The sequence below is a fragment of the Ranitomeya imitator genome, chromosome 2 (genome assembly GCF_032444005.1).
Source record: "Ranitomeya imitator isolate aRanImi1 chromosome 2, aRanImi1.pri, whole genome shotgun sequence".
In the NCBI taxonomy this organism is placed as follows: Eukaryota; Metazoa; Chordata; class Amphibia; order Anura; family Dendrobatidae; genus Ranitomeya; species Ranitomeya imitator.
Window position 1 is genome coordinate 472475014 of NC_091283.1, and position 144179 is coordinate 472619192.

General features: G+C 45.4%; 1 protein-coding gene across 1 annotated transcript; it reads right to left on the bottom strand.

Annotated features, from left to right (window-relative positions):
* Positions 1–25025: 25025 nt before the first annotated feature.
* SLC13A3 (solute carrier family 13 member 3) lies at positions 25026–87985 on the bottom strand. The gene is made up of 13 exons (XM_069755674.1): positions 87836–87985; positions 74997–75262; positions 73037–73200; positions 70818–70884; positions 49579–49764; positions 48463–48588; positions 47967–48062; positions 31877–31981; positions 27953–28050; positions 26794–26906; positions 26368–26529; positions 25449–25586; positions 25026–25318 (listed from the first exon to the last, which is right to left on the bottom strand). Exons 1-13 carry the CDS (start codon positions 87944–87946, stop codon positions 25145–25147), a joined length of 1806 nt encoding a protein of 601 aa, XP_069611775.1. The 5' UTR covers positions 87947–87985; the 3' UTR covers positions 25026–25144.
* Between the last annotated feature and the right edge of the window lie 56194 nt (positions 87986–144179).

Sequence of the window (144179 nt, forward strand, 5' to 3'; positions counted from 1 at the left end):
GGAAGTGTGAAAGAGGCCTTAGTCTGTTAGAGAGTGGCCTCATTTAACAAGTTGAAGACCCTTTAACCCCATTCCTTACATGAGGCTTAAAATCTTAACATTTTTTTCTCGTTTGAATGTTCAAGTAGTTATTTAGTCTTTTAATGATACATGGGGCTTCATTTTCATTTTACTGTCATAGTCTCTCTCTTTTTTTATGATATTCGGCGATGTCGGTGGGAAAATAAAGGAAATAAGTGTCTATTTTCCCTTTATTTTTATGACCACACAGGACCATTAAAACACGTTTAAAATAGGTTCACCATTCTATAATAAATATTTATATATATCGGACACTATTTTTTCATGAGGGTAGGGTAGTAACAGCAATTTGGATTGCCAGTTGTATTGATTTTTAGGTTTATTAATTTTTTTACCTGCACTTTTTTCTTTGTAATTTTTTTACTGTGCCACCCATTACGTTACAAAAGATCTTTGGGGGGGCATATAAATATAATATTGAAATATTTTTATTTTTATCTTATTTCCATTGTAACAGGGACTGCTTTTTTAGCACCAGTTGCAAACGAAATGGAGCCTCCTGGCTGCATAACAGGACTCTAGGGGGCTCCTATGACCCAGCAGCTCCTGCTCACTCACTGTACAGAAGGATCACATGACCGAAGTGTATGTAAGAGGGAGCGCCATTAGTACTTCCTGTTACTATACATACAGAACTTGTTTAGCGCTGTATATACAGTAATGGAGAAGGTACAGAAAGACCCCCACTTCTGCGGCCACTCAATCGTATGTAGCTGCTCTCTTAGGTGCTCCTATTTTAAACGTCACTTTAGAATAGAAGCTGGATCAACCAGATGTTAGGTAATGTGAGGTCCGGAAGTATTTAATAAGGTCACTGCTAACAAATGTCACAAAGGGTTGGAATGAAACAATAAGGCATTATAATAGCTGATATGCAGCCTATAAAACAGGTTTACAAACTAGCCCGCATAGTCAACGCATGTAGGGAACAGCAAAGCAATAGGAGACACTCATAACCATGATCAGGTTCCCATTTGTGTGTAAAATGGAGGAGAGTATCATTGATCCCTGACTGATGTATAGCTAATGGGGACAAATGGGATTACATTGATAGACATGTGACTGTTAAAATATTTCCCAAAGTCTTGGGATTTTGGTATCGTAACCAAAGAAATAATCAAACATCAGGTTATGTAGAAAAATCAACTGTCTGCACCCCGCAAGGAGACTACTGGGAATACCTAATCTGACACTGTCCCGTCTGAAAGAGATTGCATTGAACTGTCTGATCTACAGACCTTGGGTAGTGAAAACAAAAAGTCAGTTATCATTAACTTTTTCAAAACCTGCCAATTTTTTGCTTTTGCTACTTCATCTTTTCTTCCCCTTCTTTCAGGAGCCATAACTTTTTTCCCATACACGTAGCCATATAACGGCTTGACTTATGCAAGTCAAGCTGTAGCTTTGAAAGACACGATTCATTTTACCATATACAGTACTGAAAAACAGGAAAATTATTTCAAGTCGGGTAAAATGGTGACGCTATTGGAGCGCCCGCCAGGGCCATGGGGAACTTGGGCCGGGTCTGACAGTTCTTCAGGGATTGTCACGGTCTGTGGCCTTGGGCATCCAATAAAAGTGATTGGAAGGGGAAGGGAATAAAGTTTATAGGGTATTAGTTCGTGACGCCACCCGTGGTGTTCGGCAATAAGGAAAATGGCTGATGCTGCGGTTCAGGTTCACTGGGGCAGTTGGTGATGCAGCAGAGGTGTTACAGCTCTCCATGGGTAGAGCTAGGCCCCAGGGCAGATAAAGTGTTAAAGTCAATGATGAACTGTTGTATTGCAGGGCAGGTGACGCAGTGATAATTCTGAGGACACAGCAGGGTGCAGTTTTCACTCTTTACTCACAGTTGTTAGTTTACAGTCACCAGCTGGGTGCTGTGTCCTCCGGGTCGGTGGTCCCGCCAGCTGTCAGGTAATTTGGGTGCACTTTTCTGAGACTCCCTTTCTTGTGTACCTTCACAGGGCATCTCTCTGCACTGGCTTCGCCCTCTTGCCCTGCACCTCACAAACAGTGTCCCAAGCCAGCAGCCTTGGATCCTGTTGGACGATGTTCTCCTGCTCCCCTTGATCCCTATATGGTTGCCTTTTCAGCGAATATGTGTGGATTTGGCTGTAGCACATGCAGATACTACAGCCTCCGGTTTGCTAGCTGAGACTTGCAGTTCCTCCACTAGTCTGGGGGCTGGTCCCTCACTGCGACCTGGTCCTTGCACCCAACTACGGCCGGCGTGGATTCGGGAGCCATGGGTGGATTCCTCACTTCTCTGGCCCCTAGGACACCTTCTCTCAGGAGCTCCTTCCTTCATGTCTCCTCTCATCCAATCTTCCTCACAAACTCCCAACTGACTAGCTCCTCCCTCTTGTTTCCATGACAACTCTTCACAACTGTCTCTCTCTCCTCCCACACCCTCTAACTAGTTCCCTCTCCAGCCTGAGATGAGGCCCTCCCTCAATAGGGTCCACCCAGATCCCCTGGCCTGGAGTGGTGTGGTGTTGGATGCTAGTGTGGGTCTCAGGTTGTGCCCCTTCCTTACCCGAGAGTCGAGTACCACACCTCTGGCTGAGGTGCAGTACCTCTGTGGGGACTGGACCGTCGAGGACGACACACTATTCCACCATTGCTTTTTTTGTGTTTTGATTTTACAGCAATCATTGGTAAAAATTACCGAACAATGGTCCGAACAACAAAAGCAATTGTTACCATCCACCTCTCCTGTCTCCCTTTTTTCCTATAGATTATAAGCTTGCGAGCAGGGCCCTCACTCCTCTTGGTATGTTTTGAACTGTGATTTTTGTTATGCTGTAATGCCAATTGTCTGTACAAATCCCCTCTATAATTTGTAAAGCGCTGCGGAATATGTTGGCGCTATATAAATAAAATTATTATTATTATTATTATTATTATTATTAAAATCATCTGGCAATAGGGTTTGCAAGGTCATTATGATTGTGTTGATATCTAACTTAGGCTACTTTCCAACAATGAGCTTTTGGTGAATTTTTTAATGGTGCAGAATTTCTGCATCATTTCTGCACCTATAATATAAAATATATATTACTTGCGTTTTTTCAGTGCATTTTCAGTGTTTACATGTGTTTTTATCACAAGTCTATGGAGAAAATCTGCATAGAAAATTCAGAGTCGGTTTAGGCTACGTTCACCTTTGCGTTGCGTCGGGCGCAGGTTCGGCCACGCATGCATCATGCGCCCCTATATTTAACATGGGGGCGCATGGACATGCGTTGTCTTGCGTTTTGTGACGCATGTGTCATTTTTGGCGCAAGCGTCAGGGCGCAGAGGACGCTGCATGTTGCATTTTTTTTGCGGCCAAAATCAAGCCAAAAATGGACGCATGCGTCACAAAACAATGCGTTTTTGCATGCGTTTTGCATGCGTTGTGCGTTGCGTCACCGACGCAACGCCCGACAACGCAAATGTGAACGTAGCCTTACACTGGGTAAAAAAAAGCACAGTGGGCATGAGATTTCTATAAATCCCATCCACCTGAAAATATGCAGCGTCAAAAACTCATTGTGGGCACTCAGCCTTAGGACTCTTTCACACGTCAGTGTGTCCCGTACCTGTGGCAACAGTTCTCACACGTACAAGAGACACACACGAGGACCCATTCGCATGTCAATGTGTTCCATGGACTGTGTGTCCGAGGGCAAAACACGCTGACATATCCGTATTTTTAGCAGCAACGCAATCCGCAAAACGTCCCACACACGTACCACTGAGGACACACGGATGACATCCGTGTGACACGTACCGACGCCTGGGAATCAGCGGGACTGTTTCCTAGCTCTGGGTACTGAAGCTGCTCACATCAGTGTCCCCTGCCATGCCGGCAATCAGCGCTAGCATTGCACAATGTTAAGAGTTGTATTCAGCTGATAACAGGGAGTGCAGGCGGCGGCTGAAGGGAGTATTCATCAGCCGCTGCCAGCACTATAAATAAATTAATTAATAAAAAATGACTTAGGATTCCCCTGTATTTTTGATAACAGCCAGACAAACCTGACAGCTGCAGGCTGCAACCCTGAGCTGTCAGCTTTAGCAAGGCTGGATATCAAAATTACAGGGATTCCCACGCTGTATTTAACTATTTAAATAAATAATTTAAAAAATGACAACCAGGCATGCTAAAGCAGACAGCTGGGAGCTGTTATTCTCAGGCTGGCAAGGAGTCATGGATATTGGCCCTTCCAGTCTAAAGGTACCTTCACACTCAGCGACGCTGCAGCGATACCGACAACGATGTCGATCGCTGCAGCGTCGCTGTTTGGTCGCTGGAGAGCTGTCACACAGACAGCTCTCCAGCGACCAACGATCCCGAGGTCCCCGGTAACCAGGGTAAACATCGGGTTACTAAGCGCAGGGCCGCGTTTAGTAACCCGATGTTTACCCTGGTTACCAGCGTAAACGTTAAAAAAACAAACACTTCATACTTACCTTCAGCTGTCTGTCCCCGCTGTGCTTTCCTCTGCACTGTCAGCGCCGGTCAGCCGGAAAGCAGAGCGGTGACGTCACCGCTGTGCTTTCCGGCTGGCCGGCGCTGACACAGGATGCAGGATGCAGGAGTCTTTACAAGACTTTACAAGACTTTACAAGACTGATCCCAACTAACTACCATATTTTTCGGATTATCAGACACTCCGGATTATAAGTCGCACCCCAAATTTTGAGGAGAAAAAATGGGAAAAAAACTTTAATATAATGGTGGTGCTTAGTTAGCAAGGCCTAAAAAAAGACATTTGTCCATCCAGTTCAGCCTATATTCCGTCAGAATAAATCCCCAGATCTACGTCCTTCTAAAGAACCTAAATAGTAACACAGTTAGCAAGGCCGAAAAATAGACATTTGTCCATCCAGTCCAGAAATTTTCAAGACCTCGCAATACTGGCAGCAGTATATCTTGATGCCGAGATCTCCATCTGCGCATGCGCCGCCCCCGGCAGCCATTTTCCCGGATTCCACCGCATAGGAAACCATGGAACTGCGGGGCTCTGGCGTTTCACAAAATGTCAACAGAACAAAGCAAGAATCCAACAAATTGACTCCAGCCCCACTATCCCCAAGAACCGGTATAGTCTCCATTTTCCCATCAACCACCACCTCAGCTGGAATGGTACACTGAGACAAATAAAATAGAGGAAATGTACACACCCTGTTCGTCTCCCTCTATACAACCAGGGGAATGCGGCTTTTGAGATGGTGTAGATACTTTGCAGGGGCGGACACTGACTGCTTGGGGCCCCTATGCAATAAATGTGTCTGGGCCCCCTTCCTTTTATGGCGACAAAGCTACACTTATATATAAATATATATATATATATATATATATATATATATATATATATATATATATATATATATATACTAGATGGTGGCCCGATTCTAATGCATCGGGTATTCTAGAATATGCATGTCCACGTAGTATATTGCACAGCCCACGTAGTATATTGCCCAGCCACACAGTATATTGCCCAGCTACGTACTATATTGCCCAGCTACGTAGTATATTGCGCAGTGACGTAGTATATTTCCCAGTCACGTAGTATATTGCGCAGTGACGTAGTATATTTCCCAGTCACGTAGTATATTTCCCAGTCACATAGTATATTGCCCAGCCACGTAGTATATTGCACAGCCACGTAGTATATTGCCCAGACACGTAGTATATTGCCCAGCCACATAGTATATTGCCCAGCCACGTAGTATATTGCCCAGTCACGTAGTATATTGCCCAGTCACTTAGTATATTGCCCAGCCACGTAGTATATTGCCCAGCCACGTAGTATATTGCCCAGTCACCTAGTATATTGCCCAGCCACCTAGTATATTGCCCAGCCACGTAATATACTGCACAGCGACGTAGTATACAACACAGAGCCACGTAGTATACAGCACAGACACGTAGTATATTGCCCAGCCACGTAGTATATTGCCCAGCCATGTATGTAACAGGTTAAAAAAGACTTAAAATAAAAAATAAACATATACTCACCTTCCGAGAGCCCCTTGTGGTCCAGGCGCTTGTGTGCGGTGCACACTGCAGCTTCCGGTCCCAGGATTAGTATGAGCGCAGGACCTGTGATGACATCGCGGTCACATGACCATGACGTCATGGAAGGTCCTTCTCGCATAGCATCCTTGCCACCGGAACCTGCCAATTGCATTGCCGAGGAGAGGGCGTGACGTCGGAGATGTGAGAATAAAGGTTTTTTTTATTATTATTTGTAACATTAGATATTTTTACTATTGATGCTGCATACGCAGCATCAATAGTAAAAAAGTTGGTCACACAGGGTTAATAGCTGCGTTAATGGAGTGTGTTACACCGCAGCATAACGTGGTCCATTTACGCTGCCATTAACCCTGTGTGAGGGCTGACTGGAGGGGAGTATGGAGCGGGAACTGACTGCGGGGAAGAAGGAGCAGCCATTTTGCCGCCGGACTGTGCCTGTCGCTGTTTGGTCGTGGCAATTGTCGTGGGCGTTTTGCCACGACCAATCAGCGACTTGGATTTCCATGACAGACAGAGGCCGCGACCAATGAATATCCGTGACAGAAATACAGACAGACAGAAGGACAGACGGAAGTGACCCTTAGACAATTATATAGTAGATAGCCACACACATACATGTATATATATTACACTTTATTATGTATACTGCCATCCCTTCTTATACTGTACAGTGCCCTCTCTTGTTATGTATAGCACCGTCCCTTACATATTGGATTATATAAAGCCCTGTTTTTTATAACATACCGTCCTGCCTTGTTAGCTTTATAGTGCAATTATGGCTGATGGAGCATGGGAAAGTTTCTTTTCTAATGGAGGAGGTGATGAACTGGTAGTCTGGTCACTGGCTCCTCCATCAGCAGTCATTTTATATCTAACAAGAGAGGAGACAATGTAATAAAAGAGGGCGCTGTGAATACCACTTCAGACCACTAGGGACCCCATTGTCATCATTATGTCTTTCCAATTTTGATGCTGGATTTTTAAATTTGTTATCAATAAAACATTGCACTTTTTACTGAAATGGGGTTTCACGCTGGAGATTTATTTTCCTATGTAATAATAGAGGGCACTGTGAATAACAAAAATAACAAGAATACACTATGTAAAAGACAGCACTGTATATAACAGCAGAAGAAGCTATATAATAAGAGACGGCATCATATATAACTAGAGAGGATGGTAATAAAGGACAGTGTTATACATAATAAAACAGGAAACTATGTAACTAAGGATGGTGTTATACATAATAAGTGAGTACACTATATACTAAAGGACTGTGTTATACATAATTAGTACACTATATTCTACGGGACTGTGTTAGACATAATAAGTGAGTACAATATATACTAAGGGACTGTGCTATGTATAAGTGAGTACACTATATACTAAGGGACTGTGTTAGACATAATTAGCGATAATAACGTCTTCCTCCACCTCCCCCTGTTCCTAAATCCATTATAAATCACCCTTCCTCCCATCCCAATCCCCCACACCCCTCTTTGTCCTCCTCCCCCCGCATCCCATTATTGTCCTCTCTCCCACTCCCATCACTGCCTTCTTCACCACCTCCATCATTGCCCTCTCCACCACCTCCATCATTGACTTTTCCCTACCACCCTCATCATTGCCCTTTCCACCACCTCTATCATTGCTTTATCCTCCACCACCCCATCGTTTCCCATTCCACCACCTCCATCATTTCCTCCTCCCCCCACAACCCCATCATTGTTTTCTCCCCCACATCCCATCATTGTCCTTTCCACCACATCCACCATGGCTTACTCCCCCACCACCACATCATTGCCCATTCCACCCCCTCCATCATTTCCTCCTCCCCCACCACCCCCATCATTGCCCTTTCCACCACCTCTATCATTGCTTTCTTCCCCACCACCCCCAACATTGTACTTTCCACCACCTCCATCATTGCTTTCTCCCCCAAGACCCCCATTATTGCCCTCTCCATCACCCCCATCATTGTTTTCTCCCTCACCACCTCCATTATTGCCTCCTTTCCCACCACCCCATCATTGATCTTTCCACTGCCACAATCATTGCCTTCTCCCCCACCACCCCATCATTGCCCATTCCACCACATCCATCATTTCCTCCTCCCCCACATCCCCATCATTGTCCTTTCCACCACCACTGTCCTTTCCACCACCACCATCATCGCCATTTCCCCAACACCCCTTCATTGCCCATTCCACCACCTTCACAATTTCCTCCTCCCCACCACCCCATTATTGTCCTTTCCACCACCAACATCATTGTCCTTTCCACCACCTCCATCATTACCTTCTCCCACAACACCATCATCATTGCCCATTCCACCACCTCCAAGATTGCCTCCTACCCCACCACCCCATTATTGCCCTTTCTACCACCCCATCATTATCCCTTCTATCACCTCCATCATTGCTTTCTCCCCCACTACCCCATCATTGCCCTCTCCGTCACCCCTGTTATGGCTGGCAATCAGGCAACACAGCGTGCAGTAATCAGCGCACATACAGAGATCTGGCAATAACCCAAAACAATAGGACGAGCTCTGAGACGTGGAATCTCTGTAGACTGCAGTACCTGATCTATCCTCACACAACTGGAAGCAGCAGTGGATTGCGCCTATCCAATACCTATGCAACTCGACACCGCCTGAGGAGCTGACTAGCCTGAAGATAGAAATACAAGCCTGACTTACCTCAGAGAAATACCCCAAAGGAATAGGCAGCCCCCACATATAATGACTGTTAGCAAGATGAAAAGACAAACGTAGGAATGAAATAGATTCAGCAAAGTGAGGCCCGATATTCTAGACAGAGCGAGGATAGCAAAGAGAACTATGCAGTCTACAAAAAACCCTAAAACGAAAACCACGCAAAGGGGCAAAAAGACCCACCGTGCCGAACTAACAGCACGGCGGTGCACCCCTTTGCTTCTCAGAGCTTCCAGCAAAAGATAATAACAAGCTGGACAGAAAAAACAGAAAACAAACTAGAAGCACTTATCTAGCAGAGCAGCAGGCCCAAGGAAAGATGCAGTAGCTCAGATCCAACACTGGAACATTGACAAGGAGCAAGGAAGACAGACTCAGGTGGAGCTAAATAGCAAGGCAGCCAACGAGCTCACCAAAACACCTGAGGGAGGAAGCCCAGAGACTGCAATACCACTTGTGACCACAGAAGTGAACTCAGCCACAGAATTCACAACAGTACCCCCCCCTTGAGGAGGGGTCACCGAACCCTCACCAGAACCCCCAGGCCGACCAGGATGAGCCACATGAAAGGCACGAACAAGATCTGGGGCATGGACATCAGAGGCAAAAACCCAGGAATTATCTTCCTGAGCATAACCCTTCCATTTGACCAGATACTGGAGTTTCCGTCTAGAGACACGAGAATCCAAAATCTTCTCCACAATATACTCCAATTCCCCCTCCACCAAAACAGGGGCAGGAGGCTCCACAGATGGAACCATAGGTGCCACGTATCTCCTCAACAACGACCTATGGAATACATTATGTATGGAAAAGGAGTCTGGGAGGGTCAGACGAAAAGACACCGGATTGAGAATCTCAGAAATCCTATACGGACCAATAAAACGAGGTTTAAATTTAGGAGAGGAAACCTTCATAGGTATATGACGAGAAGATAACCAAACCAGATCCCCAACACGAAGTCGGGGTCCCACACGGCGTCTGCGATTAGCGAAAAGCTGAGCCTTCTCCTGGGACAAGGTCAAATTGTCCACTACCTGAGTCCAGATCTGCTGCAACCTGTCCACCACATTATCCACACCAGGACAGTCCGAAGACTCAACCTGTCCTGAAGAGAAACGAGGATGGAACCCAGAATTGCAGAAAAATGGAGAGACCAAGGTAGCCGAGCTGGCCCGATTATTAAGGGCGAACTCAGCCAACGGCAAAAATGACACCCAATCATCCTGGTCAGCGGAAACAAAACATCTCAGATATGTTTCCAAGGTCTGATTGGTTCGTTCGGTCTGGCCATTAGTCTGAGGATGGAAGGCCGAGGAAAAAGATAGGTCAATGCCCATCCTACCACAAAAGGCTCGCCAGAACCTCGAGACAAACTGGGAACCTCTGTCAGAAACAATATTCTCAGGAATGCCATGTAAACGAACCACATGCTGGAAGAACAAAGGCACCAAATCAGAGGAGGAAGGCAATTTAACCAAGGGCACCAGATGGACCATTTTAGAAAAGCGATCACAGACCACCCAAATGACAGACATCTTTTGAGAAACGGGAAGGTCAGAAATGAAATCCATCGAAATATGTGTCCAAGGCCTCTTCGGGACCGGCAAGGGCAAAAGCAACCCACTGGCACGTGAACAGCAGGGCTTAGCCCTAGCACAAATTCCACAGGACTGCACAAAAGCACGCACATCCCGTGACAGAGATGGCCACCAGAAGGATCTAGCAACCAACTCCCTGGTACCAAAGATTCCTGGATGACCGGCCAGCACCGAACAATGAAGTTCAGAGATAACTTTACTAGTCCACCTATCAGGGACGAACAGTTTCTCGGCCGGACAACGATCAGGTTTATTAGCCTGAAATTTCTGCAACACTCTCCGCAAATCAGGGGAGATGGCAGACACAATGACTCCTTCCTTGAGGATACTCGCCGGCTCAGATAACCCCGGAGAGTCGGGCACAAAACTCCTAGACAGAGCATCCGCCTTCACATTTTTAGAGCCCGGAAGGTATGAAATCACAAAATCAAAACGAGCAAAAAACAACGACCAACGGGCCTGTCTAGGATTCAAGCGCTTGGCAGACTCAAGATAAGTAAGGTTCTTATGATCAGTCAAAACCACCACGCGATGCTTAGCACCCTCAAGCCAATGACGCCACTCCTCGAATGCCCACTTCATGGCCAGCAACTCTCGGTTGCCCACATCATAATTACGCTCAGCAGCAGAAAATTTCCTGGAAAAGAAAGCACATGGTTTGAACACTGAGCAACCAGAACCTCTCTGTGACAAAACCGCCCCTGCACCAATCTCAGAAGCATCAACCTCGACCTGGAACGGAAGAGAAACATCAGGTTGACACAACACAGGGGCACAGCAAAAACGACGCTTCAACTCCTGAAAAGCTTCCACGGCAGCAGAAGACCAATCAACCAAATCAGCACCCTTCTTGGTCAAATCGGTCAATGGTCTGGCAATGCTAGAAAAATTACAGATGAAGCGACGATAAAAATTAGCAAAGCCCAGGAATTTCTGCAAACTTTTTAGAGATGTCGGCTGAGTCCAATCCTGGATGGCCTGAACCTTAACCGGATCCATCTCGATAGTAGAAGGGGAAAAGATGAACCCCAAAAATGAAACTTTCTGCACACCGAAGAGACACTTTGATCCCTTCACGAACAAGGAATTAGCACGCAGTACCTGGAAAACCATTCTGACTTGCTTCACATGAGACTCCCAATCATCTGAGAAGATCAAAATGTCATCCAAGTAAACAATCAAGAATTTATCCAGATACTCACGGAAAATGTCATGCATAAAAGACTGAAAAACAGATGGAGCATTGGCAAGTCCGAACGGCATCACCAGATACTCAAAATGACCCTCGGGCGTATTAAATGCCGTTTTCCATTCATCTCCCTGCCTGATTCTCACCAGATTATACGCACCACGAAGATCAATCTTAGTAAACCAACTAGCCCCCTTAATCCGAGCAAACAAGTCAGAAATCAATGGCAAGGGATACTGAAACTTAACAGTGATCTTATTAAGAAGGCGGTAATCAATACACGGTCTTAGCGAACCATCCTTCTTGGCTACAAAAAAGAACCCTGCTCCCAATGGTGACGACGATGAGCGAATATGTCCCTTCTCCAGGGACTCCTTCACATAACTGCGCATAGCGGTGTGTTCAGGTACGGACAAATTAAATAAACGACCCTTAGGGAATTTACTACCAGGAATCAAATCGATAGCACAATCACAATTCCTATGCGGAGGAAGGGCATCAGACTTGGACTCTTCAAATACATCCTGAAAGTCCGACAAGAACTCTGGGATGTCAGAAGGAATGGATGACGAAATAGACAAAAATGGAACATCACCATGTACTCCCTGACAACCCCAGCTGGTTACCGACATAGAGTTCCAATCCAATACTGGATTATGGGTTTGTAGCCATGGCAACCCCAACACGACCACATCATGCAAATTATGCAGTACCAAAAAGCGAATAACTTCCTGATGTGCAGGAGCCATGCACATGGTCAGCTGGGCCCAGTACTGAGGCTTATTCTTGGCCAGAGGTGTAGCATCAATTCCTCTCAACGGAATAGGACACCGCAAAGGCTCCAAGAAAAATCCACAACGTTTAGCATAATCCAAATCCATCAGATTCAGGGCAGCGCCTGAATCCACAAACGCCATGACAGAATATGATGACAAAGAGCACATTAAGGTAATGGACAAAAGGAATTTGGACTGTACAGTACCAATAACGGCAGAGCTATCGAACCGCCTAGTGCGTTTAGGACAATTAGAAATAGCATGAGTAGAATCACCACAATAGAAACACAGTCTGTTCAGACGTCTGTGTTCGTGCCGTTCTACTTTAGTCATAGTCCTGTCGCACTGCATAGGCTCAGGTTTACTCTCAGACAATACCGCCAGATGGTGCACAGATTTACGCTCGCGCAAGCGACGACCGATCTGAATGGCCAAGGACATAGACTCATTCAAACCAGCAGGCATAGGAAATCCCACCATTACATCCTTAAGAGCTTCAGAGAGACCCTTTCTGAACAAAGCCGCTAGTGCAGATTCATTCCACAGAGTGAGTACTGACCATTTTCTAAATTTCTGACAATATACTTCTACATCATCCTGACCCTGGCATAAAGCCAGCAGATTTTTCTCAGCTTGATCCACTGAATTAGGCTCATCGTAAAGCAATCCCAGCGCCTGGAAAAATGCATCAACATTACTCAATGCAGAATCTCCTGGTGCAAGAGAAAACGCCCAGTCCTGTGGGTCGCCGCGCAAAAAAGAAATAATAATCAAAACCTGTTGAATAGGATTACCAGAAGAATGAGGTTTCAAGGCCAAAAATAGCTTACAATTATTTCTGAAGCTCAGGAACTTAGTTCTGTCACCAAAAAACAAATCAGGAATCGGAATTCTTGGTTCTAGCATCGATTTCTGATCAATAGTATCTTGAATCTTTTGTACATTTACAACGAGATTATCCATTGAGGAGCACAGAGCCTGAATATCCATGTCCACAGCTGTGTCCTGAAGCACTCTAATGTCTAGGGGAAAAAAAAGACTGAAGACAGAGCTAAGAAAAAAAAATGATGTCAGGATTTCTTTTTTCCCTCTATTGGAAATCATTGAATGGCTCCTTGTACTGTTATGGCTGGCAATCAGGCAACACAGCGTGCAGTAATCAGCGCACATACAGAGATCTGGCAATAACCCAAAACAATAGGACGAGCTCTGAGACGTGGAATCTCTGTAGACTGCAGTACCTGATCTATCCTCACACAACTGGAAGCAGCAGTGGATTGCGCCTATCCACTACCTATGCAACTCGACACCGCCTGAGGAGCTGACTAGCCTGAAGATAGAAATACAAGCCTGACTTACCTCAGAGAAATACCCCAAAGGAATAGGCAGCCCCCACATATAATGACTGTTAGCAAGATGAAAAGACAAACGTAGGAATGAAATAGATTCAGCAAAGTGAGGCCCGATATTCTAGACAGAGCGAGGATAGCAAAGAGAACTATGCAGTCTACAAAAAACCCTAAAACGAAAACCACGCAAAGGGGCAAAAAGACCCACCGTGCCGAACTAACAGCACGGCGGTGCACCCCTTTGCTTCTCAGAGCTTCCAGCAAAAGATAATAACAAGCTGGACAGAAAAAACAGAAAACAAACTAGAAGCACTTATCTAGCAGAGCAGCAGGCCCAAGGAAAGATGCAGTAGCTCAGATCCAACACTGGAACATTGACAAGGAGCAAGGAAGACAGACTCAGGTGGAGCTAAATAGCAAGGCAGCCAACGAGCTCACCAAAACACCTGAGGGAGGAAGCCCAGAGACTGCAATACCACTTGTGACCACAGAAGTGAACTCAGCCACAGAATTCACAACACACCCCATCATTGCGCTCTCCGTCACCTCATCATTGCCTTCTCCCCATAACCCCATCATTGCTCTCTCCTCCGCTTACACACACACACAGAAACACACACAGCACCATTCACCTCTCTGCACGTTCCCCCGCAGCACTATGCATCCACACACACACCACCACCACTCATCTCTACACACAAGTACACACACACAGCACCTATCCACATGCTCTCCTGCAGCATCACCATCGCTGGCAGCTTCCTCTCTCTGGCACAGCCGCACACTGAATGATGATGTCATCCCGCTGCACTGCTGACTACTGTGTGAGACAGGAAGCATGGGCTGGAAGCAGGACGGATTGCTGCAGCTCCATTCCGCTGCCAGTTTCTGTTGTAAGCAGAAGAGCTGCAGTTATCTCTCCCTGCCCACTGCACATAATGGCAATCTGGCCAGGGTCCCCCCGAAGCCTCAGGGCCTTATTAACAGGCCAGATTGCCCTCATTATTAGCCGCCCTGCATGGGCCTCCCTCCACCTGCACATGTGGTATGACCGCACTTGATACTTTGGCATGAGTTGGGCAGAAATTGATGTAATGATCAGTCAGACCACAGAAAAACTTGATCCCGTCCCACAGCGAACCGCAGGCAACCTAGTTTGAGAAGAGACTCCTCGCACCTGCATAGGTTCATCCATCTGCACCAGTGTGTCCTCCTCCCTAGAAAGATCAGGAGGTAGATTTGGTGTATGTCTCTTTCTGTGGCAACTATCCACCCGAATAGCAAGGGCCATGGCGGACTTCAATGACCCAGGAGCAGCATACTGCACCAGAGTATCCTGAAGCCTAGCTGACAGACCCTGACAGAAATGGCTCCTAAGAGCAGGGTCATTCCACTGCGTGTCAGTGGCCCATCTCCAAAACCCTGAGCAGTACTTCTCAGCCGGCCCCCCTGCTTGATTTTACGGAGTCTAGACTCAGCCAGGGAGATGCCATCAGGATCCCCATACACCAGCGCCAAAGCCGCGAAAAACTCATCCACTGACTGCAAAGATGGTGAATCAGTCGGCAGGGAGAAGGCCCATGATTAGGGCTCACCATTGAGAAAGGAGACTATAATCCCCACATGCTGTTCCTCACTCCCTGAAGAACGAGAGTGAAGCCTGAAATATAGCTTACAAGCTTCTTTGAATTCAATAAACTTATCTCTCCCTCCAGAGAACCGTTCAGGGAGAGACACTTTGGGTTCTGGTTGGGCCTAGACATGAGCAGAGACCAAGAACCCCTGAACCTGCTGAAGCAGCTGAACCACCTGACACCGCAACTCCTTAACCTCTTCCGCGAGGGTCTGGGTCAGGTGAGCCAAAGCCTGCACTTGAGCCATAGGTTCACCGGAAAAAAGTACTGGTTGGTGATAATGTCACAAACCTACTCAGTTAAGTCCAACGGCTGACACAACGAACACCAACAACAGGGATGGAAAAAGGGGGAGGAAGGCCCTCACAATAGGGAACGAGGGATGGGGCACCTCCTAACTCAGCCTGTGCCTATCCCTAAACTCCCCTAATGCCCTATGTGGGTACTTCCCCCAGCTTCTCGAACCTTGTCCCTAGCTGTCACTTCATTATACCCTGGCTAGTGCACTGGCCGGCAAGGACGCTAGCCTCACCACTGCAGATGGTGAAAACACAGGGGGTAATGACAAGCACGAGACAGGCAAAGACAGGGAATAAGGAAACGTAGCTTCCAAGCTGCTGCTGCAATCTCCACTCAGCAGAGGATATGGAACCAGGACCTCTAACAGCTGATACACGCTGAGACCAGAGAGCTCCACACTCATCAGCTGGTCTCCAGAGAAACTCTATCACCAACAGTCAGCTGATGCATCAGGTGACTATTTAAAGGATGGATGGAGTGGTCACCACTCACATCAGCTGACCAGCAGCACCATAGCTGCCAGCAAGGAAAACTGACATTAACCCTTACTGATCTGAAAGGGAAAAAACTACATTTAAATTATAGCGGAACCAGAGATGCCACAAATCCAAAAATTAATCATGACGCAGAGTAAGTTTTTCCCAGCAACCACTAATTTTTAAGGTGGCCCATCCCTGTCCTGCATAAACATGACAAAATCAGGTGTGCACTGTGAAACTCCATTAGTGTAAAGGTCCCTACACAGATACATGAACCAATAAGCATGGGCAGGGATGTTACATCTCTCTGACCACTGGCTAAATGTTGTGGCAGCTGAGCCTGAGGCGAGAAGCATTTTGATGCGTGTCCTACCAACACAGAGGATTGCTGTTTGTTTTTTGGAGGTTTCTCTGTCCATGTTGGCTTCTCCTCCTAGTCTGTTTCCTCCAACGCCTCCTCTTCCAGTCATCGTAACACCTACACCACCAGTTTCAGCACAGCCAGGAGTAAACAACAATATGCTGCTCTGAAACTTATCTGTTTGTGGGAAAATCCCACATTGCACAGGAGCTGTGGATAGGAATCACACAACAGACAGATGTGTGGTTGTTGCCGATAAACCTCAAACTCGGAATGGTGGTGTGCGATAACAGACGAAATCTCGTAGCAGCTCATACCTTGCCTGGCGCATGTACTGAATTTGGTGGTGCAGAGCTTTCTTAATTACACAGAAATGTCAGAGCTGTTGCTGAAAGTGCAGGCCATCTGTGCGTGCTTTCCGCGTTCTCACCCTGCTGCTGCTCGTCTGTTTGCGCTGTAGGTTCACTTCTGCCTTCCCGCTCACCACCTCATATGCGACGGACCAACAAGGTGGAACTGCATCTTGAACATGCTGGAGAGACTGTGCGAGAAACAGTAGGCGATACTAGAGTTTGATCTGCAGCACGGAAGGGATGAGTTGCTGTACGGAACAACACCATTTCACTACCAATGAGTGGGCTTCAATGGCGAACGTGTGTCCCATGTTGCTCTATTTTGAGTATTCCATGAACATGGCCAGCACTGCTGAATCAACGTTACTATCCCACTTCTATGCCTTCTAGAAAAAAAAAGCTTGAGGTAATGATGGATGAGGTGGGAAAAAAAGCCTCAGGTGAAGATGGATGAGGTGGTTGCACAGGAGGAAGAGTAGGAAGACCAGGGAACATTCACACCATTATCAGACCAGGCATCCACACATGTCTTGGAGGATGGGTCCTTGTACCAACAGTGGCCAGATACACAAATGTCCAGCCAGGATACAGTTTTGAAGTTTGAGGAGGAGAGGTAGGGGGAGGAGGAACAACCATGTTTACAGTAGGGTGGCACTCAAAGCAGCTCACAGGCATCACTGGAGTATGGCCGGAGGGATACAGAGGATATAGATGACACAGAGGACCCAGATGATACACTTCCCATGGAGGACAGCTTGTCGTTGCCTCTGGGCAGCCTGGCACACATGAGACTTTAAATGCTGCTGAACCTGCACAATGACCACCAAGTTGCCCAGATTGTTACAAGTCCTGATTACTGTGTGGCCACCCTGCTGGATCTCCACTACAGGCAAAACGTGTCATCCTTACTTCCATCACTAAAGCGAGATTGAAAAATCCAGGAATACAAGTGCAGGCAGGTAGATACGTTACTTATGGCGTCCTCACCTGACAGCGGGGACTCAGTGGAAGCACTAAGCAGAGGAGGAAGCCAGAATGCAGCTGGGGCACTGGCACCACCTTAGATGGGATAGTTAGAAAACCTTACTTAGCACATCGCAAAATCCAGCCCCACCATCTGATACTGTCCCTATTAGCAGGAGGCAGCATTTAGGTTATGCCTGTGTAGCAACTTACTCATAAAGAATAGGATAGACACTAAAAGAGGTATAGGGGGACAATTGAAAACACCTGTGTTAAGCTAGACAGACTGCAACCACAAAAGAGAACCCAAACACTCAGAGAAATGGTGTGTCTCCTGTTGCTTGGCAGAAAGAGAAGCCGACCACAAAACACAAGCTCACACACACACACACACACACACACACACACACACACACACACACACACTACACATAGAGGCCTTTTGGCACTGTACTCCAAGAGGCTGTTTGGCACAGTACACAGAGAGGCAGGGTTGCAGAGTACTTGCAGAGGTTTTCTGGCACAGTATACACAGAGGCTTTTTAGCACAGTACTCCAAGAAGCTTTTTGGTACAGTACAAACAGGCTTTTTGGCAGATTACTCCCAGAAGCTTTATGGCACTTTATACACAGAGGCTTTTTGGCTGACAAATGGGAAAGAAAAGGCTACATACTACAATTCTTTTTTAGACACTCACAAAAAGATGGCTGCAGAGTAGAACATTTTTTTAGATACACTAATATATAGACAAAGAGGTAGAATAAAAAAATTTTTTTTCAGCCCACAAAATGGGAAAGATGGGTGCATAGTAGAATATGTTTTTAGAAACAGTACTAAACAAAGAGGTAGAATGAAATATTTTTTGGGACCATAAATGGGAGAGAGACAGCTGCATAGTAGAAAAACTTTTTAGAAATGCTACTCGTATACACACAGATGTAGAGTAAAATCATTTTTTTCGGCCCACAAATCGGAAAGAGATGGCTGGATACTACAATTTTTTTTTAGACACACTACTCACAAAAAGAAGACTGCAGAGTAAAAAAAATTGTTTTGGCACACTAGTAGGCCAGACACGGCAGCAGAGTATGTAAACCACAAAGAAAACAACCCTAAAAAATATCTTTAATCTAGTACAAAAAAGTTAAAAATCCTCAAAATTAAACAAATTATACTACCAACACCAAAAAAGGCTAAAAATTGGAGCTAGGTAGTGCTATAAATAGGTGCAGGTCTTGACTAGGTCAGGAATCTTGAATGGTGACAGTCCTACTATGACCCTAATCGGTTCCTATTGGTCTGTACCTTCCTGGCAGTGGAGGTTGGCACCCTAATTTGGGCTTGGCGCCCCTATTCCGCATCGACTGTCCCTCCTGACCCTGAAGACCCTATGCACTACCCACGCCCAAACTCAACACCATACACACAAACACAAATGCTTGATCTATCTGACTAGTATGTCCAAAAAATTGGCCTTCCAGGAGATAGAAGTGATATTACACTTCAGCCACAAAAATAGACTACAATAGAACTGAGCTTCCTTGTCTCCTTACTGTCAAAGGCTGCTCTTGGCTTCCCCTTCAGGAAAATTTAGGATATATATAAAGCCTGCATAGCTCTCAAATGTATAGAAGAGGGGCAAAAATAAATCCCCCCAAAAAAAAACGGATTGACAAATAAGTAAAGTGCTCCTGTGCTTAGAAGCTATACAAGCTCTAAAGTCTCAAGTGGCCACATAGTCAATAATCAATTATCAAGCTACAAATGCATAGCATGCTAAAGAGAAATATAGTATTCAATCAATACTCTCATGACCACAACACAGCAAATTGTTGTGGTAAAAATATCATAATAAGAATTACCATTGATATGAATAATAGCATGCTGAAAGAACCATAATAGGTTACTTATCTGAATAGCATAAAGATGATTTGTCCCAGTGAACCTACGCGTTTCGCCCCCTCCTAGTATAGGGGCTCATCAGGGGACCATATAAAGGAGCAGGCCATCATGGCATCATAGTGGATGTGGATAAATGGAGACGTACCACATTCTATTCTATTTAAAGACTCAGTTACCGTAATCCGTCAAATTAACTCTCATTCGAGATTGCTTGGTTTAAGATACTACCTTATTCTCATTGCAGGTAGTTGTGCGCATACTTACTTGGATATGGTCTGCTCACCTGCTACATCAGGTGAAGCGCACACCGATTTGTATTCCAAGCCTCCTTCTGCGTCTCGGATATAAACTTCCACTCTGGTGCCCAGCACTTCCTGGCTGTGGACCGCAAATGTGTCTCACAGCCATGGACATGTGCACTAGTGTCACATTATCCAGCTTCTGCCAGAAAAAAAAAGAGAATGTACTATGCATATTTTCAGCCGACACAAAGCGGAACTCCAGCAATGTTGCCCGGCTCCTCAGTATAAGTTCATTTTTTCTCTCTGATTATTGGATGAATTGAACGGCTGCAGAATACATAGAGGCTTTTTGGAACAGTACTCCTGCAGGTGGTGCAGCAGCGTACACAGAGGCTTAAAGGCACAGTACTCCCACAGGCCGGGGTGCAGAGTACCCACAGAGGCTTAATAGCAAAATACTCCCACAGGCGGGGGTTGCAGAGTACACATAGAGGCTTAAAGGTACAGTACTCCCACAGGCAGGGTTGCAGAGTGCACACACAGGCTTAAAGGCATAGTACTCACACAGGCAGGGGATGAGGAGTACATACAGAGGCGTAAAGGCAAAGTACTCCCATAGATATGGGTGCAGCGTACACACAGCAGCTTTTTGGCAGAGTGCACAGTCTAATTCTGTCCCTCATTCCAGTTGTGTCCTGTCCATAGCTGTGATGGCTCCAGAAGTGCCCGCCCATCTCCTAGAGTCAGCAAGCGTTGATGATGGCAGAGTCACCACATAAGAGACCTATGTTGACCGTCAATTCTCCATAGAAACCTTGCAAGACTCTATGTGCAATGGCAGATTGCAAGGAATTCGGAAATATGAGATTCTAGATTATAGGATTTTTCATCAAAATCAGTAACACACAGTCAATACATGTAACAATAATTTAATTTATTTCTCCATTTAATGTTCACATTTAAGGGTTTGTATGAAAAACAGCGCCACTCTTGTCCATGAGCTGTGTTGTGTGATACAACTCAGCCTCGGTCAGTTGAACCCCTATTAAAGTAAATCTGTCAGTCCCCAAACACATTTCAAACTAACTACATAGCCATATAGGAGCTTTATTACCTACTAAAGTCATACTATTAGTTTAATAAATGTTCCTTATATTATGTAGAAAAAGTTATTTATTCAGTGTGCAAATTAGGGTGGTCAGTGCCAGGTGAGCCCTGATTTTGCTTGCCTCACTGCCGCCTCCTATGTTGGTTGCCAACGCTGGCTTGCTCAGAGCAAGCGTTGCGTGAAATGAAAACTTTTTGCATGCACTAAAGGTATCTTCACACATAATGATTTCGTTAACGATATCGTTGCTTTTTGTGACGTAGCAACGATATCGTTAACGAAATCGTTATGCGTGACAGCAACCAACGATCAGGCCCCTGCTGGGAGATCGTTGGTCGCTGGGAATGATCAGGACCTTTTTTTTGGTCGCTGATCACCCGCTGTCATCTCTGGATCGGCGTGTGTGACGCCGATCCAGCGATGTGTTCACTGGTAACCAGGGTAAATATCGGGTTACTAAGCGCAGGGCCGAGCTTAGTAACCCGATGTTTACCCTGGTCACCATTGTAAAAGTTAAAAAAAACAAACAGTACATACTCACATTCCGGTGTCTGTCACATCCCCCAGCGTCAGCTTCCCGCACTGACTGTCAGCACCGGCCGGCCGTAAAGCAAAGCACAGCGGTGACGTCACCGCTGTGCTCTGCTTTACGGCCGGCCGGCGCTGACACAGTGCAGGGAAGCTGACGCCGGGGGACGTGACAGAGACCGGAATGTAAGTATGTACTGTTTGTTTTTTTTAACTTTTACAATGGTAACCAGGGTAAACATCGGGTTACTAAGTGCAGCCCTGCGCTAAGTAACCCGATGTTTACCCTGGTTACCCGGGGACTTCGGCATCGTTGGTCGCTGGAGAGCTGTCTGTGTGAAAGCTCTCCTGCGACCACACAACAACCTAAACAGCGATGCTGCAGCGATCGGCATCGTTGTCTATATCGCTGCAGCGTCGCTAAATGTGACGGTACCTTTACTGTTTCGTTGGCGGAGTGCTCACGCACACAACATTCTCTTATCTTTGCTACAGCCGCTCGCTACACAGAATAGCAGCTGCAGCAGAGACAAGAGAGGGCTTACAAACGGGGGTATATCAACTCACCACCACAATGGGAAATGAAAAAAATATCTCTGAAAACGATGATCGTAAATCTACAAGCTGGTGTCCTCAAGTAGGAAGTATTGTAGAAGAAAAAAGTTGCAATTTAGCACTGTAAGAAAAATTCATATAAAAACTATGCCTTTATGAAATAACCATCCTACATAAATTGTTGATAAAAATCATACAAGGAGAAAGACTGTACATGACTGGCTTACGCGTTTTGGTCCCCTAGGAGTTCTTAGTCATAGAGAGCTGTGTGAGCGTGTCTGTATTAGTGCTGGAGCGGAGCGCACGCAAACATCTCTCTCACTGTGTAGCAAGCAGTGTAAAGCAGTGTAAATAAGAGAGTGGTGCATGAGAGCGTGCTCTACTGCTCAAATAGTGAGCGCATGCATGAAATTTTCTTTTCAAACAGTTCTCGTCCTGGGAAAGTGATCAATGACAATCAACATGAGAGTGAAAGGCAGATAGGCATGCTAAATCAGAGTATGGAACAGTGCACTGAACTGCTCAGCCATGCCAAGCGCGCACCGTGCACATGAATTTGCATATTGGATTAAGAGCTTTTTCTCCACAATGGGCGAAAATATTAGTAAACTAAAAATATCCATCATTTATAATATTTAATAGGGTAAGTTCCCCACGTGCCAATGTAGTTAGTTTGAAATGTGTTTAGGGGCTGACTGACTCCTTTCAAGGTTTTCTCCCCCACTAAACAGAAAGAACAAGGTAAATACAAATATAAACACCATAAGTATCTATAGCAGAATATAGTCACCAAATACTGTACATAGAATGTCCACAATAGCAGCCGTCAAGATTGAAACCAACAAAAAAGCCCCACTGATATATCGTAAGGCGCATACATTACATACACAAGGGAAATAAACTTAATCTAACGCCCCTCATACACATTAGATGAATGTCAGATGAAACTGCCGATAACGATTGGTTTGGCCGACAGACTAATGTGTGTGGCGGGCCCTTGATACCTGATTATCAGGGAGTTAAAAATCCGGCATGTCCGATTTCAGATTGCTCATCATTTTTTCCTCTCTGAGATACTCTCTCATAGAGATCACTGGAACGCTCAGCCAAACAAAAACTCCTGTGCATGAGAGACACAGTAAAGATAGCTGCCGGCAAAATAATCGGCCAAAACATCATTCCGCCGACAGCCATCACATGTGTATGGCCGGCTATAGTTCAGGTCCCAGTCTTGCCCTAAAATATGGCTGCAGTTAAATTGAATGAGGCTTACGCATCGCAGTAATTTATGAAATACATTGGATACAACTTGCCACAATCAATATATTAAACACAAAAAAAGTTTCAATCAATTATTGCAACATAGTAAAATCTCAAAAATAAGCTATGAAAAATAATCCAATCATCCAATATAATACATCATATAATACAACAAAATATATTGTACAAATCTACACCTTTTAATTACATCATTTAGGCAAGTATCACATGTTTCAAACCCAATGCACGAAAATGATTGACTGTTAAAGTCTGTGTGGTAAGGTGCCCTTTAGCTGCATAACCACATGACAATTAACAATGAAATTGTTTTTAGCTTATATCTATGTCAGCATAGTTTTGTCCACATCGCAGGCACACATTCAATGTGGAGCGTTTGCAATGTGCGAAGGCAGCCGTAGGACACACAAATACTCTGTTTTCTATTTAGCGACACCATTACATGTGGACACATAGGTGTGAACTTAGCAGATGACAGGACTATGGTGATGAAGAAAAACAGTTCTTTCTGGCCCAATCAGACCCAATGTGTAAAGACTACAGTGGGCTACCTTCTCACAGGGGAATAGGAAAGATCCTGAGGGTCATTCCTCCCTTATCTTCCACCATGAAAGGTGAAGAAGCCCATGGGCCTTTCTTTTCTGATGGAACCAGAATAACGAAAGATGTCATTCTTAGTAATAATCCAAAGAACTTTCTTTTCTTTGTAAATTCCTAACTGGTCCATTCAGTGGACTTTCAGAGGCCTGAGCTACTAAGGCTACGTTCACATTGGCGTTCCGCCAATGTGCGTCGCTGTTGCGCCGGCGACGCAGCGGCGACGCGCCCCTATGTTTAACATAGGGGACGCGTGCGTTTTTTGGGTGGCGTTTTTCGACACTTGCGTCGTTTTCGAAGTTGCATTTTCTGTGCGTCCGATTTTGGTCAAAAAACGACGCACGCGTCGCAAAACGCGCACGTTTTTGCGTGCGTTTGCGCGCATTTTTGCGTGCGTCGCGCGTTGCGTCGCCGACGCAGGGCGGCGCAACGCTAGTGTGAACGTAGCCTAAGGTATTTTTCACCAAATCAAGATGTAATATTTGTGGTAAAAACACCGACCACAAAGGCCCATTAGAAACGATAACATATTTCCTTGATGGTGATATCTATGACTTCTTGGAGACCACATCTTTTAAAGACACATTTAAAGCGATATCTACTGTTGGACTTACAAGGACCTTTCATTGACCAAGATTAGTCCTTCACCAGTTTGATTCCCAACACATCCTTAAAGACCGGTGTTCTTGATGCTACCTAAAAAGTTAATCTACTACTCAAGATGGACTTGGTCCCTTATAATGCTCTAAGGTATTTTTATTTCATCCTATCCATGGTATCCTATCCAATGAGAAAGAGTTCACATTGAATGAACAGTGGACCTGAGGTATATGATACTTCAGAAACATGTAGCCTTATTTCAGTATGCGACTACTGTCTTATTGCAATTTTGTACCATATACACAATTGTGTAACAATTAGAGAGACATTCAAATACTAAATATACTGTAGTCTTTGAAAGTGACCCAGTGGAGGTTACAGAGCAGCCATTTTGTTTTTGAAGTTGCAGGCAAACTTATTTCAACATTTGTGTCAATGATGTCAGTCTATCAGTCTTTGTCATCATTGTCGATGGAGGTGTGAGGTTCTCATTTTTAACCCCCAGTGGTCATGTTATACGTAGTAGCAGCTAAGGTAGTAATGTTATCTGAATGTATGTTAACCCAGTCAGGGAATGTGCCCAGCTCGAATAAACTAGAGGCCCAAGTGTTCATGGCTAAACTAAGAAGCAGGACGCCCATCACGTTCATCAATAGTCCAGTTCTAGCCTATAAAAATAAAAAATATAAAAACAAAATTAAAATAATAACAATGGCACAACCTTAACAGTTACTTCATTAAGTTTTATTTGATGATGTAATAGACGCATTTAGGTTAGCTGCATCGGCATGTACTTACCATGTCTTTTACCAACAAATGTCCAGTGGAAAATGCTATAGAGTTTGGAGGTGTAGACACAGGTAGCATGAATGCATATGAACAGCCGACAGTACCAGGAATCATTAGGTACAAAGGATTTACTTTCAAACGTATGGCCTGAAAAAGCAAAGAAATACTCAATTCAAGATTCTGTGTATATCTTTTTGGTAAGGAGAACCTCTTTGATCAGTGGGTAGGTCGCCTTGACGAAGATTCCTTTGTTGGGTGGGTACATTTCTTTAACGAGTAAGAGAAAAACTTTGATTTGTGAATGGATATCTTTGATAGATGGTAGATGGTTGAACAAAAAGATTTGCACATTCAGTCCTTTCCTCCATGGCAGCAGGACCACGGCAGTCTTCAATTCATCCATGGGCTAACATCTGGAGTTCCTTTTGCATTTACTAGACCACCTGATGTCACATGAGGCATAGTCAGTAGCCCTCACTGATGCCAGGTCTTAATATCATGTGAAACATAGTGAAGGAGAACTGGACTGGTGACCGGACCAAGGTAGCTTGAATCTTTTTGATCAACTGTAGTGAAAGGCCTTTATTTACAGGTGGTGTTGACTTTTATGGGTGAGTAAAGGAAGATCAATTTCTTGCTTTGATGGATGGATTTATTTCATGGGTGGAACAATAGATTACTTTCATATGTGGGTGCTTCCCCATTTATAGGTGGGTATGTGAATCTATGTGGTATGTTAGTTGTTTTTTTTATGAGAGGGTAGAACACTTCTGTGGTTCAAAAGATATTAAGGATTTCCATGCAATGCAAATAAAATCTCAAAAACCTCTTATGACAAGCCTTCATTAATTCGGTCATATGTGGTCTAGGAAACAATAGCCCTATAACATGCCTCCCACCAGCCACCATTCGGAATTCACCCACTCACCAGCTCAGACAGGACAGGGAGGAAAACAATGATGGTGGCTGTGTTGCTGGCAAATTCTGTGAATGAGGCAATCAGTATGGTAATGAGAAGGACAGCCAGTGCTGGCGGAAGGCCTTCAAGAGGCTGCAAGCGGCTTCCAATCCATGTGGATAAACCAGATGTCTATAAGAGAGTGGCAAAACCCGACATGTATGTTACTACTGGTATAAGACGTATCATAGGAAAAACAAATAGACAAAAGTTTACACATCCAAATGAAGGTGAATTTGGATACGCCAGATGTCTAAAAGAAGGGTGGTAAGTGGTAACACCCAACATGCACATTACTATTGGTATAATATGTATCATAAGACAACCAAATAGATAAATAATCATATGAGTGAAAGAGGGTAAATGCTTTATATGGTTGGACAAATCACCACTCACCTCACATCCCTTTGCCATGGCAAATCCACCTCCCAGCAGTAAGATGATGTTCCAAGGGACAGTCTCCTGAGCTTTTTTCCATGACAGCAAGGGCTTATATTCTGTATTGGGGGCTATGGAGAGTAATATTCCATTTATCAATGATTATTTCATAGGATTACACTTTTCCTAATGGACATTACTATGGATATTATTCTTGCATCGTGGCATTACTGTGTGCATTATTCTTCTACTTCTTGTCATTTCTTTCCGTTGAATACTACTCTACAGAGACATTATCATATGTATTATGCCAGCACGCTATCTTTGTAGTGTGACAATACTTTTTGCATTACACCTGTAAGATAACATCATGGACTACATTATCCTTGTACTGTGACATCCCAGTTTAATTATTAATGAGTGATATTTTGTGCAGACTATGACATCACTGTTTCTTTCCGATCATTGAGTAGATTATTCATATATTGTGACGTGATTACGCGCATGATCTTTGGACTGTGAGTTTATGTTGTGCATTATCCCATTACTGTGACATCGCTATGATTTCATTTTATTACTTATCCCTTTACTATGACAATAATATGTACAGTCTAATGTCTAAATCCTTCACAAAATACTATGTGTATTCTCTCTTGGAATGTGATATCACTGTGTGCATTATCCCTTTACTGTGATATGGCCGAGTTCGCATCTCGTCTGCAGGAAAATGGCCGCCGCGATCGCCATCTGCGCACGCGCGGCATCCCGCGGCCATTTTCCTGAAGCCCCGGGAAGCCGAGAAGAACCATCTGCGCATGCGCGGCCTCACAAAGATGGCCGCGCCCACCGATAAACGGCTGAATAGCGCAGATCGCGCTATTTTCCTTCAAGCTGCGCAGTGGATTCGCCAGTTGGACATGCGCACACCACTAAGCCACCAACGGAGATCTGGGGGAGAAACAGCGCTGTCACCACGCCCATATGACCTGACCAGCGTGAGTGACAGCCCAAAACGGCGACTTTACAAAGGTATTTCAGCAGCATAGGTGGGGAATAAAGGCTCACAAAATACACTAATGTAAAGCACAGCTCTGCCCCTATTTAACGGTATTTTTAGCTCATCTTGAAAAAACGGGGTGACAGGTTCCCTTTAAGAAAATAAAAATCACTCCATTACCTTTAAGATCGAACCACCATGACAATGAAGGCTTTTCAGACGGGAAGAAAAATAAAATAATTGAGATAGTAATTCCAGTGACCGCGTCGGAGGTGAACCTGCCAGTCAGAATTCATTAAATTAGGGCATTACTTAGATCTAAGCAAAGCAGATTAACATTTTTAACAACACCCGTGGTCCCCTGCTGCGGTTGGCCTGCCCAATGCAATTTATAAATTTATAACCAAGTGTTAATGACCCCCTCATCAGGCCCATGGGCACTCAAGGGCATGTAACGCATTGCCAGCATGAGGTCATGTAAGGTAAGATTAGATAATACTGTCAGGAGAGAATAGAAACATGAGACTGAATGTATGCTACATACAGTATGGGGCTACTTTATTGGAGCTGTACAGTACTAGAAGCCATGACCTTCAAGGGACACTCCATGGAAAAAATGATATTCTGCAGAATTTTCAGTACAATGTCTGAGGGGTGGATCATAGCGCTGGGATTTTTTATTTGGCGCCTTTCAAAGGACCTGTCACCTACAAAAATACTATTTACCTGAAAATATGGTGGTAATCAGCAAGTAAATAGTGATTTGAGCCATTGATTCTATAACCAGTTCTCATTTTTATGTTTACCTTTTTCCTTATCAGAGCAATGTAAGGGTTTGGTGGGGGGTTTTTCTCGAAAATAGTTGTAGTTACGTCATATTACCATATTTTTAACTGAAAAATTGAAAAATAGTTTTAATTGGGATGAAATTGTAAAAAAAATAAAAATAAAAAATGCAATTCCACCATTGCTTTCTGAGGATCTTTTTTTGCGGTAAAAATTACCAGGAAACATGATTTTCCAGGTTAGAATGATTGTGTAATGATAACAATCTTGCATAGATTATTTTTTGTTGAAGTGTTAAAGAAAAAAATCACAAGTTTGTAAAAAAAAAGGGGGGGGGGGGGGGGATGTACCGCTATTTTCCGATACCTGTAACATTTACGGTATATTTTTTCGTTAAAATAGTTTTTAAAAAAATCTAAATTGGAATCACTATTTTCAACATTTCAAAAAAATGTTTATCTTTAAATGTTTTACCCTATTTTTAAGTCCCCTTATGGGAATTGAATCTGCAATCATCTGATCACATATACTGTACTATACATACTATATTTTGCAATAACAGTATGAAGTACAAATCGTGTCTCAAATCACGGTCTCCTATGAAGTTATGGCTATGGTTTAGCGTCACTGAAGTACCAAAATGGCAGCAACCAGGTTGGCATGGGCACTAGCAGTCACTCCATTTAAATGCCAGTGTCAGAATTTGAGTAGTCTACGGAGGTCAGCCTAGCTCGCTGCTGTTAGTTGCATTAATGTGTTAGCCATGTTTGGCAGTATTTGGCCGTATAACTGGAAAAGCGGCTACAGGGTGAAAAATGAGTTATACTCTCCCTCTAGCTGTTCCCTTTAGCCATAGGCAGGTACGGACTGGGGCTGAAATTCAGCCCTGGCATTTGAAATCACACAGGTCTATGCTGTCCCCATCCCCAAGCACCAGATGGAATATATTACGAATATTTTCCTGGATGGTGGAAAGTAAGATTTACTACAAGACCAATGTACTAATGATACCCGTGACCTGCTGGGGTAAGTGATGGAGTCAGCGACTTTGTGCTCCTTCACAATTCTTAACAGTATGGGTGTCTTGAGAACACTGATTCTGTTAACAATGTAGCAGACAAGGCAGCCCACAACCAGACAGGCCCTTCTGGCATTTGCCATAATTGCCAAATGGCCAGTCTGGCCCTGGCCATAGGGGTGATACAGGGAGCGGTTATAGATATCACTCATTACACAGTGTGAGCACTTTAATAATCCTCTCTGCACCCTGACTGACAGCATGCTCTACATACACATACGATCAAGCGGTCAATCAAAGTGCAGGGGCATGATTAAAGCAAGCTCAGTGTGTGGAGAGCGGTGACTGTTACAGCCCCATGCACCGCCCCAATGACTGGAAGCGAGCGACTGCAGGTAGAATATAACTCCATTCAACTCATCCTTGCCACAGTTGTGTGCGGAAAGCAGAGAACCATGGACGAACAGGGAAACATACAGTGGGGCAAAAAAGTATTTAGTCAGTCAGCAATAGTGCAAGTTCCACCACTTAAAAAGATGAGAGGCGTCTGTAATTTACATCATAGGTAGACCTCAACTATGGGAGAAAAACTGAGAAAAAAAAATCCAGAAAATCACATTGTCTGTTTTTTTATCATTTTATTTGCATATTATGGTGGAAAATAAGTATTTGGTCAGAAACAAAATTTCATCTCAATACTTTGTAATATATCCTTTGTTGGCAATGACAGAGGTCAAACGTTTTCTGTAAGTCTTCACAAGGTTGCCACACACTGTTGTTGGTATGTTGGCCCATTCCTCCATGCAGATCTCCTCTAGAGCAGTGATGTTTTTGGCTTTTCGCTTGGCAACACGGACTTTCAACTCCCTCCAAAGGTTTTCTATAGGGTTGAGATCTGGAGACTGGCTAGGCCACTCCAGGACCTTAAAATGCTTCTTACGAAGCCACTCCTTCGTTGCCCTGGTGGTGTGCTTTGGATCATTGTCATGTTGAAAGACCCAGCCACGTTTCATCTTCAATGCCCTTGCTGATGGAAGGAGGTTTGCACTCAAAATCTCACAATACATGGCCCCATTCATTCTTTCATGTACCCGGATCAGTCGTCCTGGCCCCTTTGCAGAGAAACAGCCCCAAAGCATGATGTTTCCACCACCATGCTTTACAGTAGGTATGGTGTTTGATGGATGCAACTCAGTATTCTTTTTCCTCCAAACACGACAAGTTGTGTTTCTACCAAACAGTTGCAGTTTGGTTTCATCAGACCATAGGACATTCTCCCAAAACTCCTCTGGATCATCCAAATGCTCTCTAGCAAACTTCAGACGGGCCCGGACATGTACTGGCTTAAGCAGTGGGACACATCTGGCACTGCAGGATCTGAGTCCATGGTGGCGTAGTGTGTTACTTATGGTAGGCCTTGTTACATTGGTCTCAGCTCTCTGCAGTTCATTCACTAGGTCCCCCCGCGTGGTTCTGGGATTTTTGCTCACCGTTCTTGTGATCATTCTGACCCCACGGGGTGGGATTTTGCGTGGAGCCCCAGATCGAGGGAGATTATCAGTGGTCTTGTATGTCTTCCATTTTCTAATTATTGCTCCCACTGTTGATTTCTTCACTCCAAGCTGGTTGGCTATTGCAGATCAGTGTTCCCAGCCTGGTGCAGGGCTACAATTTTGTTTCTGGTGTCCTTTGACAGCTCTTTGGTCTTCACCATAGTGTAGTTTGGAGTCAGACTGTTTGAGGGTGTGCACAGGTGTCTTTTTATACTGATAACAAGTTTAAACAGGTGCAATTACTACAGGTAATGAGTGGAGGAAAGAGGAGACTCTTAAAGAAGAGGTTACAGGTCTGTGAGAGCCAGAAATCTTGATTGTTTGTTTCTGACCAAATACTTAATTTCCACCATAATATGCAAATAAAATGTTAAAAAAACAGACAATGTGATTTTCTGGATATTTTTTTCTCAGTTTGTCTCCCATAGTTGAGGTCTACCTATGATGCAAATTACAGACGCCTCTCATCTTTTTAAGTGGTGGAACTTGCACTATTGCTGACTGACTAAATACTTTTTTGCCCCACTGTATGTCTATGTCCCCCCCTTCTGTCAATCAGTCAGGGTCCCAACTATGATCCCCGGGCCGATCTAAAATGATCACCTATCCAGTGGATGAGAGGTAAAAAATTTTGGACACTGAAATACCCCTTTAAGCTTTACCAATCAAAAATTTGCTCCCTGCTGACTTTACAATTCCGATCTACAAAGACCTGAGATTTATCTAGCCTACCCATTCCTGTCTTACCCGGGTCTGAAGGCCGATGCCCATCCGGGAATAAACTTTGGATCTCTTGTGAACAAGAGGATGGCAAAAAGGCAAAAGAAGACGAAGACTGCCTTCTCTGCAAAGCTGAAAAGTAAAGAACCACATTAGTCATAGGGCTAAATATAAAGTATTTATGGAATCTATCAATGACATTACTCAGCTTGGTTACTTTATAGGCTATGCATTGTTTTGGGGCAATTAGTTCAATATTTTTTGGGGGTACCATACTTTACTAACTATACGGGCATTACAGGTATTTTTTGGGCAATATGCATGAAAATGGCACTATTTATGAATGCAATACATGAGAGTATATGTGACTGCCACTATAAATAAATTATTCTCACTAATAGACGCTTTCATGGCTGGCACAATTACTAGGCATTAATATTACTAAAACTATTGAATAAAAGCACATACAGTGGGGAAAATAAGTTTTTGATACACTGCAGATTTTGCAGCTTTTCCCACCTACAAATAATGAAGAGGTCTGTTATGATCTGGTGGTTTAGGAACAACATGAGACAAGCTCTGAAGGAGGTGGTATCTGTACTGACCGCAAACCCTGAACCTAGCAGCGCAACTAAAAATAGCCATGGGGGGTACCTGACGCTCCCTAGACCCCTCAGCACAGCCTAAGATCTAACTTCCCCTAAAGATGGAAACAGGAAACCTATCTTGCCTCAGAGAAAATCCCCAAAGGAAAGATAGCCCCCCACAAATATTGACGGTGAGAGGAGGGGAAAATAACATACGCAGAAATGAAATCAGATTTTAGCATAGGAGGCTAGTCTAGCTTGATAGATAGGACAGGAAAGGATACTGTGCGGTCAGTATAAAAACTACAAAACAATCCACACAGAGTTTACAAAATCTCCACACCTGACTAAAGGTGTGGAGGGTAAATCTGCTTCCCTGAGCTTCCAGCTAACAGAAAAAATCCATACTGACAAGCTGGACAAATATAGAATACACAGAACAATAAGTCCACAGCATGTGGACTGAAATGAGCAAAGCCAGAACTTATCTTTGCAGAACTGGTCAGGAAACCAGGAGAATCCAAGCAGAGATGTGAATCCAGCCAGGAACATTGACAAGTGGCGCAGGCTGAAGAAAGAGCCAGACTTAAATAGCGGACAATAAGTGGAGGCAGCTGATGACAGCTAACTCCAAGGAGCAGCCATACCACTAGAAACCACAAGAGGGAGCCCAAGAGCAGAACTCACAAAAGTGCCACTTACAACCACCGGAGGGAGCCTAAGAGCGGAATTCACAACAGTACCCCCCCCTTGAGGAGGGGTCACCGAACCCTCACCAGAGCCCCCAGGCCGATCAGGACGAGCCAAGTGAAAAGCACGAACCAAATCGGTAGCATGGACATCGGAGGCAACAACCCAAGAATTATCCTCCTGGCCATAACCCTTCCACTTGACAAGATACTGAAGCCTCCGCCTTGAAAAACGAGAATCCAAAATCTTCTCAACCTCATATTCCAACTCTCCCTCAACCAACACCGGGGCAGGAGGGTCAACCGAGGGAACAACGGGCACCACATATCTCCGAAATAAAGATATATGGAAAACATCATGAATGGCAAAAGAGGCAGAAAGAGCCAAACGAAAAGACACCGGATTAATAATTTCAGAAATTTTATAAGGACCAATAAACCGAGGATTAAACTTAGGAGAAGAAACCTTCATAGGAACATGACGAGAAGACAACCAAACCAAATCCCCCACACGAAGCCGGGGACCAACACGCCGACGGCGGTTAGCAAAACGTTGAGCCCTTTCCTGAGACAACGTCAAATTGTCCACCACATGAGTCCAAATCTGCTGCAGCCTGTCCACCACAGAATTAACACCAGGACAATCAGAAGGCTCAACCTGCCCAGAAGAAAAACGAGGATGAAAACCAAAATTAGAAAAGAAAGGTGAAACCAAAGTAGCCGAACTAGCCCGATTATTAAGGGCAAACTCGGCCAACGGCAAGAAAGCCACCCAATCATCCTGAGCAGCAGACACAAAGCATCTCAAATAGGTCTCCAAGGTCTGATTAGTTCGCTCAGTTTGGCCATTAGTCTGAGGATGAAACACCGAAGAAAAAGACAAATCAATGCCCATCCTAGCACAAAAGGCCCGCCAAAACCTAGAGACAAACTGAGAACCTCTGTCAGACACAATATTCTCCGGAATGCCATGCAAACGAACCACATGCTGAAAAAAACAATGGAACCAGATCTGAGGAGGAAGGCAACTTAGGCAAAGGTACCAGATGGACCATTTTAGAGAACCGGTCACAAACAACCCAGATAACAGACATCTTCTGGGAAACAGGAAGATCCGAAATAAAATCCATGGAAATATGCGTCCAGGGCCTCTCAGGGACCAGCAAAGGCAAAAGCAACCCACTAGCGCGGGAACAGCAAGGCTTGGCCCGGGCGCAAGTCCCACAGGACTGCACAAAAGCACGCACATCGCAAAACAAGGAAGGCCACCAAAAGGACCTAGCAACCAAATCTCTGGTACCAAAAATCCCAGGATGACCAGCCAACACTGAACAATGAACCTCAGAAATTACCTTACTTGTCCATCTATCAGGAACAAACAGCTTCCCCACTGGACAGCGGTCAGGCCTATCAGCCTGAAATTCCTGAAGCACCCGCCGCAAATCAGGGGAGATAGCAGAAAGAATCACCCCCTCCTTAAGAATGCCAACCGGCTCCAGGACTCCAGGAGAATCAGGCGAAAAACTCCTAGAGAGGGCATCAGCCTTAACATTCTTAGATCCCGGAAGATACGAGACCACAAAATCAAAACGGGAGAAAAACAGGGACCATCGAGCCTGTCTAGGATTCAGCCGCTTGGCCGACTCGAGGTAAATCAGATTCTTATGATCGGTCAGGACCACAACGCGGTGTTTAGCTCCCTCAAGCCAATGTCGCCACTCCTCAAACGCCCACTTCATAGCCAACAACTCCCAATTGCCGACATCATAATTGCGTTCCGCAGACGAAAACTTTCTGGAAAAAAAAGCACACGGTTTCATCAAAGAACCATCAGACTCCCTCTGAGACAAAACGGCCCCTGCCCCAATCTCAGAAGCGTCGACCTCAATCTGAAAAGGAAGAGAAACATCCGGTTGACGCAATACAGCGGCAGAAGTAAATCGGCGTTTAAGCTCCTGAAAGGCCTCAACAGCCTCAGAGGACCAATTAGTCACATCAGCGCCTTTCTTCGTCAAATCAGTAAGGGGCTTAACCACACTGGAAAAGTTGGCAATGAAACGGCGATAGAAATTAGCAAAGCCCAAAAATTTTTGAAGTCCCTTCACAGATGTGGGTTGGATCCAGTCATGAATAGCTTGGACCTTAACAGGATCCATTTCTATAGACGAGGGAGAAAAAATAAAACCCAAAAAAGAGACCTTCTGAACTCCGAATAGGCACTTAGACTCCTTCACAAATAAAGCATTATCACGAAGGATCTGGAACACCATCCTGACCTGCTTCACATGAGACTCCCAATCATTGGAAAAAATCTAAATATCATCCAAATATACGACCATTAATTTATCAAGATAATTGCGAAAAATATCATGCATGAAAGACTGGAACACAGATGGAGCATTAGAGAGCCCAAATGGCATCACAAGGTATTCAAAATGGCCTTCGGGCGTATTAAATGCAGTTTTCCATTCGTCACCCTGTTTAATACGAACAAGATTATATGCCCCTCGGAGGTCAATCTTAGTAAACCAACTAGCCCCCTTAATCTGAGCAAACAAATCAGTAAGCAGAGGCAAGGGGTATTGGAATTTAACCGGGATCTTATTAAGAAGACGATAATCAATACAGGGTCTCAAGTGTTATGGCTGGCAATCAGGCAACACAGCGTGCAGTAATCAGCGCACATACAGAGATCTGGCAATAACCAAAAAACAATAGGACGAGCTCTGAGACGTGGAATCTCTGTAGACTGCAGTACCTAATCTATCCTCACACAACTATAAGCAGCAGTGGATTGCGCCTAACAACTACCTATGCAACTCGGCACTGCCTGAGGAGCTGACTAGCCTGAAGATAGAAATACAAGCCTGACTTACCTCAGAGAAATACCCCAAAGGAATAGGCAGCCCCCCACATATAATGACTGTTAGCAAGATGAAAAGACAAACGTAGGAATGAAATAGATTCAGCAAAGTGAGGCCCGATATTCTAGACAGAGCGAGGATAGCAAAGAGAACTATGCAGTCTACAAAAAACCCTAAAACGAAAACCACGCAAAGGGGCAAAAAGACCCACCGTGCCGAACTAACAGCACGGCGGTGCACCCCTTTGCTTCTCAGAGCTTCCAGCAAAAGTTAATAGCAAGCTGGACAGAAAAAACAGAAAACAAACTAGAAGCACTTATCTAGCAGAACAGCAGGCCCAAGGAAAGATGCAGTAGCTCAGATCCAACACTGGAACATTGACAAGGAGCAAGGAAGACAGACTCAGGTGGAGCTAAATAGCAAGGCAGCCAACGAGCTCACCAAAACACCTGAGGGAGGAAGCCCAGAGACTGCAATACCACTTGTGACCACAGAAGTGAACTCAGCCACAGAATTCACAACAGTACCCCCCCCTTGAGGAGGGGTCACCGAACCCTCACCAGAACCCCCAGGCCGACCAGGATGAGCCACATGAAAGGCACGAACAAGATCTGGGGCATGGACATCAGAGGCAAAAACCCAGGAATTATCTTCCTGAGCATAACCCTTCCATTTGACCAGATACTGGAGTTTCCGTCTAGAGACACGAGAATCCAAAATCTTCTCCACAATATACTCCAATTCCCCCTCCACCAAAACAGGGGCAGGAGGCTCCACAGATGGAACCATAGGTGCCACGTATCTCCTCAACAACGACCTATGGAATACATTATGTATGGAAAAGGAGTCTGGGAGGGTCAGACGAAAAGACACCGGATTGAGAATCTCAGAAATCCTATACGGACCAATAAAACGAGGTTTAAATTTAGGAGAGGAAACCTTCATAGGAATATGACGAGAAGATAACCAAACCAAATCCCCAACACGAAGTCGGGGTCCCACACGGCGTCTGCGATTAGCGAAAAGCTGAGCCTTCTCCTGGGACAAGGTCAAATTGTCCACTACCTGAGTCCAGATCTGCTGCAACCTGTCCACCACAGAATCCACACCAGGACAGTCCGAAGACTCAACCTGTCCTGAAGAGAAACGAGGATGGAACCCAGAATTGCAGAAAAATGGAGAGACCAAGGTAGCCGAGCTGGCCCGATTATTAAGGGCGAACTCAGCCAACGGCAAAAATGACACCCAATCATCCTGGTCAGCGGAAACAAAACATCTCAGATATGTTTCCAAGGTCTGATTGGTTCGTTCGGTCTGGCCATTAGTCTGAGGATGGAAGGCCGAGGAGAAAGATAGGTCAATGCCCATCCTACCACAAAAGGCTCGCCAGAACCTCGAGACAAACTGGGAACCTCTGTCAGAAACAATATTCTCAGGAATGCCATGTAAACGAACCACATGCTGGAAGAACAAAGGCACCAAATCAGAGGAGGAAGGCAATTTAACCAAGGGCACCAGATGGACCATTTTAGAAAAGCGATCACAGACCACCCAAATGACCGACATTTTTTGAGAAACGGGAAGGTCAGAAATGAAATCCATCGAAATATGTGTCCAAGGCCTCTTCGGGACCGGCAAGGGCAAAAGCAACCCACTGGCACGTGAACAGCAGGGCTTAGCCCTAGCACAAATTCCACAGGACTGCACAAAAGCACGCACATCCCGTGACAGAGATGGCCACCAGAAGGATCTAGCAACCAACTCCCTGGTACCAAAGATTCCTGGATGACCGGCCAGCACCGAACAATGAAGTTCAGAGATAACTTTACTAGTCCACCTATCAGGGACGAACAGTTTCTCGGCCGGACAACGATCAGGTTTATTAGCCTGAAATTTCTGCAACACTCTCCGCAAATCAGGGGAGATGGCAGACACAATGACTCCTTCCTTGAGGATACTCGCCGGCTCAGATAACCCCGGAGAGTCGGGCACAAAACTCCTAGACAGAGCATCCGCCTTCACATTTTTAGAGCCCGGAAGGTATGAAATCACAAAATCAAAACGAGCAAAAAATAACGACCAACGGGCCTGTCTAGGATTCAAGCGCTTGGCAGACTCGAGATAAGTCAAGTTCTTATGATCAGTCAATACCACCACGCGATGCTTAGCACCCTCAAGCCAATGACGCCACTCCTCGAATGCCCACTTCATGGCCAGCAACTCTCGGTTGCCCACATCATAATTACGCTCAGCAGCAGAAAATTTCCTGGAAAAGAAAGCACATGGTTTGAACACTGAGCAACCAGAACCTCTCTGTGACAAAACCGCCCCTGCACCAATCTCAGAAGCATCAACCTCGACCTGGAACGGAAGAGAAACATCAGGTTGACACAACACAGGGGCACAGCAAAAACGACGCTTCAACTCCTGAAAAGCTTCCACGGCAGCAGAAGACCAATTAACCAAATCAGCACCCTTCTTGGTCAAATCGGTCAATGGTCTGGCAATGCTAGAAAAATTACAGATGAAGCGACGATAAAAATTAGCAAAGCCCAGGAATTTCTGCAGACTTTTTAGAGATGTCGGCTGAGTCCAATCCTGGATGGCCTGAACCTTAACCGGATCCATCTCGATAGTAGAAGGGGAAAAGATGAACCCCAAAAATGAAACTTTCTGCACACCGAAGAGACACTTTGATCCCTTCACGAACAAGGAATTAGCACGCAGTACCTGGAAAACCATTCTGACTTGCTTCACATGAGACTCCCAATCATCTGAGAAGATCAAAATGTCATCCAAGTAAACAATCAAGAATTTATCCAGATACTCACGGAAAATGTCATGCATAAAAGACTGAAAAACAGATGGAGCATTGGCAAGTCCGAACGGCATCACCAGATACTCAAAATGACCCTCGGGCGTATTAAATGCCGTTTTCCATTCATCTCCCTGCCTGATTCTCACCAGATTATACGCACCACGAAGATCAATCTTAGTAAACCAACTAGCCCCCTTAATCCGAGCAAACAAGTCAGAAATCAATGGCAAGGGATACTGAAATTTAACAGTGATCTTATTAAGAAGGCGGTAATCAATACACGGTCTTAGCGAACCATCCTTCTTGGCTACAAAAAAGAACCCTGCTCCCAATGGTGACGACGATGGGCGAATATGTCCCTTCTCCAGGGACTCCTTCACATAACTGCGCATAGCGGTGTGTTCAGGTACGGACAAATTAAATAAACGACCCTTAGGGAATTTACTACCAGGAATCAAATCGATAGCACAATCACAATTCCTATGCGGAGGTAGGGCATCAGACTTGGACTCTTCAAATACATCCTGAAAGTCCGACAAGAACTCTGGGATGTCAGAAGGAATGGATGATGAAATAGACAAAAATGGAACATCACCATGTACTCCCTGACAACCCCAGCTGGTTACCGACATAGAGTTCCAATCCAATACTGGATTATGGGTTTGTAGCCATGGCAACCCCAACACGACCACATCATGCAAATTATGCAGTACCAGAAAGCGAATAACTTCCTGATGTGCAGGAGCCATGCACATGGTCAGCTGGGCCCAGTACTGAGGCTTATTCTTGGCCAAAGGTGTAGCATCAATTCCTCTCAACGGAATAGGACACCGCAAAGGCTCCAAGAAAAATCCACAACGTTTAGCATAATCCAAATCCATCAGATTCAGGGCAGCGCCTGAATCCACAAACGCCATGACAGAATACGATGACAAAGAGCACATTAAGGTAATGGACAAAAGGAATTTGGACTGTACAGTACCAATAACGGCAGAGCTATCGAACCGCCTAGTGCGTTTAGGACAATTAGAAATAGCATGAGTAGAATCACCACAATAGAAACACAGTCTGTTCAGACGTCTGTGTTCTTGCCGTTCTACTTTAGTCATAGTCCTGTCGCACTGCATAGGCTCAGGTTTACTCTCAGGCAGTACCGCCAGATGGTGCACAGATTTACGCTCGCGCAAGCGACGACCGATCTGAATGGCCAAGGACATAGACTCATTCAAACCAGCAGGCATAGGAAATCCCACCATTACATCCTTAAGAGCTTCAGAGAGACCCTTTCTGAACAAAGCCGCTAGTGCAGATTCATTCCACAGAGTGAGTACTGACCATTTCCTAAATTTCTGACAATATACTTCTACATCATCCTGACCCTGGCATAAAGCCAGCAGATTTTTCTCAGCCTGATCCACTGAATTAGGCTCATCGTAAAGCAATCCCAGCGCCTGGAAAAATGCATCAACATTACTCAATGCAGAATCTCCTGGTGCAAGAGAAAACGCCCAGTCCTGTGGGTCGCCGCGCAAAAAAGAAATAATAATCAAAACCTGTTGAATAGGATTACCAGAAGAATGAGGTTTCAAGGCCAAAAATAGCTTACAATTATTTCTGAAGCTCAGGAACTTAGTTCTGTCACCAAAAAACAAATCAGGAATCGGAATTCTTGGTTCTAGCATCGATTTCTGATCAATAGTATCTTGAATCTTTTGTACATTTACAACGAGATTATCCATTGAGGAGCACAGAGCCTGAATATCCATGTCCACAGCTGTGTCCTGAAGCACTCTAATGTCTAGGGGAAAAAAAAGACTGAAGACAGAGCTAAGAAAAAAAAATGATGTCAGGATTTCTTTTTTCCCTCTATTGGGAATCATTGGTGTGGCTCCTTGTACTGTTATGGCTGGCAATCAGGCAACACAGCGTGCAGTAATCAGCGCACATACAGAGATCTGGCAATAACCAAAAAACAATAGGACGAGCTCTGAGACGTGGAATCTCTGTAGACTGCAGTACCTGATCTATCCTCACACAACTATAAGCAGCAGTGGATTGCGCCTAACAACTACCTATGCAACTCGGCACTGCCTGAGGAGCTGACTAGCCTGAAGATAGAAATACAAGCCTGACTTACCTCAGAGAAATACCCCAAAGGAATAGGCAGCCCCCCACATATAATGACTGTTAGCAAGATGAAAAGACAAACGTAGGAATGAAATAGATTCAGCAAAGTGAGGCCCGATATTCTAGACAGAGCGAGGATAGCAAAGAGAACTATGCAGTCTACAAAAAACCCTAAAACGAAAACCACGCAAAGGGGCAAAAAGACCCACCGTGCCGAACTAACAGCACGGCGGTGCACCCCTTTGCTTCTCAGAGCTTCCAGCAAAAGTTAATAGCAAGCTGGACAGAAAAAACAGAAAACAAACTAGAAGCACTTATCTAGCAGAACAGCAGGCCCAAGGAAAGATGCAGTAGCTCAGATCCAACACTGGAACATTGACAAGGAGCAAGGAAGACAGACTCAGGTGGAGCTAAATAGCAAGGCAGCCAACGAGCTCACCAAAACACCTGAGGGAGGAAGCCCAGAGACTGCAATACCACTTGTGACCACAGAAGTGAACTCAGCCACAGAATTCACAACACTCAAGGAGCCATCCTTCTTAGCAACAAAAAAGAAACCCGCTCCCAATGATGACGAAGAGGGCCGAATATGCCCTTTCTCCAAAGATTCCTTAACATAGCTCCGCATGGCGGCATGCTCTGGCACAGACAGATTGAAAAGTCGGCCCTTAGGGAACTTACAACCAGGAATCAAGTTAATAGCACAATCACAGTCCCTATGTGGAGGAAGGGAACTGGACTTGGGCTCATCAAATACATCCTGGAAATCCGACAAAAACTCAGGGACCTCAGAAGAGGGAGAAGAGGAAATTGACATCAAAGGAACGTCACTATGTACTCCTCGACAACCCCAACTAGTCACCGACATAGTTTTCCAATCCAGCACCGGATTATGTTCCTGTAACCATGGAAATCCCAGCACAACAACATCATGCAGGTTATGCAACACCAGAAAACGGCAATCTTCCTGATGTGCAGGAGCCATGTACATAGTCATCTGTGTCCAGTACTGAGGTTTATCCTTGGCCAAGGGTGTAGCATCAATGCCCCTCAAAGGAATAGGGCTCTGCAAAGGCTGCAAGGAAAAACCACAGCGCCTGGCGAATTCTAAGTCCATTAAGTTCAGGGCAGATAAGAGAAATTTAGGCTGTACAGTACTAATGGCAACAGACCTAGCGACTCTCTTAGTACGCTTAGGGCAATCAGAGATAACATGAGCCGAATCACCACAGTAAAAACACAGCCTATTCTGACGTCTGAATTCCTGCCGTTCTATTCTAGTCAAAATCCTATCACATTGCATAGGTTCAGGACTATGCTCAGAGGATACTGCCATATGGTGCACAGCTTTGCGCTCGCGCAGACGCCGATCAATCTGAATGGCTAGAGACATAGATTCGCTCAAACCGGCAGGCGTAGGAAAGCCCACCATAACATCTTTAAGGGTTTCCGAAAGACCTTTTCTGAAAATAGCAGCCAGAGCCTCTTCATTCCATTTAGTGAGCACAGACCATTTTCTAAATTTCTGGCAGTATAACTCTGCCGCTTCCTGACCTTGACACAAGGCCAACAGGGTCTTTTCTGCATGATCCACAGAATTAGGTTCGTCATACAATAATCCGAGCGCTTGAAAAAATGCATCTACATTCAATAATGCCGGATCCCCTGTTTCAAGAGAAAAAGCCCAGTCTTGAGGATCACCACGCAGCAAGGATATGATGATTTTCACCTGCTGAATGGGATCACCAGAAGAACGGGGTTTCAAAGCAAAAAACAATTTGCAGTTATTTTTAAAGTTCAAAAACTTGGATCTGTGCCCAAAAAACAAATCAGGAGTAGGAATTCTGGGCTCTAAAGCCGGAGTCTGGACAACATAGTCCTGGATATTCTGTACTCTTGCAGCAAGTTGATCCACACGAGAAAACAAACCCTGAACATCCATGCCAAAACATATATCCTGAACCACCCAGATGTCAAGAGGAAAAAAAAAAAGACAAACCAAAGCACAGAAAAAAAAATGGTTCAGAACTTTCTTTTCCTTCTTTTGAGATACATTTAATTCATTTTAGCCACTTGTACTGTTATGATCTGGTGGTTTAGGAACAACATGAGACAAGCTCTGAAGGAGGTGGTATCTGTACTGACCGCAAACCCTGAACCTAGCAGCGCAACTAAAAATAGCCATGGGGGGTACCTGACGCTCCCTAGACCCCTCAGCACAGCCTAAGATCTAACTTCCCCTAAAGATGGAAACAGGAAACCTATCTTGCCTCAGAGAAAATCCCCAAAGGAAAGATAGCCCCCCACAAATATTGACGGTGAGAGGAGGGGAAAATAACATATGCAGAAATGAAATCAGATTTTAGCATAGGAGGCTAGTCTAGCTTGATAGATAGGACAAGAAAGGATACTGTGCGGTCAGTATAAAAACTACAAAACAATCCACACAGAGTTTACAAAATCTCCACACCTGACTAAAGGTGTGGAGGGTAAATCTGCTTCCCTGAGCTTCCAGCTAACAGAAAAAATCCATACTGACAAGCTGGACAAATATAGAATACACAGAACAATAAGTCCACAGCATGTGGACTGAAATGAGCAAAGCCAGAACTTATCTTTGCAGAACTGGTCAGGAAACCAGGAGAATCCAAGCAGAGATGTGAATCCAGCCAGGAACATTGACAAGTGGCGCAGGCTGAAGAAAGAGCCAGACTTAAATAGCGGACAATAAGTGGAGGCAGCTGATGACAGCTAACTCCAAGGAGCAGCCATACCACTAGAAACCACAAGAGGGAGCCCAAGAGCAGAACTCACAAAAGTGCCACTTACAACCACCGGAGGGAGCCTAAGAGCGGAATTCACAACAGTACCCCCCCCTTGAGGAGGGGTCACCGAACCCTCACCAGAGCCCCCAGGCCGATCAGGACGAGCCAAGTGAAAAGCACGAACCAAATCGGTAGCATGGACATCGGAGGCAACAACCCAAGAATTATCCTCCTGGCCATAACCCTTCCACTTGACAAGATACTGAAGCCTCCGCCTCGAAAAACGAGAATCCAAAATCTTCTCAACCTCATATTCCAACTCTCCCTCAACCAACACCGGGGCAGGAGGGTCAACCGAGGGAACAACGGGCACCACATATCTCCGAAACAAAGATCTATGGAAAACATCATGAATGGCAAAAGAGGCAGAAAGAGCCAAACGAAAAGACACCGGATTAATAATTTCAGAAATTTTATAAGGACCAATAAACCGAGGCTTAAACTTAGGAGAAGAAACCTTCATAGGAACATGACGAGAAGGCAACCAAACCAAATCCCCCACACGAAGCCGGGGACCAACACGCCGACGGCGGTTAGCAAAACGTTGAGCCCTTTCCTGAGACAACATCAAATTGTCCACCACATGAGTCCAAATCTGCTGCAGTCTGTCCACCACAGAATTAACACCAGGACAATCAGAAGGCTCAACCTGCCCAGAAGAAAAACGAGGATGAAAACCAAAATTACAAAAGAAAGGTGAAACCAAAGTAGCCGAACTAGCCCGATTATTAAGGGCAAACTCGGCCAACGGCAAGAAAGCCACCCAATCATCCTGAGCAGCAGACACAAAGCATCTCAAATAGGTCTCCAAGGTCTGATTAGTTCGCTCAGTTTGGCCATTAGTCTGAGGATGAAACACCGAAGAAAAAGACAAATCAATGCCCATCCTAGCACAAAAGGCCCGCCAAAATCTAGAGACAAACTGAGAACCTCTGTCAGACACAATATTCTCCGGAATGCCATGCAAACGAACCACATGCTGAAAAAACAATGGAACCAGATCTGAGGAGGAAGGCAACTTAGGCAAAGGTACCAGATGGACCATTTTAGAGAACCGGTCACAAACAACCCAGATAACAGACATCTTCTGGGAAACAGGAAGATCCGAAATAAAATCCATGGAAATATGTGTCCAGGGCCTCTCAGGGACCAGCAAAGGCAAAAGCAACCCACTAGCGCGGCATGTGGACTGAAATGAGCAAAGCCAGAACTTATCTTTGCGGAACTGGTCAGGAAAGCAGGAGAATCCAAGCAGAGATGTGAATCCAGCCTGGAACATTGACAAGTGGCACAGGCTGAAGAAAGAGCCAGACTTAAATAGCGGACAATAAGTGGAGGCAGCTGATGACAGCTAACTCCAAGGAGCAGCCATACCACTAGAAACCACAAGAGGGAGCCCAAGAGCAGAACTCACAAAAGTGCCACTTACAACCACCGGAGGGAGCCCAAGAGCGGAATTCACAACAGAGGTCTGACATTTTTATCGCAAGTACACTTCAACTGTGTGACACAGAATCTAAAAACAATTCAGAAAATCGCATTGTATGATTTTTACATAATTATTTGCATTTTACTGCATGAAATAAGTATTTGATACAGCAGAAAAACAGCACTTAATATTTGGTACAGAAACCTTTGTTTGCAATTACAGAGGTCAGACGTTTACTGTAGTTCTTGACCAAGTTTGCACACACTGCAGCAGGGATTTTGGCCCCCTCTTCCATACAGATCTTCTCCAGATCTTTCAGGTTTTGCATCTGTCGCTGGGCAACATTGAGTTTCAGCTCCCTCCAAAGATTTTCTACTGGGTTCAGGTCTGGAGATGGTGATTGGCAAACTTCAAACGGGCCTGGATGTATGCTGGTATGAGCGGGTTGATCTTGCATGCCCTGCAGAGTTTTAATCCATGACAGCGTAGTGTGTTACTAATGATAATTTTTGAGACTGTGGTCCCAGTTTTCTTCAGGTCATTGACCAGGTCCTCTCGTGTGGTTCTGAGCTGAATACTGACCCTTTTCAAAATCATCCTTACCCTACGAGGCGAGATCCTGCATGGATCCCCAGACCAAGGAAGCTTGAGGGTCATCTTGTGTTTTTTCCATTTTCTAATAATTGTGTAGAAGAGAGGACGGGGCTAAAAGTGCTGCTGAAGTGCAGGGTCCAGAACTGCTGGGGCTGAACCTCCTGTTGCTAGAGGGAAGGAGATTGCAGACGAAGGGGGCTCGCAACCTGGGTGAAGGGGGCATAGCCAAGGGGGAAGGCAAAAAGGAATTGTGCGGGATCTGAAGGGGGCTTCCTGCCAGAGCATTGAGCAGGTGTGGACCGCTGCCAGAGGGAGGAGTATCCGGGTATCCGTGGGTGCAGCATTGCGGTGTGCGCATCCAGGCATCGGTGGGTGCGCAGAGAAGCACACGCCAAGTGGAATCTTGTGGAGAGCTTCACTCTTCTGTTCCGCAGTTCAATGGACTAGGGGCTCAGCGGGCAAAAGCGGTGACCGCCTGTTGCCGACAGAAGCTAGACCGTGTGTCAGGCGGAGAAGCCTGAAGATGCAGCAGCGGCATCCGCCAACATCCCATCATCTTCTGGACTTGAAGAGAGTAAAGGACAGCAGAGTCATGATAATTTGAACCTGATAAAAAGACTGTTGAGTTAAGTAACCATTATACTGTTTAACCTGTTTTCCTTTCCCCTGTTATCTCCCTGCAAGGAGTGCATTACTGTTGATTAAGTAAATAATAATTAACCCCTGCTCCACGCCTCTGTGTTACTGCATCCAAGTTCCTGTGTTACAATTGCACCTACAGTTGTTGCCTTCTCACCAAGCTTCTTGCCTATTGTCCTGCAGCCAATCCCAGCTTTGTGCAGGTCTACAATTTTGTCCCTGGTGTCCTTAAAAAGCTCTTTGGTCTTGGTGATGGTGGAGAGGTTGGAGTGTGATTGAGTGTATAGACAGGTGTCTTTTATACAGTTACCGAGTTCAAACAGGTGCACTTAATACAGGTAATGAGTGCAGCATCTGTGAAAATCAGAATTCTTGCTGGTTGGTAGATGATCAAATACTTATTTTGTAAGGAGGTGGCGGGGACCCTCACGTGCCTTCTTTCTCCTTTATACTGGGCACATGTGTCGCCTGCGGCACCCTGATGGTTTACTAATGTTTTATATTGCTATGTATGTCATTGTCATGTGTTGTACTCTGATGTGTAATGTGCTGTATGTGTTCTCTTATTGTTTTACAATGTAATGTACATGTTTAGCTTAGGGACAGAATACTAAGAGTAAAGCTGTTGGGAGGAGTTAAAAGGGGGACAATGCAACATGCTTATAGGGAATGGACTTCCTGATCTTACATCAGTGCCCGGGCAGGCTTGCCCAGGGCAAGACATGCACCACAGTGTGGACTGAGGCTCCCCCAGACGTGGGAGGAAAAGAGCTGCCTCAGGCTGATGGGCAGTGTGAATGGACACTGGCTCTGCAGGATCCTCTCCAGGAGAAATACAGGGTTCGGGACCAGGACAGGAGCTGGTGTCGTGCAGCTTAATGAAGTCACAGGGAAAGTACAGGGACCATTGTCTTTTTTGCACCATGTTCAGTAAAGTTTCTTCAGTTGGAACAGAACTCTGTCATGTGGTGTTTCCTGAGACTGATAACCGGGCAACTGAATTGAGCGTGTAATGAAGGTAACTGACTGTACTGCAGGACCTGTACTCCATGTGTTATTCCATGTACAAGGTCCCGGGGTGCTCACTGACTGATGGACTCGGCCATAACTGCCACCTCGTGCCACCTTGTTACAATTTCATGCAATAATATGCAAATATATTATTTAAAAATCAGAGAATGTGATTTTCTGGTTTTTAGTTTTAGATTTTCTCTCTCACAGTTGAAGCGTACGTGCGCTAAAAATTACAGACCTCTCCATTCTTTATAGGCGGGAAAACTTGCAATATCGTCAGTGTATCAATTACTTATTTTCACCACTGTATGTTATATGGGTGCTGCTGTGACATGGGGTTAGCACTATTGTATAGCCATTAGTCATTGCACAGGTATGTGTAAAATACCGTACGTTCTTTTTCTCTTTCTACATAGAGAAATTATTAATATAAAGTATATGTTTTACATTGTGGGGAACTTTTTCATCGGGTGAAAGAAAGCTGTAAAATAACTGGGGTACATTTTAAAACTTTTGCTTTTTTTTACTCACATAATGGGTCCGAGTTTACGATAATCTTCCCTTACTACTTCCTTTGCTTTGGCTTCTGCATCTGACCTAACCTCCGACTTCTCCTTCTTTCTGCAGCTGATAGAAAAATGGAAAATGACTAGTGATGAACGAATATACTCGTTACTCAAGATTTCTCAAGCATGCTCGGGTGTCCTCCGAGTATTTTTTAGTGCTCGGAGATTTAGTTTTCCTCACCTCAGCTGAATGATTTACATCTCTTAGCCAGCTTGATTAAATGTGGGGATTCCCTAGCAGCCAGGCAACCCCCACATGTACTTATGCTGGCTAACAGATGTAAATCATTCAGCTGCAGCGATGAAAACTAAATCTCCGAGCACTAAAAAATACTAGGAGGTCACCCGAGCGTGCTCAGGAAATCTCGAGTAACGAGTATATTCGCTCATCACTAAAAATTATATATTTTTTTTGTAAAATTATTTAAAGAATGTGTTAACTGCAAAGATTTGCAGCATACCTTAAGCTGATAGCTCCATGTAAAATCGAGATCCATAACCAACTGAGTATAAGGAATAAAATCATCAGCGGGCAAGCAAAGACAAACCAGGAGCCAAAATTGATCACATCACAAGCCGGGAAAAAACTGAAAAGAAGAAAATAAAGTTTAGGTTTTCATTGTTTGTGTGAAAATTGCAAAGTTTTATTTTTTATTTTAATAGAGACTGGGATATGTAAAAAAAAAAAGGAAAAAAAAACATTGCAAAGATTATTAAAAAATATTAATTTAAAGAGAACCTGTCAGCACAATTTTGTAATGCAAAGTAAAGACATGGCTGTAATGGTGCAGTAATACTGATTACATCGATACCTTTTGTGAAGAAATCGGCTTTGTGGTTCTTCTTTATTCACCGTTTCTGATAATTAGATTTCGGTGCACGGGGGGCAGGACTGTGCACTGGGTCTTCTCCTCCCTATCTATGATTCTCCGGCCTATCCGCCTGCATCCAGTCTGTGACTCTCCAACCTCTCCCCCTGCCTCCTCTCTGTAAAATAACTGCCTCCTATCTTTGAATTCTCAGCAGTGACCTGACATTCACAGACCGGAGGCAGGCGGAGGGGCCGGGGTTCACAGACAGGATTCTGGCGAGGGGGCCGGGGTATCAGAGCTATGGAGGAGAAGACCCAATGTACAGTCCTGCCCCTTTCCCCCCAAATCACATTAGCAGAAAATGTCAAATTGTGAATAAAGTAGAACAACAAAGTCGATTTCTTCACCAAAAGGTATCAGTGTAATCTGTATTACAGCGCCATTACAGCCATGTCTGTACTTTATATTACAAAATCATGCTGTCAGGTTCTCTTTAACACCGAAACCTATTTTTAACAATAGGCCAGGGGTGTCAAACTGCATTCCTCGAGGGCCGCAAACCATGCGTGTTTTCAAGATTTCCTTAGCTTTGCACAAGGTGCTGCAATCATTATGTGTGTAGGTGATTAAATTATCACCTGTGCAGTACAAGGAAATCCTGAAAACATGACAGGTTGCAGCCCTCGAGGAATGCAGTTTGACACCCCTGCAATAAGCCATATTCTGATGATCGCTTCCCTTTAAGAATTATTGCATATACAACACCTCCTTAGTTGTCCAAGAAGAATGAGGTTTGGTGCCGTCCCAGTGAGGGTGGCGGTTCCTCCAATACTGGCTGAGTATGGGATAGAGATAAGAAACGCCTTCCAGATCCTGTTTTGATATTCACACTCTTTCTCCATATCCGCATGATTCTCAGTGGGTATATCCACCTTCTCTTGGGCTTCTTTGCTTTAGAAATGATGACACATAGATTTTATTAGTTATGTTCACAAAACTCTATGGTAGGAGGACAGCAGTATGCAACAGCAACAAGAAGTATGAGTCTTACCAATAGTTTACCATCTATCTCAGTATGCTGATTATATGGGTAGAAGAATGGAATTAGTCATTGGCTTGGCTGACAAACAACTGGTCAGTGGATAAATGAGTGAAGAAAAAGCTCTATAGCCTCTATAAAGTATAGACGTAAAATCTTTATCTAGATTCTATAGAAATGTCCCTGCTGCATTCATTCTCAGATCCACCAACATGACAGGAAAACTACACGTCACTAGTTTCTTCTTTTAGAGGGAATGTCTCATCGAAGAAAAATCTATTGTTTAAATCAGGTTTTTAAGCATAATGTATTTTTCCAGAAAAATTTAATACTTATTTTTTAATTTCCATCTTACTATCAATATAAAAGAAAACAGAAATAGTGTTATTTTCACACTGGTCACTAAACCACACACTAGCCTTACACTTCATTTTCTGTACAGATGACTTTTTGGCAGTCTCTGAACAACTGATAATACAGGATCCACCATTCACCATAAGTGATGGTCCGTCACAGCTCACCTTCTCCCCCTCCATCCACAATGACCTTTGCTCAGATTAGAGCATGCTCCATTCATAGAAGAATAGGAAGTATGTGTCTAGAATAAGGCCTAGTGGCCAGTGTAAGAATTTCAAGATTTCTGTTTTTTCCTGTTTTTTTTTTAATGTTTGAAAACTGCATTTATGATGTAAATCTAATTTAAACAACAGGTCATTTACTGATGATGACACATTACATTTAAAAAAACAGACAAACCCAATCAGTGTCGGACTGGGGTACTAAGGGCCCACCAGTAACATTGACATTGGGGGGCCCACTTTTCACCTGCATACAAATATTACACTACCCTCATTCACAAATTTACCTATATCTCTATTTACTATATAATTGTCTAAGGGTCACTTCCGTCTTTCTGTCCTTCTGTCTGTCTGTCACGGATATTCATTGGTCGCGGTCTCTGTCTGTCATGGAATCCAAGTCGCTGATTGGTCTCGCCAGCTGCCTGTCATAGCTGCCGCGACCAATCAGCGACAGCCACAGTCCGATTAGTCCCTCCCCTACTCCCCTGCAGTCACAGTGCCCGCTCCATACTCCCCGCAGTCAGTGTCCCCGGCGCCCGATCCATACTCCTCGCTCCATACTCCCCGCTCCATACTCCCCGCAGTCAGCGCCCGCTCCATACTCCCCTTCAGTCACCGCTCACACAGGGTTAATGCCAGCGGTAACGGACCGCGTTATGCCCCGGGTAACGCACTCCGTAACCGCTGCTATTAACGCTGTGTGAAGTTTTTACTATTGATGCTGCCTATGCAGCGTCAATAGTAAAAAGATCTAATGTTAAAAATAATAAAAAAACAAAAAACCTGCTATTCTCACCTTCCGTCGTCGGACGATGCGCTCGCGCCAGCCGCCATCTTCGGTTCCCAGAGATGCATTGCGAACTTACCCAGAAGACTTAGTGGTCTCGCGAGACATCTGGGTAATTTCGCAATGCATCCTGGGAACGGAAGATGGCGACTGCATCACACAGCCTCGCTGGATCCTAGGGACGAGTATATAACAATTTTTTATTTTAATTATTTTTCTTTAACAGGGATATGGTGCACACACTGCTAAATACTGCGTGGGCAGAGTTATATACCTACGTGTCTGGGCAATATACTACGTAACTGGCCAATATACTATGTGGCTGGGCAATATACTACGTCGCTGGGCAATATACTACGTCGCTGGGCAATATAGTACGTGACTGGGCAATATACTACGTGGCTCTGTGCTGAATACTACGTCGCTGGGCAATATACTACGTGACTGGGCAATATACTACATGGCTCTGTGCTGAATACTATGTCGCTGGGCAATATACTTCGTGGCTGGGTAATATACTACGTGGCTGTGCAATATACTATGTGGCTGTGCAATATACTACGTGACTGGGCAATATACTACGTGGCTCTGTGCTGAATACTACGTCGCTGGGCAATATACTTCGTGGCTGGGGAACATACTACGTGACTGGGCAATATACTATGTAACTGGGCAATATACTACATGGCTGGGCAATATACTACGTGACTGGGCAATATACTACGTGGCTGGGTAATATACTACGTGGCTGTGCAAGAGGAGAGAAGGTTTTTCCACCAACATAGAAGAGGATTCTTTACTGTTAGGGCAGTGAGAATCTGGAATTGCTTGCCTGAGGAGGTGGTGATGGCGAACTCAGTCGAGGGGTTCAAGAGAGGCCTGGATGTCTTCCTGGAGCAGAACAATATTGTATCATACAATTATTAGGTTCTGTAGAAGGACGTAGATCTGGGTATTTATTATGATGGAATATAGGCTGAACTGGATGGACAAATGTCTTTTTTCGGCCTTACTAACTATGTTACTATGTTACTATGTTACTATACTATGTGGCTGTGCAATATACTACATGGCTGTGCAATATACTACGTGGCTGGGCAATATACTACGTGGTTGTGCAATATACTACGTGGCTGGGCAATATACTACATGGCTCTGTGCTGAATACTACGTCGCTGGGCAATATACTTCGTGGCTGGGTAATATACTACGTGGCTGTGCAATATACTATGTGGCTGTGCAATATACTACGTGGCTGTGCAATATACTACATGGCTCTGTGCTGAATACTACGTCGCTGGGCAATATACTTCGTGGCTGGGGAATATACTACGTGACTGGGCAATATACGACGTAACTGGGCAATATACTACATGGCTGGGCAATATACTACATAACTGGGCAATATACTACGTGACTGGGCAATATACTACGTGACTGGGCAATATACTACGTGGCTCTGTGCTGAATACTACGTCGCTGGGCAATATACTACGTGACTGGGCAATATACTACGTAACTGGGCAATATACTACATGGCTGGGCAATATACTACGTGACTGGGCAATATACTACGTGGCTGGGTAATATACTACGTGGCTGTGCAATATACTATGTGGCTGTGCAATATACTACATGGCTGTGCAATATACTACGTGGTTGTGCAATATACTACGTGGCTGGGCAATATACTACATGGCTCTGTGCTGAATACTACGTCGCTGGGCAATATACTTCGTGGCTGGGGAATATACTACGTGGCTGGGCAATATACTATGTGGCTGTGCAATATACTACGTGGCTGTGCAATATACTATATGGCTCTGTGCTGAATTCCATGTCGCTGGGCAATATACTTCGTGGCTGGGGAATATACTACGTGGCTGTGCAATATACTACATGGCTCTGTGCTGAATACTACGTCGCTGGGCAATATACTTCGTGACTGGGCAATATACTACGTAACTGGGCAATATACTACATGGCTGGGCAATATACTACGTAACTGGGCAATATACTACGTGACTGGGCAATATACGACGTGACTGGGCAATATACTACGTGGCTCTGTGCTGAATACTACGTCGCTGGGCAATATACTTCGTGGCTGGGGAATATACTACGTGACTGGGCAATATACTACGTAACTGGGCAATATACTACATGGCTGGGCAATATACTACGTAACAGGGCAATATACTACGTCGCTGGGCAATATACTACGTGACTGGGCAATATACTACATGGCTCTGTGCTGAATACTACGTCGCTGGGCAATATACTACGTGACTGGGCAATATACTACGTAACTGGGCAATATACTACATGGCTGGGCAATATACTACGTGACTGGGCAATATACTACGTGGCTGGGTAATATACTACGTGGCTGTGCAATATACTATGTGGCTGTGCAATATACTACATGGCTGTGCAATATACTACGTGGCTGGGCAATATACTACGTGGTTGTGCAATATACTATGTGGCTGGGCAATATACTACATGACTGGGAAATAAACTACGTGACTGGGCAATATACTACGTGGCTGTGCAATATTGCAATATACTACGTGGCTGGGCAATATACTACGTGGCTGGGCAATATACTATGTGGCTGTGCAATATACTACGTGGCTGTGCAATATACTATATGGCTCTGTGCTGAATTCCATGTCGCTGGGCAATATACTTCGTGGCTGGGGAATATACTACGTGGCTGTGCAATATACTACATGGCTCTGTGCTGAATACTACGTCGCTGGGCAATATACTTCGTGACTGGGCAATATACTACGTAACTGGGCAATATACTACATGGCTGGGCAATATACTACGTAACTGGGCAATATACTACGTGACTGGGCAATATACGACGTGACTGGGCAATATACTACGTGGCTCTGTGCTGAATACTACGTCGCTGGGCAATATACTTCGTGGCTGGGGAATATACTACGTGACTGGGCAATATACTACGTAACTGGGCAATATACTACATGGCTGGGCAATATACTACGTAACAGGGCAATATACTACGTCGCTGGGCAATATACTACGTGACTGGGCAATATACTACATGGCTCTGTGCTGAATACTACGTCGCTGGGCAATATACTACGTGACTGGGCAATATACTACGTAACTGGGCAATATACTACATGGCTGGGCAATATACTACGTGACTGGGCAATATACTACGTGGCTGGGTAATATACTACGTGGCTGTGCAATATACTATGTGGCTGTGCAATATACTACATGGCTGTGCAATATACTACGTGGCTGGGCAATATACTACGTGGTTGTGCAATATACTATGTGGCTGGGCAATATACTACATGACTGGGAAATAAACTACGTGACTGGGCAATATACTACGTGGCTGTGCAATATTGCAATATACTACGTGGCTGGGCAATATACTACGTGGCTGGGCAATATACTATGTGGCTGTGCAATATACTAAGTGGCTGGGCAATTACTACATGACTGGGCAATATACTATGTGACTGAGCAATATACTATGTGACTGGGCAATATACTACGTGACTGGGCAATATACTACGTGACTGGGCAATATACTATGTGGCTGGGCAATATACTATGTGACTGGGCAATATACTATGTGACTGGGCAATATACTACGTGGGCTGGGCAATATACTATGTGGCCTGTGCAATATACTACGTGACTGGGCAATATACTACGTGGGCTATGCAATATACTACGTGGGCTATGCAATATACTACGTGGGCTGTGCAATATACTATGTGACTGGGCAATATACTACGTGGGCTGTGCAATATACTACGTGACTGGGCAATATACTACGTGACTGGGCAATATACTACGTGGCTGGGCAATATACTACAAGGTTGGGCAATATACTACGTGGGCTGGGCAATATACTACGTGGACATGCATATTCTAGAATACCCAATGCGTTAGAATCGGGCCACCATCTAGTATAATAATAAACTGGGTAGTTTGGTTAATGAATGATGAGATGCTGCATTTTCTATACAGAGTGAATCAATGGAATTATACCAAGTACTGCCCATACAGTGGGGTTGGGGGCCCTGAGTATGCACAGGGGCCCACCGGGGGATTCCCCTGTTACCCTATGAGCCAGTCCGAGCCTGAAAACAATAGGGAAACCCATAGAAAACATGATTCTGGCTTACCCCACCACAGCAATCTTTTCGGATATATATTAGATATTTTTGAGATGTCTACAACTGGCCATAAATAGCTATGATGAGAATATTACTTTACTCATTTACCATGGGTTAAAAAGTTATTGATATTTTCTTTCTTTTCATTCTTCCCACATTTTAAAAAAATTTGCTGACTTTCATTGAATAGAAACATCTGTCTTTGCAATGCTCACATAGCTGCACGGCTTGTTATCATGTGGTCGACCTCTGTTTTGTAACAAGCCCTGCACCTGTGTAAGTCATCGTTTTTTGATTGGTGGGAACACAATCTCAGGGACCCCCACTGTACAACAGAATGTAGGAGCCGCATCCCCTTCATTGTTTACACAAGCATACCGCCATACATGAAGCAAATTGCAATAGGACGATGCTCACAAAGCTGCAGGCACTGTTATAAAGTAATGGCTGCCGTCACACTATCAGTATTTGGTCAGTATTTTTCATCAGTATTTGTAAGCCAAAACCAGGAGTGGGTGATAAATACAGAAGTGGTGCATATGTTTCTATTATACTTTTCCTCTTATTGTTCCACTCCTGGTTTTGGCTTACAAATACTGATGTAAAATACTGACCAAATACTGCGAGTGTGACGGCAGCCTTGGAGTCCTCCTGTTCAACTTTGGGTCTTCTGTTTGTTGATGGTGGATGTTCTATGATTTTGGTCCACACCAATTCAATTTTGATGTTAAAGTTCTGATATACTTATATATACTACTGTTGTTTTTGACAATTTTAGGGTAAATTAACTGAAGTTTTGTTTCCAACTTGATTTTTTAGTTTTTTTCTGGACAGTTCAAAACATTTTTTAATGGAAAGGGAAAACAAGTATCCTACACATATTGACTGTCTATGTATTTGTGGAAAGTTGGCAACCCTGAAATTAGGTGTTTGCCATTTTCTTAGCTAAGGTATGTGCACATGTCTTTTTTAAGCAGATTCCGCCAGGAACCAGCCTGAAAAAAAACACTTGAAAAATATTAAAAAAAAGAATGCACTGCAATGTTAACCCCTTTCCGACATCAGGCATAAATGTACACCGATGTCGGACACACTCCCTTTGATGTGGGCTCCGGCGGTGAGCCCACATCTTTCCCGGCACATGTCAGCTGTTTTGAACAGCTGACACGTGCCCGAAACAGCCGCTGTCAAACTCAGACAGCGGCACTTAACATGCACTTCCGGCAATCATGCCAGATGCCAGAAATCCGCCCATCGGTGACCCCAAACGTGTGATCGCAGGTCACCGATGGGTTGGCATGACAACCAGAGGTCTCCTGCAGACCTCTATGGTTGTCATTTCCAGATTGGTCGGCGCTCATAGCAAGTAAGCAATTATGCTACATACAGGTGATCTGATCATCGCCTGTATGTAGCAGGACTGATCGGACAAGAGCAGCTTTTAGTTTCCCATTAAAAAATGTAAAAAAAAGAAAAAAAATATATAAGTTCAAATCACCCCCTTTTGCCCCATTCAAAATAAAACAATAATAAAAAAAAATCAAACAAACACATATTTTGTATTGTCATGTTCAGAATTGCCCAATCTGTCAATATAACAAAAGAATTAACCTGATCATTAAATGGAGTAACAAGAAAAAATTTAAAACGCCAGAATTATGTTTTTTGGTTGCCACAACATTGCATTAAAATGCAATAACGTGCGATCAAAAGATCATATCTGCATCAAAATGGTATCATTAAAAATGTCAGCTCGACAAGGTAAAACCAATGGTGTTGTTCAAGAGTACAACTCATCCCACAAAAAACAAGACCTCACGTGGCCCTTTAGACCAAAAAATAAAAAGTTATGGCTCTGGGAAGAAGGGGAGCAAAAATGAAAACGCAAAACCAAAAATACCTCTGGTCGTTAAGGGTTTAAAATGACTTGTGCAAATGTTCTGTCTTTTGTATCTTCTTTTAACTGCTTAACGGGGTTTTCCCACAAACTTGATTTTAATGAATAGATCTTGTAATAATAAGTTCCAGAATTGGATGTGTTTAATATAAATGTCCCTGTGCTGAGATAATTTTATAAATGTGTCCCTGCTATGTAATGTATAATGGCCGTGTCTGACCGTACAGGAACATGGTCTGATCATATCACAGCTCCTGGGCAGGGGGCAAGGAAAAGAGTATACAGACAGCACAGCACGGGATCACAGCTGATTCTTTTGGTGAGATAAAACATTTCCGTGCCTGTTTTTAATCAATGATAATAATGAACTGATGATGTCATAATGGACTGATGATGTCATAATGAACTGATGATGTCATAATGAACTGATGATGTCATAATGAAATGATGACGTCCTAATCATTTTGATGATGTCATAATTGACTGATGATGTCATAATGAACTGATGATGTCATAATCATTTTGATGATGTCATAATTGACTGATGATGTCATAATGAACTGATGATGTCATAATGAACTGATGATGTCATAATCATTTTGATGTCATAATGAACTGATGATGTCATAATGAACTGATGATGTCATAATGGACTGATGATGTCATAATGAACTGATGATGTCATAATGAACTGATGATGTCATAATCATTTGATGATGTCATAATGGACTGATGATGTCATAATGAACTGATGATGTCATAATGGACTGATGATGTCATAATCATTTTGATGATGTCATAATGGACTGATGATGTCATAATGAACTGATGATGTCATAATGGACTGATGATGTCATAATCATTTGATGATGTCATAATGAACTGATGATGTCATAATGAGCTGATGATGTCATAATCATTTTGATGATGTCATAATGAACTGATGATGTCATAATCATTTTGATGATGTCATAATGAACTGATGATGTCATAATGGACTGATGATGTAATAATCATTTTGATGTCATAATGGACTGATGATGTCATAATGGACTGATGATGTCATAATGAACTGATGATGTCATAATGAACTGATTATGTCATAATGGACTGATGATGTCATAATGGACTGATGATGTCATAATCATTTTGATGATGTATTAATTGACTGATGATGACATAATGAATTGATGATGTCATTATCATTTTGATGATGTCATAATGGACTGATGATGTCATAATGGACTGATGATGTCATTATCATTTTGATGATGTCATAATGGACTGATGATGTCATAATGAACCGATGATGTAATAATGGACTGATGATGTCATAATCATTTTGATGATGTCATAATGAACTGATGATGTCATAATCATTTTGATGATGTCATAATGAACTGATGATGTCATAATGAACTGATGATATCATAATCATTTTGATGATGTCATAATGAACTGATGATGTCATAATGGACTGATGATGTCATAATGAACTGATGATGTCATAATGAACTGATGATGTCATAATCATTTGATGATGTCATAATGGACTGATGATGTCATAATGAACTGATGATGTCATAATGGACTGATGATGTCATAATCATTTTGATGATGTCATAATGGACTGATGATGTCATAATGAACTGATGATGTCATAATGGACTGATGATGTCATAATTATTTGATGATGCCATAATGAACTGATGATGTCATAATGAGCTGATGATGTCATAATCATTTTGATGATGTCATAATGAACTGATGATGTCATAATGAACTGATGATGTCATAATCATTTTGATGATGTCATAATGAACTGATGATGTCATAATGGACTGATGATGTCATAATCATTTTGATGATGTCATAATGAACTGATGATGTCATAATGAACTGATGATGTCATAATCATTTTGATGATGTCATAATGAACTGATGATGTCATAATGGACTGATGATGTAATAATCATTTTGATGTCATAATGGACTGATGATGTCATAATGGACTGATGATGTCATAATGGACTGATGATGTCATAATGGACTGATGATGTCATAATCATTTTGATGATGTATTAATTGACTGATGATGACATAATGAATTGATGATGTCATTATCATTTTGATGATGTCATAATGGACTGATGATGTCATAATGGACTGATGATATCATTATCATTTTGATGATGTCATAATGGACTGATGATGTCATAATGAACCGATGATGTAATAATGGACTGATGATGTCATAATCATTTTGATGATGTCATAATGGACTGATGATGTCATAATGGACTGATGATGTCATTATCATTTTGATGATGTCATAATGGACTGATGATGTCATAATGAACCGATGATGTAATAATGGACTGATGATGTCATAATCATTTTGATGATGTCATAATGAACTGATGATGTCATAATGAACTGATGATGTCATAATGAACTGATGATGTCATAATCATTTGATGATGTCATAATGGACTGATGATGTCATAATGAACTGATGATGTCATAATGGACTGATGATGTCATAATCATTTTGATGATGTCATAATGGACTGATGATGTCATAATGAACTGATGATGTCATAATGGACTGATGATGTCATAATCATTTGATGATGTCATAATGAACTGATGATGTCATAATGAGCTGATGATGTCATAATCATTTTGATGATGTCATAATGAACTGATGATGTCATAATGAACTGATGATGTCATAATCATTTTGATGATGTCATAATGAACTGATGATGTCATAATGGACTGATGATGTCATAATCATTTTGATGATGTCATAATGAACTGATGATGTCATAATGAACTGATGATGTCATAATGAACTGATGATGTCATAATCATTTTGATGATGTCATAATGAACTGATGATGTCATAATGAACTGATGATGTCATAATCATTTTGATGATGTCATAATGAACTGATGATGTCATAATGGACTGATGATGTAATAATCATTTTGATGTCATAATGGACTGATGATGTCATAATGGACTGATGATGTCATAATGAACTGATGATGTCATAATGAACTGATTATGTCATAATGGACTGATGATGTCATAATGGACTGATGATGTCATAATCATTTTGATGATGTATTAATTGACTGATGATGACATAATGAATTGATGATGTCATTATCATTTTGATGATGTCATAATGGACTGATGATGTCATAATGGACTGATGATGTCATTATCATTTTGATGATGTCATAATGGACTGATGATGTCATAATGAACCGATGATGTAATAATGGACTGATGATGTCATAATCATTTTGATGATGTCATAATGGACTGATGATGTCATAATCATTTTGATGATGTCATAATGAACTGATGATGTCATAATGAACTGATGATGTCATAATCATTTTGATGATGTCATAATGAACTGATGATGTCATAATGGACTGATGATGTCATAATCATTTTGATGATGTCATAATGAACTGATGATGTCATAATGAACTGATGATGTCATAATCATTTTGATGATGTCATAATGAACTGATGATGTCATAATGGACTGATGATGTAATAATCATTTTGATGTCATAATGGACTGATGATGTCATAATGGACTGATGATGTCATAATGAACTGATGATGTCATAATGAACTGATTATGTCATAATGGACTGATGATGTCATAATCGACTGATGATGTCATAATCATTTTGATGATGTATTAATTGACTGATGATGACATAATGAACTGATGATGTCATAATCATTTTGATGATGTCATAATGAACTGATGATGTCATAATGAACTGATGATGTCATAATGGACTGATGATGTCATAATGAACTGATGATGTAATAATGGACTGATGATGTCATAATCATTTTGATGAGGCCCCCTCCTCTTCTCTTTGTATACTGCCCCTATTGGACAAACAATCAGTAGATTTGGTTTCCAGTACCTCTATGCTGATGACACCCAATTATACACCTCTTCTCCTGTTATCACGCCAACCTTTTTAGAAAACACCAGTGATTGTCTTACCGCTGTCTCTAACATCATGTCCTCCCTCTATCTGAAACTGAACCTGTCAAAAACTGAACTCCTCGTGTTCTCTCCCTCTACTAACCTACCTTTGCCTGACATTGCCATCTCCGTGTGCGGTTCCACCATTACTCCAAAGCAACATGCCCGCTGCCTTGGGGTCATCCTTGATTCCGAACTTTCATTCACCCCCCACATCCGATCACTGGCTCGCTCTTCTAATCTGCACCTCAAAAACATTTCTATAATTCGCCCTTTTCTTACTTTCGACTCTGCAAAAACTCTTACTGTTTCACTTATTCATTCTCGTCTGGACTACTGTAACTCTCTACGAATCGGCCTCCCTCTTACCAAACTCTCCCCGCTCCAATCTGTGCTGAATGCTGCAGCCAGGATCATATTCCTCACCAACCGTTACACCGATGCCTCTACCTTGTGCCAGTCATTACACTGGTTACCCATCCACTCCAGAATTCAGTACAAAACTACTACCCTCATCCACAAAGCACTCCATGGCTCAGCACCACCCTACATCTCCTCTCTGGTCTCAGTCTACCACCCTACCCGTGCCCTCCGCTCCGCTAATGACCTCAGGTTAGCATCCTCAATAATCAGAACCTCCCACTCCCGTCTCCAAGACTTTACACGTGCTGCGCCGATTCTTTGGAATGCACTACCTAGGTTAATACGATTAATCCCCAATCTCCACAGTTTTAAGCGTGCCCTAAAAACTCATTTGTTCAGATTGGCCTACCGCCTCAACACATTAACCTAACGATCCCTGTGTGGCCTATCATAAAAAAATAACAACAACAACAAAAAAAAACATAATCAGGTTCCTCATATCATGTTCTCATACACTTTATGCAGTTTATAGCCCTCTGTGTCTGTACTGTTACATACTTAGGCAGTTAACTGGTTCATGCAGCTTTACATGAACACCCGAGCCTTAAGGTACCGTCACACTAGACGATATCGCTAGCGATCCGTGACGTTGCAGCGTCCTCGCTAGCGATATCGTCCAGTGTGACAGGCAGCAGCGATCAGGCCCCTGCTGTGCTGTCGCTGGTCGGGGAAGAAAGTCCAGAACTTTATTTGATCGCTGGACTCCCCGCAGACATCGCTGAATCGGCGTGTGTGACACCGATTCAGCGATGTCTTCACTGGTCACCAGGGTAAACATCTGGTAACTAAGCGCAGGGCCGCGCTTAGTAACCCGATGTTTACCCTGGTTACCATCCTAAAAGTAAAAAAAAACAAACACTACATACTTACCTACCGCTGTCTGTCCTCCAGCGCTGTGCTCTGCACTCCTCCTGCACTGGCTGTGAGCGTCGGTCAGCCGGAAAGCAGAGCGGTGACGTCACCGCTCTGCTTTCCGGCCGCTGTGCTCACAGCCAGTACAGGAGGAGTGCAGAGCACAGCGCTGGAGGACAGATGGCTGTAGGTAAGTATGTACTGTTTGTTTTTTTTTACTTTTAGGATGGTAACCAGGGTAAACATCGGGTTACTAAGCGCGGCCCTGCGCTTAGTTACCCGATGTTTACCCTGGTTACCGGCATCGTTGGTCGCTGGAGAGCGGTCTGTGTGACAGCTCTCCAGCGACCAAACAGCGACGCTGCAGCGATCCGGATCGTTGTCGGTATCGCTGCAGCGTCGCTAAGTGTGACGGTACCTTTACACTATGGCTGGTCCGAATAACTAAAGCAATTGTTACCATCCACCTCTCGTGCCTCCCCTTTTCCTCATAGTTTGTAAGCTTGCGAGCAGGTCCCTCACTCCTCCTGGTATCTGTTTTGAACTGTATTTCTGTTATGCTGTAATGCCAATTGTCTGTACAAGTCCCCTCTATAATTTGTAAAGCGCTGCGGAATATGTTGGCGCTATATAAATAAAATTATTATTATTATTATTATTATTAATGTTTTAACTCACAAGAAGAATCATTTGTGATGCCGCGCTGTAATGTCTGTATCCTCTTTTGCTTTCTTCCCTGCCCAGGAGCTGTGCTATGATCAGACCATGTCCCTGTACAGTCAGACACGGTCATTACACAGTACAGAGCAGGGGCACATTTAAAAGATTATCCCAGCACAGGAACATTTTATGTGGAACTTATTATATTATTTCAAGATCTATTGATTAAAATTACTCTTTGCTCATGGGAAAACACCTTTCAGGCTTTAAAGTCCATGAAGCCCTTTAACAAGTAAGCAATCCATTATTCTGGCGACTTCCACTTTGAAGCCGCCACTATCTTATGTATAGAATGTAAAAAGTCAACACAAAAGATGTCCAAAAAGACTTCAGAAATGACCAGTCCGGGAAAACACCGGCATTTTCTGGAAGTGTTTTCTGCTCCACAAATGATGCGTGTACGCTGGCATTTAAAAGATGTCATGCGCATATAACCTAACCATAATTCTTATTTGCATAAACTTCAAGTATTAAGGAGGATTTGGAGAGTTTCCGCTCAGTTTCTGCTCCAAATACTACTCAAAAAAACTCAGTATGACCATACCCTAAATTAGGCCACAAAAAGTTTTATCTTTTCCATGACAAAGTTATTTCCATTACAGTACAAAAACATCCTATTCAAACCAAACAGGAAAAAGAGTGGTGAACTGAAGACGAGGGTAAATTTTCTCTGGATTTTTATTCATACAACATACTTTGAAGTTGGGTTGACTCCATCAGGTAGGGTAAGTTATACAGAGTCTCCTCCCTTATACAGGGGATGGAAGTAACTTATACACAGCCTATAAACAATTAAAACCAACAGATAGTTAAGCTATACACAGTGGCACCTGAAGGGTTAAATGAAACCAATGAAAACCCAAGATAGGGTCTCAAGTTCCTAGCAGATCTGCAATTAAAAGGAGTTCACAAATATATAAATATTTTATTTTTTATAAATAATTTAAAATCCATCATATACATATATTACACATCAAGAGTGAGCGATTAATTTTCCTGAGGGTCCACATGAGATACCATGACTGTACTAATAAGTCATGTCAGACTAACTTAATTTCCTATGACAGAATCACTGACTGGGCGGATCAGGGAACTGCTGTAGATGTAGTATATCTTGACTTCAGCAAAGCATTTGACAAAGTATCTCACACAATCCTTATTGAAAAAATGACTAAGTATGGAATGGACAAGGCAACTGTTAGGTGGATTCATAACTGGCTTAGTGATCGGACCCAAAGAGTGGTCATAAATGGCTGCACGTCCAGTTGGAAGAATGTCTCAAGTGGGGTACCACAGGGATCTGTCCTGGGTCCTGTATTGTTCAACATCTTTATCAATGATTTAGATGAAGGAAATGAGGGTAACTGATTAAATTTGCTGATGACACAAAGCTAGGAGGGATAGCTAATACTAGAGAAGAGATAGAGAGGATTCAAAAAGATATAAATAAACTGGAGCAGTGGGCAGCAACTAACAGAATGTTTTTTAACATTGAAAAATGCAAAGTACTACATCTGGGCAATAAAAATGAAAAAGCATATGCAGAATGGGAGGAATAGGGCTAACAACACCGACGGGATAGTACATCATACACGATCGGCCGCGCTCACAGGGGGAGCACGGCCGATCGCGGCCGGGTGTCAGCTGACTATCGCAGCTGACATCTGGCACTATGTGCCAGGAGTAGTCACGGACCGCTCCTGGCACATTAGCCCCCGGAACACTGCGATCAAACATGATCGCAGCTTTCCGGGGACATAGGGAAGCATCGCGCAGGGAGGGGCTCCCAGCGGGCTTCCCCGAGACCCTCCATACAAGGCGATGTGCTCACTTTGTGCCGAGCGTCTCCTCCCTGCAGGCCTCGGATCCAAAATGGCTGCGGGGCTACTTCCGGGTATTGCAGGGAGGTGACTTACAAGCGCCTGTAAGCCTGCAGCAGTGCACGTCAGATCGCTGATCTGACACAGTGCTCTGCAAAGTGTTAGATCAGCGATATGTCACTATAACGTGATGTCCCCCCCGGGACAATGTGATAATGTAAAAAAAAAAATATTTAGTTGTGTAAAAAAAAAATAATAATAATTCCTAAATAAAGAAAAAAATATATATATTGTTCCCATAAATATATTTCTTCATCTAAATAAAAAAACAAAACAATAAAAGTACACACATTTAGTATCGCTGCGTCCGTAACGACCCGACCTATAAAACTGTCCCACTAGTTAACCCCTTCAGTGAACACCGTAAAAAAAAAAAAAAGAGGCAAAAAAACGCTTTATTATCATACCGCCGAACAAAAAGTGAAATAACACGCGATCAAACAGACAAATATAAATAACCATGGTACTGCTGAAAACATCATCTTCTCCTGCAGAAAACGAGCTGCCATACAGCATCATCAGCGAAAAAATAAAAAAGTTATAGTCCCCAGAATAAAGCGATTCAAAAATAATTATTTTTTCTATAAAATAGTTTTTATCGTATAAAAGCACCAAAACATTAAAAAATTGTATAAATGAGGTATCGCTGTAATCGTACTGACCCGAAGAATAAAACTGCTTTATCAATTTTACTAAACGTGGAACGGTATAAACGCACCCCACAAAAGAAATTCATGAATAGCTGGTTTTTGGTCATTCTGCCTCACTAAAATCGGAATAAAAAGCGATCAAAAAATGTCACGTGCCCGAAAATGTTACCAATAAAAACATCAACTCGTCCCACAAAAAACAAGACCTCACATGACTCTGTGGACCAAAATCTGGAAAAATTATAGCTCTCAAAATGTGGAGACGCAAAAACTATTTTCTGCAATAAAAAGCGTCTGTTAGTGTGTGACAGCTGCCAATCATAAAAATCCGCTAAAAAACCCACTATAAAAGTAAATCAAACCCCCCTTCATCACCCCCTTAGTTAGGGAAAAATAATAAAATTAAAAAAAATGTATTTATTTCCATTTTCCCATTAGGGTTAGGGCTAGGGTTAGGGCTAGGGTTAGGGCTAGGGTTAGGGTTGGGGCTAGGGTTAGGGCTACAGTTAGGGTTGGGGCTAGAGTTAGGGTTAGGGCTGGGGCTAAAGTTAGGGTTAGGGCTACAGTTAGGGTTGGGGCTAAAGTTAGGGTTAGAGTTTGAATTACATTTATGGTTGGGATTAGGGTTAAGGGTGTGTCAGGGTTAGGGGTGTGGTTAGGGTTATGGTTGGGATTAGGGTTAGGGGTGTGTTGGAGTTAGGGGTGTGGTTAGGGTTGGGATTAGGGTTAGGGGTGTGTTGGGGTTAGAGGTGTGGTTGGGATTAGGGTTAGGGGTGTGTTTGGGTTAAGGTTTCAGTTACAATTGGGGGTTTCCACTGTTCAGGCACATCAGGGCTCTCCAAACACGACATGGCATCCGATCTCAATTCTAGCCAATTCTGCGTTGAAAATGTAAAACAGTGCTCCTTCCCTTCCGAGCTCTCCCTTGCATCCAAACAGGAGTTTACCCCAACATATGGGGTATCAGCGTACTCAGGACAAATTGGACAACAACTTTTGGGGTCCAATTTCTCTTGTTCCCCTTGGGAAAATAAAAATTTGAGGGAGCTATAAAAAAATTTTGTGGGAAAAAATGATTTTTTTATTTTCACGGCTCTGCGTTATAAACTGTAGTGAAACACTTGGGGGTTCAAAGTTCTCACAATACATCTAGATAAGTTCTTTGGGGGGTCTATTTTTCAATATGGGTTCACTTGTGGGGGATTTCTACTGTTTAGGTACATCAGGGGCTCTGCAAATGCAACGTGACGCCTGCAGACCATTCCATCTAAGTCTGCATTCCAAATGGCGCTCCTTCCCTTTTGAACTCTGCCATGCACCCAAACGGTGGATCCCCCCCACATATGGGGTATCGGCGTACTCAAGACAAATTGGACAACAACTTTTGGAATCCAATTTGTCCTGGTACCCTTGGAAAAATACAAAACTGGGGCTAAAAATAATTTTTGTGAAAAAAAAATGATTTTTTATTTTCACGGCTCTGCGTTATAAACTGTACTGAAACACTTGGGGGTTCAAAGTTGTTACAACGCATCTAGATAAGTTCCTTGCGGGGGTCTAGTTTCCAATATGGGGTCACTTGTGGGGGGTTTCTACTGTTTAGGTACATCAGGGGCTCTGCAAATGCAACATGACGCCTGCAGACCAACCCATCTAAGTCTGCATTTCAAATGGCGCTCCTTCCCTTTCAAGCTCTGCCATGCACCCAAAACAGTGGTTCCCCCACATATGGAGTATCATTGTACTCAGGACAAATTGCACAACAACTTTTGGGGTACAATTTCTTCTCTTACCCTTGGGAAAATAAAACATTGGGGGCAAAAAGTTCATTTTTGTGAAAAAATATGATTTTTTATTTTTACGGCGCATTGTAAACTTCTGTGAAGCACTTAGTTCGTCAAAGTGCTCACCACACATCTAGATAAGTTCCTTAGGGGGTCTACGTTCCAAAATGGTGTCACTTGTGGGGGATTTCAATGTTTAGGCACATCAGGGGCTCTCCAAACGCAACATGGCGTCCCATCTCAATTCCAGTCAATTTTGCATTGAAAAGTCAAATGGCGCTCCTTCCCTTCTGAGCTCTGCCATGCGCCAAAACAGTGGTTTACCCCCACATATGGGGTATCAGCGTACTCAGGACAAAATGTACAACAACTTTTTGTGTCCATTTTCTCCTGTTACCCTTGGTAAAATAAAATAAATTGGAGCTGAATGAAATGTTTTCTGAAAAAAGCTAAATGTTCATTTTTTTTAAACATTCCAAAAATTCATGTGAAACACCTGAAAGGTTAATAAACTTCTTGAATGTGGTTTTGAGCACCTTGAGGGGTGCAGTTTTTAGAATGGTGTCACACTTGGTTATTTTCTATCATATAGACCCCTCAAAATGACTTAAAATGTGATGTGGTCCCTAAAAAAAATGGTGTTGTAAAAATGAGAAATTGCTGGTCAAATTTTAACCCTTATAACTCCCTAACAAAAATGTAAATGTAAAGTAGACATGTGGGAAATGTTACTTATTAAGTATTTTGTGTCACATATCTCTGTGATTTAAATCTTGCCTTGTGCAGGCGTGTACTATGGAGGACAGAGAATGAACTTCAATCCAATATTGCAGCCAGCATGCAGCCAGCGGGTAAGGAAAGGGTGAATCAAACACCTGAAAACTCCGCCCATATGACCCAAAACCAGTCCCGCCAAATTCAGGTGACAGGTTCCCTTTAAGGGCATAAAAATTCAGAGTTGGAAAATTGCGAAATTTTCAAAATTTTCGCCAAATTTCCATTTTTTTTCACAAACGCAGGTAATTTCAAATAAATTTTACCACTATCATGAAGCCAATAATGTCACGAGAAAACAATGTCAGAATCACCGGGATCTGTTGAAGCGTTCCAGAGTTATAACCTCATAAAGGGACAGTGGTCAGAATTGTAAAAATTGGCCCGGTCATTAATGTGCAAACCACCCTTGGGGCTTAAGGGGTTAATAACTGTTTACAAATATCTCAAGGGCTGTCACATTGTAGAAGGATCATCTTTATTTTCATTTGCACAAGGAAAGACTAGAAGCAATGAGATGAAACTTAAAGGGAACCTGTCACCTGAATTTGACGGGACTGGTTTTCTGTCATTTGGGTGGAGTTTTCAGGTGTTTGATTCACCCTTTCCTTACCCGCTGGTTGCATGCTGGCCGCAATATTGGATTGAAGTTCATTCTCTGTCCTTCGTAGTACACGCCTGCGCAAGGCAATCAGGTGTTTGATTCACCCTTTCCTTACCCGCTGGCTGCATGCTGGCCGCAATATTGGATTGAAGTTCATTCTCTGTCCTCCGTAGTACACGCCTGTGCAAGGCAATCTTGTCTTGCGCAGGCGTGTACTACAGAGGACAGAGAATCAACTTCAATCCAATATTGCGGCCAGCATGCAGCCAGCGGGTAAGGAAAGGGTGAATCAAACACCTGAAAACTCCACCCATATGACCGAAAACCGGTCCCGCCAAATTCAGGTGACAGGTTCCCTTTAATGGGAGAAGACACAGATTAGATATTAGAAAAAACTTTTTGACAGTTAGGGTGATCAATGAGTGGAACAGGCTGCCACGAGAGGTGGTGAGTTCTTCTTCAATGGAAGTCTTCAAACAGAGGCTGGACAGACATCTGTCTGGGATGATTTAGTGAATCCTGCTTTGAGCAGGGAGTTGGACCAGATGACCCAGGAGGTCCCTTCCAAATCTATCATTCTATGATTCTACTGGAGGGACGAACCAATAGGCTGAAATTAATTCTGCTCAATATTAAAATTAACATATTAATGCCAATTATATTTATCATTATATATATATATATATTATCAGTTCATATTAAGCAGAATTAAGTATGCCAACATCCCCCTATATACAATATGAGCCCACACATAGCCTCCTATATACAGTTTGAGCCCCCACACAGTCCCTATATTTTGCATGAGCCTACACGCAGCCCTCTATATACAGTACAGTATGAGCCCCCTCACAGCTTCCTATATACAGCATGAGTTCCCCCATAAACTCCAATATACAGAATGAGCCTCCATTCAGCCCCCTATATAGAGCATGAGCCGCTACACAGCTCTGCTCTCACATAGTCCCCGATATACAGTATGAGCCACCACACAGCCCCTATACACAGTATGAACCTCCACATTGGTTTTAATCATTTATTTATTGTTTTAAGCTGTATATAAGTTACTAACCTCCCTTATATAAGGGAGGTAGCTCTGTATAACATACTAAGCCTGATGAGGGAGTCATTGTATTATTAAAGATCCAGAGAACGTATGTTCTTGTCTTCACTCTGTGGCAGCATCCGGTAATCACTGCTCTTCTTCCTGTTAGGTTTGAATACGTTTCTTCCCACCGGTGTGTGGGTCAGCGGTCAGAGCAGCAGCCCTTCATTCTTATAAGTATGGAGTTGTGCTAGGTCAAAACCCAGGCAGGTGAGCATATACAATCCTTTGCTCGCTGTGTCTTAAATAGGGGATAACACACTTAAAATGCCTTTTCTCTTTTTTTATTCAATGCAAAACCAAATCCCAGACATTTTTCCCCACTGTGGCAACCAGACCTATTTTAAACCCATTTCAGAGAAAACACTTTTCTCTGCTAAACTAAAGGTGGCAATAGACATCATACACATCTGATGGCTGACAGACGAGCGTTCATTCAGCAGTCCACGTTCATGTGTTTTCTATGGGAAGACCAGTGAAAGCCTCTGCCAAAAGGTTTTAAGCAGTGGCTTATCTCCCGAAAAACAAAATTCACACTGGCTGACCCTTCTGGGCAAGAATCTGGAGGCCTCCTTATATATTAGACTGTTCGGGCAATATTTAAACTAGCTTTGAAAAATTAAAAAAAAATATATGATTCCTTGTCTTAAATGTTTTGTAAAAATCCAGACTGCTGACAGCTATGAATAAATTACTTACTCTTCAACGCAGGTGAGCAGCTGCAGTTCTGTAGGGACCTGGTGTAAACCATTCTCCTGTAATGTAGCTGGATAATAAAGAAAAGAAAAATACATCTGCGACAAGCAATAATTTATCATTTATCTACACATCTTCATATGTTCTCTTAGGTTACATAGGATATAAAAAGTGAAATGATTCATGCAGGGAAAAGATACTTCTTGTTTCTACATAGAGCAGAGAAAAGAGAAGAATTTACTGAGTGGAAAGGCAAAATAAGCAATTGTAAGTACACATTGCTATATAATATGATGACTGCAATATGTTAAGAGGATAAAAACGTTGATGGGAGGAGGACTTCTTTAACAAGTGGTCTCCACTCAGTAATTGATTGGTAAAGTACGCAGTGCTGTGTTCGTGGGGAGTTGTAGGATCTGCGTAGGATCTGCAACCCCGAAGTTCGGGAGTGACTTTTGCTAGAAAGTTGAGCTTTTTTGGGGGACATTAGGGTTACTTATATGAGCACTTTTTGCAATATATTTAGCAAAATCACTAATCTGGGGCTACCAACTCTTATTAAATAAAGAAGGCAGCCACAGACTGGTGATAGGTGCTCTTTAAAAATAAGTGAGTTTATTTTCTTTAGGTTTAACCCCTTAATGACCGCCAATACGTCTTTTAACTGACCTGAGATATAGGAGAATATCCTCCCCATACAGGTGACAATCCAGCAGCTTTCAGCTGTACACTATAGCTGACAACTTGCTGCATCAGCCACGATCAGTGTTGGCATCGTACATATCTGTTTAACCCCTTAGATGCTGCTGTCAATAGTGACTACATCATTATAAATGGTTAACAGAGTGTGGGGGCTCCCACCTTTTCCCAGTTGGTGCCCTCAGATCATGATTTTGTGGTCCTGATATTTGCCATGGCACTTCACGACCAAATAGCGGCCTTAGAGTCTGACGGCTGTTGTAACCTGTTCAGAAGTTAGAGGCATTGAGGTGGTAAAAATGCACATTTTCATTTCTGTCATACCAATTTGCATTAATTCCTGTAAAGCACCTGAAGGGTTAATAAACTACCTGACAGCAGTTTTCAATATGACAGGAGGTGCTGTTTTTAAAATGATATCACATTTGGAGGTTTCCCAATATATGAGACCCCTAAAGCCACTTCAAACCTGGATAGGTCCCTAAAAAAATAAATGTTGTAAATTTCCTTGAAAAAATGAAAAATTGCTGCTACATTTTTAAACCTCCTAAAATGCTAACAAAATAAAATAACGTTTTAGAAATGGTGCTGATGTAAAGCCGACATGTGGGAAATGTTATTTATTAATGGTTTGCTGTGGTATGACCATCTGGATTAAAGGGATAATCATTCAAATTTTGAAAAGTGCTAATTTTTTAACATTGTTCTCAAATTTTTGATATTTTTTATAAATAAACACAAAACATATTGACCTAAATTTACCATTATCATAAAGTATAATGTGTCACGAAAAAACAATCTCAAAATCACTGGGATTTGTTGAAGCGATGCAGAGTTATTACCACATAAAGTGACACTGGTCAGATTTCAAAAATTTGGCTCCGTCACTAAGGGGTTAAAGGTCTATCCTCCAGATTGTCCATTAACAACATAGAGAACAGCACAGGGGACTTTGATCATAACTTATAGACAAGTCCTATTCTTATCTTACGGTCCCTCTTCATAACAAAAAAAAAATTTGCATCTTCTTGTCCTCTTTTTTAACTTTTATCTTAATGCAATGACCTGACAATGGCTTTGTAGTGGAGAGCATATCTGGCATCCACGGGCAAAGATCCCATTAGGTCCTAACTTAGAACTAAAAGGCCACAGCACTTAGAGAATATAACATTGGCGGACAACCTTAGGTCATGACTATTTGATGTATGGGGTCCAGACCACTGCATAAAGTTGGTGGGTCATGAATGTTAAAGTCCCAGACCATCCTTTTAATCATAATGATATGCAGATTTCACCCTTAAATTATGTTTTAGCTGCTCACTATATAAGATCTCTACTTGCTGCTTGTTCATGTCCAAAGATTGAAAACCTGGTTACAGTATGTCCAACAAGTACTGGTGTCCAGGGCACTGGGTGCATTAGAACCTCCATTAGAAATTGGAACACTGTATTAATGCTGTAGGAATAGTGGTCAAATGGAGCTAGCTGTTGTAATGTTTATCCGGTCATCCACCAAAAATTACCTGGGGAGTTGTCGGGGCTTTTCATAGCATTCTCCCTGCTAAATTTTTCACCATATAGACTGTTAAGAATGGCGTTAGCAATAGGAAGCATCATTGCTGTGGATGCAGTGTTACTCAGCCACATAGATAAGAACGCTGTTGTTATCATCATGCCTAGTATGAGCCTGGAATGAAAGAAAAGTATATTTACTCTGTTGGGTGTTAGGAACAGACTATTTCATTGATCAGATTATTGTAGACTAAAGGGTATGTCCACTACTAAATTCAATCTTTAGTGCTGCAAGATATCTAAAAATGTAAAATAAATCAGAAAATAATCTTGATTAAAGATAGACTGCTTTGCGTACACAGTTCCCATACCTCCTATGAACAAGACTATAACTACTGTAATACTGCCTCCTAAGGGGAAGAATATAACACCTATAATACTACTGTCCCTTATGTATGATAATATAACCACTATGATACTATCCCCCTATGTACAAGATTAACAAGAATATAACTACTGTAATACTGCCTCTATATACAAGAATACAACTATTATAATACTGCCCCCTATCCCTATATACAAGAATATAATTACTATAATACTGCCCCTACATACAAGAATATAACTACTATAATACTGCCCCTATATACATGAATATAACTACTATAATACTGCCCCTATGAACAAGAATATAACTACTATAATACTGCCCCATATATACAAGAATATAGCTACTATTATACTGCCCCTGTATACAAGAATATAACTACTGTAATACTGTCACCTATATACAAGAATATAACTACTATAATACTGCCCCTATATACAAGAATATAACTACTATAATACTGCCCCCTATGTGCAAGAATATAACTACTATAATACTGCCCCTATATAAAAGAATATAGCTACTATAATACTGCCCCTATATACAAGAATATAACTACTATTCTACTGCCCCTATGTGCAAGAATATTACTATTATAATACTGGCCCTATATACAAGAATATAACTACTATAATACAGCCCCTTATGCACAAGAATATAACTAAGTTTATCTGAACAGTAAAACAAGGTACCACAACTCCAGAGTCTGCTAAATCTTTCTGAAGGTCTTTTGCAATCAAATGGGGGTTCTGATTTGTCTCTCTAGCATTCCTGCCAGCAGTTCTCACTGAAATTTTGCTTGGTCTTCCAAACCTTATCTTGACCTCCACTGTTCCTGTTAACTGCCATTTCTTAGGCTACGTTCACATTAGCGTTTTGCGGGGCTGCGTCGGGCGCAGCCGCGGTGACGCATGCGTCATGCGCCCCTATATTTAACATGGGGGCGCATGGACATGCGTTGTCTTGCGTTTTGTGACGCATGCATCATTTTTGGCGCAAACGTCAGGGCGCAGAGGACGCAGCAAGTTGCATTTTTTTTGCGTCCAAAATCAAGCCAAAAATGGACGCATGCGTCACAAAACAATGCATTTTTGCGTGCGTTTCACATCCGTCGTGCGTTGCGGCGACGACGCTGCGTCCAAAGACGCAAATGTGAACGTAGCCTAAATTACATTTCAAACTGAGGAAAGGGCAACTTCAAAAAGCTAAAAGAACAAAGGAGGCTGGGTTTTTATAAACATGGGAAATTTGCATCACTTGGCCTTTCCTAACAATGATAGTGAACAAGTCATAAGCCTATCAGGCTAATTACGGTCTGAAACCTTGGTTAAAGTTATCTGAGCCCACAAATCTTCAAGGATGCCCAAACATTTGCATCATACCAAAATACAAAGGAAATGTCTCATCTTTAACGATAGCCCTTTCAGAGATCATTTCACCTTCCACTTGCAAGACTGTTCACAATAACAGTAATTTTAACCATGGGTGCCCAAACTTTTACATGCCACTGTATATAAGTTAATACTGTGCCCTATCTACAATGATTTAACTATAATACAGTATTTGTAAAAGACAGCCCTTACCGAGCAGGCTGAACTCCCACCAACATAAGCACTTTCAAGGCAATTCTTCTGTGCAGATTCCACTGTTCAATAGCAGCTGCCATAAGAAGTCCACTAAGGAATAGAAAGTTTGTATCCAAGAAGTATTGGGGACAGACTTTGCTGGAAGGCAGGATTCCCATGAAAGGGAATAGTACTATTGGCAGCATAGCGGTTACTGCCAAAGGCAGCGCTTCTGTGCACCAATATAAGGCCATGAGCAGGACCACATAGAGGCATTTTCCTTCCTGCAAATACAACCAGAAAATCATAGTTACCGTATATTTATTGGGAGAACAAGTGGCATCATTATAATCTAAGATATTAGTTTTATGATATTAGAAATAGGGCAGCTCCTTTATAATCTGCCCAGTAATGTATCTTAGCCCTGTTTCCTTGCAGACTGACTCACTGTGATTCCAATCTCAACCTACAGACATGAGCGGTGCTGTATCTCATATTTTATTTTTATCTAATTTCATACAATCCATTTAAACAGGTTTCCTACAAATGCTCCTAAAAATTGATGTTTTGTTAAAAGGAACCTGTCATCAGGTTTAGTACCCCCGGCTGATCCAATGTGTCTTAGGTCACTCTAATGCAGATTAAATCTGCACCTTTATATTTTCAATCCTTTATTCCTTTCTCGATTTATCGCTTTTCCAATTTGTATGTAAGTGAGGAGGCTTGGTCTTGCACTTACAGCTCTCTGGCCTCTCTCCCTCTTTCCCCATCCACTGCTGTCCTCTGGGAACTAAGTGTTATGCCTTTCCAGCTGGAAAACACTCCTTCTTTTGGTGTGGGTGCTGTGTGGTGGCCATTGTTGCTGCGGTTTTTTGCTGGTTGGGTGGCTCGGTTTGGAGTCACGGGGACTCAGTCTTGCAGCATGGGGGCTGTGCGGCACTAGGCCGTTTGCCCTGCTGGTGCATTGCCGCTGTGGCGGTGGTCAGCGCACGTCACCGCTCCATTAGGGCGGTAGGACCCAGTACGAGGTTTGCCGTGACGTGGCAGTGGGCTTCATACAGTTTAATCAGAATGTTAATCTAAGAATCTCATGTTCAGTTATATACATTTTTACCTAGTGGCATTAGATCATTGTATGATTTTTGGAGGTGCTGTCAATTCTCTTTGTTCAGCATATGCCATAACCATAACCCCAATTCAGGCACCGTTTCCCAGACCCCTGAAAGTCAAATCTGCTTAGTTTTAAAGTTGCATAATACATCTTAATTTGCTATTCAGAACACTAGGAAAGGTGGCTGGCAACATCTATGCATACTTACCATATTTCAGCCCCAAATCATCTTTGTACCTCCCAAAAGAGAGATTTATTGGATTTCCATATTAGAATGGAGACAGTATAGGGCTTGATACAAGGTAGAATGTTTTCTATCACTTGTGAGAAATATTCTCTTAGTATTGATTTATTTGTTCCTAATTCCCATATTATTTAGTTGGTATTATAATGTGTTACTTTTGTCACTGGAGATTCCTACTGATTGTAAACCGACAATGATGATAGCATATCGTGTGTTTTAAGGAGTGTGATCTGTGGGCCTTGGACTCTTAGATTTTATCTCAAATCTACTTTGATGCTGGATTTTCCTGTTTTACGCTATTGTGAAACCTAAATTCTGCTTTTTTTTAGTGGACTTCTGAATGTTTGGAGTGGGGAGATAAGAAATTTTCTTCATTGTATGTAAAGGTACCGTCACACTCGGCGACGCTGCAGCGATATAGACAATGAGCCGATCGCTGCAGCGTCGCTGGTTAGGTCGTCAAACACAGCAGCTCCAGAACGATGCAGGAGCGATCCAGTGACGTAACGGCGACTCACTTATCGTTCTCGCTGGTTGTTAGCTCCATGTAAAACATTGCTGGCATCGTTGCTTTTGCTGTCAAACACGACGATACACGCCGACCTGACGACCAAACAAAGTTCTGGACTTCTAGCTCCGACCAGCGATGGCACAGCGGGATCCAGATCGCTGCTGCGTGTCAAACACAACGAGATCGCTATCCAGGACGCTGCAACGTCACGGATCAATGTCGTTCTCGTTGTAAAGTTGCTGAGTGTGACGGTACCTTAAGTCTTGACTTTATCCCATTTCACTACCAAAGCTGCAAAATTTACCACAAGGTCTAACTGGGTTGAAATTCATGGAGGGAAAAATGGTAACAAAATTCTCATTGGCGTCTGTTACAAATCCCCAAATATAACAGAAAGCATGGAAAGTCTACTTCTAAAGCAGATAGATGAAGCTGCAACCCATAATGAGGTCCTGGTTATGGGGGACTTTAACTACCCGGATATTAACTGGGAAACAGAAACCTGTGAAACCCATAAAAGCAACAGGTTTCTGCTAATAACCAAGAAAAATTATCTTTCACAATTGGTGCAGAATCCAACCAGAGGAGCAGCACTTTTAGACCTAATACTATCTAATAGACCTGACAGAATAACAAATCTGCAGGTGGTTGGGCATTTAGGAAATAGCGACCACAATATTGTGCAGTTTCACCTGTCTTTCACTAGGGGGACTTGTCAGGGAGTCACAAAAACATTGAACTTTAGGAAGGCAAAGTTTGAACAGCTTAGAGATGCCCTTAATCTGGTAGACTGGGACAATATCCTCAGAAATGAGAATACAGATAATAAATGGGAAATGTTTAAGAACATCCTAAATAGGCAGTGTAAGCGGTTTATACCTTGTGGGAATAAAAGGACTAGAAATAGGAAAAACCCAATGTGGCTAAACAAAGAAGTAAGACAGGCAATTAACAGTAAAAAGAAAGCATTTGCACTATTAAAGCAGGATGGCACCATTGAAGCTCTAAAAAACTATAGGGAGAAAAATACTTTATCTAAAAAACTAATTAAAGCTGCCAAAAAGGAAACAGAGAAGCACATTGCTAAGGAGAGTAAAACTAATCCCAAACTGTTCTTCAACTATATCAATAGTAAAAGAATAAAAACTGAAAATGTAGGCCCCTTAAAAAATAGTGAGGAAAGAATGGTTGTAGATGACGAGGAAAAAGCTAACATATTAAACACCTTCTTCTCCACGGTATTCACGGTGGAAAATGAAATGCTAGGTGAAATCCCAAGAAACAATGAAAACCCTATATTAAGGGTCACCAATCTAACCCAAGAAGAGGTGCGAAACCGGCTAAATAAGATTAAAATAGATAAATCTCCGGGTCCGGATGGCATACACCCACGAGTACTAAGAGAACTAAGTAATGTAATAGATAAACCATTATTTCTTATTTTTAGGGACTCTATAGAGACAGGGTCTGTTCCGCAGGATTGGCGCATAGCAAATGTGGTGCCAATATTCAAAAAGGGCTCTAAAAGTGAACCTGGAAATTATAGGCCAGTAAGTCTAACCTCTATTGTTGGTAAAATATTTGAAGGGTTTCTGAGGGATGTTATTCTGGATTATCTCAATGAGAATAACTGTTTAACTCCATATCAGCATGGGTTTATGAGAAATCGCTCCTGTCAAACCAATCTAATCAGTTTTTATGAAGAGGTAAGCTATAGACTGGACCACGGTGAGTCATTGGACGTGGTAAATCTCGATTTTTCCAAAGCGTTTGATACCGTGCCGCACAAGAGGTTGGTACACAAAATGAGAATGCTTGGTCTGGGGGAAAATGTGTGTAAATGGGTTAGTAACTGGCTTAGTGATAGAAAGCAGAGGGTGGTTATAAATGGTATAGTCTCTAACTGGGTCGCTGTGACCAGTGGGGTACCGCAGGGGTCAGTATTGGGACCTGTTCTCTTCAACATATTCATTAATGATCTGGTAGAAGGTTTACACAGTAAAATATCGATATTTGCAGATGATACAAAACTATGTAAAGCAGTTAATACAAGAGAAGATAGTATTCTGCTACAGATGGATCTGGATAAGTTGGAAACTTGGGCTGAAAGGTGGCAGATGAGGTTTAACAATGATAAATGTAAGGTTATACACATGGGAAGAGGGAATCAATATCACCATTACACACTGAACGGGAAACCACTGGGTAAATCTGACAGGGAGAAGGACTTGGGGATCCTAGTTAATGATAAACTTACCTGGAGCAGCCAGTGCCAGGCAGCAGCTGCCAAGGCAAACAGGATCATGGGGTGCATTAAAAGAGGTCTGGATACACATGATGAGAGCATTATACTGCCTCTGTACAAATCCCTAGTTAGACCGCACATGGAGTACTGTGTCCAGTTTTGGGCACCGGTGCTCAGGAAGGATATAATGGAACTAGAGAGAGTACAAAGGAGGGCAACAAAATTAATAAAGGGGATGGGAGAACTACAATACCCAGATAGATTAGCGAAATTAGGATTATTTAGTCTAGAAAAAAGACGACTGAGGGGCGATCTAATAACCATGTATAAGTATATAAGGGGACAATACAAATATCTCGCTGAGGATCTGTTTATACCAAGGAAGGTGACGGGCACAAGGGGGCATTCTTTGCGTCTGGAGGAGAGAAGGTTTTTCCACCAACATAGAAGAGGATTCTTTACTGTTAGGGCAGTGAGAATCTGGAATTGCTTGCCTGAGGAGGTGGTGATGGCGAACTCAGTCGAGGGGTTCAAGAGAGGCCTGGATGTCTTCCTGGAGCAGAACAATATTGTATCATACAATTATTAGGTTCTGTAGAAGGACGTAGATCTGGGTATTTATTATGATGGAATATAGGCTGAACTGGATGGACAAATGTCTTTTTTCGGCCTTACTAACTATGTTACTATGTTACTAACTGAGCAATAGTGGACCCCTTGTCATGGATCTAAACTGAGTAGAATCTATATGATCCCCGAACACCACTGCTGGACACAGACAGAAGAGGGCCCCTGTGCAAGAACAATATATTGGCCCTTTGCAGCCCAGTAGCTCACCATAAAGCACAAGTGCAACTGCCCTGGATGTAGAAATGGGTCCCCTTAACTCATGGTTACGGCAACCATATGTCCGTCCCTACCAAAAACATTAAACACGTTGATTTCTATGGTGCCCTAAAATGTGTATGAGATATGATGTTAGGGAAGATAAGGATCGGCAGTGAATTCAAATGCTCAATCCATTTCTTCCCACAGGAGTCTGGCAGCAGCTTACTACCCTCTCCCCAATGAAAATACACAAACGCTCAGCTGACAGTTATTTAAAGTGGTTTTCTGAGCTTGGGACAAAGTCTGCAATCACTCTATGTTGTTGCAGACTGCCAAATCATGACAGTGTGGAGTGTGCATGCCGTCACAATTCTTAGGATTACCGGAGTGAGTGGACAGTCACATGGTCACATGTATGCGATTTGCATGCTCTCAGTCACGTAACGGACTATATTCTCTTCCACTGCTCTCAATACAAGTGAATTGAAAGGAGCAGGGAATAAAAGCGAATTTAACACTGTGTACAACACATACTGTCATGATTCAGCAGACTGCAGTCACATAGAGTGACTATAGACTACAGCCTTACAAAACCACAAGCGGTGATAAAACGCGCGTCAAGGTGTGGGGTTAGATATCAGCTATAATATTGCCTACACATAACTACACATAAGGCCTATATAGCTGTTCTTACCTAAACCATTTACACTGCTTTTAGTGCTAGAGCTCATGTTTTTTTGTATTCTGTCTGTATATGTAGATTTTATTGTCCATTCATCTCCTATTGTTACATGTTAATGCTTTTGAAATTTGAATAAAATGTATTTTTATAATATTTGAGATCATATGTTCCTTCATACTCTCTATGGGTTTATATATACAGTATATCTTCCTGAAGGGCTCTTTTCTTATTTTTGAGGATATATATAGGGTCGGGTTAGGTGCAATTCTTTCAGATTGCTAGTCAGGCATAAAGTGAGGGTCGGTGTGTACTAATAAATGAGTCCTGTTTCACACAACATAATAATATAATAATAATATAAGAATAATACGGTCACAGACTTCTGTGAAGAATTTGGAAATAGCTTCTGCTCCTAATTCCACATAAAAAACATGCTACATTCTTTTTTACGACTGATTTTAATGGGGAAAACTCCTTTAGTGCACACGGTGCTGTTTTTTTTTTATTTCATGTTGAACATTTCCTAGTAAAACCAATAGGAAGCTTATTCACAGAGTATTTGAAGCATCATTTTAATATGGATTTACAGTCAAATCAGCTTTTAAATCCTTGTAAAAAGCTGTGTTAATAGGCACTAAAAGAGGTCATGCTTGCTTATGGTTCTCTACAATAGGTTTTTTGCTTAAGGTGTAACGATATCGTTGCAACGTCACACTTTTTGTGACGTAGCAACGATCCCGCTAACGATATCTTTGTGTGACAGCGACCAACGATCAGGCCCCTGCTGGGAGATCGTTGGTCGTTGGGGAATGATCAGGGCCTTTTTTTTGGTCGCTGATCTCCCGCTGTCATCACTAGATCGGCGTGTGTGACGCCGATCTAGCAATGTGTTCACCTGTAACCAGGGTAAACATCGGGTTACTTAGTGCAGGGCCGCGCTTAGTAACCTGATATTTACCCTGGTTACCATTGTAAAAGTAAAAAAAAAAAAACACTACATACTCACATTCCGATGTCTGTCACGTCCCCCGGCGTCAGCTTCCCTGCACTGACTGTCAGCGCCAGCCATAAAGCAAAAGCAGAGCACAGCGGTGACGTCACTGCTGTGCTCTGCTTTACGGCCGGCACTAACACAGTCAGTGCGGGAAGCTGACGGCGGGGGACGTGACAGACATCGGAATGTGAGTATGTAGTGGTTTTTTTTTTAACTTTTACAATGGTAACCAGGGTAAATATCGGGTTACTAAGTGCGGCCCTGCACTTAGTAACCCGATGTTTACCCTGGTTACCTGGGGACGTCGGCATCGTTGAAGACAGTTTCAACGATGCCGAAGTCGTTCCCCTGATCGTTGGTCGCTGGAGAGATCTGTCTGTGTGACAGCTCCCCAGCGACCACACAACGACTTACCAACGATCACGGCCAGGTCGTATCGCTGGTCGTGATCGTTGGTAAGTCGTTTAGTGTAACGGTACCTTTACTGCCTAATGTTTCACAATACCCATTATCTACAGTGGAATCACAGATATGGAAGACCTCCGGACTATTCTCCTTTCTGGAGTGCCCGTTGGGTGACAAGACCCCATTCTCCTGCTATATGATTCCCATTAATACTTGCCAGTCCCTGCTCCTTAGCTGCCACTACTCTTATATGTGTGACTGCTCACATACAGTTAATCTGTCAAGCATTCTTCAATCCGTATGGTTGAGGGACACACAAAATGGGCATCACAGGCCGCGTAGTGCCCTAGGGCTGTAGTTGTGCACCCTGCTTTTAAAAAAACATTAGCATCTGTTAATTCATGATTTTTTTTCTCTAGAAAACAATTCTTATCTCCTGTCACCCCTTCCCCTCCACCATTGTCTTTTTAAGAAAAGGGAACCTTTTTTTTTTCTTATGTGTCAAGAAAACGGATATACTTGCTTTACAATGCATCAGTTTTGCAAAAATCAGGTTTTTTTGTTGCTATTTAAAAACTTGGAGCTGTTAAAACAATATAAAAGTGTAATTTGAAACAAGTGAGTGATATTTAGCTACGAACTTTAGAATGTATCAACCATCGGTCCATCACCACTGCCAGGTAAAAAGCCAGGATGAATAACCTTGGTTCTTTCCCAGAGATAAAACCTTGTATTAAGATGTCAGGCAGAGAGTATATAAGGTCTCATTTGGGATAATTGCAGATGAATGTCCATAAATCGCAGAATTATCACCTCCACTCATCAATGGATATAAAACCTTTTATTCTTGTATAAAAAAAAATCTGAACCTGATCCCCCTTTTACACTATTTCTCATCATTTGATAGCATGTGGAATATATATGAATGACCTAAAGGTAATGTAAAGGTTATTACTAAACTCCCAGGCTGATGATTGGATTATTGGCTGATGTTCCTTGGATGAAAACAGACTTTATCTCCTTTGAAATGTTTAGACCTTTGTCTAAAATGTCTTTATGCAAAAAAGTAACCAACAATGATGGGATTTGAAGTAACACCTTCAATGAAAGCCTTAAACTGTTCCCTGCAGCCAGAGGTGTTAGTTTTGAATAATAAACAATGATACGATTTATCTCTAAATTCTTGCAAAGATATGAAGGATTTATCCTTTCCTGCTCTCATCTACACATCAAAATAGGACTTGCAATGTGTGATAATCTACTTTTAAAAGTCTGGTGAATACAAGTTATCAACTTATCACCAATCCGTACCTATAACTTACTGAAGGGGTATATCCAACGGCTGGGACCTGCACTGATTGACAGAATTGGGAATTTTTATCCCCAATGGGGAACTTTTATACCCATTACAAAATGAAGCAGCAAGTTGGATTCCTGACCACCCACTCAACTCAAATCATTCTTTATGGGGCTGCCAGAAAAAGCCACACCATAAGGAATTAATGAAGAGGTGGTCAAGCATGTACACTCCTGCTCCATTCTGATGGAGATAAAAATTCCCAACAGTTGGAACCCCTTCAATCAATAAGTTATCACCTATCTAGTGGATAGGAAATAACTTATTTCACTAGTTGCATAAGGCCTAGTTAATTATATATATAATATAAAACCCTAATTAAATATCCTCCACTGGCTTGAGAAAGGATATTACATCCGAAACGTCGCCACGCCATATATATATATATATATATATATATATATATATATATATATTCCTACAGGACAGGGTAGGCAGAATTCTTTCAGATCAGTAGACTGTCATAAAGTGAGTGCCAGCATCAGATGGGCAATGAGGTCAGCGTGTCTTGATGAACTACTGCTCAGGCAATAAGAGAAGAGTCTTTAAGATATCTTGGGTCTGGTGGACATAGACGATAGAAGGTGAATTTGTACATTGACCTTTTAAGAAATCAGAAGTCAGCAAGCCTTAGATGACTGTTGGCAGAACGATGATTTGGCTGATCGTTCAGCCAGCAGCTATCATGGCCGTCTCTCCTATATATCTATGCCATGTGATCTTGTGTTCCCTATGAAAGAGCCACTGACAGACATCTCTGCAGGTGGATTATCTCCATGCTGAACAAAAGTCCGAAATCAAGGACGCCAAATTCTTTACTCCCATGTTAATCATCTCTCTGGGGCTCCCATACACATTTAGACTGGTGGACGAACCAGTTGAAATTAATCAGTTTGTTCGAACTTCCTATAATGTTTATGGGGGCTTAAGAGGCAGCTCCGGATATCATATCAGGAAATGAGCCACCAAGTGAAGGAGGTCACAAAGGAGAGGAGGAGACCAGAAGGAACTCATCAGCAGATAGCGTACCAGTGACCACAGCAGTGAGCAATTGTGACAGTTACATAGTAAAACTTTGGCCACAAGGGAGTGGGAAATAAAGATTACACTAACCACCCTTGCATGTTAGATTTATCCCTAGGGGATTAAAGTATGTGGCTTCAAGGCAAGGGGGTAGCTTAAGAGGCTACATTCACTATATCACAAAAGTGAGTACACCCCTCACATTTTTGCAAATATTTTATTATATCTTTTCATTTGACAACAGTGAAGTCAGTATACAGCTTGTATAGCAGTGTAAATTATGAGTTATTTACTGAGTTATTTATTTCAGTGGCAACCTGTGAAGTTGTAGTGAACTCATGCCTAAAAAAGTTAAGGCAGTGCTGCAAAATTATGGTGGCAACACAAAATATTGATACTTTTGGCACAATTTAGCCATTTGCACTTGAATCAAAGTGTCATACATTTAGCGCTGTCCCATGAAAATAAATAATAAAATATTTACAAAAATGTGAGGGGTGTACTCAATTTTGTGATATTCTGTAGGTAGCAGTCACAACCAAGCCTTGTTGAATAAGAAGAAACCACTAAAAAGGAAAAGAAAAATGTCCACAGCACATTCATGTTAAGAGCAACATAATCTAAAAAAATAGACAAGAATGCACTAGTCTCAAACAATCCAAAAACAAAAATATGACAGCGCTCAGCAGTGGTTGCAAAAATGTAGAAAACATTTTTATTTCTCCATATGCAAAGAACAAGTTATTGACCTTTAAAGATAAGTGTTGTTCCATGTGTATTGAGAAATAAACTTTTTTTCTACTTTTTTTGCAACCCCTGATATAGATAACACATTAATTAGTGTGAGTCTCATTAGTGATTTCGCATTGGGGCTGAGAAGCTTCAAATTTCACATGACGGGGGTTCTGTGCTTTCACTATTGGACCAAGATCCAAACTACTAATTATACCTGAAAAACTACATGCTGTAGATGTAACCAAAGGCAAAGAATTTCCATGGAAGGATAAGATATAATCCATGTTAAAACCTGGTTAATTAAGAAAATTGGATTATAGCCGTTTGCTGACACTGGATTACATAAATATGGATTTAGAGGAAACAAGCTGGCAGCGCCGTCGCTCTCTGCGGAAAGTTACAATGAGGGGGAACATGGCCAAACAATTTGATGATGGAAGCAATCTGTACAAGTGGGGTATTGTTCGCTAGCACACTCCGCGCCAGTCAAGAAATTGGGACAGAAGTTCAAAGTCTAATGAGGATGGTCGAGAACTTCATGGAAGGAAATGGAGAGTGCTCAATGAAGAGGCCTACTTGAAGGGTTAATTGACCATTGCTTTACAGTGAGACTGCTTTTTTGGGATGTTCACAAGATTATACTATTAATTATTTAGGGTATGATTGACAGACATGGCTGCATGGAGCGCTCTGCTCTTATTTGCCCCGTTATTGAAGAAGTACTGCAGGTTGTATATCCCATGCTGACCAGTAATCTGAGCATGAGAATGATGTGGAAAGGGGAAGGATTATGCTAGGGGGGTTGTCTCAATTAGAAAAATGCTTTATCAACAAATGGTGGTTTGGTAATTAGCCGATTTCTGTAGAGCCAACGTTCATCAGGGGTAGAGGATCCTGGCCATATATTGGCCTGTACTTTTATATCAAATGGATGGCTGAACCCTAAAATACATCAAAATCTAATATGAATAAATCTCTTGAGCCAAGTGTGCCTATGTATGAGGACATCAGGAGAAATAGCTCTCAGACAAAAAAGTGTTTAACCAAAAGCCATCAAACGCGTTTGGCCAGTCAAATTAGCCATTGTACTGGTTGCATTGAATTTGAACACCCATGTGTATGGAGAGCAGTAATAAAGTCAATTATTGACCGCCGTTCTGATGGCCTAGACTGGAGTCAAAATTATACGCCATTACAATGGCAGCTGATTACCCAATCGGTGTTACACAAGGTTTTTGTACAACCAAAGTGAACATAGAAACAAAAACTGATTTTTATATGGAAGTAGAAGAGTGCAAGAGAGTCACGTGGCCGTGAGTCACAAATACGAACAAGTCAGTATCAATTTTTTCATCTGAATTTTACCATATAAGCTAAAATGAAAGTTAACAATCCAACCAAAAAATAGTTGTAAACAGTGGATCAGCTGTGGTTGTAGAACCCAACTGAATGAACCACTAAAGGCTCCCACACACGTACAAAAAAGTTATTTAATCCTGTTGATTTGGTGGGATGGATTGACCATCCGATGTGTATTGGGGCATCCAGACTATCCCCTGACAGATTATGTTGGGAGGTAAAAAAAAAAAAGAAGAACCAGGTCGTTGGAATTTCAATTAAAGATCTTCCTGTTTTCAGGGGAATTGGCCACTCCATGGGATTCTGACAATATCTTTCTCCTCTCTCTCCCTTGAAAACAAATGGACTGTACTCTCAGCCAAGCCGAGCGCTTATGTGAATGGGGGAGTCGGGAGAGATGTCTGTCGATCAAACGTTTGTCCGACAGTTGTCTTATGTGTATTACCCACTTAGTTTATTGATATTTATTAATGTATCATCACTATTAATTAGTTTATTACTAATTTATTATTTATTATTAGGGCCGAATGAAGCGTAATTAGATGCGAAACAGCTGTAGCCCAGTCTGTATGTCTTCACTATATGACATTGTAAAAATAAAGTACAAAATAATGCACCACTCATTTTCCTTCTATTCTAGTAATATTTGTTAAAGGGGTTGTCCTCTTTAAATCGGTGGCCTATCAGCTATTTAAAGGAGTCATGGCGTTTCGAGAACACAGTTCCATAGTGTTAGCATTAGTAATACCTAGTATTACAGTATAGTCAATGCAGTAGTGAACTGTATTATTATTACCAAGCATAGCCACTAATATCAGTACGTTACTGTGTCTGGAAATTCAGCGCTGCAGACCCTAAAACTAAGACCCCCGCCACTTTAATATTACTGGACTACAGATTGGCAATCAATTTTAAAGACTAACGCTGCCTACTATACAGCACAATACTAACACAAAATGGACATACAGGTACAAATATGGGTGTTTTAAGTATTCTTTATCCCTTCTTGAATCCAAAGGGGAGTAGGTTGAATCTACCAGGACCCCTACCATCTGTGGTTTTAAAGTGAATTTCCATGTTAGGGCATATTGAATTAGAGATGACGGGTGTCCTGCTATATTAATTAGAGCCCAGTACCAGTTCGGGGCAGAGAACCTAACGCTCATGGTCACCCATAGTTGTCATCCATAAGTGTTCCAAAACCAGGATCCTCCAGTGACAGGGTATCAGCATGAAAAAATTGGGTTATCCTAGGTGGACAAACCTACAACACTACTCCCAGCATTTCTCCCATACTTCTAGCAGATATGGAGCTCTTTAAATTATCCCTTAAGGGACAGAAGGGAAATTAATGCAGCCTTACCTGTGGTGGAAGCGTCAAGAGGATAGGACACAGGATCAAAGGAGTCAAAATCAAGACAATGTACTTCTTAATGCACCAGATTTTCTTGACCAGAGCTATAAGGACAGGCATTGTGCAGGGGGAGGCTGGTGCAGCTCTGGAGCCGCTGGTTATATTAGTGTGGACAGAAACTCCAGTGTCACTTTGTAATTCAAACAACACACCCCTGAGCCTCGCACCTCCCTCTTCCCCACACAACCAGCTGTAGACCTCAGGGGAAATTTGTTTTTTATTATTTATATATTTTGGAAAATTATTTATAGGAATGGGTTATCTTATAAGCTTTAAATAGTTACACAATATCCTAATTTCCTTGTGTCATATGAAGTGCTCCCAAAAAAGGTGTCACCAAGCTTTCCTAGTATCAAGAAGGTCAAACCTTTTGTTAGAGACGTAAGCGCTCATTCCCATATTACTGCACACCATCGGATTTTTGCCATTCAGGAATCTGGGTAAGTGGGATGGAAAACAATATGGCTAATATACCAGTTCCCACAAGGACTTCATTCAGCTTTTCTAGAATCTAAATTGTCACATCTAGCAAGTTCCTCTCCCGTATTGCAGCCTTGGATTGCTTGCCATTCAGAAGTCTGTAAAAGTTGGATTCCTGCATGGGCATGAGTATATCTATACACAATGCAAGACAGTGGTGGCATCACGTTACATAGCAAAGGTGCCTAACACCCAGAAATCTCCAAAATATATATAGCCATGGAAAGAGTACCCAACTCGTCAAAACGTAATTTCTACATTTGACCTACAAGTATTTGTTGGGCATATCACCTTGGCAGTTGAGTCAGGAGTGTAAGTAATAATGGGACATGACAATAAATTAGTAAATAGGACCCCACTCCAAGAGAAAAAAATCACTTTTAGCAGTGTGATCAGAACATGAAAATTGTTTGGTCACTCATTTTTGCCAGGTGTCTTTCCGTAATGCACATGATTAATACTAAAGAGATATATAAGGGATAATGCAAACAGTAATGTCATGGAATCAGGCTAATGCACACAGACATGACAAGGAGATAATACAATAGTGATGTCATAACAGTAAGGTAATGCACACAGTTATGGGGTAGTGTACAAAGTCATGTCACCCACTACACATAATGTACACAGCAATGTCACAACATAGTGAAATGGTCACAGCGATGTTGCAGCATATATTCCACTCAGCGATGTCACAAAATCACAGTAAGGCCACGTGCACACGTTCAAAATTTGGTTAGTATTTTACCTCAGTATGGGTAAGCTAAAATCAGGAGAGGAACAATCAGAGGAAAAGTATAATAGAAACACGTCACCACTTCTGCATTTATCACCCACTCCTGGTTTTGGTTTACAAATACTGAGGTAAAATACTGACCAAATACTGAGGTAAAAAACTGACCAAATAGTGAACGTGGCATAATAGACACACTAAAGTATATCACAAAAGAGAAGCAATGGAAGTAATGTACACAGTGATGTCCGGAAATAATTGCCACAAAGAACCAACTGACCGAATAATGTCACAGCATAATGATGATGCACATAGTGATATTACAGTACTAAGGTACTGCACACTGTTATGTTACAGAATCGGGGGAACGTATGCAGCAATGTCACCCCATAAAGATAATGCACACAGAGATGTCATAGCAAAGCAATAATGCACACAGCGACTACCTGTCCACACAGGAGCTGCAACATCTATTATTTTAGATCATTTAGATGTTCCTTTATCCACAAAGGACAATCACTGACTACATAGCCCATTCAGAGTATCAGTACAGTATGTACATCATTTATGGAGGGGTCTCCATAGTCAGTTCCTTTAGTCCTGGAAGACTTGGCACATCCTCGATTTCAGTGTGTGCCTTGTAATTCTTCATTTCCACCACTGTGATTGGTTCTCCAAGGAGGCGCTGCCTCCTGAAATTGGGCTTGTCCTCTGTGGTCTACTCCTCTAAACTTCATTGAATAAGCAAAGTATTGATCTGAATAAACCCTCTGCAGGCCACACTGCTGTCAGGAGCTGCTGATCCCCGACAGGAATGTTTAGAATCCTTGTTAGGACAGCAAAGTATGCCTTGTGTGCCTCTGCCCCCCTGAGTGACCCTTAAAGGGGTATTTTCATTTCAGACATGTAGAGCTGGGTATAGTATAAATGTGTATCTTCAGATCTTGGCTACACATGCAATCTCTGATACAGGAGTTTCATAAATGGCCGAGCAGATGTGATCACTTATGGAGAAAGACAGGCATGAGCAGCAAACTCTACGTTTAACCCCTTAAGCCCCGAGGGTGGTTTGCACGTTAATGACCGGGCCAATTTTTACAATTCTGACCACTGTCCCTTTATGAGGTTATAACTCTGGAACGCTTCAACGGATCTTGGCGATTCTGACATTGTTTTCTCGTGACATATTGTACTTCATTTTAGTAGTAACATTTATTCGATATAACTTGCGTTTATTTGTGAAAAAAACGGAAATTTGGCGAAAATTTTGAAAATTTCGCAATTTTCCAACTTTAAATTTTTATGCCCTTAAATCACAGAGATATGTCACGCAAAATACTTAATAAGTAACATTTGCCACATGTCTCCTTTACATCAGCACAATTTTGGAACCAAAATTTTTTTTTGTTAGGGAGTTATAAGGGTTCAAAGTTGACCAGCAATTTCTCATTTTTACAACACCATTTTTTTTTAGGGACCACATCTCATTTGAAGTCATTTTGAGGGGTCTATATGATAGAAAATACCCAAGTGTGACACCATTCTAAAAACTGCACCCCTCAAGGTGCTCAAAACCACATTCAAGAAGTTTATTAACCCTTCAGGGGTTTCACAGGAATTTTTGGAATGTTTAAATAAAAATGAATATTTAACTTTTTTTCACACAAAATTTATTTCAGCTCCAATTTGTTTTATTTTACCAAGGGTAACAGGATAAAATGGATGCCAAACATTGTTGTACAATCTGTACTGAGTACGCTGATACCCCATATGTGGGGGTAAACCACTGTTTGGGCGCATGGCAGAGCTCGGAAGGGAAGGAGAGCCATTTGACTTTTAAATGCAAAATTGACAGGAATTGAGATGGGACACCATGTTGCGTTTGGAGAGCCACTGATGTGCCTAAACATTGAAACCCCCCACAAGTGACACCATTTTGGAAAGTAGACACCCTAAGGAACTTATCTAGATGTGTGGTGACCACTTTGACCCACCAATTGCTTCACAGAAGTTTATAATGCAGAGCCGTAAAAATAAAAAATCATATTTTTTCACAAAAATGATCTTTTCGCCCCCAATTTTTTATTTTCCCAAGAGTAAGAGAAGAAATTGAACCTCAAAAATTGTTGGCCAATTTGTCCTGAGTACGCTGATACCCCGTATATGGGTGTAAACCATTGTTTGGGCGTATGGCAGAGCTCGGAAGGGAAGGAGCGCCATTTTACTTTTCAATGCAAAATTGACTGGAATTGAGATGGGATGCCATGTTGCGTTTGGAGAGCCCCTGATGTGCCTAAACATTGAAATCCCCACAAGTGACACCATTTTGGAAAGTAGACCCCTTAAGGAACTTATCTAGAGGTGTGGTGAGCACTTTGACCCAACAAGTGCTTCACAGAAGTTTATAATGCAGAGCCGTAAAAATAAAAAATCATATTTTTTCACAAAAATAATCTTTTCGCCACCAATTTTTTATTTTCCCAAGGGTAAGAGAAGAAATTAGACCACAAAAGTTGTTGTGCAATTTGTCCTGAGTGCGACGATACCCCATATGTGGGGGTAAACCACTGTTTGGGCGCATGGCAGAGCTCGGAAGGAAAGGAGCGCCATTTGACTTTTCAATGCAAAATTGACTGGAATTGAGATGGGACGCCATGTTGCGTTTGGAGAGCCCCTGATGTGCCTAAACATTGGAACCCCTCACAAGTGACACCATTTTGAAAAGTAGACCCCTTAAGGAACTTATCTAGATGTGTGGTGAGCACTTTGACCCAACAAGTGCTTCACAGAAGTTTATAATGCAGAGCCGTAAAAATAAAAAATCTTATTTTTTCACAAAAATGATCTTTTCGCCCCCAATTTTTTATTTTCCCAAGGGTAAGAGAAGAAATTAGACCACAAAAGTTGTTGTGCAATTTGTCCTGAGTGCGACGATACCCCATATGTGGGGGTAAACCACTTTTTGGGTGCATAGCAGAGCTCGGAAGGGAAGGAGCGCCATTTGACTTTTCAATGCAAAATTGACTGGAATTAAGATGGGACGCCATGTTGGTTTGGAGAGCCCCTGATGTGCCTAAACATTAAAAACCCCCACAAGTGACACCATTTTGGAAACTAGACCCTCTAAGGAACTTATCTAGATGTGTTTTGAGAGCTTTGAACCCCCAAGTGTTTCACTACAGTTTATAACGCAGAGCCGTTAAAATAAATTTATTTTTTTTTCGCAAAAATTTTTTAGCCCCCAGTTTTGTATTTTCACAAGGGTAACATAATAAATTGGACCCCAAAAGTTGTTGTCCAATTTGTCCTCAGTACGCTGATACCCCATATGTGGGGGGGAACCACTGTTTGGGCGCATGGCAGAGCTCGGAAGGGAAGGAGCGCCATTTGGAATGCAGACTTAGATGGATTGGTCTGCAGGAGTCACGTTGCATTTGCAGAGCCCCTGATGTACCCAAACAGTACAAACCCCCCACAAGTGACCCCATATTAGAAACTAGACCTCCCATGGAACTTATCTAGATGTGTTGTGAGAACTTTGAACCCCTAAGTGTTTCACTACAGTTTATAACGCAGACCCGTGAAAATAAAAATTCTTTTTTTTTTCACAAAAATGATTTTTTAGCCCCCAGCTTTGTATTTTTACAAGGGTAACAGAATAAATTGGACCCCAAAAGTTGTTGTTCAATTTGTCCTGAGTACGCTGATACCCCATATGTGGGGGGGAACCACTGTTTGGGCTCATGGCAGAGCTCGGAAGGGAAGGAGCGCCATTTGGAATGCAGACTTAGATGGATTGGTCTGCAGGCGTCACGTTGCATTTGCAGAGCCCCTGATGTACCCAAACAGTAGAAACCACCCACAAGTGACCCCATATTGGAAACTAGACCTCCCATGGAACTTATCTAGATGTGTTGTGAAAACTTTGAACCCCCAAGTGTTTCACTACAGTTTACAACGCAGAGCCGTGAAAATAAAAATCCTTTTTTTTCCCACAAAAATGATTTTTAGCCCCCCAAATTTTTATTTTCCCAAGGATAACAAGAGAACTTGGACCCAAAAAGTTGTTGTCCAATTTGTCTCGAGTACGCTGATACCCCATATGTTGGGGTAAACCCCTGTTTGGGCGCACGGGAGAGCTCGGAAGTGAAGGAGCACTGTTTTACTTTTTCAATGCAGAATTGGCTGGAATTGAGATCGGACGCCATGTCGCGTTTGGAGAGCCCCTGATGTGTCTAAACAGTGGAAACCCCCCAATTATAAATGAAACCCTAATCCAAACGCACCACTAACCCTAATCCCAACTGTAACCCTAACCACACACCTAACCCAGACACACCCCTAATTCTAATCCCAACCCTAATCCCAACCGTAAATGTAATCCAAACCCTAACCCTAGCCCCAACCCTAGCCCTAACCCTAACCCTAACCGGAAAATGGAAATAAATACATTTTTTTTAATTTTATTATTTTTCCCTAAGGCTAGGTTCACATTGCGTTAGGGAAATCCGTTTAGCACTAGCGGATTGCGCTAACACAATGTCTTTTTAGGTGTCGTGTTTAGTGGTCGCGTTAACGTCCCCGCTCTGGAAGATCGGGGATCGGACCTCGGGCGCGCCGCGGACGCTGCAAGCAGCGTCTGAGGCGCGCCACAAAAGAATGGCACCTTGCTAGCGCGAGCCGAAAATGGCACGCTCTAGCGATGCGCTACACCTGAAAATCACATTGCTGTCAATGGTTGTGCTAACGGACCCGTTGCACGGCGTTAATTGTGACATTTTCGCCGTGCAACGCTGTCCGTTAGCGTTAACCCATTAACGCAATGTGAACCTAGCCTAACTAAGGGGGTGATGAAGGGGGGTTTGATTTACTTTTATAGCGAGTTTTTTAGCGGATTTTTATGATTGGCAGCCGTCACACACTAAAAGACGCTTTTTATAGCAAAAAAGTTTTTGCGTCTCCACATTTTGAGACCTATAATTTTTCCATATTTTGGTCCACAGAGTCATGTGAGGTCTTGTTTTTTGCGGGACGAGTTGACGTTTTTATCGGTTACATTTTCGGACACGTGACAGTTTTTGATCGCTTTTTATTCCGATTTTTTTGTGAGGCAGAATGACCAAAAACCAGCTATTCATGAATTTCTTTTGGGGGAGGCGTTTATACCGTTCCGCGTTTGGTAAAATTGATGAAGCAGTTTTATTCTTCGGGTCAGTACGATTACAGCGACACCTCATTTATATCATTTTTTTTATGTTTTGGCGCTTTTATACGATAAAAGCTATTTTATAGAAAAAATAATTATTTTGGCATCGCTTTATTCAGAGGACTATAACTTTTTTATTTTTTTGGTTATGATGCTATATGGCGGCTCGTTTTTTGCGGGACAAGATGACGTTTTCAGAGGTAACATGGTTATTTATATCCGTCTTTTTGATCGCGTGTTATTCCACTCTTTGTTCAGCGTTATGATAATAAAGCGTTGTTTTTTGGCTCGTTTTTTTTTTTTTTTTCTTACGGTGTTCACTGAAGGGGTTAACTAGTGGGCCAGTTTTATAGGTCGGGTCGTTACGGACGCGGCGATACTAAATATGTGTACTTTTATTGTTTTTTTGTTTTTTTTTTATGTAAAGAAATGTATTTATGGGAATAATATTTTTTTTTTTCTGCTTTATTTAGGAATTTTTTTTTTATTTTTTTTTTTACAAGTGTGGAAATTTTTTTTTTTACTTTTTCACTTTGTCCCAGGGGGGGACATCACAGATCACCGATCTGACAGTGTGCACAGCACTCTATCAGATCGGTGATCTGACATACAGCCGGGCAGGATTAGAGCTGCAGCTGCAGCCTGATCCTGACCCGGAAGTGCTCCCTGCAGGACCCGGATGCAGCCCGGCGGCCATTTTGGATCCGGGGACTGCAGGGAGAAGACGCTCGGTACACGGTGAGCACATCACCGTGTACCGATCGTCTCAGGGAAGCCCGCAGGGAGCCCCTTCCCTGCGCGATGCTTCCCTGCACCGCCGGCACACCGCGATCATCTTTGATCGCGGTGTGCCGGGGGTTAATGTGCCGGGAGCGGTCCGTGACCGCTCCTGGCACATAGTGCCGGATGTCAGCTGCGATAGGCAGCTGACACCCGGCCGCGATCGGCCGCGCTCCCCCCGTGAGCGCGGCCGATCGCATATGACGTACTATCCCGTCCATGGGAATTAAGTCCCAGGTCACCTGGACGGGATAGTACGTCATATGGGATTAAGGGGTTAAAGTGGTGTAAGTAGGGCCTGTATCCAGAGATATACATTATATGTTACCTGGTGGATATGTGGCACCCCAGGAGTTCGGGTACCACAGTAGTGCTGCATTCCTCTCGGGGAGGGTAGTGCTATGCATGGAAACAAGGGGGATATCTTTGGCAGGTAAATCTCAAACACAACACCTTCTGAATCCAGGCCAGGAGGGGAGCTCAAAACCCGGTTTCAGGGCAGCTTCCCTGAATAATGATCCTGGTCTGGAGGAGGAGCTAGTTCAGTCTGGAGCAGACAGTGAAGGGAAAGGAGCACAGAGGAGAGTATAGGGCTTAAGGAGGCTGCGAGTGGGCCTCCGAGGAGCCAGAGCGCAGAGACCGGGTGCCGGGAGCCCGAGGCTGTGGGGAGCTGCATGCCCCATAGCAGAACCGGAGGGCATAGGACTATACGTATACTGCCCGCATTAAGCCTGTGGTACAGCAGCATTCTGGAGCCTGGAGTCACCGTGCAGAGACCCCAGAAAGAACGACTCAAGCTGCCTATCATACAGGCACTGTCCCAAGACAGACAAAAGGACCAGGACCTTGTTAGGACACTTCAGGCAGCAAGGGACTATAGCAAACGCAAAGTGGATGGCTCCCAACCTGACTTGCCAAGGAGATTTCACTTGTTTCCGGGCTGCCTGGACTTCTTATGTACCTGTTGCCGATACCATGGACTGAGGTCTGTTACAAATTCAGTAAACCAGGTAAAGACTGCAGCACTGTGTCCTTTTCTCATTTACCGGCATACACCATCATTGCCATACACTGGGAGCCCTGGGGACCCTGCTTCACCTGTGGGAAGCGTCACCATCTGGCCGCCATATCATCACCCCAGAGGACCCCTTTAAGCGGCGTCGTTCCCCACTGACCGAACACCACAGGTGGCATCACGACAAACTTTATTCAACAACCCCTTAAAAGACCGTTCCCTTTTTCAGTGAGTCCCAGGGCCACGGACCGGGTCGCAGCCACCGTGACATCCCATTTAAGAGCGACCGGACCCAGTACCGAGTACCCCGCTGCCCTGGTAGGCAACTTAGATATGCCATACATGGATGAGATGGGAATACATCTTATTGTACTTTAGAACAAGTAGAAAAGCATTATGCATTAGGGACCTTTCACACTGTGCTCTTTGCCACGTTCAGTGGTCCCGTTGGAGCTCACGTCCAAACTCCCCGCAAACCGGGATTCGGTCGTGCGCACCAACGAGGCCATAGACTTTAATTGCGCCAACAATGTTAACATGCTCTCTGTCATGTATCATTTTTGGGAGTGTATGCTTATAGGGGTCGGACACTCAAACACAGTCTACTACATCTGAGTAAAGGAAGCCAGGTCCTGGGACTCACTTGTTGGATAATTGCTTTGTTGTTTGAATCCACAAATCCAATTAGATGTTTCAGCCCGTCCCAGGCTTTTTTTCAAAAAGCCTGGGACGGGCTGAAGGGTCTGATTAGATTTGTGCTTTGAAATAAAAAAGCAATTATCCCGGACCTGGCTTCCTTTACGCTGCATTGACTTTCCACGAGCACCACTGCTTGCTACATGGATTGCCAACCTATCTTCCTTCTACTACACTATGTCTGAGTGTCCGCCTACAATAGGCCGAAAATGATGCATGACAGAGCGCACATTGACATTGTTTGAACATTATAGTCAATGGTCCTGTGTATACGCCCCAATCCCAGTTTGCGGGGGGTCTGACTTAAGCCCCACAGGACCACCGATCACGGTGAACAACGCAGTGTTAACGAGCTTATAGTCTGCAATGCATGGGTTAATGTAGGGTTAACCCCTTTCTGCCATTAGACGTACTATTGCGTCCATGTGGGGTGGGCTTTACTTCCCAAGGACGCAATAGTACGTCATATGCGATCGGCAGCGCTCACGGGGGGAGCGCCGCCGATCGCGGCCGGGTGTCAGCTGTTTATCGCAGCTGACATCCGGCACTATGTGCCAGGAGCGGTCACGGACCGCCCCCGGCACATTAACCCCCGGCACACCGCGATCAAAGATGATCGCGATGTGCCGGCGGTACAGGGAAGCACCGCGCAGGGAGGGGGCTCCCTGCGGGCTTCCCTGAGCCCCCCGCAGCAACGCGATGTGATCGCGTTGCTGCGAGGGTCTCACCTCCCTCCCTGCTCCCTCCAGCCCCGGATCCAAGATGGCCGCGGATCCGGGTCCTGCAGGGAGGGAGGTGGCTTCACAGAGCCTGCTCAGAGCAGGCACTGTGAAGCAGCCTGCACTCCTATCAGATCAGTGATCTGACAGAGTGCTGTGCAAACTGTCAGATCACTGATCTGTGATGTCCCCCCCTGGGACAAAGTAAAAAAGTAAAAAAAAAAATTTCAAATGTGTAAAAAAAAATAAAAAAAAATATTCCAAAATAATGAAAAAAAAAATAAAAATATTATTCCCATAAATACATTTCTTTATCTAAATAAAAAAAACAAAACAATAAAAGTACACATATTTAGTATCGCCGCGTCCGTAACGGCCCGACCTATAAAACTGGCCCACTAGTTAACCCCTTCAGTAAACACCGTAAGAAAAAAAAAAAAAAACGAGGCAAAAAACAACGCTTGATAATCATACCGCCGAACAAAAAGTGGAATAACACGCGATCAAAAAGACAGATATAACTAACCATGGTACCGCTGAAAACGTCATCTTGTCCCGCAAAAAACGAGCCACCATACAGCATCATCAGCAAAAAAATAAAAAAGTTATAGCCCTGAGAATAAAGCGATGCAAAAATAATTATTTTTTCTATAAAATAGTTTTTATCGTATAAAAGCGCCAAAACATAAAAAAATGATATAAATGAGGTGTCGCTGTAATCGTACTGACCCGAAGAATAAAACTGCTTCATCAATTTTACCAAACGCGGAACGGTATAAACGCCTCCCCCAAAAGAAATTCATGAATAGCTGGTTTTTGGTCATTCTGCCTCACAAAAATCGGAATAAAAAGCGATCAAAAAATGTCACGTGCCCGAAAATGTTACCAATAAAAACATCAACTCGTCCCGCAAAAACCAAGACCTCACATGACTCTGTGGACCAGAATATAGAAAAATTATAGCTCTCAAAATGTGGTAACGCAAAAAATATTTTTTGCAATAAAAAGCGTCTTTCAGTGTGTGACGGCTGCCAATCATAAAAATCCGCTAAAAAACCCGCTATAAAAGTAAATCAAACCCCCCTTCATCACTCCCTTAGTTAGGGAAAAATTAAAAAAATGTATTTATTTCCATTTTCCCATTAGGGCTAGGGTTAGAGTTAGGGCTAGGGTTAGGGCTAGGGTTAGGGCTAGGGTTAGGGCTAGGGTTAGGGCTAGGGCTAGGGTTAGGGCTAGGGTTAGGGCTAGGGTTAGGGCTAGGGTTAGGGTTAGGGCTAGGGTTAGGGCTAGGGTTAGGGCTAAGGTTAGGGCTAGGGTTAGGGCTAGGGTTAGGGTTAGGGCTAGGGTTAGGGCTAGGGTTAGGGTTAGGGCTAGGGTTAGGGCTAGGGCTAGGGTTAGGGTTAGGGCTAGGGTTAGGGCTAGGGTTAGGGCTAGGGCTACAGTTTGGGTTGGGGCTAAAGTTACAGTTAGGGTTTAGATTACATTTACGGTTGGGAATAGGGTTGGGATTAGGGTTAGGGGTGTGTCAGGGTTAGAGGTGTGGTTAGGGTTACTGTTGGGATTAGGGTTAGGGATGTGTTTGGATTAGGGTTTCAGTTATAATTGGGGGGTTTCCACTGTTTAGGCACATCAGGGGCTCTCCAAACGCGACATGGCGTCCGATCTCAATTCCAGCCAATTCTGCGTTGAAAAAGTAAAACAGTGCTTCTTCCCTTCCGAGCTCTCCCGTGTGCCCAAGCAGGGGTTTACCCCAACATATGGGGTATCAGCGTACTCAGGACAAATAGGATAACAACTTTTGGGGTCCAATTTCTCCTGCTACCCTTGGGAAAATACAAAACTCGGGGCTAAAACATATTTTTTGTGGGAAAAAAAAAGATTTTTTATTTTCACGGCTCTGCGTTATAAACTGTAGTGAAACACTTGGGGGTTCAAAGTTCTCACAACACATCTAGATTAGTTCCCTGGGGGGTCTAGTTTCCAATATGGGGTCACTTGTGGGGGGTTTCTACTGTTTAGGTACATTAGGGGTTCTGCAAACGCAATGTGACGTCTGCAGACCATTCCATCTAAGTCTGCATTCCAAATGGCGCTCCTTCCCTTCCGAGCTCTGCCATGCGCTCAAACGTTGGTTTCCCCCAACATACGGGGTATCAGCGTACTCAGGACAAATTGGACAACAACTTTTGGGGTCGAATTTCTCCTCTTACCCTCGGGAAAATACAAAACTGGGGGCTAAAAAATAATTTTGGGGGGAAAGATTTTTTTTTTTAATTTTCACGGCTCTGCGTTACAAACTGTAGTGAAACACTTGGGGGTTCAAAGCTATCACAACACATCTAGATGAGTTCCTTAGGGGGTCTAGTTTCCAAAATGGTGTCACTTGTGGGAGGTTTCTACTGTTTAGGTACATTAGGGGCTCTGCAAATGCAATGTGACACCTGCAGACCATTCCATCTAAGTCCTCATTCCAAATGGAGCTCCTTCCCTTCCGAGCCCTCCCATGCGCCCAAACAGTGGTTCCCCCCCACATATGGGGTATCAGCGCACTCAGGACAAATTGGACAACAAATTGTGGGGTCGAATTTCTCCTTTTACCCTCGGAAAAATACAAAACTGGGGGCTAAAAAATAATTTTTGTGGGAAAAAATTTTTGTTTTATTTTTACGGCTCTCCATTATAAACTTCTGTGAAGCCCTTGGTGGGTCAAAGCGCTCAGCACACATCTAGATAAGTTCCTAAGGGGGTCTACTTTCCAAAATGGTGTCACTTGTGGGGGGTTTCTACTGTTTAGGTACATTAGGGGCTCTGCAAACGCAATGTGACACCTGCAGACCATTCCATCTAAGTCTGCATTCAAATGGCACTCCTTCCCTTCTGAGCCCTCCCATGTGCCCAAACAGTGGTTCCCCCCACATATGGTGTATCATCGCACTCAGGACAAATTGGGCAACAAATTTTGGGGTCCAATTTCTCCTGTTACCCTCAGGAAAATACAAAACTGGGGGCTAAAAAAATAATTTTTGTGGGAAAAAAATTTTGTTTTATTTTTACGGCTCTGCATTATAAACTTCTGTGAAGCACTTGGTGGGTCAAAGTGCTCACCACACCTCTAGATAAGTTCCTTAGGGGGTCTACTTTCCAAAATGGTGTCATTTGTGGGGGGTTTCAATGTTTAGGCACATCAGTGGCTCTTCAAACGCAACATGGCGTCCCATCTCAATTCCTGTCAATTTTGCTTTGAAAAGTCAAACGGCGCTCCTTCCCTTCCGAGCTCTCCCATCCACCCAAACAGTGGTTTACCCCCACATATGGGGTATCCGCGTACTCAGGACAAATTGTACAACAACTTTTGGGGTCCAATTTCTTCTCTTACCCTTGGGAAAATAAAAAATTGGGGGCAAAAAGATAATTTTTGTGAAAAAATATGATTTTTTATTTTTACGGTTCTACATTATAAACTTCTGTGAAGCACTTGGTGGGTCAAAGTGCTCACCACACCTCTAGATAAGTTCCTTAGGGGGTCTACTTTCCAAAATGGTGTCACTTGTGGGGGGTTTCAATGTTTAGGCACATCAGTGGCTCTTCAAACGCAACATGACGTCCCATCTCAATTCCTGTCAATTTTGCATTGAAAAGTCAAACGGCGCTCCTTCCCTTCCGAGCTCTCCCATCCGCCCAAACAGTGGTTTACCCCCACATATGGGCTATCAGCGTACTCAGGACAAATTGTACAACAACTTTTGGGGTCCAATTTCTTCTCTTACCCTTGGGAAAATAAAAAATTGGGGGCGAAAAGATAATTTTTGTGAAAAAATATGTTTTTTTATTTTTACGGTTCTACATTATAAACTTCTGTGAAGCACTTGTTGGGTCAAAGTGCTCACCACACCTCTAGATAAGTTCCTTAGGGGGTCTACTTTCCAAAATGGTGTCACTTGTGGGGGGTTTCAATGTTTAGCCACATCAGGGGCTCTCCAAACGAAACATGGCGTCCCATCTCAATTCCAGTCAATTTTGCATTGAAAAGTCAAATGGCACTCCTTCGCTTCCGAGCTCTGCCATGCGCCCAAACAGTGGTTTACCCCCACATGTGGGGTATTGGCATACTCAGGACAAATTGTACAACAATGTTTGGGGTCCATTTTCTCCTGTTACCCTTGGTAAAATAAAACAAATTGGAGCTGAACTACATTTTTTGTGAAAAAAAGTTAAATGTTCATTTTTATTTAAACATTCAAAAAATTCCTGTGAAGCACCAGAAGGGTTAATAAACTTCTTGAATATGGTTTTGAGCACCTTGAGGGGTGTAGTTTTTAGAATGGTGTCACACTTGGGTATTTTCTATCATATAGACCCCTCAAAATGACTTCAAATGAGATGTGGTCCCTAAAATAAAATGGTGTTGTAGAAATGAGAAATTGCTGGTCAACTTTTAACCCTTATAACTCCCTAACAAAAAAAAATTTTGGTTCCAAAATTGTGCTGATGTAAAGTAGACATGTGGGAAATGTTACTTATTAAGTATTTTGTGTGACATATCTCTGTGATTTAATTGCATAAAAATTCAAAGTTGGAAAATTGCGAAATTTTCATAATTTTCGCCAAATTTCCGTTTTTTTCACAAATAAACGCAGGTACTATCAAATAATTTTTACCATTGTCATGAAGTACAATATGTCACGAGAAAACAATGTCAGAATCACCAGGATCCATTGAAGCGTTCCAGAGTTATAACCTCATAAAGGGACAGTGGTCAGAATTGTAAAAATTGGCCCGGTCATTAACGTGCAAACCACCCTTGGGGGTAAAGGGGTTAATGCATGGGTTAATGTAGGTTTAATGTAGGAATTGAACTCTAAAGCGCTGCATAAATCTCCTTTTTTATGTTATAAAGTTACAGATTTTACAGTATTTCCTAAGAGTCAACATTACTAATTCAAGAGACGGCCATTACACGGTCACGTGATTATTCACACAGACACAGCATGAAAGGAGAAGTATCTGCATGACAGAAACTTGCTGGCCATGTAGCGATGAGGAAGTCTCCTATATCGTGACCTAAACATACCATACAGACCCCCGGCTGTATCTGATGTATGGTACATTGGGGAACACATGTATAATAACATGATAGCCTATGTTACGCTACAAGGCAGTGATATCCAACCTGTTGCTCTCTAGCCATTCCTGTCAATGCAGGCTAGGAGTTGAAATTTCTCTACAGCTAGAAAACCACGAGATCCATTGATTAAAGTCTCCCATACACATTAGACTGATGTTGGACAAACCCGCAGATATCAACAGGTTCAGCCGACTGTCTAATGTGTATGGAATGGACCACATGACAATTTATTGTCAGGGACAATAATGATTCTGTATGTCACATTTCAGACATTTTCAGATGTATCTGTCAGCAGCTTTCTCATATGGAACACAGGACCGCTTAACCGAAAGAACACTCCTGTGTGAGTGAGAGTAGGTCAAGATGGCTACTGCCCAAATGGTCAGCAGAAACATCCATAGGCTAGGATCACACGACCATACATTCTCTCATCTGGTTGGTTATGCAAATGACACTCCCATCCACTCCCAGGGTGTCAGCGTAGTGTGATTCGATTCTCTCGAATGAGGAGAAGATGGAGAACAAAATTTCTCTACCTTCTTCTTTGTGTCAGTGCACGGAACTGGAACTGCACTCAAATGTCATCCGAGTGTAGTCCAATCATTGGTATGCACTCATTAACTTGCATGGCTGAGCGCAATCTGATAATCATATCAAAAGCAGACATGCTGCAATTTTTTTCCATGGACATCGGAAAAACTGGACATGGATAGAATAACATTTGTCCAAAGATTATCCAATGTTTTGTTGGATGGAAAATACACACTTGGATGGAAAATACAGTGGTGTGAGCGAGCCCTAAGGCTGACAGCCATCTAATGTGTACGGTGGGCTTTTTTCAGTCAACATCTATAGTGCATGGGCAACTTAAACGGATTGTGTGACTTACAAAAAAAAAGTGTGGAAAGCACGGCACTCTTAGCAATTGGTGCACGGATAGGGTCCCAATCCGGTACTCTATTTTGATGCAGTTTACTGTTTCAAATAAATAAATTGTGTATGTAAAAAAACAAAATGTAACATTTCGGTCTCATTGACCTTCATCTGGCATACACTATAAAAGACAACAACAAAGACAAATTGATAAATAAAAAAATAAATAAGTTAATGTACAAAAAAATAAGCATAAGCCACGTGCACACGTTTAGTTTTTGGTCAGTATTTTACATCAGTATGTGTAAGCCAAAACCAGGAGAGGAACAATCAGAGGAAAAGTATAATAGAAACACGTCACCACTTCTTTATTTATCACCCGCTCCTGATTTTGACTTACAAATACTGAGGTAAAATACTGACCAAATACCGAGATAAAATACTGACCAAATACTGAGGTAAAATACTGACCAAATACCGAGATAAAATACTGACCCAATACTGAGGTAAAATACAGACCAAATACTGAGGTAAAAAAATCACCAAATACTCAAGGTATGCACGTGGCCTTACCAGTATAGACAATGTCGGACTGGGGTACCAAGGGCCCACCTGTAACATTGACTTTGGGGGATCACTTTTCACCTGCATACAAATATTACACTACCCTCATACACAAATGTACCTATAACTCTATACACTAATGAACTGGGTAGTTTGGTTAATGAATGATGACAAGATACTTTTTTTCTGTACAGAGTGAATCAAGTACTGCCCATACAATGGGGTTGGTGGTCCAGATCTGCATAGGGGCCCACCGAGGGATTCTCTTTATCCTGTAGGCTAGTCCGAGCCTGAGTATAGAGATGCAGCACGGAGTGTTCGAGCCTTACGTCACCAGGAGAACTGCACCTGCATGCTCTCCCCAGCGTATAAACAATTCCTTTCTCATACAGCGGCGCTTATCGCTAACACATGGTGACTGGTTGGTGTTCTTATGGTTTGACTCCATGGTTTCTTACTGATAAAACAGCCCAACATTCCAACAAAAATATACTTTATTGATTCCTCCTTCCCCTTTTTTTTTAATATTATAGCGGCAGCTATGGGATTACTTTGGTACTCCTTCCTATTGCTATATTTTGCATAAACCTACTTTTCACGTTTCTAAGGATCACTTCCTATTAAATATTTGTAACATTGAGATGATCCCTCTGACTTAGGTAAAGGTGTTTCCCCACGAATAAAGTTCATTTTAATCAATAGATCTTTGAATAATAATAATTTCCACAATTGGATGTGTTTAAGTAAAAGAGAAGCGAAAGAGTATACAGACATTACTGTCAGACACGGCCATTACACGGTACACAGCAGGGGCACATTTATAAGATTTTCCCAGCACAGGAACATTTTTTCCTTGTTGTTGTCTTTTATAGTGTATATTTTATGAGCGTCAATGAGACCAAAACGTCAAAAAAAAAAAAATTATGTACACGATTTATCTATTTGAAACAAAAAACTGCATCAAGATAGAGTGCCGGATCCCTCATGTATTACAAAAAAAAGTTATAAAATAATGAAAGAATATTCTCTGGCTCTGACCCCTTAGCTTCAGTGCAGATTGGATTAAGTGGTAGTACACATGCAACACTCTACTTCTCCACTTCCGCAGAATTCTTGGCAAAGTCAGGCTGCATATATACATAGAAATATATTAATTTTAAATAAGTATTAAATACTTATTTTCTACCATAATTTGCAAAATAAATCTTGCCAAAGCAGACAAGGTGATTTTCTGGATTTGTTTTGTCATTTTGACTCTCATAGTTGAGGTCTACCTGTGATGTCAATTACAGGCCTCTCTCATCTTTTTAAGTGGGAGAACTTGCAGAATTGGTGGCTGACTAGATACCCTTTTCCCCACTGTATGTATATACCAACTTGTATATAGTTGAAGATATAAAAAATTGAGTTTTCTATAGCCAAAATGTCTCTAATCAGTTACCTTCAAGCAATTATTGTCTGTCAAAAGCCTTCAGAGGTGTTAAGCAGGATGCACAAAGACAAAGGCTCATGCAAGCACATGTATTTTCTTAATGTAGAGCAAATATTAGGGGTGACTGGCCATCACAGCTAAACTCTTTGTGATTTGAATGCAATGATGTGTTACCGAAGAATAATCAGGACATGGTATACAATGCAAACTAGGGGAACCTATACGACAGTATGATCCTTTGTATGCATATTGGAGGGAAAGCACAAAGATTGATCAATACAGGTTTTTGATCATGGTGTCTCCAGGTTGGGGGGGGGCACTTAAAGTACCTTCACACATAACGATATTGTTAACGATATCGTTGCTATTTGTGACGTAGCAACGATATCGTTAATGAAATGGTTATGTGTGACAGCGACCAACGATCAGGCCCCTGCTGGGAGATCGTTGGTCGCTGAAGAAAGTCCAGAACTTTATTTCGTCGCTGGACTCCTGCTGACATCGCTGGATCGGCGTGTGTGACACCGATCCAGCGATGTCTTCACTGGTAACCAGGGTAAACATCGGGTAACTAAGCGCAGGGCCGCGCTTAGTAACCCGATGTTTACCCTGGTTACCATGCTAAAAGTAAAAAAAAAACAAACACTAGATACTTACCTACAGCCGTCTGTCCTCCAGCGCTGTGCTCTGCACTCCTCCTGTACTGGCTGTGAGCCGGAAAGCAGAGCGGTGACGTCACCGCTCTGCTTTCCGGCTCACAGCCAGTACAGGAGGAGAGCAGAGAAGCAGAGCGCAGCGCCGGGGACAGACAGCGGTAGGTAAGTATCTAGTGTTTGTTTTTTTTTACTTTTAGCATGGTAACCAGGGTAAACATCGGGTTACTAAGTGCGGCCCTGCGCTTAGTTACCCGATGTTTACCCTGGTTACCGGCATCGTTGGTCGCTGGAGAGCGGTCTGTGTGACAGCTCTCCAGCGACCAAACAGCGACGCTGCAGCGATCCGGATCGTTGTCGGTATCGCTGCAGCGTCGCTTAATGTGAAGGGGCCTTTAGTTGGAGTCCCAAAAGGGGTTTCATAGACCCAAGCATGGTTCAGAAACAGAAGTCAGGGATGTGTCTCTGGAGAAGTAATGGCGCATTCAGGATGTCATCCCTGAAGAAGGAAGTTCAAGGAGCAGTGAAGAGGGTCCTACCAAGGATAGGACATTCCACGGAGATAGGAGGGCTACACCATGATGGGAGCGACATGGAGGCACCAAGCATGACACCAAGAAGACATTAACTAGTGATAGTGACCAGAGTGAATGGGTTCCTTTCTGGCAACTACGACATTATGGAAATGACTGTAAGCTTGAGGAATTTATGGCTCTTTGTTGCAATATTCTAACAATTTTGTTATATGTTTAATCAATTTTGTTATTGTTCATTTTATTCTGGCTATAAAACTATTTCTTTTAAACACTTCTTTGGTGTGCTTTTTACTGACCATCTCCTGGAATCTGCATAAGGATATTGATATTGTGCATCATTCTTATCATTTGATATTGCCATTGTCATTAATAATATTTATTGATATTTTTGTGTAAAGTATTCTTGTCACTCAGTATTAACATCAATAGTAATATAATTCTCTACAGTATCAAACTGGCAAGTTGGAACTTATAGGCCACACTATGTTCCATGGGAAATAAAATATGTACATAGCCTTTTTATGGAGGAAGAGAACAGGAACTCTACTGCCACATATTGGCTGTAGAAATCCTAGAAGTCAATGTTGATCCTTAAAAGATCTTTTCCATATCACTTGGGGGATATAGAGCCAATAGGAAGTCTTTTCTTTTTAGAGAAGAAGCTAGTTTGGTTTTATATCTTAAAGGGAGCCTGTCACCAGGTTTGGCCGATACGAGTTATGGCCACCGCCATTCAGGGCTGATATACAGCATTCTATAATGCTGCAGATAAGCCTCTATCCTATCTGTAAGTGAAGAAAAATAACTATACTCACCTGCAGGGTGGTCCGGTCCGATGGGTGTCGCAGGTCTTGGTCCGGCGCCTCCCATCTTCTTGCGATCTTCTTGCGAAGCCACCCTCCTGCTTGCTTCATGGCTCCCCGGCATTGCTCTCCTGCGCTGGCGTACGTATCTGCCCTGCTGAGGGCAGAGCAAAGTACTGCAGTGCGCAGGCGCTGGGCCTCTCTGATCTTTCCCAGAGCCTGTGCACTGCAATACTTTGCTCTGCCGTCAACAGGGTAGATAAGTACACCTGCGCAGGAGCGCGATGCCAGGGAGCCATAAAGCAAGTAGGAGGGCGGCATCGCAAGAAAATGTGAGGCGACGGACCAATACCTGCGACACCCATCAGACAGGAGCGACCTGCAGGTGAGTATAATAAAACTTACTATTCTTCTCTTGCAGGTTGGATCGGGGGCTTATCTACAGCATTATAGAATGGCGGTGGATGTAACCCATATCAGCCAAACCTGGTGACAGGTTCACTTTAAGTAATGGCTCTTAAAGGGAATCTGTCACCCCAAAATTTGCCTATAAGATAAGGCCACCGGCATCAGGGGCTTCTCTACAGCATTCTATAATGCTCTAGATAAGCCCCCGATTTCACCTGAAAGATAAGAAAAACAGTTTATATTATACTCACCCAGGGGCGGCCCCGATGCGGTCTGGTCCGATGGGCGTTGCGGTCCGGGTTCAGCGCCTCCCATCTTCATACGATGACATCCTCTTCTTTGCTTCCTGCTGCGGCTCCTGCGCAGGCGTACTTTGTCTGCCCTGTTGAGGGCAGAGCAAAGTACCACAGTGTGCAGGCGCTGGGAAAGGTCAGAGAGGCCCAGTGTCTGCACACTGCAGTACTTTACTCTGCCCTCAACAGGCCAGACAAAGTACGCCTGCGCAGGAGCCGCGGCAGGAAGCAAAGAGGACGTCATCGTATGAAGATGGGAGGAGCTGGACCCGGACCGCAACGCCCATCGGACCGGACCGCAGCGGTACCACCCCTGGGTGAGTATAATATAATCTGGTTTTCTTATGTTTCAGGTGACATCGGGGGCTTAGCTACAGCATTACAGAATGCTGTAGATAAGCCCCTGATGCCGGTGGCCTTATCTTATAGGTGAATTTTGGGGTAGCAGATTCCCTTTCAAAGGATTGACATTAACTTTTAAAATTGCTACTTCGAGTAGGTGGCCCTAGAGACCCTGTTCTCTTCCTCTGTGAAGAAGTTATCGGTCTGAGAGTCATGGCACCTCAGGCATTTACAAGGATCCCGCAACATCAGGTATTTATGTAGGACTGTTAATAATGAGGCATCCAAGATGTCGGCATTTGTGTGAGGAAGTTCACGGATCCTTGGTCTCCCTATCATGGAGTACCAATGTGGATCCTGGGCCATTGGCCTGCAAATCTTTTGCTCACATTAAATACGCAGAGATATTCACTTGAGGATGAGGATGAACGGTCCCTGAAATGCATTGTGTCCATTAAACAGTTAACCCTTGATTGGTCTGTTCGGTTTACTCACTCGCAGTGCCCTGTTTATATCTGCCCTTCATCGCCTTCATGTCCATGTACTAATATACATGGACTATTTCTACTTCTAAATAAACTTTATTTTAACTGGTTATCAAAATATTGTTCCCATTTTCTACAGAGATAGTACATGCTGATTCTTAAAAAGTTCAGAACTCAAGAGGTGGTGATTAGCGAATGACAAGATAGATGGGTCAGTGATCTCTATTTTAACAGCTGCAGAAGATGTTGATCACTAGCGGTGGTTTCTTGCCCCTCATAACCTGTAATAACAGATTTTTATTTATTTTTATTTTCTACCATGTATTGGAAAGTATTACTCAGCAGATAAAGAAGTGATGGTGGAGTCAAAAATATCATAAATGAGGAGACTACGAAAATCAAATTCACATCTATATTCTTGACCACAGGGGGCAGTATTACATTAATTTATAATAGGGTTAAAAAAAATACTCTAGCTGCTGGGATTAAGACAGAGAAAGTGCCAGATCTGTCAAAAAAAGGAACTCAAAAAATACTCTACGAAGATGCTGCGCTTGAGGGTGGGTTCATAGGAAAGAACACTAGATATGGGCAAATCAATGCCAGTAAAATAATCCGATGTGGAGTACCTAAATGCGGATTCTGCAGTACAAAAGTGATTGTTGTAGATAGCCTAACCTGTAAGGTTACCACATGATAGTGCTGGCCCAGGCGCATATAAAGGATGTCCAAGAAATGCAGATACAAAAGGAAATATAAAAGGAAATAATACACAAAGTAGCTATAGCGTCGCACCTAGACAAAGAACGAAGAAGAACGCAGTTCTTTGAAACACGTTGGTTGGCCCCCCTTTTTTTGATCCCAATGCCGCTCCATACTCAGTGTGACGTCACACGTGGGCAGTGCCTATCGGCCATTTTCTTATCCCTCGCTTGGTATCCAGAGACGCCACTGGCCAGGGCTTCCCTGGCTCTGCATAGCGCCTCACCTCCTAGCTTTACACAGCCCTGACAACCGCATGAAGCAAACGAACCCGCACCTATTGCCACTGCACTGTACACTACCCTGTACCTATAAGTAAACCATGGGCCGCACGTGCTCCTTTTGCTCCCCCTGGTGCCCACACTAGCTATAATTGGGACATTGGATTACCCCTGCTACCATTACAAACGGGCCCTCAGGGAATTATCCTTCATTTCAGCTATCTTAAGTCAGCATTGGTTTTATGACTGGATTATCTGTTGCTACTAGTTAAACTTTGTTGGGCTGTCACTTACATCTAGGTGCGACGCTATACATACTTTGTTTATTATTTCCTTTTATATTTCCTTTGTATCTGCATTTCTTGGACATCCTTTATTTGCGCTTGGGCCAGCACTATCATGTGCTAACCTTACCGGTTAGGCTATCTACAACAATCGCTTTTGTACAGTATTGCAGGATCCGCATTTAGGTACTCCACATCGAATTGTTTTACTGGCATTGATTTGCCCATATCTAGTGTCCTTTCCTATGAACCCACCAACAAGCACGGCATCTTCTTAGAGTATTTTTTGAGTCCCTTTTTTTGACAGATCTGGCACTTTCTCTGTCTTAATCCCAGCAGCTGAGGACTGTTCTTTTTGGGGACTGAGCGCCAGTGTGTTTATTATATTATAATAGGGTTCAGCTTAGAAGATCGACTTATCCATAGATACAGTGGAGAGTCGTTATCTATCCAGTGGTGGTCCATGTGTATCAATGCTTTACACAAGAAACCTATGGATTTCAGTATATATTTGCAATATTTCATTTCTCATGTGAAGTCGCTGTAGAAAACTTGAACATTTGCTGACAGGTTCCTCAGGGATTACAGCTGATGATTGCGTCATTAGGGTCACAAGAGCAGAATACTCTTTTATCAGTCTTTTTTTAGATGACATTTTTGAGAAAAAGGAATGGTGCAAAGCTGATAATCTAATTGTATATAGAGAGATATTATTATTAACAAGACACCTTCCTGGCTGTTGAGTGTCCCACATCCATTGTGTTTATAATGGTTTACACATTCACTAAGAAAAGTACTACTGTTAATATAAGGGAAATTAACAAACTACGAGGAATCCTTAGCCTTAGCCTTAACGCAATCTGAACCTTATACATACATCAACCGCAAAAAAAAAAATCGGAGGTGTTGGTCGTAACTACCAATCAGACTCCACCTGTCACCTTTTTAATGTACTCTGATCTGGATTCCTCTTGAAAAAAGCTCCTTTAGGAGGTTTTCCTTTGCACCTCACCTCCTCCATTATTCTTAACAAGCTTCCATCAACTCCAATTTTTAAGGGCTCCTAGACCTGATGTTAAAAATAGTGCAACCCTATGTGTTAATGATTGCCTAGATTTCCACATACACGTTAGGTAAAAGTTGACTGAGCCTACTGATTTTGGCAAGATCTGTTGAGCACCTAATATTCATGGGGGCTACCCAACTATTCCACATAGAAAATGTAGGGAGAGAGAGATACGGTGTTCCTGTGTATGTGGGTGTAAGGTACTAGCAGGAACACAGGATGCAGTGACGAGCAGGAGGCAGAGCAAGAGTTAACAGATTTTATATATACACTAGATGGTGGCCGATTCTAACGCATCGGGTATTCTAGAATATGCATGTCCACGTAGTATATTGCACAGCCCACGTAGTATATTGCCCAGCCACGTAGTTGGAGCGCCCCCAGACACAGGGCCGCGAGTTACTTGATCCGGGGTTGTCACGGTGGCTAGACCCGGTCCGCGACCCTGCTAAGGGGCGTCCAATGAAAGGTGATGGTGCGTGGTGCGAGGAATAACGAGGACACAAGGTTGCAGTCTCTTTACCTTTTTACTGAAGGCTTCGGGATCCACAATCCAGAGCACTGCTAACAGGGCTGGCTGAGTCCGGCAGGTCCGAAGGCACATCCAGAGCTCCCTTTGCAGGTGGGGATCAGTGTCTACCTTCTAGCGCCTGTGTGTTGTAGTCCTTCCCTGCTGAGCACCACGGGATAGTCCTCACAACTGTCCTATCTGTTCTTTCTCTCTCCGTCCCCCAGATAATATGAAAAGGACGCACCCTTATGACAGGTAGGCCTGGAGTTATTCTGGGACCCTAGAGACGCCCCTCTCCCACGATTGCCTCCTATGTCCGTGTAGGTGATTTAAGGTAGACAGCCAACCTGTAATTAACTGTCCTGCCGCTGTTTGAAGTAATGCATGGAGTCTGTTACTTCCTCGGTGCTCCGGCCACCAGCTACGCGCCTCAGAAGGATGTTGCCACAGTCTTAGGGACACGACTCCTTCTGGTTCTATCTCCTACGTACTATGATCTCGCTTCTCACTTCTTCACAATATACTTCGCTTCGTGTCCTTCCTTGAGATGCCACCGCAAGATAGTGCAGGCACGGCTCCGTACAATCTGTTCTTTCTGCTAAGTACCTGCCAGGTTCCCACTCCTGACAGGTCCTCCCTGGAGCTCTCCCATGCTGCGTTCTGCCTAACTTCCTATCCAACCCCCAGTTTTACCAAAGTGTGAGGAGTGGCCTAATACATAGTGCCTTTTGCTCCCCCTGGTGGCCGGAGTGTGAAGTGTAATGTGTGACTGTGATACCTGGTCAGGTGAACTTCTTTAGTGCAATCAGACATAACATCACTCCCCTTAGTGGCAGAGCGACATTACTGCAACGACCAGGATTCTGGGGCGCTGCATAGTATATTGCCCAGCTACGTAGTATATTGCCCAGCTACGTAGTATATTGCCCAGTGACGTAGTATATTGCCCAGCCACGTAGTATATTGCCCAGTCACGTTGTATATTGGCCAGTGACGTAGTATATTGCCCAGTGATGTAGTATATTGCCCAGCCACGTAGTATATTGCACAGACACGTAGTATACTGCCCAGTCACGTAGTATATTGGCCAGTCACGTAATATATTGCCCAGCTACGTAGTATATTGCCCAGCCAGGTATGTAAGAGGTTAAAAAATAAACATATACTCACCCTCCGAGGGCCCCTTGTAGTCCTGGCGCCTGTGTGCAGTGCACGCGGCAGCTTCCGGTCCCAGGGCTGGTATGAGCACAGGACCTGTGATGACGTCGCGGTCACATGACCGTGACGTCATGGCAGGTCCTTGTCGCATAGCATCCTTAGCACCGGAACCTGCCGCTTGCACTGCCGAGGACAGGACGACACGTCGGTGGGTGAGAATAACGCTTTTGCTTTTATTATTATTATTATTATTTGTAACAGTAGATCTTTTCACTATTGATGCTGCATATGCAGCATCAATAGTAAAAAGTTGGTCACACAGGGTTAATAGCTGCGTAACCGGAGTGAGGGCTGACTGGATGACTGGAGGGGAGTATGGAGCGGGCACTGACTGCGGGGAGGAAAGAGCGGCCATATTGCCGCTGGACTGTGGCCGTCGCTGATTGGTCGTGGCAATGGTCGTGGGCGTTTTGCCACGACCAATCAGCGACTTGGATTCCATGACAGACAGAGGCTGTGACCAATGAATATTCGTGACAGAAGGACAGACAGACAGACAGAAAAACGGAAGTGACCCTTAGACAATTATATAGTAGATATATATATATGTCTCAACAGTTAATACTCCACTCAGGGAGTAGGGAGGTGTAAACATACAAGTCCAATATATATATATATATATATATATATATATATATATATATATATATATACATACAGTTAGGGCCAGAAATATTTGGACAGTGACACAATTTTCGCGAGTTGGGCTCTGCATGCCACCACATTGGATTTGAAATGAAACCTCTACAACAGAACTCAAGTGCAGATTGTAACGTTTAATTTGAAGGGTTGAACAAAAATATCTGATAGAAAATGTAGGAATTGTACACATTTCTTTACAAACACTCCACATTTTAGGAGGTCAAAAGTAATTGGACAAATAAACATAACCCAAACAAAATATTTTTATTTTCAATATTTTGTTGCAAATCCTTTGGAGGCAATCACTGCCTTAAGTCTGGAACCCATGGACATCACCAAACGTTGGGTTTCCTCCTTCTTAATGCTTTGCCAGGCCTTTACAGCCGCAGCCTTCAGGTCTTGCTTGTTTGTGGGTCTTTCCGTCTTAAGTCTGGATTTGAGCAAGTGAAATGCATGCTCAATTGGGTTTAGATCTGGAGATTGACTTGGCCATTGCAGAATGTGCCACTTTTTGGCACTCATGAACTCCTGGGTAGCTTTGGCTGTATGCTTGGGGTCATTGTCCATCTGTACTATGAAGCGCCGTCCAATCAACTTTGCAGCATTTGGCTGAATCTGGGCTGAAAGTATATCCCGGTACACTTCAGAATTCATCCGGCTACTCTTGTCTGCTCTTATGTCATCAATAAACACAAGTGACCCAGTGCCATTGAAAGCCATGCATGCCCATGCCATCACGTTGCCTCCACCATGTTTTACAGAGGATGTGGTGTGCCTTGGATCATGTGCCATTCCCTTTCTTCTCCAAACTTTTTTCTTCCCATCATTCTGGTACAGGTTGATCTTTGTCTCATCTGTCCATAGAATACTTTTCCAGAACTGAGCTGGCTTCTTGAGGTGTTTTTCTGCAAATTTAACTCTGGCCTGTCTATTTTTGGTATTGATGAATGGTTTGCATCTAGATGTGAACCCTTTGTATTTACTGTCATGGAGTCTTCTCTTTACTGTTGACTTAGAGACAGATACACCTACTTCACTGAGAGTGTTCTGGACTTCAGTTGATGTTGTGAACGGGTTCTTCTTCACCAAATTAAGTATGCGGCGATCATCCACCACTGTTGTCATCCGTGGACACCCAGGCCTTTTTGAGTTCCCAAGCTCACCAGTCAATTCCTTTTTTCTCAGAATGTACCCAACTGTTGATTTTGCTACTCCAAGCATGTCTGCTATCTCTCTGATGGATTTTTTTCTTTTTATTCCGCCTCTGGATGTTCTGCTTCACCTCAATTGAGAGTTCCTTTGACCGCATGTTGTCTGCTCACAGCAACAGCTTCCAAATGCAAAACCACACACCTGAAATCCACCCCTGACCTTTTAACTACTTCATTGATTACAGGTTAACGAGGGAGACGCCTTCAGAGTTAATTGCAGCCCTTAGAGTCCATTGTCCAATTACTTTTCGTCCCTTGAAAAAGAGGACGCTATGCGTTACAGAGCTATGATTCCTAAACCCTTTCTCCGATTTGGATGTGGAAACTATCATATTGCAGCTGGGAGTGTGCACTTTCAGCCCATATTATATATATAATTGTATTTCTGAACATGTTTTTGTAAACAGCTAAAATAACAAAACTTGTGTCACTGTCCAAATATTTCTGGCCCTAACTGTACATATCTATATATATAATTGCCTAAGGGTTTTTCCGTCTGTCTGTCTGTCTGTCTGTCTGTCTGTCTGTCCTGGAAATCCCGGCTCTCTGATTGGTCGAGGCCGCCAGGCCTCGACCAATCAGCAACGGGCACAGCGATGATGATGTCATAAAGGACGTAGAAATCCAGCGTCTGATTGGTCGAGGCCGCCAGGCCTCGACCAATCAGCAACGGGCACAGCGACGATGATGTCATAAAGGACGTAGACATCTCACGTTTCTGATTCAGCGACGGGCACAGTATCGACATAGATGTCATAATGGTTGCCATGGCGACGATGATGTCATAGGTTGCCTCGAACAATCAGCGACGGGCACAGTCTGCCGCGAATTCTGGAATCATCATTGTCCATATACTACGGGGACATGCATATTCTAGAATACCCGATGCGTTAGAATCGGGCCACAATCTAGTCTATATATATAATTGCCTAAGTGTTTTTCCGTCTGTCTGTCTGTCTGTCTGTCTGTCTGTCTGTCCTGGAAATCCCGGCTCTCTGATTGGTCGAGGCCGCCAGGCCTCGACCAATCAGAGACCGGCACAGCATCGACGTAGAAATCCCGCGTCTCTGATTGATCGAGGCCGCCAGTCTGATTGACACTTCTATATTGATCAGTCCTCCTGACACTTCTATATTGATCAGTCCTCCTGACACTTCTGTATTGATCAGTCCTCCTGACACTTCTATATTGATCAGTCCTCCTGACACTTCTATATTGATCAGTCCTCCTGACACTTCTATATTGATCAGTCCTCCTGACACTTCTATATTGATCAGTCCTCCTGACACTTCTATATTGATCAGTCCTCCTGACACTTCTATATTGATCAGTCCTCCTGACACTTCTATATAGATCAGTCCTCCTGACACTTCTATATTGATCAGTCCTCCTGATACCTCTATATTGATCAGTCCTCCTGACACTTCTATATTGATCAGTCCTCCTGATACCTCTATATTGATCAGTCCTCCTGACACCTCTATATTGATCAGTCCTCCTGACACTTCTATATTGATCAGTCCTCCTGATACCTCTATATTGATCAGTCCTCCTGACACTTCTATATTGATCAGTCCTCCTGATACCTCTATATTGATCAGTCCTCCTGACACTTCTATATTGATCAGTCATCCTGACACTTCTATATTGATCAGTCCTCCTGACACTTCAATATTGATCAGTCCTCCTGACACTTCAATATTGATCAGTCCTCCTGACACTTCTATATTGATCAGTCCTCCTGATATCTCTATATTGATCAGTCCTCCTGACACTTCAATATTGATCAGTCCTCCTGATACCTCTATATTGATCAGTCCTCCTGACACTTCTATATTGATCAGTCCTCCTGACACTTCTATATTGATCAGTCCTCCTGACACTTCTATATTGATCAGTCCTCCTGACACTTCAATATTGATCAGTCCTCCTGACACTTCAATATTGATCAGTCCTCCTGACACTTCTATATTGATCAGTCCTCCTGACACTTCTATATTGATCAGTCCTCCTGACACTTCTATATTGATCAGTCCTCCTGATACCTCTATATTGATCAGTCCTCCTGACACCTCTATATTGATCAGTCCTCCTGACACTTCTATATTGATCAGTCCTCCTGACACTTCAATATTGATCAGTCCTCCTGACACTTCTATATTGATCAGTCCTCCTGATACCTCTATATTGATCAGTCCTCCTGATACCTCTTTATTGATAAATCCTCCTGACACTTCTGTATTGATCAGTCCTCCTGATACCTCTATATTGATAAATCCTCCTGACACTTCTATATTGATCAGTCCTCCTGACACTTCTATATTGATCAGTCCTCCTGACACTTCTATATTGATCAGTCCTCCTTACTCTTCTATATTGATCAGTCCTCCTGACACTTCTATATTGATCAGTCCTCCTGACACTTCTATATTGATCAGTCCTCCTGACACTTCTATATTGATCAGTCCTCCTGACACTTCAATATTGATCAGTCCTCCTGACACTTCTATATTGATCAGTCCTCCTGACACTTCTATATTGATCAGTCCTCCTGACACTTCTATATTGATCAGTCCTCCTGACACTTCAATATTGATCAGTCCTCCTGACACTTCTATATTGATCAGTCCTCCTGACACTTGACGATGATGTCATAAAGGACGTAGATATCCCGCGTCTCTGATTCAGCGACGGGCACAGTATCGACGTAGATGTCATAATGGTTGCCATGGCGACGATGATGTCATAAAGGTTGCCTCGACCAATCAGCGACGGGCACAGTCTGCTGCGAATTCTGGAATCATCATTGTCCATATACTACGGGGACATGCATATTCTAGAATACCCGATGCGTTAGAATCGGGCCACAATCTAGTATATATATATATATATATATATATATATATATATATTGTGATGCAGTAACTCCTGTGACAGATAGGGGGCGCTGCATGGTCTCCCCAGTATGCACACAGAGGTGTATTGAGGCCATGAGAGTGCATGGCATTTGCATGCATGGCTGTGGTCATAATAAAATCTGGCATTGTGATGAATGGACGATATGTGTGTCGCAGAGGAGGAGAATCTGCGCTGTCAGCCTGAAGCGATATGGTGTTCTGGGACCTGTAGTCCTACAATTATAGTGTTGTATAATAGTCATGGGAGGCTGGCTATGGCTAGTTATGTGACAAACTAGCCACACACACACACTCCCACCCAGGGGAGTGGTTTAAAGGTATATAATGTGAGTAGGGTGTGGGTCACATGTTGTCTTTGAGTTTCCTGTTTGAAGCCTGTGTTGGAAGACCTGGGAGGAGGCTTCCCGAAGAGCACATGGTGGGGCTTCAGACCTGGTGGCCTGGGGTGTTGGACTACCATCCTGAATAGCACCCGGACAGGTCACATGCCTGGGGTGTTGGATGGAGTCCTGAATAGCACCTGGACAGGCCACACGCTTGTGTATTGGGAGGTCCTGGGAGTAGGACCGGATCCCTGAAAAGTGCACAGTGAAACTGTTGGGGAAGCTACAGTCCTTTGGTGGGTCTGGACTGACTAAGATATGGCGCACAGGCAAGTTGGTGATTCCCGTGAGGCAGCTTTCCCAGAGGACTGACAAGGAGTCAGCAGGTGGAGCAGGAGCTCCCGTAAAGTACCATAGACTGTTGGTGCTTGTGTTGTGACATGAATTGTGTGGTAACCCAGGGCAATTGGTCAAGGGAGGACGTGATTAGTTGCTGCAACCATGTCATATGTTGGTGCCTGTTGTGCTCCATGGGCATTAATGAACTATATGGCGTGTGGTCACCCACGGTAACTGGACACAGTGGTTCAGCATGTTTAGTGACCGTGTTTCAAAGCCATATACTGTGATGTCCTGTTGGAATGTGTAATGGACTGTTCATGAAATGGTTTATGAGTCTTTAATAAACCAAATAGACTGTTTGAGCGAAAATTCGTGCCTGAGTGCTTGAATCCCGTGCCAAGCAAGTTTCCCCCAATACACTCAGTAAGAGCAATCTTACATATGGTGGAGAATGCGGGCAATGGTCCAGGAAGCACGTTCAGGGTTAATTGCTGTGGCTCGGCTGGGCCACGAAGATTGCGTCTGGCTGTAACTCGGTGGGGTTACGAAGCTGACAAGCATCTTGCTGTGGATCGGCGGGTCCACGAAGGTGACAAGCGGCATGCTGGTGACAAGCGGCTTGCGGGTCCATGAAGTTTGCAGTGGAGCTGTGCAGAGCCTTGTGGAGCATAGCTGCAGTAGCAGCAAGAGGTTCCGCAGCAGGCGGAGCTGCAGTGGCAGTGGCTTGTGGTCGGCAGCCGGAGGTGCCGGTGGTACGTTACTGCAGCGGGAGCTGTGGCAGTACCAGCGGGAACTGGTGAATTGACATATAAAAAAGAAAAAAAAAATTTTTTCTCAGGTCGTGCAGACTCTTAAAGGGCCAGTACAAGCCCAGAGACATAGTGGTGTACTGTGTGAACTGGAGCCTGAGTGCCGTGGGGGAGTCCACGGGGTGTACCCCAGGGAAGGGGTGGTGTCCCTAAAAGAGTAGTGTCCATAAAAGTGGGCGGTGACCCAAACGGGGATGGTTGCCCAAAAGGGGCAGAGTCCCAAAAAGGGGCATTAACCCAAAGAGGGGTAGTAGCCCAAAAAGAGGTGGAATCTCGGGAAATGGTGGTTTCTGTTGTGAATTCTGTGGCTGAATTCACTCCTGTGGTCACAAGTGGTACTGCAGCTTCTGAGCTTCCTCCCTCAGGTGTTCTGGTGAGCTCGTTAACTGCTTCATTACTTAACTCCGCCTGATGCTGCTATCCTTGCTCCTTGTCAATGTTTCAGTGTTGGATCTGAGCTTCTCCTGATTGTTCCTGTGACCTGCTGCTCTGTATAGCTAAGTGCTTTTTGCTTTTTTGTTGCTTTTTTTCTGTCCAGCTTGTCTTTTGTTTTGCTGGAAGCTCTGAGACGCAAAGGGTGTACCGCCGTTAGTTCGACACGGTGGGTTTTTTTTGCCCCCTTTGCGTGGTTTTGCTTTAGGGTTTTTTGTAGACTGCAAAGTTCGCTTTACTATCCTCGCTCTGTCCTAGAATATCGGGTCCCACTTTGCTGAATCTATTTCATCCCTATGTTTTATCTTTTCATCTTACTCACAGTCATTATATGTGGGGGGCTGCCTTTTCCTTTGGGGAATTTCTCTGGGGCAAGTCAGGCCTATTTTTCTATCTTCAGGCTAGCTAGTTTCTTAGGCTGTGCCGAGTTGCCTAGGTAGTTGTTAGGCGCAATCCACAGCCGCTTTTAGTTGTGTTTAGGATAGGATCAGGTGTGCAGTCTACAGAGTTTCCACGTCTCAGAGCTCGTTCTTGTATTTTTGGGTATTTGTCAGATCACTGTGTGCGCTCTGATCGCTAAGCACACTGTGTTTCTGGATTCTTTTCTTTATCTTTATTTTTTTTTATATAGCGCTAACATATTACGCAGCGCTTTACAGTTTGCACACATTTTCATCCCTGTCCCCGTTGGGGCTCACAATCTAGGTTCCCTATCAGTATGTCTTTGGAATGTGGGAGGAAACCGGAGTACCCGGAGGAAACCCACGCAAACACGGAGAGAACATACAAACTCTTTGCAGATGTTGTCCTTCGTGGGGCTTGAACCCAGGACTCCAGCGCTGCAAGGCTGCTGTGCTAACCACTGCGCCACCGTGGATTGCCTTCATAACACCTGTCATTAGCAAACATAACAGTACAAGGAGCCAAACTAATGATTCTCAATAGAGGGAAAGAAAAAGTTCTGACATCATTTTTTTTTTTTTTTTCTGCTCTGTGTTCACTTTTTTTTTTTTCCCCCTAGACATTTGGGTGATTCTGGACACAGGTGTGGACATGGATATTCAGGGTCTGTGCTCTTCAATGGATAATCTCGTTATAAATGTACAAAAAATTCAAGATACTATTGATCAGAAATCTATGTTAGAACCAAGAATTCCTATTCCTGATTTGTTTTTTGGAGATAGAACTAAGTTTCTAAGTTTCAAAAATAATTGTAAGCTATTTCTGGCCTTGAAACCTCATTCTTCTGGTAATCCTATTCAACAGGTTTTGATTATTATTTCTTTTTTGCGCGGCGACCCTCAAGACTGGGCATTTTCTCTTGCGCCAGGAGACCCTGCATTGAGTAGTGTCGATGCGTTTTTCCTGGCGCTCGGATTGCTGTACGATGAGCCTAATTCAGTGGATCAGGCTGAGAAAAATTTGCTGGCTTTGTGCCAGGGTCAGGATGATATAGAAGTATATTGTCAGAAATTTAGGAAATGGTCAGTACTCACTCAGTGGAATGAATCTGCGCTGGCAGCTTTGTTCAGAAAGGGTCTCTCTGAGGCTCTTAAGGATGTCATGGTGGGATTTCCTATGCCTGCTGGTTTGAATGAGTCTTTGTCTTTGGCCATTCAGATCGGTCGACGCTTGCGCGAGCGTAAATCTGTGCACCATTTGGCGGTACTGCCTGAGGTTAAACCTGAGCCTATGCAGTGCGATAGGACTATGACTAGAGTTGAACGGCAGGAATACAGACGTCTGAATGGTCTGTGTTTCTACTGTGGTGATTCCACTCATGCTATTTCTGATTGTCCTAAGCGCACTAAGCGGTCCGCTAGGTCTGCCGTCATTGGTACTGTACAGTCCAAATTCCTTCTGTCCATTACCTTGATATGCTCTTTGTCGTCGTTTTCTGTCATGGCGTTTGTGGATTCGGGCGCTGCCCTGAATCTGATGGATTTGGATTATGCTAAACGTTGTGGGTTTTTCTTGGAGCCTTTGCGGTGTCCTATTCCATTGAGAGGAATTGATGCTACACCTTTGGCCAAGAATAAACCTCAATACTGGGCCCAGCTGACCATGTGCATGGCTCCTGCACATCAGGAAGTTATTCGCTTTCTGGTGTTGCATAATCTGCATGATGTGGTCGTGTTGGGGTTGCCATGGCTACAAACCCATAATCCAGTATTGGATTGGAATTCCATGTCGGTATCCAGCTGGGGTTGTCAGGGGGTACATGGTGATGTTCCATTTTTGTCGATTTCGTCATCCACCCCTTCTGAGGTCCCAGAGTTCTTGTCTGATTATCAGGATGTATTTGAAGAGCCCAAGTCCGATGCTCTACCTCCGCATAGGGATTGTGATTGTGCTATCAATTTGATTCCTGGTAGTAAATTCCCTAAAGGTCGATTATTTAATTTATCCGTGCCCGAACACGCCGCTATGCGCAGTTATGTGAAGGAATCCCTGGAGAAGGGACATATTCGCCCATCGTCTTCACCACTGGGAGCAGGGTTCTTCTTTGTAGCCAAGAAGGATGGTTCGCTGAGACCGTGTATTGATTACCGCCTTCTTAATAAGATCACTGTTAAATTTCAGTATCCCTTGCCATTGTTATCTGACTTGTTTGCTCGGATTAAGGGGGCTAGTTGGTTCACTAAGATAGATCTTCGTGGTGCGTATAATCTGGTGAGAATCAGGCAAGGAGATGAATGGAAAACTGCATTCAATACGCCCGAGGGTCATTTTGAGTATCTAGTGATGCCGTTCGGACTTGCCAATGCTCCATCTGTGTTTCAGTCTTTTATGCATGACATCTTCCGTGAGTATCTGGATAAATTCCTGATTGTTTACTTGGATGACATTTTGATCTTCTCAGATGATTGGGAGTCTCATGTGAAGCAGGTCAGAATGGTTTTTCAGGTCCTGCGTGCTAACTCTTTGTTTGTGAAGGGATCAAAGTGTCTCTTCGGTGTGCAGAAAGTTTCATTTTTAGGGTTCATCTTTACCCCTTCTACTATCGAGATGGATCCAGTTAAGGTCCAAGCCATCCAGGATTGGATTCAGCCGACATCTCTGAAAAGTCTGCAAAAGTTCCTGGGCTTTGCTAATTTTTATCGTCGCTTCATCTGTAATTTTTCTAGCATTGCCAAACCATTGACCGATTTGACCAAGAAGGGTGCTGATTTGGTTAATTGGTCTTCTGCTGCTGTGGAAGCTTTTCAGGAGTTGAAGCATCGTTTTTGTTCTGCCCCTGTGTTGTGTCATGTTTCTCTTCCGTTCCAGGTCGAGGTTGATGCTTCTGAGATTGGAGCAGGGGCGGTTTTGTCACAGAGAGGTTCTGATTGCTCAGTGATGAAACCATGTGCTTTCTTTTCCAGGAAGTTTTCGCCCGCTGAGCGTAATTATGATGTGGGCAATCGAGAGTTGCTGGCCATGAAGTGGGCATTCGAGGAGTGGCGTCATTGGCTTGAAGGAGCTAAGCATCGCGTGGTGGTATTGACTGATCATAAGAACTTGACTTATCTCGAGTCTGCCAAGCGCTTGAATCCTAGACAGGCCCGTTGGTCGTTATTTTTTGCCCGCTTCGACTTTGTGATTTCGTACCTTCCGGGCTCTAAAAATGTGAAGGCGGATGCTCTGTCTAGGAGTTTTGTGCCCGACTCTCCGGGTTTATCTGAGCCAGCCGGTATCCTCAAGGAAGGAGTCATTGTGTCTGCCATCTCCCCTGATTTGCGGCGGGTGCTGCAAAAATTTCAGGCGAATAAACCTGATCGTTGTCCAGCAGAGAAACTGTTCGTCCCTGATAGGTGGACTAATAAACTTATCTCTGAACTTCATTGTTCGGTGTTGGCTGGTCATCCTGGAATCTTTGGTACCAGAGAGTTAGTGGCTAGATCCTTCTGGTGGCCATCTCTGTCACGGGATGTACGTACTTTTGTGCAGTCCTGTGGGATTTGTGCTAGGGCTAAGCCCTGCTGTTCTCGTGCCAGTGGGTTGCTTTTGCCCTTGCCGGTCCCAAAGAGGCCTTGGACACATATTTCGATGGATTTCATTTCTGACCTTCCCGTTTCTCAAAAGATGTCAGTCATTTGGGTGGTCTGTGATCGCTTTTCTAAAATGGTCCATCTGGTGCCCTTGGCTAAATTGCCTTCCTCCTCTGATTTGGTACCTTTGTTCTTTCAGCATGTGGTTCGGTTGCATGGCATTCCTGAGAATATTGTTTCTGACAGAGGTTCCCAGTTTGTTTCAAGGTTTTGGCGAGCCTTTTGTGGTAGGATGGGCATTGACCTATCCTTTTCCTCGGCTTTCCATCCTCAGACTAATGGCCAGACCGAACGAACCAATCAGACCTTGGAAACATATCTGAGATGTTTTGTTTCTGCAGACCAGGATGATTGGGTGTCCTTTTTGCCGTTGGCTGAGTTCGCCCTTAATAATCGGGCCAGCTCGGCTACCTTGGTTTCTCCATTTTTTTGCAATTCTGGGTTCCATCCTCGTTTCTCTTCAGGACAGGTTGAGTCTTCGGACTGTCCTGGTGTGGATTCTGTGGTGGATAGGTTGCAGCAGATCTGGACTCAGGTAGTGGACAATTTGATCTTGTCCCAGGAGAAAGCTCAACTTTTCGCTAATCGCAGACGCCGTGTGGGTCCCCGACTTCGTGTTGGGGATCTGGTTTGGTTATCTTCTCGTCATATTCCTATGAAGGTTTCCTCTCCTAAATTTAAACCTCGTTTTATCGGTCCGTATAGGATTTCTGAGGTTCTCAATCCTGTGTCTTTTCGTTTGACCCTCCCAGACTCCTTTTCCATACATAATGTATTCCATAGGTCGTTGTTGCGGAGATACGTGGCACCTATGGTTCCATCTGTTGAGCCTCCTGCCCCGGTTTTGGTGGAGGGGGAATTGGAGTATATTGTGGAGAAGATTTTGGATTCTCGTGTTTCTAGACGGAAACTCCAGTATCTGGTTAAATGGAAGGGTTATGCTCAGGAAGATAGTTCCTGGGTTTTTGCCTCTGATGTTCATGCTTCCGATCTTGTTCGTGCCTTTCATGCGGCTCATCCTGGTCGGCCTGGGGGCTCTGGTGAGGGTTCGGTGACCCCTCCTCAAGGGGGGGGTACTGTTGTGAATTCTGTGGCTGAATTCACTCCTGTGGTCACAAGTGGTACTGCAGCTTCTGAGCTTCCTCCCTCAGGTGTTCTGGTGAGCTCGTTAACTGCTTCATTACTTAACTCCGCCTGATGCTGCTATCCTTGCTCCTTGTCAATGTTTCAGTGTTGGATCTGAGCTTCTCCTGATTGTTCCTGTGACCTGCTGCTCTGTATAGCTAAGTGCTTTTTGCTTTTTTGTTGCTTTTTTTCTGTCCAGCTTGTCTTTTGTTTTGCTGGAAGCTCTGAGACACAAAGGGTGTACCGCCGTGCCGTTAGTTCGGCACGGTGGGTTTTTTTTGCCCCCTTTGCGTGGTTTTGCTTTAGGGTTTTTTGTAGACTGCAAAGTTCGCTTTACTATCCTCGCTCTGTCCTAGAATATCGGGCCCCACTTTGCTGAATCTATTTCATCCCTACGTTTTATCTTTTCATCTTACTCACAGTCATTATATGTGGGGGGCTGCCTTTTCCTTTGGGGAATTTCTCTGGGGCAAGTCAGGCCTATTTTTCTATCTTCAGGCTAGCTAGTTTCTTAGGCTGTGCCGAGTTGCCTAGGTAGTTGTTAGGCGCAATCCACAGCCGCTTTTAGTTGTGTTTAGGATAGGATCAGGTGTGCAGTCTACAGAGTTTCCACGTCTCAGAGCTCGTTCTTGTATTTTTGGGTATTTGTCAGATCACTGTGTGCGCTCTGATCGCTAAGCACACTGTGTTTCTGGATTGCCTTCATAACACCTGTCTTTAGCAAACATAACAGGTTTCCCAAAAAGGGGCGGAGCATCCCAAAGAGGCGCCGCAGACAAATTGGTGCCCAGGGCGTGTAAGTTCTGTGTGTCCGGTATGCTGTGTGAACTATCCACCTGGTGAAAGTTTACATGGGTGTGCCCTGCGGATGCATGAGATGGAAATGTGCGGATTGGTCGATCTAGAAGCCCCGTGACCCTAGTGAGGGTTGCACCCGAGGGTTTTGAAATGCCTGATAGGAGAGTCAGTGTACACTCCAAAAACAAGAGAAAAAAATCCGCACTCACCGCCGGTTAAAAGTAGAGATGCTGGGTGGAAACCTCATATCTTGTGTATAAACTGCCAGAGATTCGGGTACGGGTGCTCCTTGTGAAACTAACAAAGTCTTTATTCCAATGCACCAAGAAAAAACTGAAAAGGAGCACTCACCATCCGGAAATAGTTTTCAGGCTTTATTGTGGCATAAAATTATTAGCAGGATCTTACAGGAGAGCGTAAGTGTCACGAGACGACGGACCGTTTCGCGCCGGTGCGCTTCTACAGGAAGAGACAGAGGATACCGGCTGATGACGAGGTCCAGGTCATGGGTGAAGATGGGATGGTTCCATTCCATGTTGTCAGATCCAGAGAGAGTCTTGATAATATCCGCATGCTCCTGGAATATCGCATGGCATACCTAAGGGAGGTAGAGCAGCTGAGACTTGAGAGACTGCAAGTTAATAAACAGCTGCCAGAAAGGCGAAGAAGATGGCGGCCACTTTCGACCCGAAATGTGGACAAACAAAGAGGTGGAAGTACCCAGCCTGAAGGAAGAGTTAGAGGCAGTAACTCCTGTTGAGTGGCCTAGTTGGGAGACCTTGTAGCGAACGTGTTGACAAAGAGTCAGTCCAGACAGGCCATATGGGTACAAGGGGATTGCGACACCAGATTGACCATGATGCCCAAACCCAACTGAGAGGGCCCTCTCGACTGGTAGGGCAAGGTGACTTTGGTACCCGGTCTCGAGGCCCCTGGGATAAGACAAATGTTCAACCCTACAAGTTTGAACAGAGAGGGGGGTATGTGATGCAGTGACCCCTGTAACAGGTAGGGGGCACTTCATGGTCTCCCCAGTATGCACACAGAGGTGTATTGAGGCCATGAGAGTGCATGGCAGTTGCATGCATGGCTGTGGTCATAAGACAAAGTCCGGCATTGTGATGAATGGACGATATGTATGTCGCAGAGGAGGAGAATCTGCGCTGCCAGCCTGAAGCGATATGGTGTTCTGGGACCTGTAGTCCTACAAGCATAGTGTTGTATAATAGTCATGCGAGGCTGGCTGGGCTAGTTATGTGAGATGGGCGGGACAAACTAGCCACACACACCCACTCTCACCCAGGGGAGTGGTTTAAAGGTATATAATGTGAGTAGGGTGTGGGTCACATGTTGTCTGTGAGTTTCCTGTTTGAAGCCTGTGTTGGAAGACTGTTGTGAATTCTGTGGCTGAATTCACTCCTGTGGTCACAAGTGGTACTGCAGCTTCTGAGCTTCCTCCCTCAGGTGTTCTGGTGAGCTCGTTAACTGTTTCATTACTTAACTCCGCCTGATGCTGCTATCCTTGCTCCTTGTCAATGTTTCAGTGGTGGATCTGAGCTTCTCCTGATTGTTCCTGTGACCTGCTGCTCTGTATAGCTAAGTGCTTTTTGCTTTTTGTTGTTTTTTTTCTGTCCAGCTTGTCTTTTGTTTTGCTGGAAGCTCTGAGACGCAAAGGGTGTACCGCCGTGCCGTTAGTTCGGCACGGTGGTTTTTTTTTGCCCCCTTTGCGTGGTTTTGCTTTAGGGTTTTTTGTAGACTGCAAAGTTCGCTTTACTGTCCTCGCTCTGTCCTAGAATATCGGGCCCCACTTTGCTGAATCTATTTCATCCCTACGTTTGTCTTTTCATCTTACTCACAGTCATTATATGTGGGGGGCTGCCTTTTCCTTTGGGGAATTTCTCTGGGGCAAGTCAGGCCTATTTTTCTATCTTCAGGCTAGCTAGTTTCTTAGGCTGTGCCGAGTTGCCTAGGTAGTTGTTAGGCGCAATCCACAGCCGCTTTTAGTTGTGTTTAGGATAGGATCAGGTGTGCAGTCTACAGAGTTTCCACGTCTCAGAGCTCGTTCTTGTATTTTTGGGTATTTGTCAGATCACTGTGTGCGCTCTGATCGCTAAGCACACTGTGTTTCTGGATTCTTTTCTTTATCTTTATTTTTTTTTATATAGCGCTAACATATTACGCAGCGCTTTACAGTTTGCACACATTTTCATCCCTGTCCCCGTTGGGGCTCACAATCTAGGTTCCCTATCAGTATGTCTTTGGAATGTGGGAGGAAACCGGAGTACCCGGAGGAAACCCACGCAAACACGGAGAGAACATACAAACTCTTTGCAGATGTTGTCCTTCGTGGGGCTTGAACCCAGGACTCCAGCGCTGCAAGGCTGCTGTGCTAACCACTGCGCCACCGTGGATTGCCTTCATAACACCTGTCATTAGCAAACATAACAGTACAAGGAGCCAAACTAATGATTCTCAATAGAGGGAAAGAAAAAGTTCTGACATCATTTTTTTTTTTTTCTGCTCTGTGTTCACTTTTTTTTTTCCCCTAGACATTTGGGTGATTCTGGACACAGGTGTGGACATGGATATTCAGGGTCTGTGCTCTTCAATGGATAATCTCGTTATAAATGTACAAAAAATTCAAGATACTATTGATCAGAAATCTATGTTAGAACCAAGAATTCCTATTCCTGATTTGTTTTTTGGAGATAGAACTAAGTTTCTAAGTTTCAAAAATAATTGTAAGCTATTTCTGGCCTTGAAACCTCATTCTTCTGGTAATCCTATTCAACAGGTTTTGATTATTATTTCTTTTTTGCGCGGCGACCCTCAAGACTGGGCATTTTCTCTTGCGCCAGGAGACCCTGCATTGAGTAGTGTCGATGCGTTTTTCCTGGCGCTCGGATTGCTGTACGATGAGCCTAATTCAGTGGATCAGGCTGAGAAAAATTTGCTGGCTTTGTGCCAGGGTCAGGATGATATAGAAGTATATTGTCAGAAATTTAGGAAATGGTCAGTACTCACTCAGTGGAATGAATCTGCGCTGGCAGCTTTGTTCAGAAAGGGTCTCTCTGAGGCTCTTAAGGATGTCATGGTGGGATTTCCTATGCCTGCTGGTTTGAATGAGTCTTTGTCTTTGGCCATTCAGATCGGTCGACGCTTGCGCGAGCGTAAATCTGTGCACCATTTGGCGGTACTGCCTGAGGTTAAACCTGAGCCTATGCAGTGCGATAGGACTATGACTAGAGTTGAACGGCAGGAATACAGACGTCTGAATGGTCTGTGTTTCTACTGTGGTGATTCCACTCATGCTATTTCTGATTGTCCTAAGCGCACTAAGCGGTCCGCTAGGTCTGCCGTCATTGGTACTGTACAGTCCAAATTCCTTCTGTCCATTACCTTGATATGCTCTTTGTCGTCGTTTTCTGTCATGGCGTTTGTGGATTCGGGCGCTGCCCTGAATCTGATGGATTTGGATTATGCTAAACGTTGTGGGTTTTTCTTGGAGCCTTTGCGGTGTCCTATTCCATTGAGAGGAATTGATGCTACACCTTTGGCCAAGAATAAACCTCAATACTGGGCCCAGCTGACCATGTGCATGGCTCCTGCACATCAGGAAGTTATTCGTTTTCTGGTGTTGCATAATCTGCATGATGTGGTCGTGTTGGGGTTGCCATGGCTACAAACCCATAATCCAGTATTGGATTGGAATTCCATGTCGGTATCCAGCTGGGGTTGTCAGGGGGTACATGGTGATGTTCCATTTTTGTCGATTTCGTCATCCACCCCTTCTGAGGTCCCAGAGTTCTTGTCTGATTATCAGGATGTATTTGAAGAGCCCAAGTCCGATGCTCTACCTCCGCATAGGGATTGTGATTGTGCTATCAATTTGATTCCTGGTAGTAAATTCCCTAAAGGTCGATTATTTAATTTATCCGTGCCCGAACACGCCGCTATGCGCAGTTATGTGAAGGAATCCCTGGAGAAGGGACATATTCGCCCATCGTCTTCACCACTGGGAGCAGGGTTCTTCTTTGTAGCCAAGAAGGATGGTTCGCTGAGACCGTGTATTGATTACCGCCTTCTTAATAAGATCACTGTTAAATTTCAGTATCCCTTGCCATTGTTATCTGACTTGTTTGCTCGGATTAAGGGGGCTAGTTGGTTCACTAAGATAGATCTTCGTGGTGCGTATAATCTGGTGAGAATCAGGCAAGGAGATGAATGGAAAACTGCATTCAATACGCCCGAGGGTCATTTTGAGTATCTAGTGATGCCGTTCGGACTTGCCAATGCTCCATCTGTGTTTCAGTCTTTTATGCATGACATCTTCCGTGAGTATCTGGATAAATTCCTGATTGTTTACTTGGATGACATTTTGATCTTCTCAGATGATTGGGAGTCTCATGTGAAGCAGGTCAGAATGGTTTTTCAGGTCCTGCGTGCTAACTCTTTGTTTCTGAAGGGATCAAAGTGTCTCTTCGGTGTGCAGAAAGTTTCATTTTTGGGGTTCATCTTTACCCCTTCTACTATCGAGATGGATCCAGTTAAGGTCCAAGCCATCCAGGATTGGATTCAGCCGACATCTCTGAAAAGTCTGCAAAAGTTCCTGGGCTTTGCTAATTTTTATCGTCGCTTCATCTGTAATTTTTCTAGCATTGCCAAACCATTGACCGATTTGACCAAGAAGGGTGCTGATTTGGTTAATTGGTCTTGGACGGGCACAGTATCGACGTAGATGTCATAATGGTTGCCATGGCGACGATGATGTCACAAAGGTTGCCTCGACCAATCAGCGACGAGCACAGTCTGCCGCGAATTCTGGAATCATCATTGTCCATATACTACGGGGACATGCATATTCTAGAATACTCGATGCGTTAGAATCGGGCCACAATCTAGTATATATATATATATATATATATATATATATATATATATATATGTATATATATATATATATATATATATATATATATATATATATATATATATAAAACTGATCATATCCTTATTAGGCCAAGACCACAGGAGCAATGATTTAGTTATTTTGTCCAAAGCTCCAAGGTGCCATAATGTAAAAATCTAATATATTAAGCTGAATGTGTGTGTATGTGTGTGTATGTCCGGGATTGGCATCTGCACTGTCGCAGCTACAGCCACAAAATTTTGCACTCTCACACGTCTGGACCCCGAGATCGTCATAGGCTATGTTGTAAGGCGAAATTTTAACCCTGCGCTTTCCAATTCACCAAACAATTTTGCCCCTATCTACATATTGGGAAAAAGTGAAAGGAAAAGTGTTGGAGGCAAATTGACAGCTGCCAGATGTGAACAAGGGGGACTTAAAGAATGAGAGCGATGGCGCCAAAGAGTATATACCGTACAGTTGCTAAGGTGGGGCCCCGAGATGGGATACTCACCACACACAAAGATATGATACACACACAAAATGCGCCACACACTACCATGTGCTTGAACACATATACCACCCTCAGCACACATTTCACCACACATACTCCAACCTCGCCACATAAAAGTCGAAACACAAAAGTCGCCACTCAAAACTCGCCACATGCAAAACTAGACTCACGCAAAACTAGCCACACGTGTAAAACTCACCTCATGGAAAACTCGCCACATGCAAAACTTGCACACGTGGAAAAATTGCCACATGCACAAACGTTGCAACACATGCAAAAGTTGCCTCACACAAAACTTGCACATACTCAAAACGCACCACACATAAAACTCGCCATGCCCAAAACTCGTTATGCGCAAAACTTGCTGCACACAACTTGCTACACTAACCTGTCACATGCAACTCGACACACAAAAAGTTGCTACACTCATGTCGCCACACAAAACTCATCTCACAAAAGTCGCTACATGCATGTCGCCACACGCAACTCAACACACACAACTTGACACATGAAACTCACCCTAAAACACACACAAGTCTGGTATTATCCTTCAAAAATAAAAATCTGATTAATAAGCAGACAAACTACAAGAGCAACAATTGTACCATATAGGAAATACGGCAGCTGTCAATCACATGACCTGTCTATTACGTGTATGTGTGAGCTAATAAATACTGCCAGGGGGAGGGCTTCCTGTTGGCTGGGGATTTATCAGGCTGCCAATTTAGCTTACAAATACTGAGGTAAAAATACTGACCAAATAACGTGTGAACGAGGTCTAATACAGGAGGAGATGACATACAGGTACATACTATATACAGGGGAGATGACACACAGGTATATCTATATATATAATTGTTTAAGGGTTTTTCCGTCTGTTTGTCTGTCTGTCTGTCTTTCTGTCTGTCTGTCTGTCCTGGAAATCCCGCGTCTCTGATTGCTCGAGGCCGCCAGGCCTCGACCAATCAGCAACGGGCACAGCGACGATGATGTCATAATGGTTGCCATGGCGACGATGATGTCATAAAGGTTGCCTCGATCAATCAGCGACGGACACAGTCTGCCGCGAATTCTGGAATCATCATTGTCCATATACTACGGGGACATGCATATTCTAGAATACCCGATGCGTTAGAATCGGGCCACAATCTAGTACTATATAAAGGAGCAGATGACACACAGGTATATACTATATACAGGAGGAGATGACAGACAGATATATACTATATACAGGAGGAGATGACATACAGGTATATACTATATTTAGGAGGAGATGACATACAGCTATATACTATATACAGGAGATGACACACGTATATACTATATACAGGAGGAGATGACATACAGGTATACACTATATAAAAGAGGAGATGACACATAGGTATATAGAGGAAGAGATGACATACAGCAGGTATATACTATATACAGGGGAGATGACATTCAGGTATATATTATATACAGGAGATGACATACAGGTATATACTATATATAGGAGGAGATGACATACTGTATAGGTATATACTGTATACAGAAGAGATGACATACAGGTATATACAATATACAGGAGGAGATGCCATACAGCAGGTATATACTATTTACAGGGGAGATGACATACAGGTATATACTATATACAGGGGAGATAACATACAGGTATATACTATATACAGGGGATGACATACAGGTGTATCTATATTATAACAGTGGGAGCGTCACTTTGTCCGAAGCCTTTATAGACTGCGCAAGCGCGACGCACCGCACCTGCGTAGTCTGGACCAGAGTGACGCAGCCGAACTTAATTATCCCCCCCATAATATACCGGCTGTGGGGGCTCCACCCCCCTCCCACCTCCTGTGGGCCCCCCCCTGTGTGCCCCCCCCCCCCCCGCTGTGATTAAAATACTCACCTAGCTTCCGGATCCCTCGCCGCAGCGTCCTCTTCTGGCCGCAGCCTCTCCTGCATGCTGTCACGTGGGGCCGCCGATTACAGTACTGAATATGCGGCTCCGCCCCTTTGGGAGGCGGAGCCGCATATTCATGATTTTAATCGGCGGCCCCACGTGACCGCATACAGGAGAGGCTGCGGCCAGAAGAGGACGCTGTGGTGAGGGATCCGGAAGCTAGGTGAGTATTTTAATCACAGCGGGGGGGGGGGGGGGTCGCACAAAGGGAGGGGGTGCACCGGGGGTGGGAGGGGGGGTACCTGGATCTGCATTTTAAACACTAATATTCATATGTTCCCTGCAGCAAACGGTGCTGCAGGGAACATATGAATCGCGGCTTCAGCACCAGTGGGGGGGACAGCGCTTAATGTAGCGCTGTCTCCTGCACGGCACACGGACTGCACACGGACAATGTCCGTGTGCGGTACGTGTTTTACACGTTCAGCACAGCCGCCCCCAGCACAGCCACAGCCACGCACAGCCGCCCCAGCACAGCCACGCACAGCCACCCCAGCACAGCCACGCACAACCGCCCCCAGCACAGCCGCCCCCAGCACAGGCACGCACAGCCGCCCCAGCACAGCCACGCACAGCCACCCCAGCACAGCCACGCACAGCCACCCCAGCACAGCCGCCCCCAGCACAGCCACAGCCACGCACAGCCGCCCCCAACACAGCCACGCACAGCCGCCCCCAGCACAGCCACGCACAGCCACCCCAGCACAGCCACGCACAGCCGCCCCCAGCACAGCCGCCCCCAGCACAGGCACGCGCAGCCGCCCCAGCACAGCCACAGCCACACACAGCCGCCCCCAGCACAGCCGCCACCAGCACAGCCACAGACACGCACAGCCGCCCCCAGCACAGCCGCAGCTACAGCCACGCACAGCCGCCCCAGTAGAGCCACGCACAGCCAACCCAGCACAGCCACGCACAGCCACCCCAGCACAGCCACGCACAGCCACCCCCAGCACAGCCACAGCCACGCACAGCCGCCCCCAGCACAGCCGCTCCCAGCACAGCCACAGCCACGCACAGCCGCCCCAGCACAGCCACCCCAGCACAGCCACAGCCACGCACAGCCTCCTCCAGCACAGCCGCCCCAGCACAGCCACAGACACGCACAGCCGCCCCAGCACAGCCACGCACAGCCACCCCAGCACAGCCACAGCCACGCACAGACGCCCCCAGCACAGTCGCCCCCAGCACAGCCACGCACAGCTGCCCCCAGCACAGCCGCCCCAGCACAGCCACAGCTACAGCCACGCACAGCCGCCCCAGCACAGCCATGCACAGACGCCCCAGCACAGCCACGCACAGCCACCCCAGCAAGCCATGCACAGCCGCCCCCAGCACAGCCACAGCCACGCACAGCCGCCCCCAGCACAGCCGCCCCCAGCACAGCCGCCTCCAGCACAGCCACAGCCATGCACAGCCGCCCCAGCACAGCCACCCCAGCACAGCCACGCACAGCCGCCCCAGCACAGCCACAGCCACGCACAGCCGCCCCCAGCACAGCCGCCTCCAGCACAGCCACAGCCACGCACAACCGCCCCCAGCACAGCCACAGCCACGCACAGCCGCCCCCAGCACAGCCACAGCCACGCACAGCCGCCCCCAGCACAGCCGCCCCCAGCACAGCCACGCACAGCCGCCCCCAGCACAGCCGCCTCCAGCACAGCCACAGCCACGCACAGCCGCCCCCAGCACAGCCACGCACAGCCGCCCCCAGCATAGCCACAGCCATGCACAGCCGCCCCCAGCACAGCCACAGCCACGCACAGCCGCCCCCAGCACAGCCACGCACAGCCGCCCCCAGCACAGCCGCCCCAGCTGCCCCCAGCACAGCCGCCCCCAGCACAGCCGCCTCCAGCACAGCCACAGCCACGCACAGCCGCCCCAGCACAGCCACCCCAGCACAGCCACGCACAGCCGCCCCCAGCACAGCCGCCCCCAGCACAGGCACGCACAGCTGCCCCAGCACAGCCACACACAGCCACCCCAGCACAGCCACAGCCACGCACAGCTGCTCCCAGCACAGCTGCCCCCAGCACAGCCACAGCCACGCACAGCCGCCCCCAGCACAGCCATGCACAGCCACCCCAGCACAGGCACGCACAGCCGCCCCAGCACAGCCACGCACAGCCAGTCTGCCGCGAATTCTGGAATCATCATTGTCCATATACTACGGGGACATGCATATTCTAGAATACCCGATGCGTTAGAATCGGGCCACAATCTAGTAATATATAAAGGAGCAGATGACACACAGGTATATACTATATACAGGAGGAGATGACAGACAGATATATACTATATACAGGAGGAGATGACATACAGGTATATACTATATTTAGGAGGAGATGACATACAGCTATATACTATATACAGGAGATGACACACGTATATACTATATACAGGAGGAGATGACATACAGGTATACACTATATAAAAGAGGAGGTGACACATAGGTATATAGAGGAAGAGATGACATACAGCAGGTATATACTATATACAGGGGAGATGACATTCAGGTATATATTATATACAGGAGATGACATACAGGTATATACTATATATAGGAGGAGATGACATATAGGTATATACTGTATACAGAAGAGATGACATACAGGTATATACAATATACAGGAGGAGATGCCATACAGCAGGTATATACTATTTACAGGGGAGATGACATACAGGTATATACTATATACAGGGGAGATAACATACAGGTATATACTATATACAGGGGATGACATACAGGTGTATCTATAATATAACAGTGGGAGCGTCACTTTGTCCGAAGCCTTTATAGACTGTGCAAGCGCGACGCACCGCACCTGCGTAGTCTGGACCAGAGTGACGCAGCCGAACTTAATTATCCCCCCCATAATATACCGGCTGTGGGGGCTCCACCCCCCTCCCACCTCCTGTGGGCCCCCCCCCCCCCTGTGTGCCCCCCCCCCCCCCCCGCTGTGATTAAAATACTCACCTAGCTTCCGGATCCCTCGCCGCAGCGTCCTCTTCTGGCCGCAGCCTCTCCTGTATGCTGTCACGTGGGGCCGCCGATTACAGTACTGAATATGCGGCTCCGCCCCTTTGGGAGGCGGAGCCGCATATTCATGATTTTAATCGGCGGCCCCACGTGACCGCATACAGGAGAGGCTGCGGCCAGAAGAGGACGCTGTGGTGAGGGATCCGGAAGCTAGGTGAGTATTTTAATCACAGCGGGGGGGGGGGGGTCGCACAGGGGGAGGGGGTGCACCGGGGGTGGGAGGGGGGGTACCTGGATCTGCATTTTAAACACTAATATTCATATGTTCCCTGCAGCAAACGGTGCTGCAGGGAACATATGAATCGCGGCTTCAGCACCAGTGGGGGGGACAGCGCTTAATGTAGCGCTGTCTCCTGCACGGCACACGGACTGCACACGGACAATGTCCGTGTGCGGTACGTGTTTTACACGTTCAGCACAGCCGCCCCCAGCACAGCCACAGCCACGCACAGCCGCCCCAGCACAGCCACGCACAGCCACCCCAGCACAGCCACGCACAGCCGCCCCCAGCACAGCCGCCCCCAGCACAGGCACGCACAGCCGCCCCAGCACAGCCACGCACAGCCACCCCAGCACAGCCACGCACAGCCACCCCAGCACAGCCGCCCCCAGCACAGCCACAGCCACGCACAGCCGCCCCCAACACAGCCACGCACAGCCGCCCCCAGCACAGCCACGCACAGCCACCCCAGCACAGCCACGCACAGCCGCCCCCAGCACAGGCACGCACAGCCGCCCCAGCACAGCCACAGCCACACACAGCCGCCCCCAGCACAGCCGCCACCAGCACAGCCACAGACACGCACAGCCGCCCCCAGCACAGCCGCAGCTACAGCCACGCACAGCCGCCCCAGTAGAGCCACGCACAGCCAACCCAGCACAGCCACGCACAGCCACCCAAGCACAGCCACGCACAGCCACCCCCAGCACAGCCACAGCCACGCACAGCCGCCCCCAGCACAGCCGCTCCCAGCACAGCCACAGCCACGCACAGCCGCCCCAGCACAGCCACCCCAGCACAGCCACAGCCACGCACAGCCTCCTCCAGCACAGCCGCCCCAGCACAGCCACAGACACGCACAGCCGCCCCAGCACAGCCATGCACAGCCACCCCAGCACAGCCACAGCCACGCACAGACGCCCCCAGCACAGTCGCCCCCAGCACAGCCACGCACAGCTGCCCCCAGCACAGCCGCCCCAGCACAGCCACAGCTACAGCCACGCACAGCCGCCCCAGCACAGCCACGCACAGACGCCCCAGCACAGCCACGCACAGCCACCCCAGCAAGCCATGCACAGCCGCCCCCAGCACAGCCACAGCCACGCACAGCCGCCCCCAGCACAGCCGCCCCCAGCACAGCCGCCTCCAGCACAGCCACAGCCATGCACAGCCGCCCCAGCACAGCCACCCCAGCACAGCCACGCACAGCCGCCCCAGCACAGCCACAGCCACGCACAGCCGCCCCCAGCACAGCCGCCTCCAGCACAGCCACAGCCACGCACAACCGCCCCCAGCACAGCCACAGCCACGCACAGCCGCCCCCAGCACAGCCACAGCCACGCACAGCCGCCCCCAGCACAGCCGCCCCCAGCACAGCCACGCACAGCCGCCCCAGCACAGCCGCCTCCAGCACAGCCACAGCCACGCACAGCCACCCCCAGCACAGCCACGCACAGCCGCCCCCAGCATAGCCACAGCCATGCACAGCCGCCCCCAGCACAGCCACAGCCACGCACAGCCGCCCCCAGCACAGCCACGCACAGCCGCCCCCAGCACAGCCGCCCCAGCTGCCCCCAGCACAGCCGCCCCCAGCACAGCCGCCTCCAGCACAGCCACAGCCACGCACAGCCGCCCCAGCACAGCCACCCCAGCACAGCCACGCACAGCCGCCCCCAGCACAGCCGCCCCCAGCACAGGCACGCACAGCTGCCCCAGCACAGCCACACACAGCCACCCCAGCACAGCCACAGCCACGCACAGCCGCCCCCAGCACAGCTGCCCCCAGCACAACCACAGCCACGCACAGCCGCCCCCAGCACAGCCATGCACAGCCACCCCAGCACAGGCACGCACAGCCGCCCCAGCACAGCCACGCACAGCCACCCCAGCACAGCCACAGCCACGCACAGCCGCCCCCAGCACAGGCACGCACAGCCGCCCCAGCACAGCCACGCACAGCCACCCCAGCACAGCCACAGCCACGCACAGCCGCCCCCAGCACAGCCACAGCCACGCACAGCCGCCCCCAGCACAGCCACAGCCACGCACAGCCGCCCCCAGCACAGCCGCCCCAGCACAGCCACAGCTACAGCCACGCACAGCCGCCCCAGCACAGCCACGCACAGCCGCCCCAGCACAGCCACGCACAGCCACCCCAGCACAGCCACGCACAGCCGCCCCCAGCACAGCCACAGCCACGCACAGCCGCCCCCAGCACAGCCGCCCCCAGCACAGCCACAGCCACGCACAGCCGCCCCAGCACAGCCACGCACAGCCACCCCAGCACAGCCACAGCCACGCACAGCCGCCTCCAGCACAGCCGCCCCAGCACAGCCACAGCCACGCACAGCCACCCCAGCACAGCCACAGCCACGCACAGCCGCCCCCAGCACAGCCACCCCCAGCACAGTCACGCACAGCCACCCCCAGCACAGCCGCCTCCAGCACAGCCACGCACAGCCGCCCCCCGCAAAAGCCACGCACAGCCGCCCCCAGCACAGCCGCCTCCAGCACAGCCACAGTCACGCACAGCCGCCCCCAGCACAGCCACAGCCACGCACAGCCGCCTCCAGCATAGCCACAGCCATGCACAGCCGCCCCCAGCACAGCCACACACAGCCACGCACAGCCGCCCCAGCACAGCCGCCTCCAGCACAGCCAGAGCCACGCACAGCCGCCCCCAGCACAGCCGCCTCCAGCACAGCCACAGCCACGCACAGCTGCCCCCAGCACAGCCACAGCCACGCACAGCTGCCCCCAGCACAGCCACAGCCACGCACAGACGCCCCCAGCACAGCTGCCCCCAGCACAGCCACAGCCACGCACAGCTGCCCCCAGCACAGCCACCCCAGCACAGCCACAGCTACAGCCACGCACAGCCGCCCCAGCACAGCCATGCACAGCCGCCCCAGCACAGCCACGCACAGCCACCCCAGCAAGCCATGCACAGCCGCCCCCAGCACAGCCACAGCCACGCACAGCCGCCCCCAGCACAGCCACCCCAGCACAGCCGCCTCCAGCACAGCCACAGCCATGCACAGCCGCCCCAGCACAGCCACGCACAGCCACCCCAGCACAGCCACGCACAGCCGCCCCCAGCACAGCCACAGCCACGCACAGCCGCCCCTAGCATAGCCGCCTCCAGCACAGCCACAGCCACGCACAGCCGCCCCCAGCACAGCCACAGCCATGCACAGCCGCCCCCAGCACAGCCACAGCCACGCACAGCCGCCCCCAGCACAGCCACGCACAGCAACCCCCAGCACAGCCGCCTCCAGCACAGCCACAGCCACGCACAGCCGCCCCCAGCACAGCCACGCACAGCCACCCCCAGCATAGCCACAGCCATGCACAGCCGCCCCCAGCACAGCCACGCACAGCCACAGCCACGCACAGCCGCCCCAGCACAGCCACAGCCACGCACAGCCGCCCCCAGCACAGCCACGCACAGCCGCCCCCAGCACAGCCACAGCTACAGCCACGCACACCCGCCCCAGCACAGCCACGCACAGCCACGCACAGCCGCCCCCAGCACAGCCACAACCACGCACAGCCGCCCCCAGCACAGCCGCCCCCAGCACAGCCGCCTCCAGCACAGCCACGCACAGCCGTCCCAGCACAGCCACCCCAGCACAGCCACAGCCACGCACAGACGCCCCCAGCACAGTCGCCCCCAGCACAGCCACAGCCACGCACAGCTGCCCCCAGCACAGCCGCCCCAGCACAGCCACAGCTACAGCCACGCACAGCCGCCGCAGCACAGCCACGCACAGACGCCCCAGCACAGCCACGCACAGCCACCCCAGCAAGCCATGCACAGCCGCCCCCAGCACAGCCACAGCCACGCACAGCCGCCCCCAGCACAGCCGCCCCCAGCACAGCCGCCTCCAGCACAGCCACAGCCATGCACAGCCGCCCCAACACAGCCACCCCAGCACAGCCACGCACAGCCGCCCCAGCACAGCCACAGCCACGCACAGCCGCCCCCAGCACAGCCGCCTCCAGCACAGCCACAGCCACGCACAACCGCCCCCAGCACAGCCACAGCCACGCACAGCCGCCCCCAGCACAGCCACAGCCACGCACAGCCGCCCCCAGCACAGCCGCCCCCAGCACAGCCACGCACAGCCGCCCCCAGCACAGCCGCCTCCAGCACAGCCACAGCCACGCACAGCCGCCCCCAGCACAGCCACGCACAGCCGCCCCCAGCATAGCCACAGCCATGCACAGCCGCCCCCAGCACAGCCACAGCCACGCACAGCCGCCCCCAGCACAGCCACGCACAGCCGCCCCCAGCACAGCCGCCCCAGCTGCCCCCAGCACAGCCGCCCCCAGCACAGCCGCCTCCAGCACAGCCACAGCCACGCACAGCCGCCCCAGCACAGCCACCCCAGCACAGCCACGCACAGCCGCCCCCAGCATAGCCGCCCCCAGCACAGGCACGCACAGCTGCCCCAGCACAGCCACACACAGCCACCCCAGCACAGCTACAGCCACGCACAGCCGCTCCCAGCACAGCTGCCCCCAGCACAGCCACAGCCACGCACAGCCGCCCCCAGCACAGCCATGCACAGCCGCCCCCAGCACAGCCGCTCCCAGCACAGGCACGCACAGCCACCCCAGCACAGCCACAGCCACGCACAGCCGCCCCCAGCACAGCCACGCACAGCCGCCCCCAGCACAGCCACAGCCACGCACAGCCGCCCCCAGCACAGCCGCCCCAGCACAGCCACAGCTACAGCCACGCACAGCCGCCCCAGCACAGCCACGCACAGCCGCCCCAGCACAGCCACGCACAGCCACCCCAGCACAGCCACGCACAGCCGCCCCCAGCACAGCCACAGGCACGCACAGCCGCCCCCAGCACAGCCGCCCCAGCACAGCCACAGCCACGCACAGCCGCCCCAGCACAGCCACGCACAGCCACCCCAGCACAGCCACGCACAGCCGCCTCCAGCACAGCCGCCCCAGCACAGCCACAGCCACGCACAGCCACCCCAGCACAGCCACAGCCACGCACAGCCGCCCCCAGCACAGCCACCCCCAGCACAGTCACGCACAGCCACCCCCAGCACAGCCGCCCCAGCACAGCCACAGCTACAGCCACGCACAGCCGCCCCAGCACAGCCACGTACAGCCGCCCCAGCACAGCCACACACAGCCACGCACAGCCGCCCCCAGCAAAGCCACAACCACGCACAGCCGCCCCCAGCACAGCCGCCCCCAGCACAGCCGCCTCCAGCACAGCCACGCACAGCCGTCCCAGCACAGCCACCCCAGCACAGCCACGCACAGCCACCCCCAGCACAGCCACAGCCACGCACAGCCGCCCCCAGCACAGCCGCCCCCAGCACAGCCGCCTCACGCACAGCCACGCACAGCCGCCTCCAGCACAGCCACAACCACGCACAGCCGCCCCCAGCACAGCCGCCCCCAGCACAGCCGCCTCCAGCACAGCCACGCACAGCCGTCCCAGCACAGCCACCCCAGCACAGCCACGCACAGCCGCCCCCAGCACAGCCACGCACAGCCGCCCCCAGCACAGCCGCCCCCAGCACAGCCGCCTCCAGCACAGCCGCCCCAGCACAGCCACGCACAGCCACCCCAGCACAGCCACAACCACGCACAGCCGCCTCCAGCACAGCCGCCCCAGCACAGCCACAGCCATGCACAGCCACCCCAGCACAGCCACAGCCACGCACAGCCGCCCCCAGCACAGCCACCCCCAGCACAGTCACGCACAGCCACCCCCAGCACAGCCGCCCCAGCACAGCCACAGCTACAGCCACGCACAGCCGCCCCAGCACAGCCACGTACAGCCGCCCCAGCACAGCCACGCACAGCCACGCACAGCCGCCCCCAGCAAAGCCACAACCACGCACAGCCGCCCCCAGCACAGCCGCCCCCAGCACAGCCGCCTCCAGCACAGCCACGCACAGCCGTCCCAGCACAGCCACCCCAGCACAGCCACGCACAGCCGCCCCCAGCACAGCCACAGCCACGCACAGCCGCCCCCAGCACATCCGCCCCCAGCACAGCCGCCTCACGCACAGCCACGCACAGCCGCCCCCAGCACAGCCACAACCACGCACAGCCGCCCCCAGCACAGCCGCCCCCAGCACAGCCGCCTCCAGCACAGCCACGCACAGCCGTCCCAGCACAGCCTCCCCAGCACAGCCACGCACAGCCGCCCCCAGCACAGCCACAGCCACGCACAGCCGCCCCCAGCACAGCCGCCTCCAGCACAGCCACGCACAGCCGCCCCCAGCACAGCCACGCACAGCCGCCCCCAGCACAGCCGCCTCCAGCACAGCCACAGTCACGCACAGCCGCCCCCAGCACAGCCACAGCCACGCACAGCCGCCTCCAGCATAGCCACAGCCATGCACAGCCGCCCCCAGCACAGCCACGCACAGCCGCCCCAGCACAGCCGCCTCCAGCACAGCCAGAGCCACGCACAGCCGCTTCCAGCACAGCCACAGCCACGCACAGCTGCCCCCAGCACAGCCACAGCCACGCACAGCTGCCCCAGCACAGCCACAGCCACGCATAGACGCCCCCAGCACAGCTGCCCCCAGCACAGCCACGCACAGCCACCCCAGCACAGCCACAACCACGCACAGCCGCCTCCAGCACAGCCGCCCCAGCACAGCCACAGCCATGCACAGCCACCCCAGCACAGCCACAGCCACGCACAGCCGCCCCCAGCACAGCCACCCCCAGCACAGTCACGCACAGCCACCCCCAGCACAGCCGCCCCAGCACAGCCACAGCTACAGCCACGCACAGCCGCCCCAGCACAGCCACGTACAGCCGCCCCAGCACAGCCACGCACAGCCGCCCCCAGCAAAGCCACAACCACGCACAGCCGCCCCCAGCACAGCCGCCCCCAGCACAGCCGCCTCCAGCACAGCCACGCACAGCCGTCCCAGCACAGCCACCCCAGCACAGCCACGCACAGCCGCCCCCAGCACAGCCACAGCCACGCACAGCCGCCCCCAGCACAGCCGCCTCCAGCACAGCCACGCACAGCCGCCCCCAGCACAGCCACGCACAGCCGCCCCCAGCACAGCCGCCTCCAGCACAGCCACAGTCACGCACAGCCGCCCCCAGCACAGCCACAGCCACGCACAGCCGCCTCCAGCATAGCCACAGCCATGCACAGCCGCCCCCAGCACAGCCACGCACAGCCACGCACAGCCGCCCCAGCACAGCCGCCTCCAGCACAGCCAGAGCCACGCACAGCCGCCCCCAGCACAGCCGCCTCCAGCACAGCCACAGCCACGCACAGCTGCCCCCAGCACAGCCACAGCCACGCACAGACGCCCCCAGCACAGCTGCCCCCAGCACAGCCACAGCCACGCACAGCTGCCCCCAGCACAGCCACAGCTACAGCCACGCACAGCCGCCCCAGCACAGCCATGCACAGCCGCCCCAGCACAGCCACGCACAGCCACCCGAGCAAGCCATGCACAGCCACCCCCAGCACAGCCACACACAGCCGCCCCCAGCACAGCCACCCCAGCACAGCCGCCTCCAGCACAGCCACAGCCATGCACAGCCGCCCCAGCACAGCCACGCACAGCCACGCACAGCCGCCCCCAGCACAGCCACAGCCACGCACAGCCGCCCCCAGCACAGCCGCCTCCAGCACAGCCACAGCCACGTACAGCCGCCCCCAGCACAGCCACAGCCATGCACAGCCGCCCCCAGCACAGCCACAGCCACGCACAGCCGCCCCCAGCACAGCCACGCACAGCCACCCCCAGCACAGCCGCCTCCAGCACAGCCACAGCCACGCACAGCCGCCCCCAGCA

Bases quoted from the DNA above. Each gene is read 5' to 3' on its own strand.
- SLC13A3 (XM_069755674.1), bottom strand. From the start codon at position 87,946: ATGCCTGTCCTTATAGCTCTGGTCAAGAAAATCTGGTGCATTAAGAAG. The intron at 73,201-74,996 runs GTAAGGGCTGTC...CTTTCATTCCAG, and splicing joins GTGGGAGTTCAGCCTGCTCG to GCTCATACTAGGCATGATGA. The intron at 25,319-25,448 runs GTAAGTACATGC...TTATTTTTATAG, and splicing joins ATTTGTTGGTAAAAGACATG to GCTAGAACTGGACTATTGAT.